Source organism: Dermacentor albipictus, chromosome 10 (genome assembly GCF_038994185.2).
Source record: "Dermacentor albipictus isolate Rhodes 1998 colony chromosome 10, USDA_Dalb.pri_finalv2, whole genome shotgun sequence".
NCBI classification, from domain to species: Eukaryota; Metazoa; Arthropoda; class Arachnida; order Ixodida; family Ixodidae; genus Dermacentor; species Dermacentor albipictus.
This window is the reverse complement of record NC_091830.1, coordinates 25,423,543-25,562,462: the sequence shown is the minus strand read 5'-3', so window position 1 is coordinate 25,562,462 and position 138,920 is coordinate 25,423,543. Positions and strand designations below refer to the sequence as shown.

General features: G+C 47.5%; 3 protein-coding genes, 2 long non-coding RNA genes and 1 pseudogene across 7 annotated transcripts; 3 read left to right on the top strand and 3 right to left on the bottom strand.

Annotated features, from left to right (window-relative positions):
- The first annotated feature begins 5,985 nt into the window (after nt 1–5,985).
- On the top strand, nt 5,986–11,395 carry LOC139050484 (uncharacterized). Of its 2 annotated transcripts, XR_011508898.1 has the most exons (9): nt 5,986–6,477; nt 7,640–8,334; nt 8,392–8,572; nt 8,655–8,842; nt 8,925–9,112; nt 9,195–9,382; nt 9,465–9,652; nt 9,735–9,921; nt 9,999–11,395. It is a non-coding gene; the product is annotated as an uncharacterized lncRNA (long non-coding RNA). The 2 variants fall into 2 exon arrangements; XR_011508897.1 differs by having other exon boundaries at nt 7,640–8,572.
- Nucleotides 11,396–13,801: 2,406 nt separating this feature from the next.
- Nucleotides 13,802–39,997, top strand: Cdc37 (cell division cycle protein 37). 2 transcript variants are annotated; one of them, XM_070528096.1, is made up of 11 exons: nt 13,802–14,022; nt 15,881–16,014; nt 17,111–17,258; nt 19,098–19,148; nt 19,675–19,740; nt 20,695–20,853; nt 24,149–24,264; nt 26,131–26,275; nt 28,128–28,196; nt 29,396–29,637; nt 39,480–39,997. In XM_070528096.1, the coding sequence occupies exons 1-10, from the start codon at nt 13,990–13,992 to the stop codon at nt 29,591–29,593; spliced, it is 1,119 nt and encodes a 372-aa protein (XP_070384197.1). In that variant the 5' UTR covers nt 13,802–13,989; the 3' UTR covers nt 29,594–29,637; nt 39,480–39,997. The 2 variants fall into 2 exon arrangements, with proteins under 2 accessions (XP_070384197.1, XP_070384198.1); XM_070528097.1 differs by having other exon boundaries at nt 13,807–14,022; nt 26,131–26,251.
- A 9,552-nt stretch (nt 39,998–49,549) lies between these two features.
- On the top strand, nt 49,550–135,965 carry LOC139050931 (uncharacterized). The gene is made up of 5 exons (XM_070527793.1): nt 49,550–50,401; nt 55,609–55,852; nt 60,784–60,929; nt 130,477–130,633; nt 135,439–135,965. The coding sequence occupies exons 2-4, from the start codon at nt 55,715–55,717 to the stop codon at nt 130,505–130,507; spliced, it is 315 nt and encodes a 104-aa protein (XP_070383894.1). The 5' UTR covers nt 49,550–50,401; nt 55,609–55,714; the 3' UTR covers nt 130,508–130,633; nt 135,439–135,965.
- On the bottom strand, nt 101,904–104,008 carry LOC139050932 (uncharacterized). Its single transcript, XR_011509154.1, has 3 exons — nt 103,926–104,008; nt 103,724–103,771; nt 101,904–102,540 (listed from the first exon to the last, which is right to left on the bottom strand). It is a non-coding gene; the product is annotated as an uncharacterized lncRNA (long non-coding RNA).
- On the bottom strand, nt 117,421–136,078 carry LOC139050929 (uncharacterized; annotated as a pseudogene).
- On the bottom strand, nt 124,198–130,482 carry LOC139050928 (piggyBac transposable element-derived protein 4-like). The gene has a single exon (XM_070527792.1). It carries the CDS (start codon nt 126,243–126,245, stop codon nt 124,764–124,766), a length of 1,482 nt encoding a protein of 493 aa, XP_070383893.1. The 5' UTR covers nt 126,246–130,482; the 3' UTR covers nt 124,198–124,763.
- Nucleotides 136,079–138,920: the final 2,842 nt, after the last annotated feature.

Here is a 138,920-nt window from a genome sequence, read left to right as displayed (position 1 = left end):
GCACCGTGCAGACCATTCACGTTTGCGCTTCTGCTCATACCGTGAAACGGCACGGTCAAACGGCCAGGCCCTGTCCTCTTGCGTTTACCCAAATACCGCACTCGCGAAACGCTATTGCAGTAGTAATCCTCCGGCGTAAAGTGACGGCCGCAAACGCGTAAATCCTGGCGCCGATCAGATAGCGGCCGTCCGATGCGCTGCAGCCAGTCTGCTCGTCTGCTGCCTTGCAGAGGGACACGATGTAGCAGCTTTACATATTGCCAGTCGCTACGTTTGCAGCCCATGCGGCAACAAATTCTAATCATGGTGCTCGCGAAAAGACTGAGACCGACTCTGACCGCGGAGCTCTCGTCAAAATGGGGCACGTTGTAACACAAACAGACAACGCTTGCTGTGTGCCGGAAGTACTTAAGTGTAGTGAGAAATTGTTCTTGTGCATTCTCTTTCTGTTACTTTCGTTTTATAGGAACAAATTAACTAACATTCCAACTATTTGTTATGGTGAACAGCATTTGTTCACCACAAGGATAGAAAATTATTAATGACGTCAAATGGGTAGGGGCGGCTTAAAATTCAGCCGAGTGATGTGCTGCGATCGGCAGCGATGTATATTTTTAAAACCTTATAATAAATTACACGCTTTACACAAACGTACTGAATCGTTGGAGAAGGTCCTTCTGATCATTAATTGACGTATCTAAGTGCTCCGTGTAATTTGATTTGATTTGGTGACCCACAAAGTACAGATATCGGAAGGTCGATCGGAGGAACTGACAACCAAACTTCTGATTTAAGAATAATTATTGCATGCTTCCAATCCAACTGAATTTGCGCGCGAGAAATTTCTCATATGTAAAGCAGAGCGCACCGTTCGGCATACCTCACAAGAGGCGCATTAGGTAGTTCATCAGCACCGGCATGGTGACCTTTCACTTTTATGTTCAGGTCAAGAAGTGGGGATAAAAGCTCCATTTTCGATATATTACGATGTCACTGTGGGATGGAGTATTATCAAGGGTAACTGTGCTTTCTATGTGCCGGTCGTCGTTCGCTTTTGCGTTCTCTTTCATTTCATTTATTTTCGCTCAGGGCTTTGACATTACGGAGAGGAGTGGGTGGTATCCAAAAAAAAAAGAGATTATGCATTTTAGCAGCATAACAGGGTTACAAGAAGTTGTTAAGGGAGTTTTTGAATTCGTTGTCATTGACGATTGAAACAACCCAAGCTTCCTTTTTTTTAATTTTCGTCCTAGACGCACGTAAATTACCCTTCTAAACATACCCGTATGACGCGTTCAGTGGCGTAGCTAGGTCGTCTGGCACCCGGGGCCCATAGGTCTTCTGTCACCCCCCCCCCCCCCCCCCTGGTGTAGTCGAGGAAGGCGAGGATATCGACAATTTCCGGGTTTCAGCACCAGTACAGCCGCCTTGGACACCGCGCACGTCCCCCGGGTCCCCCTCTCCTTCGCTTTCTTTCCTAGAGGTCGCGAATGCAGCAGGTATTGGCGGCGAGGAGTTAGGGAGTCGCCATCTATCGGAAGCGCCTCGCTGGCGTAGTATGAGGGGTCACGCGGCGCGCTCCTCATAGGTTTTGCTCTCAGCGCTCACTGAAAACACCACCCGGGTGCTCTCCCGGAAATTTCTGTAAGTACTTTCGAAACGAGAGAAGCTTTTTACTGTCTAAATAATATTATTGGGCAAACTGAAAGCACAGAATCGTTTACAGACGCTATCTCTTTACAGAATACGTACAGTGAACGCCACTGCGCGCGGTCACCGCGATTTAGTCTTCCGAACCGGCTTCTTTCGTGAAAGGTAGGCAAACGCCGAGACCAAACTATGTGAAATATGTTCTTATAGTGTTTGTATATCTAAATGGAGCGTAATAGAATGAAGCCTCAATGCAGCGATCGCACAGCTTCGCAGCGACCGACTGCGCGTCTGCATGCTTGTCAGCGCACTGTTTCGCTTTCGCCGCGTGCGCGTTTTCGCACCCTGCCATGAGCTTTAGGCCGCAGAATATGGGAATTTGACAGTATACAAGCAACCAATGTTGCGTGGGCTCTATCAGAGCTGTTCAAAAAATAATTTCATTGTAGAGACTTCGATGCCTACGGGGACTGATGTGCCGGACGTCGCGATGATTCAATCTTCTTTTTTTTCTAAATTCTTGGACGTTTCAATATTATTTATCGAGTTGCGTCGCATTATATATTTATCGGTGTTCTCAGCGTGCGATTTCCCGCTGCTTCTTTTTTTGTAATCCAGTGCATTAATTCATAACACAAACATTACCATATGCCATGCATTTTTTTTTGTGCTTCTTACCGCTCCCCATCCACTCCAGTGAACTTGCCCGTATCTAGAGCATTTGACAAGTTCATAGACCAAACCGTCATGACATTAGTCGGGCAGCGGACTCGGGCGAGCGTCTCAGTGCGCGTTTTTCGAACGTTGCAGACCCGGCGCCGAAGCAGAAATCTTCCTCGCGTCTGTGCTTGCTGCATACTCGAGTTGTAGCCGATGACTGTTTGCCGGTTTTATGTTTCGCGAGCCAAGCTTCACCCAGCTTCTTGTCCTGCGGCTACGTATGAATAAGGCTAACACCGGGCTCCGTTGCGTACGTCCGGCACTGCGGCACCGAGCAGTAGCCTACCATGTTGCGCGCCTTCAAAGGCAGCCACTAGCTATTCTAGTGCTTTCAATCGTTGTAAAGGAGACGCTCGAAGCGGGAAAATCCCGCCAATAAATGAGGACCGCAGCGTACGAGGGAACTTAAACTTTCCTTTTCAGCTCGCTTCGGCGCTCCCGAAGCAGCCGACGCGGCCGCTATGTCCACGTGATCCCTAATAGCACGTCACGCCGACGGTGGCGCCATGTTTTCCAGTGGTGGAGCTCGAGGCCAATACTCGCTGTTTTTTTCTGCGCCAAATAACACAGTGTGCTGCACTGATAACTTGTGATAAGCGCATGTGCACATCTTCTGTCAGACTGTAACGCTTGGCAACCAATACAAATGCGGCATCGTGGCAAATAAGGCTCACGTCACAAGTAAAAAAAAATTATAAAGTTTTAATTACCAATTTTAGCGGCAACATTGCATTTGCAAAATTGAAGGCCGACATTCATATCTTGCCCAACAACAACTTTACAAAAATTGTCGTAGGTACTATGTCCCGCAGTATTTTGACTGTGGGCAGCCCTGAACGAAAACGAAAATTAAATTGTGTCTCAGTGACGCTGATCTCCCCACTATATTAGAAAAACGGAAAACGCCACCTGGCTCCCTGCTGCGCGGGCGCCAATGTTATGACAATTACGACTTCTCTTTATCGTGATCAATAAAGCCTTGTTTTTATTTGCTTCTATACGGACAAACGTGATTATCCTAGCTGCGGTACCACCAAAAGATTGGGAACAGAATAGAGCACGCTCCGCGTCGATTCTTGGCGTCACCATAAAAAAAAGGACCTCGATGAAGCCCGTGCCAGCGAAACCTGTTGGTTTGCACTCGCAATGGAGAGGGTTGAGGGATCAACCTCACTGGTCCACTATTTCTTATTTCTTTCGCTACTGCCATACTGGGCGCCGTCCGCAGTGCCAAAGTGCTGTAGGTTGTAGCACCCAAAACGATCTTGTTTAAGAAGTTTTTGTTGAGTTAATAATATGACTTTGAATCCTCAATTCTGGAATTGAAGTGCTTCCTCTATAACTACTAATTAGGGGATTATTAAGGATATGCTTATTACTTACTTGCCATATTTTTCACGCTACCGAGTTCCTAGTAATCACAGACACATAACTTCATGGAATATCCGGAAATATCCTTACAAAATTCACGTTTTTTTTAAATTCTGTGCAGCTGACACTGTACAGACACACATAAGTACTGTACACTGTACTGTACAGAAGTACAGACACTGTACTTATGACATGAAGTCACACAATCCCATTCGCGACATTTGACGGCCGCACTTATGCAACGTTGCTCTCAACGAACGCTTCGCCGTAAACGCGAGAGCCGGGCGCGCTCGTTGACGGCCCTCTTACTGCTGTCTTTGTTCGTCTTCGCTGCGCGTTCTGAACGGAAGAGGGACCCAAGAGGCAGCTGAACGCCTTACTGTATGTTTAGCGACTCCTGCTCCCAGCATGAACGCACGGCACACCCCACATGACACATTCCGCTAAAGTGAATAGTTTAGCGACCATTTTGGGAGTCAAATTTTTTAGCCCGCACATTCGTGCAATTATTTCATGGGGTGTTGATAGAGCTGCAGCCGACAATTCTGCGGCGCAACGCATCGGGTACATGAGCTCGGGCCACTGGATACCGGAACATTCTTTGCCATTTGCGCCTACTCAAGCCGGCGGAAAAAGGGGTGTCTTCAGGCGTATGACAACACCCCCCCCCCTCCCACTGGCCCCTTGCACCCGGGGCCCACGGCCCCTCGGCCCTCCCTGTTGCTACGCCACTGGACGCGTTTATGGTAAGGTAAGCGAGGCGCTCAGTGATGTCGACAACTGTGACCAACATATAACATGCCAGAGAATTGGTCCAGGCACGTGACAGACGTGAGACGGGAACGCTCATAACGGCCGCGGTGATTTCTTACGTAAAGAGACGTACGTACAGTCGGCGACACCCTTGTGTAGAGCGCGAGAACAGCGGCCTCCGCGGAGCTCCGGAGGCAGCCAGCTACGTCTAAACGGTAGTCGCTGGGCGGAGGTGCGCCCAGAAGCTACATACCGTTAGACGTCGAGCCCAGCAGCAGCAAGCGAACTTTACACGTCGCTGGCTGCCTCCGGAGCTCCTCGGAGGCCGCTGTTCTCGCGCTCTACACAAGGGTGACGCCGACTGTACACATCCGAGTATACACGAGCATTTTCTGACTACATCAGAATGTGGCGGCCGCCACCGCCGGGAACCGAACCGGCGACCTCGTGTTGGGCGCCAGAATGCCACAGCATGCGGCGGGCAGCTATAGCGCGGATATACGTATACTGAGGGTAAGCGGATAGCTAAAGCACAGCGAGCTGACCACCACGCAAAGCAAGCTCTGAAAACAGGCGTAGAAAGAGACGTTATGAAACAACCCTATCGTCGGCGCTAAATGTTTCTCGCAACGTCGCATATAGTCATCGTCGTTGAGACGCGGGCCTTTGCCCTCGACGGCTGGCCTCAATCGCGCCGGCATTGCAGCGAACAGTCCTTTGTCTTAATTTGTTTTAACAGTTAACCGCGATTTTGCGCGCTGCTAACACATCCACGACGTCGGAGCCACGATGTAAGCGCGCGCGACATGAAATCGAAACATCTGCAACGCGGGGTCGCATGTCAAACGAACGGCGAACCATTGTCGCTAGCAGTCGGTAACGAGGACGGCGCGAATAAATAATTAAATCGATAATGAAACTCGAAAGTGGTTCCGACATGTTACGTAGTATTTACGGGCCCGTCGATTGCAATTCGCGCATTTTCTGATGGCGCCCATATTTGAAGTAGTAGCTTAGCGCAAATAAAACCACGGACACAAGGAAGACAGACAAGGACAAGCGCCTTCCTTGTGTCCGCGGTTTTATTTGCGCTAAGCTACTACTTCAACTATGGACGACCAACTAGCCCATCAGTCAACTCTTCTAGAATTCTGATGGCGCGTTCGGAGTGGCGGTTGCGTCTGCGTGCCATATAGACGATATGGCTGCGGACGGTACCGTAATCCTCACTGTAGCACACAGGCGCAGTAGAACAACGTAGACGCTACTGGAACATTCCGAAACCAGCGGATTATGGAAGGCCATATTTGGAAGCGATAACTTTCCTTCATTACCCTCTTTTTTTTTTTCTGGCAGACGAGCGGTTGCAGACGATCTCGGCGATAACGGCTGTTGAGATCCAGCGGCGACGAGCGACCAGGTTCGGCGCACGAAGACGCCCGGGCACAGCTGCGCATGCGCCAACAGCCGAGAATTGCGCTTAAATTTCGCCCCAAGAAGCTGCCGCCGAGTGGGCCGCCCTTCACTTTGGGCTTCACGCCGCAGCCGCGCGTGTCAGTTGAACCTCTGCGTCGTATACCGTCTACGCTCTGGCAGCGAAAGTCGACCACATCACCGACCCCCGAAAGAGCCATGGATCCCGGCGCTGGCTTCTCTTGTATGGCGTGCTTCGAAGCTTTCTGTAGCGGCTGCACCGCACACCGCCCTGGACTTCTGCAACTTCGGCTACGGGACTCTCTTTCGCTCTGGAATTCTCACACGGCCCACTACAGCTTCCGGAATACGTATGCGACGGGCGCTGGCCATTCCATCTGGTCTCGCGCCTGATATGCCAACGACGCCTTTGCTGCCGACAAGTCGCAAGTCACGCCTGCCGCGGTATTTTCTTTTGTGCGCGTTTCCCAACGAACGGACTGACCGGGTCATTCGACCGAGGGACAACGAGGCAACTGTCGTCGGCGGCTGCTTCAGCTACCTCGTGAGGTGAGCGACTGCGGGTGTGCGCGCGCGTGTATGCTGTATGTCGTAGCTGAAATTGTCCAAGCTCTTCAAAGAGAAAAAAAAAAAGCGTAATAATTTGCGGTGGACTAACCGATAAAGCCTGCGGTTTTCTATCGTCGGAATTCTGGCAACCGAACAGCGTAGCCTTCCGGATGTCTTGCACCATGCTTTCTTTTCTGACACCTTGGCTAAGGTTAGCTGGAACGCCATATCTTACGCTAGCGCGGCTGGTTTTTTTTTTTTTAATACCTCCATGACGGCCTCTTCCCATTTTGAGCGCTTAATACCTAACGAGCGTATTTCCACAAATTTAACGCGTTTTTCTTTCCCCCGATATTTTCTCGCCTCTTAACGCGCCTCGCCAAGTCTTCGGATTCGTGGCAAGTTTACGTCGCCTTCGGTACTATTCTGTACGGAGGTAGGCGGCCTCGTCTAGGGCTCGCCGCCGAGGCCCTGCGCTGCTACTCTTAACCCTAACCGCTGCAGGCTCGAGTTCGGTCCCTTCCTGCATCGCTTCCTTGACCCGTTCCCACCTCGTGCGTTCGCTTCGTGCCGGCGTGGCCGCGCTTCATCGCCATTGTAGCTTTGAATTTGACGTTGCTACGGCTTCCAGACAAGCAAGCGAGAATGGTAGTGGGCTGACCGCGCCTCGTATTAAAACAACATAGCCATGCAGCGTGGCCATTTAGTGACAGGGTGCTACTGCTCAAGGCGGGAACTGGATAATGGAGCGATTAGGGCACCCGGCTCTTTTTCTCGAGCCCAGCGGCTAACGTTGGACAGTGCTGTGTTGCACCGCAGGGGCCCGGCATGCGCGCTCCGTAGACAAGGCTGCTCACCTCTGTACTGCAGCTCTTCGTGCCCGGTGCATGTACAACGCCGTTAGTGCCGCGTGAACGTGCTCAAGCCCTGCGATGCATCCGGTTTTGCGCTTTTTTTTTTCTTTTCGGGGTAGCGTTGCATTCGTGTTTGCATTCGTGTTTGCATTCGTGTTTGCATTCGTGTTTGCATTCGTGTTTGCATTCGTGTTTGCATTCGTGTTTGCATTCGTGTTTGCATTCGTGTTTGCATTCGTGTTTGCATTCGTGTTGCAACATGCCCGTGCTAGGCATGACTTGGCTTTCTTTTATCTTCCCAACCGTAGGTGCAGCTCTCGGAACCAAGTGACCGTGGCACTACCCCCCGAAGGACAACGCAGCAACTGATCTCCGCAGCGTAGCCTCGGCATCTAAACGCCGAGGTGGGAACATTCAGCTTGCGAGGGCGGCTCGGCCTTTAACTTCCCCGTCAAAAACTGATTGACAACATTGGCAAATTATCTGCAGTTAACTGTGGTGCTTGATTACGCACGAGCTTCGGCCGCAGCCACATAGGGTCGTCGACGTGACGGAAGCGGAGTGGACAGGGTGGGGCGATCGTAGCTTCAGGCTGAGCTAACACTATAGCAGGTAGCTGGCCCTGCGCGTAGGCAACAGCTGCAGGGGGTCCTCTCTCGTTTGCGACACGGACGTCGGCCCATTCTGGGCGCTATCGCTTCACGGCCCCATTCCGCGCCCACGCGCGCGAGAAAAGGGCGCGGAGTGTGGAGTCGCGGAAGTGGTGGCATCCGGAATTAGTGTCAGGGTGTTAACCAGTGGCGTATTGCTTCCAGTCCAACTAGCTACGCTGAAGAACGGACGTTGCCTTCGGTCCGCAGCGCGGCGCGCTGTGGCCAGAGTATGTGGTGACTTTTTTCCTTCTCCATTCCTTGTGCCCCGCTGCGTTTTTGTCGCTCGACACGAGGACCATGTTTGACGCGTTCATCTCCCTCGTACGGCTCGCGCGACGACGCTTGTCATGGTGAGTACCTACTTACTGGTTATGTTCCAATTTGAACAGCTGCCTTTTTATTTTTAGGTACGCACCCTTGGCCGCCGCTTCCAGCGCACTCCAGCAACGTCCCTGCGCCCAGCAGTGTCCCGGACGGTTAACGTTCATTTCCTGTCGTCCCGCGGCAAACCGTCCAGCAACACGGTTACTCGCTTATTGGCCAATGAAAAAAGCCTTCACGAGCCACCATGACGCACGTCGCCTGCGAGTAAGTAAATGCCAGTTCTTCTGGCCCGTGCTGTGGTGGTGTGCCGACGAGTGCCTAACACGACGCCTCCTTGTCGTTTCAGTTCCCCACTCTTTGCCATCAGTCACGTGGGACGGATTTTCCTGCGGCCTGCCGTGTCCCAGAGAGATGACGTCCATCGCCTGTCCCGCGGCCGACCGTCTGGGCAGCTCTCCTCCAGCCACAGAGCTACTGATTTCCTGGCCCATGAAAAAGACCTTCACGAGCCACCCTGAAGCACGTCGCCTTCGCGTAAGTAAATGCCAGTTCTTCTGGCCCGTGCTCTGTTGGTGTGCTGACGAGTGCCTAACACGACGCCTCCTTGTCGTTTCAGTTCCCCACTCTTTGCCATCAGTCACGTGGGACGGATTTTCCCGCGGCCTGCCGTGTCCCAGAGAGATGACGTCCATCGCCTGTCCCGCGGCCGACCGTCTGGGCAGCTCTGCTCCAGCCACAGAGCTACTGGTTTCCTGGCCCATGAAAAAGACCTTCACGAGCCACCCTGAAGCACGTCGCCTTCGCGTAAGTAAATGCCAGTTCTTCTGGCCCGTGCTCTGTTGGTGTGCTGACGAGTGCCTAACACGACGCCTCCTTGTCGTTTCAGTTCCCCACCCTTGGCCATCAGTCACGTGCGACCGGTTTTCCCGCGGCCTGTCGTGTCCCAGACAGATGACGTCCATCGCCTGTCCCGCGGCCGACCGTCTGGGCAGCTCTCCTCCAGCCACAGAGCTACTGGTTTCCTGGCCCATGAAAAAGACCTTCACGAGCCACCCTGAAGCACGTCGCCTTCGCGTAAGTAAATGCCAGTTCTTCTGGCCCGTGCTCTGTTGGTGTGCTGACGAGTGCCTAACACGACGCCTCCTTGTCGTTTCAGTTCCCCACCCTTGGCCATCAGTCACGTGCGACCGGTTTTCCCGCGGCCTGTCGTGTCCCAGACAGATGACGTCCATCGCCTGTCCCGCGGCCGACAGTCTGGGCAGCTCTCCTCCAGCCACAGAGCTACTGGTTTCCTGGCCCATGAAAAAGACCTTCACGAGCCACCCTGAAGCACGTCGCCTTCGCGTAAGTAAATGCCAGTTCTTCTGGCCCGTGCTCTGTTGGTGTGCTGACGAGTGCCTAACACGACGCCTCCTTGTCGTTTCAGTTCCCCACCCTTGGCCATCAGTCACGTGCGACCGGTTTTCCCGCGGCCTGTCGTGTCCCAGACAGATGACGTCCATCGCCTGTCCCGCGGCCGACTGTCTGGGCAGCTCTCCTCCAGCCACAGAGCTACTGGTTTCCTGGCCAATGAAGAAAGCTTCACGAGCCACCATGAAGCACGTCGGATGAGCGTAAGTCCGAGTTCCTCCAACCCGTACTGCGTCAGTGTGCTGACGGCTCATTATACCTGCTTTTTTTGTCATTTCAGTAGGCCATGCGGTCTTCTACTACGCAGCCTTGCTCGCACAGTTCATCACATTGCTACGCCCGCTATGTTCACGCTACGTTGACGCCCGCTGACACTACGCCCGCTGACGCTGTCTGCGTGCTCCGTGCTGCCTCGACGACGCTGCAGAACTTCGGAGTCGTGACACGATCACCGACCACGCTATCCCTGCGAGAAATCTTTCTGCCCGGTAGCTGCATCATGGCTCTTAGGTACTCTAGTATTGTCAGCCCATGACTGTTTGACGAGTGTATCGAACAATTCTAAGTATCATGCTGGCTCATCTGTGGTACACTGCTCAATCCGGACGTTGGCGCACATTAATTCACATCCTGTGCTAAGTAATGGTACGCTGATGCTGGTTCGCATTGCGAAGTTGCGCGCGCGTATGTGTTCGTGTGAGCATGCGTGTGTGGCTGTGTGCGTGTGCTCCTGCATGTGTGTGTATTTATCGTACGCGCGTGCGACTTCGATCGCTTCATCTGGTTGTTAGCATATGTTTCGCTGGGTTCGTTATCGCTTCTCCCATAGCATTCTTGTTGGCTGGCCTCGGCTCATCGGTGATTTCCATCCGAAAGTTCTTTGATGGTTCCGCAGAGATGGTCGCTGGTCTTTTCGGACACCCTTCAAACTTTGGCTCTGGGCGTTACCCTTCATTTAAGGGCGTCCACTCGCCGTGTCCTTGCCCTGTCGGCTTGTTTTCTATTCGGAGTTTCTGTTGGTATCTTTTCTTTGTCCATATCTTCCTTGTTTATCACGTCATTTCTTCATGGTTAATGCGAAGCATCAGCGTACCGTTACAAAAAGCATATGGTGTGGATTATGGGCAGCCAAACATTCCCGTCAACTTGTGAGGATCAAGCTTATTCTTTCAAATAGTGCTGGCATGGCACCACGTTTATTTTTACAAAACCTGTCTACAGTCATTGGTCATGTTACCGGTAATGTTGCGTACCACTATACAGCCAAGCAAAGCAGGTCCCATCCCAGCCAAGGAAAGCAGATCCTGAAGCTCCCTTCAGCAACATTGCACATTGATCGGACACCACCACCGCACGTGCCTGCGATGTTACGTCTTGATCACTAGTTTCATCGCCGTTACTTATGTACTTCACTGTTAATTGCCTTGTGTAAATTTACCTGCTCGCATACACTTGTACTTTTATATAACATGTGCTTGCTTCACAATATTCAGCTGGAACTTAGTAAAATGACCTTGTTCTTTTTCTATAAGAATATTTCCCCTGTGTGCAGAACGGTGCATGTTTGTGAACATTTCCTTTTTTTTTTTTTTTTGTAGTGCATATTGCCAATACTTTGGCATTCACTGTTCTATGCGAACTGAAATAAAATTGGACATCGTTCCAGAGTCAACAATGCAGCTTCTGCAGTGTCTTGCATTTGAAATGCCTCCACGGCTTTTGAGCTTACTTGCAGCATGCTGATAGCCTGATCGATGCTGTGGTGTTGGATCGTATCCGGTAATCACCCACGGTTCTGAATAAAGGGAAAGTCAGACATCCACCCGTTCGTAGCAATTGCTACAAAGGAAACCCGTACGGGTTCCTCGAAAGAAAACCCCGGGACCAGGACGAATTTTTTTTCAACTATGGGGCTGTTCTTTCGAGGAACCCGTATGGGTTTCCTTAGTTAGCAATTGCTACGAACGGGTGGATGTCTCATTCCCCTTTATTCATTCCTTCTCTCCACCTTGCGGGTATCCACGGAACTACCACGTAAAACCCACGGTTCCGTTCAGCGAAGGTAAAGCCTGGCGCCGTCGAATTAGTGCGCCCACTACCGCGCGGACCTGAACTGAAATGCAATTAATCGGGTCGAGGGAAACTTCTTTTATAGTTCTGGCCTTAGCGATCTGAAATAAACTGCTCCTTACAATTCGCATGGCGCGTACACATAAGTGCCTACGCGGCGCTGTGTCAGCACCTGTACGTCACCGATCCCGCGTTCGGTACCGATTGGTGGTCCGTACGTGTTATGCCGACACATTCCTTAATACCGGAGATGCATGTTTCCCTCTGCATCAAACGGGTAAACATTTGGTGCAACACCACATCAACAACCACCTCGCTCAATCGCTGCCATCCGCATTTACGCGAGGAAATCGCATGGCCTAGAAGTGAGCGCTTATGTCTAGCAGTTTCTTTTTCTAATACTTTATGGCACGCGCAAACTAAGTATGAAGGAGTAAAGTAAAAGCGGTAATCATAATAACCCATAATGTATACGTCTGGATCACAGCTGCCGTTGTTTAACCCTTTCAAATTTTTTTTTTGCCGAGTCTGGCTATGTCTTAGGCCAACACTGAATGACAGGCAGCAAGCGTCATTTGTTGATTTAGAGCAGGAACACTGGACGAGGAAGAAGTTCGATCGAGACGACTCGTTGCATATGTCTTTCGAACACAATCTCAACACGTGCGATGTAAAGCAAATGCATGAAATGTACACCTTCGGTTCACATATGACGAGAGCTGTATATAGAAATATGAAACGAAGCCTCGGTTGGCTTGGGGTGAAGCCCACTTCAAATTTCCTGCCTGCGTGTTTTTCCCATATTGCTGAAAAAAAAATTCTGCAAGATTTTTTTTTTTTGTGGCTATTGAGGCCTTCTGTACGTATAGGTAGAGCATAAACATTTCAGGAGGGTATTTAAACATCTCGTTCTTCAGGGGCAAGTGGTTCGGCCGCTCACATTGACTCGTATCTATGCGCAACAACGAGACTACGCGCAGATATATGTTTTGCAAGTTTTGACGTTACCATACATCAGCGATGCGCCATTTCCTCAACATTTGGAGCTAAAAATTAAGTATGGCTGCAGATAGAACTCCGACGCGGAAGGCTGCTCTCTAAAGTCAGCTCGAATGTGCGAAATGTCGAAAGAATGCGTAGAAGCAGTACAAAAACTGAAGTGCGAGGACGGTAGGCAGCGACAACAAACTCCAAGGCAGCCGCGTCGGCAAACGGAACTGGCATCCAGTAGTCGCGGTGTATGCGACGTGGCTCCCAGGTACGACATGCGGCCCCGGAGAAGTCAGTAATAATTAATCGCGATCCACGAAAAGCACTGCCGACGCCAACTCAACATGGGTATTGGTACCTAAATCAACCGGCGAAGGCCCCGGCACTGCCGGCACCCTTCCAAGGCGTTTCCAGTGGGATGCGGCAGAGGGCAGCACAGGAAAGAGAGAAAAAAAAAGCGTATCGCGAGCACTGCAGCTGGGGTGGCTAGAATCCTACTGCAGCTTTACAGAGGTCATTATTAATGAGAATACTACTGGTTCGTGACCATTTGAAACATCCTAGTCGACGTTTAAGCTGGTTCGAGTGTTCCAGCGTGGAATTTTCATGTAACGTATCTTCCGGTGTATTAGACGCGCGCGCCTAATGGGTCCATCTTATACATATTTATTTTTGCGCCGGAAGTGTTGTAAAAATGTGCGACTTCTACATCGGAAATTACAGTATTTTGAAATATGACAAGACATTCAAACCAGCTCGGTAGGCACCGCGAAGGCATGCCCACCGCAAAACGCGATTGTGCACGTTCATCGCGAAATACCTTGCTCGCTCATTTCAGGGCAATAAATTTCCGTCTCTCTTTCACACACACACACACAAAAAGTACACTAACAGTCACCGTGTCCTCAATTTCCAAAGGCACCTATGTTAGGATATTTCTCTCTCTTTTTTTTTTTTTCCTCCAGGGAGGTGTTTATATTTCGCGCTTACACTGTAACGCAACTTCAACTTCCTGTTTTCTGGACCGGGGTCGAAACTGTAGAGCTTTGTAGCTTTTAACACGAGCTTCACATCCGCGTTACTAGATTAGTTGAAAGCGCTAATCTAGTAACGTTGCTTCACCTCACCTACGCCGTCTTGCGCTTCTTTCGGCTAAGCTTGGCGAAGCAATACTCGGTCAGCAGGCAACCACAGTCAGTGAGATTTCAAAGATGGTAGACTACAGCAAGTGGAAAACAATCGAGGTAGGTGATTTATCTTCGTTTTTCTGTTATTAAGCGGCATCGCTGCGGCAGAACAGTGCCGCGTGAAGTGTGACTGCCGAAGGAAACCGACTTGAACCGCTAGGATTGTCTCGAGCTTTCAAAGGTCAGCGCGATAGCATCTGGGACGGAAACCCAAACCGACCCTGCATGGATCCTTCTAGAACGGCGCTTTAAAACACCAAATATTACCGCTAGACCGATCGTCGAGCGATCGACGTTATTTATTTTTTTCTGGACGAGCGCCCATGTCCCAATGGAAATAGTTTCACGCGCTTCGTAACCAACCCACTTGTAGACCGCCAAGCAGGACCCGCTAGTCTATGTAGCGGTTCTTGCTCAAGACCGTTGGCTGTGACGCCGTTACGCCCATGTCGCTTGGATTTTTACGAACGTTTGTTCATTTTATTGCACTGGGCGCTAGATGTTACGGAATATCTGATCCGACAGATTGTTTATGCGCTTTACATTATTTTTTTTTCGTTGCGATAATTGTCGCCGAGCTGCTTGTTCACGCTGTTTCTTGCGGGTGTATTAAGTGGTGTCAAAGCGCCGTCAGGTTCCTACTGTCGCGATCTTTCCTGTGCCGCTGTCAAAAAGGATGCGGATTCCATCATGCGATGATACGGTGTTCGCATCGTGGTTCGCATGATGGAATGATGAAAATGATATTCGTAATATTCTACGTTGACCTTTTCTCGGCAAGCTGCGTAGCGGGGCTCACAAGGCAGTTATTTGCATCGTGCTTGTGACGTGAAAAAGAATTAGCACGCTCAGAGTGAAAAAACAAAAAATTATATGTATGCTAACGCAAGAAAGGCGCTTTGATTCACTGTTCAGCATTTTACCTAAAGTGACCTTGGGAAATTGTGTAGGAAACGAACGGCAAGTGATCTTTGTTTGTACACTTAAACGTTTAGGTTTCACTTTCCCATCATCTGCAACACTTCGCCAGTGCTTCTTTAAGCAGCCGCACTCGAAATTTTCAATTGTTTTCTCGCGGATAAAAAATGCAAGGATAAATCAATGCGTTAGTTAACTGTATGCCATCTAAAATTTGACCATTAGTGAAATGAGCGACGTGAGTGTTATCCGCTTAACTAAAACGAGGGTCGCGGGTGCACATATCGTGTCACACTAGTGTTCAACTTTGCTTGGCGCTATTTGGCCAAACCTGGCCCTTGTGCCATTAGACCCTCCTCGTCATCATAATCAACTGTCCGTATCTAGAGGTTGACTGTGGTGCACCTAGCACCTAATCGTGGTGTTACTGTCAAGCTGTTTGGTTTACTGATTTGGCTGCCAATTCATCCATTCTCACATTGACTTGTCAACCGCCATGCTGCATAATTAATAAACTGCATAATTGAATAATTTTGCAATATTACCTTTTCGTTTCTGGAGCACGTCCTTATTTTTATTTTTGTGTCTGTGTATGTGGTTATATTGATTTGTCTTCATTAAGCCCTCCTGAGTGGACATAACGAACACAGGTTTGATTAATTAAATCAAAATTTTCTCACCGATATCAGCATGTAACAAATCTTATCGAACCTCGATGTGACTAATGCAGATATAAAAAAAATAATTAAACAGGGCAACAGACACATGTTTATAATAGATATTGGATATAATGAAACTATTTTTTGTCACATGCAACTCAATTATAACGAGGTTATACCATCATCTGGACTGTTGATACATTTTTATTAGTGGACATGAAGATTTTATGCCCGAGATACTGGTATTTTCTAAGGTTTTTGATGCACCAAGTACTTTCTCCAAGTGATTGGAGGTGGGGATGTTGAGATGCATGATAACTGTTTGCACGCTGTTTCAGGTGTCGGATGATGAGGACGACACGCACCCCAACATTGACACGCCAAGCTTGTTTCGATGGCGGCACCAGGCACGTGTCGAACGGATGAACGAAATGAAGAAAGAGCGTGAGGAGTTTAACAGGAGGAAGGCCAAGTGAGTTCCACATTCGAATAAAAATATTAATGACAATAAGACTAGGCCTACACTTGCATTAGTGTTTAAACAGAGTCGTATGCAGCGGCTGGTTGTTTTGCCCCACAACCCTGTGTAGGCCTGTGCTGTTGCATGCAATATTGTGCAGTGCCTAGACGGTAGTGTTTGTCTGAGCTTGTGGGTTGAACATAGCTAGAAAGTAGGGTAACCACCCATGCCGCGACTCGCGCAACTGTCCCGCATTGAGAGCTATTGTCCTGCGTCCCGCAAGAGATAACGAAAATCTTGAAAAATGTCCCGCATTTCACACTTTATTATTATTGTTCAGCAGTGCATTGAGTTCAGCTGCATCAGGCCACCCTGTTTGAGGATGTGCTAGCTGCAAGCACTCCAAGCTTTTGAAAAAAAGTGGCTACGAATGCTGCTGGCACCAGCTGCATGCACTGTCCCACTGTTCCCCCTGATGTGGGCCCCGGTTGAACACGCGCACACATTGCGTCTTACCACTGGCCAGCAGTAGCGTGCGTGCATCAAGTGAAGAACTAGGACAGAACCCCTGCGAAAGAAACTTTCTTGCCAAAAGTTAGAAAGTAAATTACTGTAGTTAATTTCTCATCGTGCTGTGTAAATCACCCCCCCCCCCTTGTCAGCATGTTCCACATTTCGCTAGTAGTGAGGTCACCCTACTAGAAAGGCTTGCAGAGCATCGCACGCGAAATTTGAAGGTTGTGGGATTGTTCCCCACCTGCGGCAAGTTGTTTTTTCATCCACTTTCCAACAATTTATTAAGCACCAGTAACTTCCCCTATGTTGGCCTTGGTGTCACTGTTTGTTGGCTTCTTATAATATGACTAATAAAAATCAGGCTCCTCGGTTAATGCCCTTTCTTCTCGTTTATTTCATTATCAAATTGTGGTCTTTGGCACATGAAACCCCAGAATTCAGTTCAAACATTCTGAGTATCATCATCTTAATCCCTGCTCTTGCTTTTGATGCACTATCTCAGTTTGCACAGTCGTGCCCGCAATGCCTGAATGAGTTCATGCAAAAGGCGTATTCACGGCAGCGTTCACACATTACTCCATCGTCTGTCCAGGCACGACAAAATGCTGCTGGAGGCCCGCAAGCGATGTGAGGGCAAGACTGGCAAAGACCTGGAGCAGGCAAAGCGAGATGTCGCGAAGCTCGAGAGGAAGGACAAGGAGCTGCGCAAAGAGAAGGAAGAGTTGGACAAAAAGGAGAAGGTAGGGTGCAGCTCCTTTGCCATTGATTAGGGTTGCCACCTTTGCCAAGTAAAAAAAAGAAAAGAAAGAAAGCATCACCAAGAAGAGGGAGTAGCTTGCCAATCATCCCGAATTTAGTGGATTTAGTACACAGTCCCGACTTTTCAGTAAATCTCCCGAGGACCCAGTTAGAACTGCCGAATGTCCCTACTACTATTTTTTCTGCTAAGTAGCATTGAGCCATGCGAGAGTTGGGGAAAACTGGCCAGGTTGCAGCCCCAGCTGTTGATCCATCACTGTAAGTCACTGACCTACAGATTTCTGCTTGTCAAAGTAAAGCAAGAACGAAAAATGTCACCTATTTTGTAGTACATTCGACTGGTCACTTTCAAGCAGTCTCAATGCGTGCTTTACATTAGTCTGGTCCAGATCAAGTGTTTCGAATACATTTGCACAGTATGTTTAGAGTGTTGGGCTCCAGCTCGAATGAATCCAAGGTTCTCTCGCTTGCATCCTGTGGCTATGACTTAGATTCGCTGGAGTCGCAGATCATGTGACTCACGGCACGGTGGGAGTAGCACTATGCGTGCGCAAAGCTTCAGGTGTCTGCCATATTTGTTTGCGCCAAAAGCCACACTGATGTGCTGCCTTTTTGGCATCTGAATACTCTGGCTAGTGGCTGCTAGTGCGGCTCAGGCATTCTTTCTGTGGTTCCACTCACCAGTAGGTCTGGCATTGTTACAATCCAAGTCCGAGTCTGCCAGCAACCAGTAAAAATTTTTTTGACTAAGTGATTAGATTGTTCTTTATTGACAACTAATGTTTGCAGTACAGTCGACTCTCATTACAACAAACCTTGATAATCCGACAAAAAGCTTCCGTTTTATCCAAAGTCCATAATATCCAAAACGCCTCGCTTCCGAAGTTTTGGTCACGATGTCTAACAACATTATTGCAAAGAGTGAGTGACGAACGTCCAAAGTAAACAACAAACAAAAGAAAATCGCAGTTTCCCCCTAAGGTGAAGCACACTCAATGACCGTGGAAAGTGGCTGTCAAAACGTTGAAGTGAGGAAGTGTGGCAACAGTAGCGAGTGAATTGACCTTCGTGCGGTCTCTCGCTTCAACGCGAACTAAACGTCGAAAGCACAGCGCATACAAAGCTACTGGCACTGGGTGCACTATGTCCACATCGCAGATCGCTTTGAAGATGAGGCCCACGCGAGTGAGCATTTTGTCCACATCGAAATCGCTTTCAAGATATGAGCAGCCACACCGTAAGCAGCAGCCGCCGGAGTGGAACCCCCCTCTCCCTTGCCTCGCCCGGTGCCTCGCACGCGAAAGAAAACAGCTCGTTTCTGCCCCGCCTTCCTCTCTTGCATGTCCGATATTTAGCTACTATCGTCGACTCACCCTCGCAAGTCAGTTGTCAGCCCATGTCGACACAGCAAAAGTATGTTTTGTATGCCCGATTTTCAAAAAAATTGCCGCTACTTTCATCCGCTGTAGCCGACAGTCTGTTGTAGCGCAGTCTGTTAAAAGCGAACTTTGTTGCATTAATAAAATAGGTAGAAGAAACTAAGGTTGAAGTATAGTCTGTTATATCAAAAGTCTGTTGTATGCTGGTCGATTGTAACGAGCATAGACTCTATTCAGTTTTTGCAAGGGGGATTGCAGAAGCAAGGGCAAATTGTGTTTATCTGTATGGATTTGGTCTGAAGGGCAATTAGTGGACGCCCCTGAGTGTGCGCATGTGTACGACTGCTTTGCGTTCTCGCAGACCTTGGGTGCTTTCTGGTTTTGGGGGATGCCCACCTGCTGAGCTCACGTGCTGCCTTTTCTTTTTTGTTTGTGTTTTAGCTGGCACCTTGGAATGTTGATACCATCAGCAAGGAAGGTTTTCAAAAAACGGTGAGTTGTTTACTCTTCCACATTACAAAAACCAGTTGCCTACATTCACCACTAGGTTTACTGTTGGACACCAGTTGCTATGCACAGATATACAATTCACAGAAGCATGGCAACTGGTTTGTGAAGCATCCTGCACTTTAATGCCTAACCAGTAAAACTATCATAATTATTCATGAAAGGCCTGCACTTTTGTTAGTGACACTGCAATATTTTCTCACGTGCACGCCTGTCGCGTTAAAATGCACGCTATTTGGTCGTTGCCAGTAACTTGGTTCTAAATACCTGACCGCTATTGCGTGAAGTAACAAACAGGTTGTGTCAGTGTTTATATGAATGCTTACTCCTAATAGAGTACTTGATAAAGTGCGTAGTTGGTGCAGTCGATCAATGTAGTTGTGTCAGGACTATCACTGTTTCTATTGGAGCTGCCTTCATTTTGCTTTTCTGGAGTCATGATGGTATTCGACTGAAGGAGAGAAACGAAACAAAAGAAATTCAAATCAACTTGTTCGGCTTTCTCATGCAGATTCTGAACAAGCCGAAACCAAAGGAGGAAGTCGTCTTGACAGAAGAAGAAAAGGAACAGACACAGGTAAAAATACCTTTGCCTTCAGGCATGACATCACTCTGAGCTTCGAACATTCATGTACAGTTGGTGTGGTCGTCATCCACACTTCAGCATGTTGGTTCCGTTCACTTATTCTTGATACGTAGGCAATAGAGTGGCTGTAAGTTTTGGTGCGTGTTCAGGTTTGTGTGTGTGTGTGTGTGTGTGTGCTGTGCGCGCATAGATAACGTGTGAGGAAACTTATTGTGCCAAGAAACGGTGCTGCTCCTTTGTGACTGTTACGAACTGTAATTCCTCTTGCCAACATTGTGGGTTTGAAGTCCTTTCTTTGGAGGTTAGCAACAGAACATTGGCAGACGAGTGAATTTCGTTTCCCCGAGGAAAGGTGTGCATTGTGAAGAGCCGCCAACACAGGCAGTCCTTGTGTAGCAGCGGTCACACAGATTAATTCCATTCTTCCATATGCCAGTCACCATTCTTGCAACCAACTACTGTACAGGTCTTCCCTCTTCCGTTATGCATTTAGCAGCACGAATGAAGTACAGTGTGTCACCGATCACCCCGTTGCATTTCAGACAGCTGATCGCAAAGTAGCAAGGCAGAAGCAGTAGCGGTTTTGCATTCATGTGCTTTTTTGCACGCTTTCACCCGAGGCAAAGTGCGGCATGCTGCCAGTAGCGCCATCTCGTTCCTCTACAACAAACCGCTCTGCGAAACGGATCTATGCTGAGTATATATCTACTCAGCAAAAGTGATTGTCTTCTTGTATCTACTTAATCAGCATTCTTTTTCATGTGCGTGTATAATGGTTTGTTTCCCTTAATAAACTGTAGATGTTAGTGCAGTCCTTAGTCTGTGTCTTGCCTCATTCTTGTGATCTGCCTTTCGTGCTACAGTTTGCGTCATGTTCGGTCAGTACCAGCGAGGCTGACTTCCTGTTTTGCTAAAGGCTCTGCATTGTTCTTGAACTCCGTGCAGAAAAAATTTGTGTCGGAGAACGAGTCGCTGCTGAAGCAGTTCGGGATGCTGCAGAAGTACGACGACAGCAAACGCTTCCTCCTGGAGCACCCGCACCTGGCGAGCGAGTACACGGCCAACTACTTGGTCCTCTGGTGCATACGACTCGAGATGGACGACGTAAGTGGTCGCACAATTGGCAGAAAGCACGCATTCTCCTTTTTTCTGTAACCCCTGATGGGGCACCAAAGAGGAACTCTTAAAACATTGTTTTTGTTAGCTTAGCAGTAATTTCTAGTGGTATGCAGACACTCGTATATCGCTGAATCGAATATCTACAATTTGAGTTTTCGAACATTGAGTGTATTTGGTGTAGAGACCCGCACGGGGCCGCCTGTCACGCGCACCGACTAACCTCTCGTGCTTGATGCTGCGCAAGCAAGCGCCTCACCCGTTGTTTTTGGCACAAAAAAATTGTCGAGCACACCGTCAACAAGCCACCCCAGCTGTCACGGTTGTGGGTTTTCTTGACGAGCAGCTCTGACCTGTTGCATGTGTTCCCCTGACGTCGTCCTGACGTGAGGATTGAACACACAGCGCCTGAATTCTGCAATTTACAGAAAAGCGATGCATCAGCCAGAGTCGCCTCTGTCGGTACAAAAGTTAGTCCAAGTCGACGGGACTGACGAAGTAACTTCGTGACGCAGTTTTGATTTTACAAAGTTTTTGGCTATTTCAGTCATGTACTTGGAGCGTGTATGGCTAGTAAATCTAGCAAAAAAACTATGTCGGCCGAAGCAAAAGTTATTTCAAGTGTCCTTCCGCATGAAAAGTTTGAGCGGCAAGACCGCTGTCAGAGCAGGCATGCTGAAATGTGGTAGACAAGAAAAACCGCTCTGCCATTTGTGAACAACTCAGAGAAACGAGAGCTAATGATTCCCTCTGCGCAAGAGGGATGGCGTGGGAGTGAACCCACGGTAACATGATCAAGCATGCGTTGTGGTGGATAGGGGGCAGGAACGTGTGCCTATCTGCTTTCTTCTCTGAGCACCGGTCAAGCACCGTGTCGGCCTTGGAGGTAATTTCACCGCGGCAAGCTGAACGGGATAGTGTCCTCATACACATTTTGTTCTTCGTGCGCATATGGTGTTGGCGGTCATGTAATCACAAGTTTCTGAGACATGATACAAAGCGGTAGCTCGTGGTGGGTTCATGGACTGTTGAGTTCATAGTCATTGAGTGAGGTCTGTCAGTGTTCGCCTGAGCACGCATGACACCAATAAAACTGCCAACCTTAGTTCGTGTAGTCTCCTTGCTATTGCCATCAATGCTCGACCTTTCTGGCGAAACTGACCTTTCTTTCTTTCTTTTTCTTCATTTATTTCTCAGGACCAATATTTGTATACTTTTACGCTTTTGTTTTTACACCAAAGCTTAACTGGCCAGCTCTTCAAATTGGCGATGTTTGTCTGAGGCAGCCAGGCAGGTGAACGAGGAAGGTGCCTCGAGGTGAAGAAAATTGCATGCCGGAGGCAGTATGAAGGAGCGAGCTCAGCACGCGGCAAGGTACTACCACCTAGACAAACGTGTTGGTAATGTTGAGTGAAGAGATGGAGAACTGAGGCCAAGCGTCGCGGAGGAGGAAGGCAGGCAGATGCGCGCTGGGTTGGCCTCCTCTGGTAGTTGCTACTAGTTTTCTTTGTGATGCATACGTGGTGGGTTTGTCTCGTGGTAATGTCGTCCTTGCGCGCCATATGCTGTGTGTACGAGTGAAAGCGTGCAACAGTGAGCCAACAATGGCGGCTCAATCTCGCATGCGCAAGAGGAGCAAGCACACCATATTCCGTCGTGCACATTGCACTATGGCATCAGGAAAGGAGATGGAGCAGGGGCATTGTACTTTGGCCGTGCACGGTCGTGCGTGCTTTATCTTGAAAGCGATCTGCTTTGGGGGCACAGTCTAGGTGGGCCGACGGCTGGTAGCTTTGCATGCGATGTGTTCTCACCGCTGAGTTTGCGTAGAAACGGTAGACAGCACGGAAGTCACTTTGCTCACCGCTACTGCCGCAATTCCCCATGCCAGCATATGGACACTCCAGGCACATTGCTGCCGTTGCAGTGATGTTCCGTGTAAAGTCCAGGTACGATAACATTGTTGCCTCACACCATATGCTGTATGTGCGAGTGAAAGCATGCAAGGGTGACTCGACGATGTTGACTCAGTCTCGCACCAGCAAGGGAGGAAAACGGGGAGGTAGTCTACTATCTTGCTCCATTGCAGACAAGGCTACAGATAAGGGTGTTCTACTCTGGCAGCAACTGCATAGGGCGTGGCAGCACCGGCCCTATCTTGGAAGCGATCTGCAATGGGGACAGAGTCTTAAGTGCTTCGACAGTTCATAGCTTCGTGTGCGTCGTGTTCTCGCTGCTCAGTTTGAAGCAAGAGGCAGCATGAAAGTCATTTCGCTTACTGCTGCTGCCACACTTCCTCACTCCAACATTCTGACAGCGAGTGCACGCGATCGAGTGTGGTGGGTTCGCGTTTGCCTGTGCGCGCATGACGCCGTGCTTGTTAATTTGGTTAGTAAGTGAACATTTACAAGCTTGTACGACCCATAAAACTACTATCATTACTCAGTTCATAAAGCTGTCTACTAATTTACCATTGCGATTGATGCTTCACCATTCGAACGAAACTTCGACTTTCTTAACATGTTGTTTCGAAAACACATAAATTGGCATTAAAACCTAAACTCAACAAGCAGCATTGCCTATATTTGTAAGCAGTACATCCGCAAATGCATTTATGCCAATGGAGGACTCCACAGGATAAAAGTGAGAATGGCGTTTATGTGAAGTCATCTACATCTGCTGCAAGCACAGCTCGTTGGCCTCCCGCAAGATGCAGAAATTCTTATGCTTGGCTTTGAGTTCAGATAAAGAATCCCAGGTGATTAACACTAATAGGGAGCTCTCTGCCGTTGTTTCTGTTATACTCCCGTGTTTCAAAGATTCAAAGAAATTTTATTTTCAGAAAATTGCAATACACACAACAGTTTACATGCACAATATAAGTTGCCGTAGTGCAGGAATCGTAGTAGGGACCACCTGTCAGAGTTTAAAAAGAAACGAGGAATGCAATAACAACATTTTTAGTGATACCAAAAAGTTTATAAATGCGTTATTGCAAGTGAGAACAGCGTAAAGGTGATTAACTAGTAATAACAGCATGATTGCAAATTGAAAAAGAAAAATAACTATGCGTAAAATAAAAACTACGTCAAGTTTATTGAAGACAGGTCAATATCTATAAGTCGATCTTTGTCTATGGACTGATCTTCATCGATTTGCTTTGTTATTATAAATTGTTGCCTCCACGATAGTGCTGGCACGTGCCGGCAACTTCACGTGATCTGGTACCACTGCCGAGGTGGCGCAAAGGTGTTCAGGGTCTTGATTCTCTCGCCCCGTGCAGAAGCACGAGCTCATGGCCCACGTCGCCCACCAGTGCATCTGCGTCCAGTACGTCCTGGAGCTCGGCAAGCAGCTCGAGGTGGACCCGCGATCCTGCATTTCTTCGTTCTTCACACGGTGAGCCTGAAGTGCGCTGACCCAACCGCAGTGCTTCAGCGGGACCGGTGTTCTGCTGTCGAGCGAGCAAGGTTGGGGGTTTGAACCCCTGCCGCAGTTAGACGCATTCCGGCAGGCAGAGTATGCTGAAATGCATGCATAGGTGCATGTTAAAGAGCCCCGGGTGATTGTCATTCGAAAACAAGTATAAGTAACATCAAAGATTGGGTTAGTTAGCTCTGCGCAACCCAAAATGTAGCAGCGCAACTGTGGATGAGCATATAAATCAAAGAGCATACAAGGACAAACGCTTATCTTTGTCTGCACTTAAATTCCTTTCACTTTTGTCAATAAGTAGCGTGCTTGAAATTTCAGTAATAGATACTATTCTGTGTCCTATAGTTCTGAAATGTGGTTCAGTATTTAGAAGACATGTTCTCATTGTCTAAGTGGAACAGAGCACTAATTTTGAGGTGTGTGCTATACAGTCGAACCCGACTATATCGAACCCGTTTACATCGAATTATTCCTTATATCAAACAATTTATGGACACGGTATAGTTACAATGAGTATATATAGCAAAAATTATGCATACATCGAACAAAACTAATAGCGACTCCCGATATATCGAACGTCAAGCGGCGGAAAGTGCCCCCGGAAGTTGGCTTTCCCTCGCGGTGAAGGGAAAACCCGGCGGCGCGGCTCCATCCAACCGCTCCCCCTATGCGACCGCGCTACCTCGGAGCCGCCGACACCTCCCTACAAAAAATGATCCTGGCCCGCCCGCCTGCAGCGCTTGCCCAGACAGCCAATCAGAGGCTCTTGTGCCCTCGTCATGCAAGTTGGCGAAAGTGCGAGTTGTCTCGCTGCTTATCTGATTCATTGTGTGCGCCTTCTCCCGCAGTGTTGCCGTGATGAAGCGTCAGAATTAGCCTTTCGTCGTGAAGCTCGAAATCATAAACCGGGTCGAATGCGGTGACAAGTCGGATGTCTCTGCAACGTACAAGATTCCGAGGTGCACTCTCGGCACGATCTTGAAGGGGGAAATTAGGGCTAAAGCGGCCTAACTCGCGACCCGGTGCCCGTAGTGCCCGTGGCGCCCGACGCGTATGCGCGGCCGTGTACGAGTGGTTCATCCAAAATAGCTTCAGCCGTACCGACTTCCGCGTGCTCGGTGATGACTGTAAATTCTGATTAATGCGACGAAGCCGTTGTCGTTGTTGCCGAGGTTTGGAGCCAGCTGTCAGAATTTCCGGAAGCTGTTGACGAATCAACGGTGCGTGAGTTAGTGAGCGCAAATGATGGTGTCGCGACCACGGTAGAGCCCGGAAACGAAGACTACATTGCCGACATCGTGCCGAGCACAACTGAAAATGGGCACAACGAGGAAAGCAACGACCATCTTTGGCCCACATCCTCCGAAGTGCGCTCGCACTAGTCCGGTGCTTCTGTGCGAAAGCGGAATGTTGCGGCCTCAGCTGCTCCGACTCCTTAGACAATGTGGGGAAGTGCGTGCCTCGCATGCAGCGAAATTGTCCAAGCAGAAGAAAATGCAGGACTGTTTCGTGCGAAACGAAGCTAGTTTCATCAATAAAGTGATTTTATAAATGGTATGTGCATTTATGACATCCAATTATTTAGCAGGCTTATATCGAATTATGCTCTGTATCGAACTGATAGGCGTTTTTTTGCGAGTTCGATATAGCCGGGTTCGACTGTATATATGCTTTAACATAGTAGGCAAGGCTTTCAACGGGGTCTTAAGAGGTCCGTAACTGCACGCTTTACTCTTGCGTTCAGTCTGTTCGTCAGCGGATACTCCAGCTCGAAAACACCTCAGACACGTGGATTGCCAGTCATTCAATAAGTCATTTCATTACCGTCAGCATCCAGATGGCTGACCAACAGTACAAGGATGCCTTTGAAGACGAACTGAAGGGATTCAAGGAACGTGTCCAGTTGCGAGCCCGAGAGAAGCTGGAAGAAGTGGTCAAGGAGATTGAAGAAGTGAGTGTCAGTAAGTGTGAAGAAGTGAGTGAGATACTTTGTCATTCGCATGCAAGGCATTCATGCCACTGTGCAAGGTTAGGAAATGTGTGCGCGCATCTATGTGTGCATGTCTTCCGGGTGTGTGCTCAAATGTTTCAGCAGGTAACGGAATCAGGCAGTTAGTTCTACTATTCATGGTGAAGGTCACCTGCAACAGGATCAGCGTGTTGGCATTCTAGTGCATTCTAGTGCCTTATTATTGGCCCGAATGCCCACCGAGAGCTCGAGAATAAGAGGAACTGAGGGGCTGAATTTTTTTATTAGTCACAACCATGTCAGGTGACGGAAAACGAAGCCACAGAGAGCATATGTAATTTTTATGTCTAATTGAAAAGTATAATTAATCTGGTAATCGTAATTTTAAAGTGGACAGAGAGATAGCTCACCACAGATGGGGACTGAGCCCACATTCCCTGCACTACTTCTGTGGCTCTTTACCAATGCAGCTACCGCGGCACTTTCTCGAGTATGTGTGTGCAAAATTGGCACTGGGAGTGTGAGCCAGAACCGCTCAAGCCGAAGGCAGTGGTCGTGGAATGCCCTTTTAAGCACGGGTGTCGCGTAGTGCGCGATCTTAGGAGCAGGCAATTGGACAGTTATCCCTTGTACGCTACTTTATGGCATCAAGCTTCAATCTCATTTGCATCGAGCCAGTAGACAGTCAAGTCGGGGAAAGCATAGCAGGAGCATTTCTTTTTTTTAACTGTAAATGTAGAAATAATTAGGGAAAGATGTGAAAGCAGGCGTAAAGACAACTTGCTACAAATGGGAGCTGAACCCTCCCCTTCTGCATTACGGGTGCGATGCTCAAGCAGTTGAGTTACCATGGCAGCAATCCTACCATCCGGTATTTGGGACATTGATGTATGTGTATGGTACAGATGTAACCCTGGGAGTATCAAAAAGATGTTTTGCATCCACTGCCAGGGCTGTGAGGGGTGCTGACAAACACTCCTAGGGCTAGGCCAAGTACAAGTTCGTTCAGTCCATTCGTCAGCGGATACTTGAGCTCAGAAATGGTCAGCCGGTGGTTGATGGGTCAGTGGTAAGACTTTTTATGCAAAGGAATTGAGAAAAAAGGTGCTTGAGCTCTCACGCAATGGAGTTGCGGGGCGGGAAAGAAGGGAAGGGGTCCCTCGCACTCGCTCGTTCGTTTCTTTCATTCAGGCCATTCACTTGCATTAACAGTAGTTGATGGTCCCTGCTCAATTTGTTTTAAGCCTTATTTTTCCTTTTTCTCATTATTTCTATGTTACAATTAATACAGAAGAGTTTAGGTGCCCTACGCTTTTCCACGCTTCATTGTCTGTTGGCTTCCTGTGCTAGTTACTAAGAAAATAAAGTCAAGCCACTTAGGCCTGCTTACTATTGGGGTGCTCATTATTACGAGTTCAATTCCTTTAGCGCTTGGTGCAGTGCATGGGGAAGTGAAGCGTGAACAAGTCGGAGCTAATGAGAATGCATTCTTTCACGTCTGCTTTCACTTGTTTGTATGGTGACAGCCTGATTTTGACTTTTACGGCATGGGAACTGCACCATCTTTGACGACAGGAAATGTAGCAACCTGAAATTGCTTTCTCAGCTCGTTGGTTATTTGAGCTGTTCCATTTCATGCTCTCCTGTTTGTGTTTAATATGTTTACAATTGCATAAACACATAAACTCATTTAAGACCAGGGAAACACAGCATTGGCATTTACGCCTAGTACAGGGCATAACCAGGTTGGGATTTCTTTAAATAGGTTGTTTGTATAGACGCATATATCGTGATGAGTGTTGCCTGTGAAGCTGGAAAATCTTCTGCAGTTGTAGTGACTGTTAAAAAAAACTTGCAGGAAGAACGGCAGGAGAGGCTAGGACCTGGCGGTCTTGACCCAGTTGAGGTGTTCGAGTCCCTGCCTGAGGTGAGTTGCGTCAGCCCATTTGTCATACAATATAACCGAGCTTTGGGTGCATGTTGTAGAACCCCGGGTGGTCAAATACAGTAGAGCCTCGTTCAAACGTCTTGTTTAAATAAAAATAAGCAAGAAAAATATGTGTAAACCGGGGACACATGCGATCTGATGTCACTAAAAAGTTTGGCAGATTCAACTGCAGTTGACATCTATGTAATCCGAAGTGTTGCAGCATGAGACCTCGACACATGTGGAGCTGGTGGGGACCAGATGGCTCGAGACGCAGATTGTTCTTGCAGCTTAGGCAAGAAAATGTTCACACTCCTCCAATTCAGCCTGAGTCTACCTTCTTTTCTTTTTTTCTATTTTTTTAAGAGCGCGGGTATTGTGGTATCGAGGCAGCATTCCTCCGATTCAGCCTGAGTCTACAGGTTTCCTTTTTTTTTAATATAAAGAAAGCAGGTATTGTGGTATTGTGGCAGGAAGTTTTGACGTGCCCAGGCAGTGAGAAATGCCGATGCACGTCGACCTGATGGGGCCCCGAGCAGTCTGAGGCACATTTTTTCGTTTTCCTATTGCGTAATGCCTTAAGATGGCGACAGCTGACTGGAATGAAATTGAGCTGGTGGGCAACGCCAGAATACAATGCTGCCAGAATGAAACATGATGCCCACTTCACGCCGCCTGTAGCAGGGAGCGGCAGTGCATTTGGGTTATCATTGCGAATCTAAGATTTTCAATTTTGAAACAAATTCAAATTATGAGAAACAAGTGGGAATGGAATCGCAATGCTGGTGCTGCAGCACCGTAACAGCAGCACCTGTCACACACACACCAAAAACAGTGTCGAGTCCGAAAAAGAAAAACTGCTTTCTTCTGTTGACTTGTCTATTATTTGACTCGTGACATAAAAGTACATTTTTGCCAAAATAATGGCAGAAATCGCGAGATTCGGAATATTAATTTCAAAATTGTCAACGTTGCTGCATTTGGATGTAACGCAAGGGTTGAGTTCGAACAACGACAATCGTGAAAAAATCTCGCCTTACGTACGAGTAAATGCGGTAATTGGGGAGCGGCTTACACAAGGACGTGGGCTATACGCAAAAAAGTACGGTAAAATTTTCACTGCGACTTAAGTGTATGGAGTTGCTCAGTCCTTTTCTCTTGCTTTTCCTCAATCCTTTTCTCCTGTCGTTGTCTCACAGTCTATGCAGAAGTGCTTCGAGTCTCGCGACCTGGAAATGCTGAAGGATGTCATCGCCAGCATGCCCGAGGAAGAGGCCAGGTACCACATGAAGCGCTGCGTCGACTCTGGCCTCTGGGTGCCTGACGCCAAGGCCGCGGAGGCGTCAGAGGCGTCGGCACCGTTGGAGGCGTCCTCCGAGACATCAGGCGCAGAGTGAAGGAGAAAGGACGGCAACAATGATGATGCCATGCATCGAATGAGGTAAGCCATCGTTTGAACCACTCGCATGTGGCTTTGGATTGACTGAGCCCCACGGCGCTGCCTAGGATGTGACCAGTGCCAAAGCAAACTTGAGCAGCGAACAGGATGAGGGCTTTCTAAAAAACTAGCCTGCATAGAACAAGCATTGTTTGCCGAAAGAGAGCCTAAGGAAGGATTTGGGATATCTATGTGCAACAAACTATAACGTATAAGATTGTTAAAGAAAACAGTCAAAGGGTATGCTATCGATATCGTTCAGATATGGCATAAGAATTCAAAAACGTTTTTTTATTACACTCTTTCTTTTATTGCTTTTGTTATTTTCTATCTTGTGTCAAGGTTTCATGCAAATCAGCCAAATATTCTACCTGTTCTTCTAAATGATTCTAGTATTCTGATTACTATTCATGTCAAAGCAAAAAGTTGATAGAGTCGAAGAAGAGTAATTCGCACTCCACGGGGAACGCCAGTAAGTCCGTACTGTCGAATGTACGAAAGAAACGAATTCATCCAAGAAAGATAACTTTATGTTTTAAGGGCCCTGTACAAGGAATGAGTGGTCGATTCGTTGCTGCACGTACTTCCACTTACGTGCAAGCAAGTGTGCCTGTACTTCTCTCAGTTTGTGCTGTCGCTGTATGCTGATGCAAGGACTGCAATTGCTGGAGTCAGATCCGCGTGTGAAAGCTCCGGAGCATCAAACATCATCATCATCTGAGTTAGAGTCTCTGTTTGACGGTGTGAGGCCTTAATTATTTCGTCATCGTTCAGTTCGCACACAACACCGTGCTGTCGACGTCTGCAAAGTCTTCAAATGTAGCGGTGGCAGAAATAGGCATACTGCAACTTAGCAGGTCATCAGCGATGTCCGCACTTGAGCTCAGCGTGGTATATGGCAGTTCAGGCTCTTCAGTTGCGGAGTCAGGCTCATTCGGACTGTGACTCAAGTCTGAGTCGGACTTACGAGGGCACTGTTGGTGCCACTCAACGCGGCCGCCTGTCGACAAGATCAAGAGAAAGGCTTCTTGGAGCCAGCAGAGTAAACAAACAAGCACGAAATGGCGGAATGCTGTCCGAAAGGCAAACCATAGAATAAAGAAACAGCTTTGGCAAACTCAACAAACAGCATGGAGAGAGCAGGCCATGCGCAATGTTGCCGGAATAGGATGTGATGATCGCGATGTTGATGTGACCTATAATTCAGGCAAAGCCTCCAAGATTGGGATTTGCAATTAAATTTTTTGGGGATAGTGCTGCAACCAAAGCAAGGCCTCAGGGATTACCATGTAGTGTGCAATCTCTGAGGCTATACCTGATATTTTGCATCTCTAAGGCCATACTTGGTGTCTTGTCGAGGTTGCCAGAGGAGATAACGGCAGCAAGTCGGCGTACGTTACATCTACAGATGGAGTCCAGATAAATGAATATAGAGCCGGCAGCTGTCCGAAATGTCAGTCATCTTTACACATTAAATCTATGGTTCCATTGGCGGTGCCACAAAGCTGTCCGAATTATCGGTGTCCGGATTACCGGTGTCCGATTTATCGGTCGGCGACTGTGTTTATACAAGCCTACAGAGCTCATACAGTAGCTAACCGATTTTCCGGACCTGCAGGGCACCGAGAAATCCGTGTTAGGAATTTATGAGACACCCAGTGCAAGACACCCGGCGCTTACTTGCCTTGAAGCCAGTCTCTGGAATGCCTTTTTCTCTAGCAATTTCTCTTGCCATTGCTTGCAGCAGCTTGATGTTGACAGCTCGTTACTCTCGAGTGAAGTGTTTCAGCTCCAGTTCAACTTCAGGAAACACTCCGTTCCTCGGCCTCCGAAAACTTCTTCTCGGGCTGCTGTGTACATGGAGGGTCTGCTTTTGCTTTCCCCAATCGCGAGTGCTGCGCTCATTCACACCAAACTGACGCCCTGCGGCACAGTTGACAATAGTTTTGGCAGCTACTATCACTTTTCTTTTAAAAATAGCCGAACACTGCTTTCTCAGTCCTGACATTGTGTAATACATGGCGGTCGCTAAGACAGGTTGGCTACAATGGTGACTGATGATGCCGAAAGAACTTGATGATGATAGCACTGAGTAAGTACAAAACAGGAAGTATGAATTTGGGCTAAAAAATGTCGGGATCCGCAAATAGTACGGAGCGGAAATTCCGCATTGTAAAATCTGGAAATAACCTCGCGCTATACATGGGTTCTTACATTAATCCAGTCCTCTTGGTCTCTGTAGTGCCACGCAGGCAGGTTCTTCGCGCCTTTAAAGTAATGTCCATCTTCAAAACGAGCATCTCAGCTTTTCGCTTCAGGATGTTGCCAGAGACTGGAAGGTTCTTTGATAAGGCTCCTCTCAACCATAGCTGCAAAGTACCTTCCAGCTCCGGGTGCTGTTCTTTCCAGTCACTTTTTAGTCCTGTAGTGTGACTTGTTGACAGAAGACAAGATCTTCTCCTTGTCTTTCACATCAGTGGGATGAAGTTTGCTTGGGGAGGTTAAACTCCTTCGTGACGTCGCCTTGCGTCCGCCCTTGCTCTATAAATGGCAGCCTTCCTCTCCAGTATCATGGTTAAATATTTTCCGAGCTTCTTCGATACAATTAGTGGAGGCAGGTGAAGAAGTGGGCATGTGGTGTTGAAAACACATCAGCGTTGCACTTGTTTGCTTAGTTGAGAGACACGAATAGATGGTTGCAAGGCACTCAACAAAGGCGCAAAGTAAGAAGTAACAAAATTATGAATGACAATGGTCTCGACGGATGAAAACATCCACAACTACCGTATTTACTCGCATAATGATCGCACTTTTTTGTCAGAAAAAATTGACCCAAATTCAGGGGTGCGATCATTACGCGGGTTAAATTTCCCGCGGTAAATAAAATTTTTTTTTCGTCCCGCGTTTGCTGCGGGATGCGGGTGCGGGACACCAAAACAAAAATGGCGGCCGGCAGAGCAAGCCGAACGCGCCGAACGCTATCTTTTTTTTTTCTTCTCGTGAGTACATTACGTGCGTTGAAACAGTTTATTCCGTGTCAGTGATGAATAATATCGTTAATATCGGCAAGTTTGCGGCAATAACGTAGCCATGTCCACTTTGAGGGGACAGAAACAGATGGGCCCGCTTAGGTGCCAGTGACAGAAACCCATGGCCGGCGTGCTGCGGAAACTGCGGCACCTGTTTTCACTACTATCCTAACATGGCACCTTTCCGCTAAGGGTGGGCGAATATCTTAGCTGTGTTACAAGCGTTGGCGTATGAACAGGGTACACTTTTAACGTATCAGTGTAAACATGGCTACTATCATTGCCGCGCGCAATTTGTTGCGTGCTCACGAGTGCAGATGAAAAGAATCGAAAGGCGCCTTTTGTTTTTGTTGACTACAACCATTATAAAGCCTACCCATAATATAGGCCAGTTTGTGATGAAAGTAATGAAATGAGGCATCTACTTAAGCATGTTTGGTGCGTGCAGACGAGTCGTTCGCGTAGCATTCTACAGATGGTAAGCGCGATCATTATTAGCTAGACTTGGCACACGACATATCGCTGCGGCAAGTTCAGGGTGCGATCATTATACGGGAAATAAAAAAAATCGGATTTTGACGACAAAATTCAGGGGTCCGATCATTACGCGAGTGCGATCATTATGCGAGTAAATACGGTATGTGCAACAATGAAGGAAAACTGATGACGACAGCACTTGATGTCAGCATCACCTGGCGTTAACATTGAGTTGTGCTGCTATAACAAAGAAGCCAATCCATGTCGAATCCGGAGCTAGCCAGGTGGTTTAGCATTCTAAATTGGGTCTATGTGGGGCTTACTCGAGTTCTCTGCCTGACACTGTGTGTGTTACACATGCGGTGGCGTCACCAACGGTGTCAATGTAAGACGTTGCCTGATGAAGGTGCTTGTGCGTGGTTAAAACCATGCTGTTTTCGTATTTACATGGAATTGCACATGAATCTGTGCAGTGTAACATGTGACGCTAATGTAACTGAAATGAAAAAAAAACTGGCACAAGGCATGTGCGTTGATCTACATTTGCACATGAGGCTGGACATGTGTTTCTGCTGTTAGCTCATTAAATAATATGCACTGCAGATGGGCAGTACTCGTGCGAATAGGGCTGCAGAAAATTGCATCTTTTCTGCAACTCAGTCACCGTTATTACCCGTGTGAATGTGTGATTAGACTGCATGCAAAACTCTGTGCATACATCTGTGCACATTTGACATGCATTTAGATTGTAGTAGCTTGGGCAGAGCAGCAATGGAGGATCCGTGGCAAGAAACAGCTTGGTCCTTTGGTTTTTGAGGGAACAGTGCATCTTCATAATTCTCTTGAGATATGACGCTACCACATAGGTCTCAGCCTACATTTCACTTCGCACTGGCACCTCTTCCAGCAAAGTACCTCTAGCGTACACCTTGCAATATACGTCGAATGAGAAGTGAACAAACATCTCTACCTTTTCTCATTGTACCCTGCTTTCTTGCAGTCGGCACAGACTTGCAGTAGACAATGCCGTCGTTGCCTGGGAAGTGGTGCTTGCTCCAGAACACGAAAGGAAGTCTTAAGCAGCCAATTAAATCTGCATCTGTGTTAGCTTGTAGAACCTCTGAGCTTTCTTTTGGATGAGCTTCCTGAAGCTGCGCACCTTCGGCGAGACTTTCTGTTGATTTGTTGGCACAGCCACCAACAGCACCACCACTGGTACGAGAACATAACTTTTTTTCGACTGGAACAGTTCCCGACCATTTTCTCTTTCAAGTCGACCTTTCTCATGGCTTCTTCTTCATCAAGTATGATGCCAAATTAGGCAGGATTGTAGGTACAGCATCCTCTCAGAGGCAAGGTTTTTCACGTGGAGTATGTATGCACTTCCTTCCCTTCAATTATGTGCACGTAGTCCTGTAGCTCATACTGCAGCACAAGGTACAGTTCGCAGACCACACATGTGTGGTCCAGCTTTGTCCACTCGATGCAGATTCTTTTCCCATTGCTTCCTGAAGGCTGCATCCTGCGGAATGTCAAACAAAGACGTCTTCGTGCCGACCTTCACATAGATGTAACCTGTCTGACAGCCTGGTGCAAAACAATGGTTTTGCCTTCGGCATGGCATTTTGGTCACGCAAGACAGTCACTGCTTGTCAGGCCACATCACTGTCCACAGAAAAGCCTTCGGCAGATCGAGGAAGCAGCGCGTGATGTGTTCGTGAGAGAAACAAAACTTTGCACACTCCAAAAGTGCGGAGAGGCCCGAACGCTCACTACACTGAAGGTGGCGATGGCGTCGCATTGCTTAGGCACGCCAAAGCACAATCCAGCGACATGGCCGGCATCACGGCAATGCATGGCACCGGCCAATGCGTGAGCCTACTACCTCCTTCTAGCTCACTTTAACGGCGCTGGGGACGTATTTTGTGATGATCACATTGGGCAATCACAACTGTCTCCACGGCGATAGTATTGCCGTCAAGCTCGCGCTGATTGGCTGGTCGAGCAAAATCCGATGACATAGGACTCTACCAACCAATCAGCTCATGCAATTTTGCTCAACAAGTTGATCGGCACTTGCCAGTGGTGAAGGCGTGGCCATGGCGATAGTATCGCCAAAAGCGATCATCGCAGAATACATCCCCTGTTTAGTCACAACATACTTTGCCCTGAAAATCTAACTTTTGGATTCATGTTTGAAATATTGGTTGTTCATGTGTACTGCTCCTATGCCCGGGGCAACTGACGCTTCCTTGGGAAAGTCCGGAATATTCAGCAAATATGAATTTCTTAGTCATAAAAAGCAGTCACCTACTCTATTTTGCTCTGTTTTAAGTTGCAAGGAAACTAATATTTGCCGATGCCACCTGTGGCGGCTGGATTCCGATAGGGGCACAATGCAGAAATGCTCATGTAACCTTGCAGTGGGTGCACATTAATGAACCCCAGGTGGTCAAAAATAAATCCAGAGCCTCTCACTGTAGCGTGCCTCATACTCATATTGTGGTTTCGGCAGGTAAAACCCCAGTACTATATAACTTTAAATAATTTAACAAATACCTTTTTGCTGTAACCAATATTGCCTTGAACATAGCATTTGTCGAATTTATTATAGCAGTAGGATTTTCATTGAAATAAAGCATGGCCACCGAAATCTATGTTTACTTTGTTATATTCATCTTCGTTATATTGAGGTTTGGTTGTTTTCATTCGTGTTTTCTTTGTCAGTTTGACCAGGCCATTGGTCATATAGACGCAGGCTTAGTTGCAGCCTAAATTCAGTTCTGGCAACAGCTGGGCACACTTCCTGCAGCAGCATGGGCTTTTGCTCATGCCACCATGACGGTGTAATTACCTATTCATTCCATTCTCGGGGTTTGGGAGTTATGCATCAAAGAAAAATAAAGATGAGACAGGAATTGGGTGCAAGTATACGCCTGTAACCCCTCGTGGTCATGCGCATTGACACAACTTGTAGTCACTCTGGTCAGGCGCCATTTCAAGCATTTAGACGCCGCACAAGAAGTGAACGAATGCATGTTAAGTGATTCATGTCAGAAAAGAAGAGTGTCGAGCGGGAAAAAAAAATGCTGTTGGCGTTTGGGTTTGTCACGCTCCAAGTTCGTTCCGGTTGGGAGAATTAAAAGTTTATAAACACTTGAGAACCAGTCTGCAGCACGAAACCAGTTTGCAAAACAGTTCGGCACAGAAAATGCTTTGACACAGGGCCTGGTCACGTCTGACATTTATCACAAGAGTAAAAGCAAACACAATGAATGCACTAGTCGCATGGCAAAAGTGCTTTGCATTCGCTAGCGAGGCCCCCCCCACCCAACATCTTTCCTATCAAACCCTTCCATTGCGTTGCGGTTGCACAGAGTTGACGCAGCTTCTAGAATGAGCGGCGCTGGAGAAACGGAGGTGAAGTAGAAACGTGTGGTGGGTGTTCTGCGGCATGGTAGCGATGTCTAGTAGCTTGCTATGGCTTATCATACGGCGTAGTCACATCTTACTACACAAATTACAATTTGAAACTTCTACTCTCTAACACAGAAAGCAGCCAGCAAGTTACATTCTCCTCATTTTTCTACTCTTTCTTTTTTAAGTAAAAGCAGGTGACGACATTGATCCTGGCAACCATGAAAAAGGACAGTTTGTGCTAAACAGTGCAACAATCTTTCTTATGCAACTGTAGGCGGTGCAGTCTCACACCTTCTAGGCGTGGATAAAGGAGTCCAAATCATGCATATGTAGCGTGCCCCGGGAATGATCTGCACAATTTGAAGAGCATTGCATACTGTGCTTGGAGGCACCAAAGAAGCATTGAGCCATGGCTCGCAAAAAAGGGAAAAAAAACCTGTGTTGTTTATAGCACAGGTTCTTTATTAATTAGCGACCACAGTGTCAGTTTTACAATGAGCCATGCTGGTGAACTAGTTGGTCTTCCTGTTTTTTCTCAGGAGACCCTCTATCTTGTTTTACATCTGTCTTGGCATGTGCACTTTACAGCATATCTGGTAACAGTAGCGAGCTTGTTTAATGGACGAACTGGAAGCTTCAACTGAAACTGCGATTCTGCAGTACCTTTGAAATAAGTTTTTGGCCGTACATCACAACTGGCATGGCCGAGTTCAAAAGTGCAAGCTTCTCTGCCTTGGTGATCGTACAGTTACCAGCACACCTTTAAACACATACACAAGCACACCTTACCAGCTGAAAACACCCACTTTCACGCTTGACGCAGCCCTCGAGTCGTAACAATGCGCTCATGTGGTGTGCCGACTGAAAAAGTAATCACTTCAAAGAATTGCTTATCTATTGAGCACTCGTTTGCACCCTGTGTGTTTCAACAGATTCAGGCTCAGTTCGGATGCAGTTCCACTTAGAATTCCGGTTCGGGTACAGTTTTGAGCTTGAGTTTGGTTCTACAACCTGCAGAAAACCTGCTTATTTCTGAGGCTTTCAATGGTACTTGAGCACTGTGTGGTAATGCTCGTAGCACTCTCTTCAGTGGAGCCCAGGATTTGCGCTGCAGGTCTGTAGGGTCCTCATTGTCGCTTTCTTCTAGAGTGCTCTCATTCAGTGATGCGTGCTGATCATCTGAACACAAAATATGTTCATCTGCGCCACTAAAATCATCTTCTGATTCATTGAACTTACGCGAATTTTGTCCATAAAATGCATGTGCAGAAAACGTCTCCATCCTGTCATCCTTTCAAACATAAAAGAAGGGGGAAAGAAAGTCCTGACATTGTCCAAAGACATTGCGAAGTGCACTTATTAGTTGGAAAAGTTCTCAAAAGCTGGCGTTACCAACCCAAATAACTGGCAAACTCACACAATCGCACGTCTCGGGCACTTCGGAATGTCTGATCATGTTTTCGCGTGTCGAGACGGGCTCGACACGTGACCATAAAGGGTTAATAATGACACGTTCACATACCACTGTTAAAAGTTTTCGAATCTGTGTTCATATGAAGCTGTGTATGGCCACTGGTGGGTGGCCTCTGAGGCTTCCCTACCCACCCCCCGCCCCTTACCCCTGAGAGATGCCTTCTGAAACTTGCCTTAGTCCTGGTACATATTGCTTGCATGCAAATGTCGATGCTATTTAAAGGGGCTCTGAACCAACCCTCGATCTTGATGAAAAAACATAGTCTGCGGATGGCATATCTCAGCCAACTTTGTCAGTCGCGAGTTTGCAAGCTCGCAAGTGGAGCACGAAGTCGCCTTTTTCTCAGACGCTCTCATTTCAACAGAAGCCTGCTCCTCACTCTTTTCTGGACGCTTTATTTTGTGATGTAGTGAATTACCACACATGGCTACTCTTGGCCAATAGCTGATGCCAATCAAGAAGGGTGTTTGGGTAGTGCACTTCCTACTGTTACTGGGCATATTTATGGACAGACTTAGTAAACAGGCTGAAGTAAGCAAAAATGTGCTTTCAAATTTCAATAATATTTAACTTCCAGAAGAAGCCAACTATCGGCGGCTCACGCTCTGCTGCGGCCGCCCATGTAGGTAATAAACTTTGGCCACCCTGCTTATCGGTGTCGTCTCGCTAATTTTGACTAGTTTTGAATGCTCAACTAGCCTCGAACCACCCGGAAACTAAAGGTCAGACTATACTCGTGCTTTCCAGTGCATGCTCATTCGTTGCCGCTCCGGGCTAGACGCCTTGGCTGACTAATAGCCCTTCGAAAATGCGCAAGTTGGATGTGGCTACTATCCACCAGTCAAGCTGGTGAAGGGCAAAGCCAGTCTGCACCACGTGGCATGGTCAGACCGCTGCGTATGAGGGTGAGCATGCACTCAAGCCTTGTCGTGCACCAAGCAAACAATGCACATACGCACTGCCCTTGCATGTAGCTGCAGTCTGCTACGCAGCGTAGACATGGCGGCCGCCATGAAATTTCGCAACAAGTCCACAGGCTAAATGCACTCCAGCTGGCTGAGGACAACCGCATTTGGCTTATGTTTGGCGCGTCACGGATGCCAAAATCGGAAGTGGCGTCTACATTAACATCGAAAACCAAATTTGAACTGTGCGCCACGGTGACATTTAGAAGGCCACGCCCCGCACCACCGTAGCCTTTGCAGTGCAAGGCATTGAAGGAGTGAAAGGATTATGGAGGTCGTGTTTGATTTCCAATAATTTCGCTTCTGCTGAATGCATTGGAGCGCTTTTTGTGGCAAAATGCTTCTCAAATGGCCTATTTTCACTTCAAATGCCTTTGTCTACTTCAATAAAAAAGTGGTTCAGGGCCCCTTTAACTAAACTGTAGTTACTCTGTAAACGGCAACATGGGAATTAATATAGCTCTCCCTTTTGCTTTGCAGGCCAACACAAGCAAGGGAATGCTAGAGCAGAAAAAAAATTTGAATGCCTGGAGATGTCCTTGTGCCGCGTCCAACGAGATACTTCAATACATGGACACAAATTAACTGCTTGTTTCTGTGCATAATGTTTTTGTTTTTGCTGTGTACATAGAAAGCGTCGAGATTTTTTTTTTTTTTTTACCCCCCAATTTTGCCAACACTTGGTAGGAACGTGTTTGCTGTGTTAACTTTGAGGAGATTTCGCTTACGGAAGATTTCGCTTACGGAAAAAGAAAAGTCTAACGAAATCTTGACAGATCAGTACTGGTAACCAGGAAAATGAGCATCACAGCTTCATTATTTTCACAGATGAAGAAAACTTGCCAAGAGACATGCGCCTTTCTATGCTTCCTGAAAAAATAGTCCACTAATAAATTGCTGCCGTGATTTCTGAGAATCGAAACTGGCGAGTCATGTAAATTTTTATGTAAAAAAAAAAAATTCTTTTTTTGCTGGAATAAAGTTGCACCACTCACATATTCTACTGTATTTGTGTGAAAGTTCTTCGCTCATCCTTTTTTAATACAACATAGTAATTTAAGTTTCAGCACGAGTTGCCACAATTTTATGACCAGTATAGTTGGGTGAGTGATAAGAAGTCCGAAAGTAACGCTGTGGCTATGAGAGACACTGTAGTGGAAGGACCTCAGATTAGTTTTGACCACCTGCAGTACTTCTTGCTTTTCTCATCACAAATATACATATTGTGCACCTGAACGAGGTAACGAACGAGAAAACTAGACCCAAGCTTAGCACCACTAGCTCTCTGAGTATGTAATAGCGTACTTAGATTGCGACGCCTCGACAGCGACGCGTGCATCGCAGGCGACTTTGCTCTCTCTCATTCATCAGTGTGGCACCTACATATATTATATAGCCTGTGCATGTGTAATTTCATGCATTCTGTGACGCGCTCACATGCGCGCAACGCAACTTGAGCTTGTGGGTGAAGTCTACCTGTAACGCTATGAGGAAACGAGTGGCCAGTGGAGGGATCGGACCTCTTTGCCTCCCGGCACAGCTGCCCAGTGCTCCGACCATGAGGCCACGATTGCACGCGTGCTTCTCTCGTGCCACAGCCGCCGTTTAAAACATCTGGTGCTGGTGCTGCATGCCAGTTTCTTCCATTCTTCTCTTGTGAAAACTAACGCCGTGAGACGCTGTGTCAGAGTGCCCTGGCTTCGACGTTGGCCCACGTTTTTGAGACTGCAGGATTACGGGTGTAGTCCACCCGTAATTTGCCATTGCATACAAGAATCGTCATTTTCAGCCAAAGGCACGAAGTATTGAAAGCTATGACAAGGCTTAGCATTGCACACGAAGACGGCTCAGGGTGCTGGTTTGACGAGCAGCGTCGGCAGCGCTGTTGCAGCCGTCAGACCTCGATGGTGCACGAGATGAGGCCGAAGAAAAACTGCTGATGTTTGTCGGCATCCAAAAGAAACGGTTCAATTTAGCTTGACGTCTGCTGTTTGTTCTGCTCAAACCAGTGTGTGCACCTCGGCGTGGTTTTGCACACATGTAGGTGCTCAGCAGCAACAATAATGTGTGGGTGCACAACTTTCATTCCAGCAGTGGAAGCCAGAACGCTGCCTTGGCTCTGGCACAGCACACCTGCGTTCGTGACTCAACCGCACATAGTTTATTTGCTCCTTTTTTCATTCATTCTGTCCTTTTGCCATGTTGAATTCAAGCGTCGGTATGATTGCTTGAACTGTATGCTTGTATGAATGTACTTGTATGCTCCCACCCTGCTAAGATCTTGTAAAATATCGCAATATCTATAAATAAAATTTAAAAAATAAAAGGTCGACTGAGTGAACCATGACAGTCAATCCACTTCACTTCGATTTTGTAGCAAAATGTACTGCGCGTTTCTAGAGGCATTCTGATCATCCACGCACGGGGCGAATGCACTATTGATAGAAGGACAGCACGACGGTTCCAAAAGCAACGGCACAAATGCACGTCGAGTATCCACGTACTGTAATTGTCATGGAAATAAAAAAAGAATTTTCAGTTTAATTTTCCACAATTGCCATTGCAGTAAAAAGACTTCCAGTGCGATGTTTCATAATTATATTGAAGCCTTCTATCATGAACTCAGGGTAGGCCTACTCTGAGCAAGCGGCAACCTGTGGAGTTTTTCTTAATTTCAGAGAGAACCACCGGTTTGCAGCAGTATGGCTGCATAAGTCTTGTAGCTAGGTTGCTGAGACTTATTTCTCAGCAGGTTAGTTTTAGCTTTTGTTCATTAACGTTTTACCTAGAATATTCCTTGTAAAGCATTATAATCACTTACAGTGTCGTTGGACCAGAAAATCTTATGAGCGTTTTTGCATTAAGCCATATCACAGTGTGGCCAGCAATCAATACGCGACCCCCGTACCTAGCAGCACTATGCCATAGTCACTGAGCTACTGTATTGGTATATGACCAATGTAGTCAATGCAAGTAGCCAAAATACAGCCTAACCTTGTAACAAAGTGACGGCCGGCATGAAAATACCATCGTTATGTTGGATGTTCATTATAAACGTGTATGTACGTGTTACATGCTGTAGGCGATAAACATTCTTTATCTACTTTGCTTACGTTGATGGCTTGCATCATGCCTGCACAGCCCAAGAACAGCTGGAAGGCTGATTGAAAGATGAAGGCTGGCATTATTTCCTTTAAGTTTGTGTTGCAACTGTAGAGGCTTGTCCATCTCATAATTTGCAGCTTTCTTATTAAAGAAATGCTCATTTTAAACATCTTTTTTACTATATTGCAATTTCATTCAGAAGTTCCTTTATTCTCTGTTCTTTTTTTATTCTCTAGTCATCCAAGATATCACTTGTTCTCTTACTTCTTTATGACTTGGCCGTATACCTTTTACATTCAGCATATCATGTCATAGTAAGCTCTGAACTTATTTGTGTGTGTGAAGAAATGCTTCCTAGCTTAAATGTTCTGCATACGTAAATGTTCATGCTAAATTTTCCTGCATTTTATTTTTAGCTGCTGCAAGTGGCAAACTTATTGATTTCCAACAAGTAGCAGATGCTATGAAGCTCTCGTCTTGTGTACATTTGGTGAAAGCCAACAAACTTTTGTAGTTGAAACAAACCTCTAGTTTGAATCGTGCATGTTCTCCCAGTACTTGCCAGTTTAGCATATGGCAAGCCAACATAGTGGGTGCTTGAGAGGGTGTACACACGATGACAAAATATTGCGGGGCATGAGATTTTGAGAATAAGCTGAATATCTCCGCAACCTCGCAACGTAGGCGTGTATTTGCAGTTCGGACCTCAACTAGAATATGCTAAAAACATCGTTGTATGCAGTTTTACTGGCTACTGCTACAGGCTGTTCGGGAATTGAACTTTTTCATATATCCCGTGGTCCGTAAACTTTTGTCGACGGGTGTACATGTTCCAGGGACAATCTGATTGCTTCAGGAAAGCACCATGCAAAAGGCCTCTTGATCAATGCGGTCCCTGCTATGTATTCAGCATGTCCTTCACAGACATATATATTGCCAGAGATGTCCACAGGACATGGGAAGCGCGACCAAAACATGCAATTATCAAACATCTGCTATAAGTATTTAGCACATCCCGGGGATATTCACATTCGCATAGGGGTGTTCAGTGGGCAACTAGGGGATATCGTTGAGGTCACTGGATATAGGCACTAATATACACTGATCTTTTTTTTTTAGCTGCACCAAATATTTAGTAATTGCCTGTGGCGGATTGCACGATCGCAATCCTTGATCTAAATTACTCTAGCTGGCCATTACTTCTATGAGAAATCAAAATGTCTAATTGAGTAAAAAATATAATTACTGTAATTAACTTGTTAGTTATTTTACAGCACGTAATTTAATCTACGAATTGTAGCTGATGAGTTCGCCGGGTGTATCCATTTGGAACAGACTTTCTGGACTGCACCAATTTTTAGATATTAATTTTCAAAGTGTCACGCAAGATACATTGGTATTCCAGTTACTTTTGTGCTTCAATGCATAAAACAGCGTTTTCTTAAAGAAAGGTAACTGGAATGCCAGTGCATTTCGTTGGATACTGAAAATTAATACCTCTAAGCTGGTGCAGTCCTGAGGATTCGTCCGAGTGGATACACCTTGTGAACTGCACACTGTAATTTGTAGGGTGAAGTATGTTCCGTAATGTAAATGATTTAGAAATGTAATTAGCATAATTCTGTTAATTATTCAATTGGGCATATTGATTTCTCTGGGAAGTAATGGTCGCCTCATAGAGTAATTTAGATCAAGGGTTGGAATTGTGAAATCTGCAACAGGCAAATTTTAAAAATTTGTTGCAGCTAAAAGAAAAACCTATATGTACACTGAATGAAAATTCGTGTTGGACTGGTTATAAACATTTGCACTCGACTAATGCAGACTCCTGTCAGGTTAATAAATACCTTACCCATAAAACATAACTTATTACAATAACACATGTTTTCCTTGAACTGGCACTCAAATGAAATACTAGGCACTCAACTTTTTTTTTTTTTAGCGAGTTAGCCTTAAGCACCCAGTATGGCAGAAAATCCGGCGTCGCAGTTGTCCATTAGAAAAAAAAAGTCATCCCGAACCACCCAGGCCCTCTGCGTGGCGCATAGTCGTTACTGAACTAAGTAAATTTCGCAAAGTAAAATGTGTCCTAAAATTCCTAAAGTATGACTTACACGCAACCCACAGACATGATAGCGTCGGACTGTGATATGAATATACGAGAAAACATCATTCTGTCAAGCATAAACTCCATTTGCTGCTGCCGTTTGAGGTATATCTTAGTAGGAGCCGCGCTCCCGCTCGGTTCCTTACAACATCATCCAGATGGCGCTCGCTTCTGCGCATCCACGGCACCCGCTTTGGGGGGGGGGAGAAAAAGAAAGAACCAGAAAGCTCGCCTTCGTGCATAGCTTTCGCCAGCAGCGTTTCCAGGAAAATATTACGGTTACATGAGCTGCTGTTGCCGGGAAGCGTTAGAAGCAGTGAGGGATCGTTGAATGCTATCGCGTTCCACTCTTAAAAGGTGAAACTTGAGAGGAAGCTTGGGTGCTCCTATCTAAATACATGTAAAAGGAGAATTCATTTTTCTCGGCAACTACTGCACCAAATTTGGCGAGGCTTGTTATGTCTAAAAGAAAAAAACTTGAAATCTAGTGACTGTTGGTATCGAATTTTTGATTTAGGTCGTCAAATTTTTTATAAAGATTGGCGAAAATCGCAAATTTTGATAAAACGAAACTATCAAGCTTACAACACTCCAACTCGGCAAGGAAGAATTATATAACAATTTTGTGAATTGCGTCTGATAGTACATCTAAAGCGGACAAAATTTATATGTTGCACGTGAATCTGAAAGAAATTCAGTAATATGGAATACAGCATTTGCAGAACCCTTGTACACAACGTAACAAAGTCACGTAAGATAGAAAATGACATTGAATTTGTCCGCTTTCAATGATCTAATGAATGCCGTTTAGAGAACCGCGATATCTGTTATTGATGCAGAGCTATTAATTTGTGCTGATATCTTTTTCGTACATCCAAATTTTTGAAAATCTTTTTAACAAAATTCAGGCCCTAAATCAAAAATGCGCTACAAACAGTCGGTAGAATTTAACTTTTTCTCTCAAATGCAACAGATTTCATTAAAATCGATCCTGGGGTTATCTCAGGAAAATTTTTTTTGTGTGTGTGTTTTACGCGTATTTGAATAGGCCGCGTCGGAGTTGGGCCCGAGCTAGAGCAGACTGCGCGTCTTCTGTATAAGCTGATGAAAAACGCCCGACTTCGCACTTAAGCATGCCCTAGCCTGAAGCTCAACGCCAGTGAACGAGTTTTCTTTAATCACAAATCTACACAAACTGCAGCGAAATACATCGCAAACGCGCATAATACAGCGCGAAGTCTGAAACAGCCCGCACCATCCTTGAGCAAGATCATTTTATCTTCTAGGAAGATAAGCTGGCCTCTGTGGCACATGGTCACGTCAGCACTTCGCTACCGCCCTTGCACCGAATATCCGCTATCGTCGCTATATCAACGCCGACAGTATCAGGCAAAATGGCGCCGCGCGTTTGCAACGTTAGCCTGCTTAATTATTTCTCGTCTGCTGCCTACACTCATCGAAACCGAAATTACAGTGTACCACAGTGTAGAAAGTGTAGTTTTCAAGCTACACTACAGGTATAAAAAAAAATGTCTTTGTGTAGGTGGGCGGAGTTCCATTTTTCTGCACCAAGTAAAAAAAAAGTCCCCGACTTCCTACACTAGCTACACTCGTGTAGCCTCTTTCACACGAACTCGGATCACAGAGTAGTCCACGGTAAAGGGGATGCAGCATCGGGCTGATCTGCAGAGGGAACTGGGTTAAAACCAACCGTAAGACCAATGTGGGTCACTGGTTGTGTGCCGCCTTTCAGTGAGCCTCTTACTCCAGCTTGGGTAGCTAGGTATGTGTGCCGCTCTTCAAGGAAAATTTAATTCCAACTTGAGTCACTCAGGTACGTGCCACTGTTCAATGAAACCCTTTGACAAAAAAATCGGCAGAAGGCGTTTCACGATGACAGTTGGCGGCAATGCGTTTGGCATTGAATCAATATAGCGAGGCAACGTTTTGCCACCGTCGAAACGAGCTTGATATGAGGCGTGTACTGCAGCGGAACTCTTCTTTCGCGCTTTCCCAAGAACACTTGGTGCCATCTAGTACCGCCGCCGCGAAGCCTGCGCGTGGACTTCGAAATACGTGTCGCGCCGGTGCGTGCGAAGGCTTAGAAACGCGTCGTGCGGCAACCAGGCTTCTCTCTCATGGTACGCCCACACTAGCGACAAAAACGCGCGCGACACGCCGCACCCGGCAAGCGCCCGCGCGGCAGACGCGTGCGGGCAAGTCCACAGTCGCGTTATGCGGCACGCGGCAGCGGCCCGTGGAGTCCCGCGTTGTCTCGTTCCATTCGATACTTCTCGTGACAACGCGCTCTCCGTTCTGCCCATTTCGTCTTCCATCGGAAGTGTCTGTGTTTTTTTGCGCCACTGCCGGCCACGCTCAGGCATGTCGGATACGGACGAGGAGCTACTGGTGACTGTGAACACTATAATACTTATTTGTTCTTTACTTGTGCGACGCCGACGTGCCAGAAAGCCGACGAGAAAGTTTTGGGTGCGGTACAGGGACACTGAGTGCTAGGCGCACACTCTGCTTCCCCGCCTTCACCAATTACCCACCTGTCATGCCAAACTGCTGTCCATAATGTGCCAGCGGGTGGCGCGCAGCTCCTTGTCCGACGCTCGATTTATCATAGAGGCACGCATATCCGCGAACGGTTTCCAAAACGCCTCCATTGCGAGGCGAATTCTTCGTCGATGCCTCAGTGGCGGTGTGGTAAGGCTTAACAAAAACAGCCCCCTTGACTGGAAATGGCCTCTGAGATTTTACGGCGCGCGTGTCACCGTTCAGTCTCAGAGCCCATAGATTATGATTCTTTGCTTATGCGACAGGTGGCGCCACAACAGCGCGGCTCGTAAAACGGCTCGCTTCTGATTGGTGGTCGTTTTGCGTCTGCCGCGAAAAATGGGTCTCGCACCCATTCGCGCGTTTGCCGCGCGTTGCTGCAGCTTTTGGTGAATCTTGCCGCGCGCGACAGCACCGCTCGCCGCGCGCGGTGTGTCGCGCGCGTTTTTGTCGCTAGTGTGGACGTACCATCACGCTTGTTTATGACCACGCTGCGCCATCTAGTGGCGTTGCTGAGAAGTACGCGCGGGGCCTCCGAGACCGGAAGCGCGGCGTCTGCGTCGAACGCTCAGTATTGTTCCCTCGCTTGCCGCACACCCAGTCGCACATACTCAATGACTCCAGTAGGCGAGATGTTCATTGAAGAGCGGCACATATCCAGTTCGTTCATGGCACAGTTCTCTAAAGCGTTGATGTGAAATACCGGGTATGTGCTCAGTCGATCAGATGGGCTCACAAGACGGCGCTGGGCTTAATGGAGGCCACGAGTACGGCTCGGCTCCTGCGCAGCTCGGCGTCCATAACACCCTAGAAGAAATAGCCGAGGTGCAGCACACCGCGCAAACGGAGCGTCTGTCTACTACCAAGACGGGCCGCAGTATACTGACGTCCCAATCCCCGAGCTCCCAGCCGGCAACCCTGCGAGATCAACGAGGAGGCGCGGGCCGACATGCATGTGGACCCCATCCCGAAGAACATGCACCCCGAGTACAACCAAGAACGGCGGCAGGCGCAGGCCAAGGCCCTCACCGAACAACAAGCTCAAGACCCGCACGCCCGGTACGTGGAAGGTTTCGCGGGAAGGTTTCGCGGCAGTGGCCGTTGCGGTGGCCAAACCGGCACCAAGACAGTGAGCGTGCGGTGCACGGACGCCGCAGAAGTCCGAGGAGGTTGCCATCGCTTTGGCGATCTCCGAGGCCAAGTGTCGCACCGTGCTCAGCGACTCGAGGAACGCCGTGCGCAACTTTGCCAAGAGGCGAGTATGCGCGCCGGCGGTCGCCATCCTCGGCAAGCTCGAGCTCCAAGACCGCGGCAGCACTATCCGTATCAAGTGGTTCCCGCCGCACGTCGGCGAGTGTGCAACCTCACCAAACCACAGCGAAACGACCCATTCGGCTCCACGAGCGCTTACCCTCTGCGCCCCCGAGAGTGACCGTTCAGTGTAGCGGTTCTAAACCAAGGACCGAGTGACCAGTTATGGCGAAGTTGCCAAGTGTTACCGCTTAGCTCGACGCACAATGCCGCCTCCCCACCCGGCACTCAGTCGGGAGGATGCCGTCATCCTAAGGCAGACACAGACCAGGTCACTCCTCGCCCCGGCATTGCTACACGTGCTTCACCCAGAGAACTCTATCCGAGTGGCACATCGGACCAATGACACATCATGTGGGACTGTGCCAGGTTCCCGACCGAAGCTACTTCCAGGACACACCCGCCCGAACTTCAAAGTGCAGTGCGCTCTACATACCTACATACAACTATGGGCCGTCCAGCACATAGAGTTTCATACAATTGCATGAAGCTCTATAGTCCAGCAGGCCCGGGGTGCGCTTGAAAAGCACAAGCCTCACGACCCACCACAAACGGGCCGAACTGGTGCAGAGTAGGGCATAACCTCGGGTCCACGCTTGGCCAACGTCACGAGGCGTTAAACCGTAGTTTGCCGGCATTTTAATAAAGTTATTCCTATCCTATCGTTCTTTTTCGTTTTTGTACTGTTCCGACACACTGCCCTTCTACTCTTCTTGTGGAGAACCAAAGTATATCTGTGAATCTGTGTAGATATTTTCTAAGATATTATTCACGTATGCCTCCTGTACTCCTTGATAGAGCAATGCCCCTACTTGACTTCTGGTACCTTTACTGAATCAAATGCATTTCCATAATTCGTGAAAACCATATGTAGACGTTGATTGCACTCCGCAGATTTCTCAACTGATTTATGACATAGATGTGATTCATTGTAGAATATCCCTATAGCCAGCCTTGATTGAAGTCAAGTGTTGCTCTGATTCTATTGGAAGTGATCTTGGTGAATATTTTTACCATACTAAAAGCAAGCTAATGGACTATAATTTTTCAATTCTTTAACTTCTCCGTTCTTATGGATTAGTATAATGTTGGCATTCTTCCAGTTCTCTGGTACACTTGAACTTGTGAAGCATTGCATTTTAAGAGGCCTCGGACTTTTTAAGCATGATATCTCCTCCATGTTTGATTAAATGGACTGTTATATTTCATCCTCTCCTGCCGTTTCCCTCGGTTCATGACTTGCAAGGCCGCTTCAACTTCATCGCAAGTTATAAAAGTAGTCCATCATGATATAGGTTGCTAATCGCAAATAAAGTCACCATGTCATCTCGCAAAGATAGATACGCCGACAAATTTTCCCACTTTCTTTCGCCCACCTCCTTCTAGAGCTTTTTCCTCCCCTCTCCGCAGTAAAGTTTATGTAGGAAAATACGCCGACGCCGGCAAAACTGTGGTGTACATGTACAGGCCGAGCGGCATTGTGACGTAGAGTAACTGGAACTGGAACCACTGACTCTAATGTCAAGCCGTCGGGGGCGCCGCCTGGCCTCGAGCGCCTGTGCTGTGCGCAACCAATTAGAGTCGAGACAGTCGAACGTTCGACTAGTGGTCTTCCCGGTTACGCCGGCAAAACTGTGGTGTACTTGCACAGGCCGAGCGGCAATGTCACGTAGAGTAACTGGAACCACTGACTCTAATGTCAAGCCGTCGGGGGCGCCGCCTGGCCTCGAGCGCCTGTGCTGTGCGCAACTAATTAGAGTCGAGACATGTCGAGACAGTCGAACGTTCGACTAGGGGTCTTGCTGGTTACTCCGGCAAAACTGTGGTGTACTTGTACAGGCCGAGCGGCCATGTCACGTAGAGTAACTGGAACCACTGACTCTAATGTCAAGCCGTCGGGGGCGCCGCCTGGCCTCGAGCACCTGTGCTGTGCGCAACCATTTAGAGTCGAGACATGTCGAGACAGTCGAACGTTGGACTAGTGGTCTTCCTGGTTACGCCGGCAAAACTGTGGTGTACTTGTACAGGCCGAGCGGCAATGTCACGTAGAGTAACTGGAACTGAAACCACTGACTCTAATGTCAAGCCCTCGGGGGCGCCGCCTGGCCTCGAGCGCCTGTGCTATGCGCAACCAATTAGAGTCAAGACAGTCGAACGGTCGAACGTTGCACTAGGCGTCTTCCGGGTTCTTCACTCGCCTATGTTCGTCGCCCGGCGGTATGCGGCAGCTCCCACGTTGTTCTGTTTCGGCGTCTTGGGTGGCCCCCTGGTCAAGAACGACGAGATGAATGGGAGACGAGGATCACGAACGAAAAATGTAAGCTGGACACATCTACATGTCTTCTACAATTATGCTTACGCTTGCGGCAACTTCTTCCTGCCTTGTTGCTTCCGTGGAATGCCGACGCTAGGCCTACTTTTTTTTCCTGCTGCAACGCCGGACCATTGTCCAACAACTTGAGTTGGCAAAGCCGCATGCGAGACGTAGTACCTCCAATCTGTATCAGCATGATTTAGGCTTCATACCCATATACCCTTCCACTTTATTTTTTTTTATTAAAACGCCTGGACTTCCCCAATCTCTTGGCGCGCCGCGTCACGTATTTCAGGCCTGCGTCGACGTTCATGAGAGATGTCCAGACACAGGAGCGAACCGACGGAGGAACAGGCGACGCTGAGGCGAGTGTACAATTAAAACTGCATTGAAGCTACTCCTGGGACACTTCCAGACACCAACCGACGAAGTATTTCTACGTCATCACTTCAATATCTATGATGAAGCCTCACGTGCATGCTTGCGCGAGCGAACGCTGTTGGCGTGCGGCGAACCATGTACGGAACGCGCGGACTGACTTTATCGCCCGGGCTCGCTTCATATGCTGGCAACTCGCTGCGAATTCGGATCGTAGATTTCGTCAAGCTAGCGCTACGTACTAGGAACGAACGGAGCAGGAAATGCAGGAATTTGTCAGAGCGCAGGAGAACGTTCTTTGCTCCGTTTTCCCCTTTACTCCGTTCCATACATAGCAGTCAACGCTGTGGATGCTAGAGAGACTTCTTGCAGTGGCGTCGTTTCGCACTTCGAAATAGTTCGATGTTTTTGAAGGGCCCCCTCACCAGGTCTGGCCATTTTGAGCTGACAAGCGCCGAGCATACATTGAGCGATAACGATCGCGTCTGCAAAGTATTACATCGCTACGCGCCGCGTAAAGAACTGAAATTTCAAACCGAACGCCGTTTTTCCTTCTCGCGGCCGCCGCGCTCCAAACCGGAGTGACGTACTCGTGTTCCTGCGCCAACGTAGTCGTGTCCGCTGTGTGACGTCGCTCGTGGTGACGCGACTTCGAGAATTACTCGACAACATCTGTTATCTGTGCGATCTGTTGCTTGAATTGACGAATTGAAGTTTAGAGAAATAATAAAACGGAATGTCTGCGTGTTTTTTTTTTTGTTTTACTTCGCACCGAAGCAAGAGAGATCTACTTCCGCTTCGTCTGCTTGTTCCCACGCTCGTGCGGTCACGTGCGTAGGTACCGAAATTATGCCATTTTCTACCGTTCTGCAGCGCGTGATCATGCTCTGCGATCCGCTTGTTCTGCCTCAGTATTCGTATATGAATTCTACCGCTAGTCTGAATTATACCGCTAGTCATGTTTCCTTGTGCACAGCGCGCAAAGACAACAGCTCGCGCGCGACGCCGTCAGGGGAAATGCGTAGCGCCGGAAAAAAAAAAAACAAGTGAGGAGAAAGAAAAAAAAAGAAATAAAAGGCAGGGCCTGTGACGTATGCGTCACGCGATCCTCGAGGTGTGGTAGGGGAGAACGCAGGGAAGGAATTCCGCTTGCGAAGGCTAGACGGCCGGGGGCGAGTGGAGAGAGCGTCATGCTTGGCAGTGCAGCCCGCCTGTTGAAATTACTGCACTGAAATATTTCTATCTCGGCTATTAATGAGCCGATTCGAAAAATTTTTGTGGCACAACGCTCAATAGAGGACACGTAAAAACATCCAGTGTGTAACCAAAATTTTATATGGGACTTGGTATGGGTCTATGGACCTTTAAAGCGAAGCTTTCTTTGCCTCTTTCTTCGACTTTCCCACTGCTGCAGCTGCTGTGGCTGCTTCTGTTGAGCAGATTGCGTCGGGGGGTGGTGGTTCAGAGCGTGTATATAGATGACAGGCGTGAGTAAGAGAGGACAGGTGACAGGAGAAACTCGTTCTCGCCCTACCGCATCGAATGTGCACAATGCCCTCTGGAGCTCCATGGCCATCACCACATTAGCCGCTTGACTCTGTAGTTATCTGCGACTCCCCTCAGAAGCATTGCAGAAACTGCAGCGCTTCCCCTTCTACAAAGGTGCGAGGCCAGGGTTGACACAGACAGAACTGTAGAGAGGAGGAGAGGGAGAAGAGGCAGTTTCCATATAAGAGAAAGGGGGGGGGTGACGTGAGAAATCAAGGAAGCCCCGCTAGTATATGAGAGCGGTTGATAGGGGTTGCGGGGAAACAGGATAAGCTTAAGTTCAAGGTACGGTACAGTACGTTCCTGCTATTTCTGAAAAATAAATGCCGTGCAACTATGTCAAGTGGGCAACTTACGCAGGGCGTGCAGAAGCAGATTAATTAAATCGCACTGCAGGGTCCAGGAGACACTACGGAAGCGGTCGACTGTCAAATGAACACTTCTGTGCCCGCCACGTTAACCTTGCGGCTATGGCATTGATAGAGGTCGTGGATTTGATCCCAATCATGGCAGCCGCTTTTCGACAAGGGCGAAATAGAAAACGCACATGCACTCAGATTTTGGTACGCGTTAAAGAACATCATGGTGTCAAAATTAATCCAGAGCCCGCCACTGCAGCTTGCTTGCCTCATAATTCGAGTGTGATTTTGACACGCACAGCCCCATAATCCAATTCAAGTTTAATACTTTTGCCACAATGCGATGTGCCATGTGAGGAAAAGACTCAACCCTCGGAGAGGTTGTAAAATATGGTGCAGAGCGCCTCAAGCAAACACCTCTCCTTGTGTGTTCTATGCACTACGCAGAAAAAGAGCAGTGGTGCACTCAAGGTAACGTTTAACATCAGCCCACCACTCTCGTCTTAGCCTAAATGAAATTAAGCTTTAGCCATCGACATCACTAATTACCGTCAATCAAGGCATCCAGCACTGAAAGTTTCGCTTACACCGATTCCCACAGTGCGTGGGTTCTGCATCAATTTTTACCCTGGTTGCGTGCAACTGTTAATTTATTATATAGGCCCCAGTATTGAATGAAACAAGTTTTAATCTTTAGTAACAAACACACAGTGGTATACGGCAGCTAATGCCTTGTTTTAGATAGATCATTTATATTTTTGTTGTTCCTTTCAGGTTTTTTATTTGCAATCCATTGCGAAAGAGCCTCACGTGCATGCTCGCGCGAGCGAACGCTGTTGGTGTTCGCTCGCCAAAGGTAGACGGAATACGCGGAGTGGTAACTTTTCTTGACCAAACTCCTTGCGTAGCTTTCACAGCATTGACTGCTATGCATGGAACGGAGCATAGTCTGGTTTCACAGCGTTGGCAGCTTGGGGATGTATTCTAGCTGCGATGGTCGCCTTGGCAATACTACTGCCTTCATGCATGACGTAGAGGTCAACCATGCAGCCAATCAGTGCACGCTTGACAGTGATACTATCACCGAAATTGATGGTCGCAGAATACGACCCACGGACTGCTCTAGGCTCATTAGTAGCGTTTTTGTCACAACAGTAATGAAGGAAATTGTGACAGTCGCAAACAGATCACTGATCGCGTGAGAGATTGACGAAGAATTACGTAACTTTTTTTTACTCCGTGTCCACGTGTTGGTTATCAATGCATACGGCACCGAGATTCGCGTGAACGAAAGCACGTCGATGTGTCGCAACAAATGTAGCACCCTGTAGGTAAATCTAAGAAAAGTGAACGTAGTCAAGTAATTTATGGCCCTAGACCATTATATAAGCTGTAGAGCAACATTAATTGCGACCACGAGGTTGAGAAGATGGCAACCAGTCGAGCCTTCGACAGCGTGTGACTGGATATAGAACAAACATGTTTACTCAGCTGGCTTTTCGTCTACATTAACGTGCAGTGTGTGTGTGACCATGCTTCTGTGGAAATGGTGACCCCGTGGAGCTATGGCAACAGAGCATGCACTCAAGCAGAATGTTTTCAGATGAGGCAAAGACTGTCTTCGTGCATGCAGCGGAACCACGTTTACCATAATGTTAGCGTACTCTCTCTGTTTTTATGCAACTTTGTCAGCCTTGTTTTTATAGCTCCTGGTCGTTGCCGGTGCTTCTTTACTGGAAGTGGCAGTTCATCAAATATAAGTTCCTGTTTTCCAGTTGCAAAGGTCTGCTAGCTGCCTCTGGTGTTCCGTGTTGAAGAATGTGGAAGAACTGGCTGAATGCAACATGCATCAGATTTCGCCTTCCGTCACCTTTTATTGTACATTTCACCTCGAGATGGCTGAAAAATTTGCAGAAGCATGGACTTCTGGAAAAGGTGTCTCATTTTTGTGAGACTCCTTCTGCTGCTTATACATAGTATTCACGTGACGTCACATCCGCTGCGGTCGTCTGCTTCCGCCTTCTTGGGGTACCTTATCAACAGGTGCGCTCATAGGCCTATAGGTTCCCCAAGATGGCGCTGCCGTAGACTGGAAGTCATGGAATATCACTGAATGACGTACATGCATACGATGTATATTTCTTGCAACAGGTGCACCTTTCAATGGCTACTTCACTTCCTACACCTGTCATTTACAGCACCAGGACTGAGGCCCGGCATCAATAACATTTGTAGGAGAAATTGTTTGCCGTTTAGTGCCTGACGACATAGTTGTCTAAGTGCCGACAGGATAAGCTTGAACTGCTTGGTTATATTACTTCAACAAAATTGGTATCTCTGCAGAAACCTACCTATCTCCTCTGCATATTATTTCAAAAACAAATAGTGATAGTGTCTGGAAAACCGTAAAATAAGACGTCACTGATGTTTTTCAGATACAGTTTTCCCTTATGCAGTTACTACGTGGAACAAACTGCTTCAGGAAGTTGTTGATTGTACGTCTGATACACAATTTTGCAGTTGTTTTATGGTTCTATAGTGTACATATATAACTAGTGCATTGGCATGTTTTTTTTATTATTATTATTCATGCATTCTTTTTCTTCTCACATTTGATGTCTGGCCTTTTTTTATGACTGCAGACTTCAATATGAGAGCCAATTATGATTGTGGCTGACTTGTCATGTCTGTGCATTCATTCCATTGTTGCATGTTTGTTCTGCTAACCAGTGTCTGTCATCTTATCAAAACTAAGAAGTGCAGGGAAGCAGTCAGAGACCAGTAATTTTTACCAGTGTTTAATATTTGAAGTGATCCATTTATTTAAGTTATTTCTGCAGACATGTCCTGCTGATTCAGACATGCCATGCGGCCTGGTTTTCTCTGAGACTAATGTCCAATTTGTGGCTCAAATTCATTGTGCAGCTTCCATGAACGAATCCATTCTGTGCGAAAATCTCCTTGCGCACAGAGAGGCGCCGAGCGTGTTTGCCGAACCTCTTGACGTTTATGGTGCCTTTGCGGAAGGCACATGGGGCAACCTGTGGACTGGAACCCCGAGGAGACTCATGAAGCTAATGGCAGGGCCAGGCGCGTCTTTCACAGGCGTTACATCGCCACATTTTCGAAGAATGTGGAGGAGCATGGAAAAATGGAGATCATGGACTCTGTAAGTTTTATGAAACAAGATTTCTCATTTATTATTTTTGTTTGCTACCCATTCTGCTCTATGGAAAGTGTGACCATCCAGAAAATGCTTCGCTTTTCTCATCTATAAGGCACTGAATTAGCTACTATAGCTGAAGGGGTCTTTCAAGTTTTTGCTCCAGTATGTACCCTCCAAATTTGCCAGGGTGTCGAGGGCCAGACGAGGATCAGCCCTTTGAAGTCACGAACATTACTTGTTTTGCCATTCCGATCACCAAGTATATGTGCATTTTGTCCACCGTGCGAAAGAGAATTTGTGTAGACATGCATGTACTCGTTCTTCTTAGTGCAGACTGTATTTATCATCGACACCAAGACCGTCTTCAGATTTTCTGAACTGATGCGAGTTTTCTTTCCGTGAGATGTACATGGGGAAATTATTGCTATTCTCTCGGTTGCTTTGCACCACAACATGTATGTGTGAATTCGTTCAACTTTGCCGCTGAAAACAAAAATGCTGTGCTTGTATACAGAGGCAACAAAGTACAAGTATCAGTAGTTGAAAAAGTTCCCAATGGGTGCTGCAAAATATGTGGCACATGTAAGCATGCCGAGCATTACTATTCGGACATCTTCCCAGAGAGAATATTTTTGCATGTCGAGAAGGGCACGACACATGACTGCATATGCTTAAGGGAATCTTTCTTTTTGAACATTTATGTTCAGAAAGTCGTCTTGATATGCCTTTTGAAGGGGCCCAGCTCCACCCTTTGCGTTTGGTGAAATAACATAGTTCGTGGCTAGCATACGCTGCTGTGAACACTTCAGCCAAGCTTAGCTGTCATATGCAAGTGGATCACAAAGTCACCTTTCTTGCAAACACTCTCTTTTCAGTGAAAGGCCTTTCTTCACTCTCTTCTGGATGCTTTATTTCATCATTCCCTTAGACAGCTGCTATTGGCCAATAGCTGATGGCAAGCTGTGGTCGGCTACATGGCGTAGATACAGTGGCCATCGCGGGGTGCTGCCACCAGTCTAAGTGCACTGCGGTTCGCTGAGGACAACTGCGCTTGGCTTATGCTTAGCTCATCGTAGGCAGTAAAGGTGGAAGTTGTGGCGTCGACGTTAACATCCAAAACTAAATTTTAACTGCGCACCACGGTGACATTTAGAAGGCGGAACGTTGTGGGTATGCCTCACTGCACCGTAGCCTTTGCAGTACAAGGCATCGAAGAAGGAACGGAAGCATAGCGAAGGCCGTGTTTCATTGCCAATAACTCCGCTTCTGCTGAACGCATTCAAGTACTTTTTGTGGCACAGTATTAGAAAATAGCCTATTTTCACTTCGAGTGCCTTCTTCCACTTCAGTAAAAAAGTGGTTCAGGGCCCCTTTAAATATAGGTAAAAGCAGTGGCATATGCATAGAGACAGAGATAATTTATTTGAAGGAAGGCAGAGAGGTCAGCCTGAGCTAGTATGCCCACCAGAAGCTCTTGTTCTCATTCATTTCCTGGCCAACGGGAATGGGGTGATACTACTACCAAAGTCCAAGCAGGGCTTGGTGAAGGAGCGTGGGGCGCACTACCTCTAAATGTGTGCAGGAGCTACAGGAAAGGAAAAAACATTTTTATTGTCCAGCTTTTTTAGGAGGCCTTGTAGCCCCGGGCCTTGTCATTGGCCAGGAGCCTTTGGGTCCTGGAGGAGTCTTCAGCGGGCTGGATGACCCCAAGTTGCTCTGGGTTCAAGCTGAGCAGCGAGGTCTCCCACTGGTCAATGCTGGACATGTTACCTAGCTTTTTCTTGGGCAGGCCTATGTCATATGATCTAAGTTGAATTTTTCATTGCAGAATATACATAATTCTGATTATTGGCTCGGGTAGCAATAGCTGTAGGCGACTGGCTATGGGTAGGTATTTGTAGGAGATGCCAGGCCACAGCTTGCTTCTTGGTGAGTGATGGGTCTGCGCGGGCGCTACCAGCACCTCTCATATTTGTAGTGATTTGTAATTTCTGTATTGGTCACCATGCGGTCACTCCTCGGCCCCATTGGGGACTGGCTCATCTGCTCGGCATGCGAGTCCTCGCGCTACGTGATGAACGGCCTCATTCCAGGTGAGGGAGGAGTGTGCTGGTGCCCATATAATTAGTATTGATCGATAACTGGAGCCGATCATTAGGGTTCTTAGTGCCTGTGGAGATATTTGTCCTCTGGCAAAGTTGCGTTTGGCCCTCTTAGAGCTGCTAATGATGCTTCTGGAATAAGTAGAGGCAATTACCATTGCAATGTCTGCCTCTTCTGCTAGGTTGGTGGGGTTGTCTTTCACCACAGTGCTGTCAACCAGGGGCTCCCCGTCAGTGTCCACTGCAACAGCGCCCAGTCCTCTTGTCGTTACGTATGCCTCTACCTCATCAATGGCTTCTTGTTTTCTCCATTTGGCCCTCGTTACCTTGAGCTGCCCATAGTATGATGTCATCTGCATATATTGTGTGCCTCAGCCCTTCAACCTTGTGTAATTTCCCAGGTAGCCCAGTTAGCGCTACATTGAATAAGAAGGGTGAGAAGGCAGCCCTGCCGTGTGCCGTTGCTTCCCAGCTCTATTTCGTCTGACTTAATTGCTTTTAGTGTAATTTGTGCAGTGTAATCTGAGAGAAAGTCCTCAGTGTACTGATAAGTCCTCTGGACCATGCCTAATATTTGGAGGCTCTGTAGAACTGCCTTCTGTGAGATGATGTCAGAAGCCTTAGTCAGGTCAAGGCTCAAGATTGCTTTCTTGCCTTGCAGCTCCAGGATCTTATGCTTGATCTGCAGCATCGTGCAATTATTCAGTTTTGTTAGATCGACATGTTCTGTTGATTTCCCAGCTTGGATATCATGACAGCTTGGGCAGTCTTCCACTGCTTTGGGAGTTTGCCGGGCCGAGATTGATACCTCGTCTAAGTTTCTGAGCATCGTTTTGGTCACTCTGTTGGAGCCCGGTACCGACCCTGTGTGTAGGCTACTGACTTCCACCCAGACCTCGGCTTTCATGATGGGGGTGTCTAGTGCTATGTTCTCTTTGCCTGTCTATGGCTTCAGACTTTCCTTTGTCGTGTCACCAATGTATCGGTCTTTAATTTCCTTAACTAACTCCTGCGTAATTGTGCGTATTGACATTCAAGTCGGGCCTCTGCGTGCTTTTGCTGCTTGTTGAGTGCAAGTGAAAGCTAAGCATGTGCCACGTTTTGGCTAATGCCAATCGGCTTTCCACCTTATGGCATGTGTTTTTCCAATTCTGTCTAGTGATCCTGTGTACTTGGTCCTCTATTTCATTCTCTAATTTGGCTATGCCTCTGCATTGTGTTCTGTTTAATAATTGTCATTTCCATCATTTCTGTAAGCTCTTTTTGGCTTCCCACATGTGAAGTAATTTGCTATCTGCTTCCCCTAGGATAAATTTGGTGGCCTTCATTAGGCTGTGTTTGAGTGAATGTGTCCATGTGTCTATGTGTGTAATTGTCTAATCTGCTATAACCCCTGAATTTTGCAGAAAGTATCCCATTCAGCGATTCCCAACTTCGTCTTCTCTTTTTATGGGTGGCCCAGTGTATTTTTGTGGCTGTAATGAAGGGATCACTGCCCAAGTACTCCTTTGTGTTACTCCATTTTGAGTCGTTCGTGCTAATGAATGTGAAATATGGCGTGGTGTCTGCGCATATGCCATTTCCTGTTCTCAAGGGAAATGGCGGGGGTCAGTGGCCGGTATAGAGCCTGCCTGCTGAGCGTCAAGACATAGGTTGCACACTTTGGCGGTCTCATGGCGGGTAGCCCCATGCCATGTTCTCTGCATCAAAGTTGCCCACGGCTACCAAAGTCTGCCTCTTTGCTATTTCTAGAGATTTCCAAAATAGTGGTTCTATTTAAAAACAAAGGTTACGGTGCTAAGCATATGAGGACAAAGTGAGACAAACGACGCATACAGGCACCAACTTCGAACAGTTGGAAGTTGGAGCCCGTATGTGTCTTGTGTCTCCCTTCATCCTCGTCTGCTTAGCGCCGTAACCTTTGTTCTTAAGTCAGGAACCAACTAGCTCAGCAACAAGTTTTCTTAAAGCGGCTCTGTCCTCACTTTATGCCTTGGGCTGCTACAGATGTTCAAAAAGAAGATGCTGCCTTCATCATTTTTGTTGTGATTTATCTCAATTAGCATGTGATCGATGCCTGATACCACAGTGTCTTGTTCAATCGATGCTAGATTCCTTTGTACTAGCGTAATGATGTGTGACTTGTATCCCGACAATTTTGACAGGCCCCGCATTCGTTGAAGTGCAATAACATCTGGCATGTCCTTTCTATCTAGCGTTTTGATAAACTCTAGCAGGCTTCCTCGTTTCTGGTGATACCTGCCACAGTTCCATTGCTAGACATATTTTTTTATTCGGAGCCATTTTCAACTTATTGACCTCCCCCGGGTGCTTTGTTTCTTTCTTCAGAAATCATTCGGTTTTAGCGCTTTGCCATAATTGAGCCTGCTCCTACTGGTCTTATTTTTGTAATGAAAACTTCAAGTGCTGTTGTGCGCGAGGCCATTTCACTGGTCTTGGCTTCAACTGCGGCTACTCGGGCCTCTGTACGTGTTAATTAAGATTTGATTTTGCCATATTGCTGCTACCTTGTCTTAGCGAGTTTGGGGAACATGTCTCTGATAGATTCGGGCTCCTCTGCTGCTTTATGCTTCTGTAGTGGTGCCATTGGCATGTTTTGCGGGGTTGGCGCTCTGATGGGCGTTGGCGCCTCGCAAGCTGTGCATTTGGCTTGCTGTAGCTTGGCGTTCTCTTTACTGAGCGATGTATCTCATCTCTGTGCTTTACATTATAATGTGTCGCTAGCTCTGGCAATTTCATAATTTGTGTCACTTCCTGCTCTAATGCTTTGTCTGACCAGCTACTGAGTTGCCGGAGGTCATGTCTACCCAGGTCTTCTTGTTCATGTTGTTCCCCTCATTGGCACTGTTGGGACCGTGCGACAACTCCGGTGGCGACCTCGATCCGAACCTGGGCCTAAACTTGGACCTCGATTGGGACCGGGGCCTGCTGTCGCCTCTGTTGGTGGGAGGTCTCAGGTAGGAGTGGGAGTGGCTTCTGCTAGCCCCAACTTGGGGGTCACTCGTGCTCTCCCTTGAATGGCTGGGTTTCTCTTCTGCTCTTGATTGCTGTTGCTGGGTCTTCTCCCATGCCCTCTTCTCGACCAGGTAAGGTGTTCAAAACTTATCTGGGGATTTTCTGTCTCCAGTGGGGTGCTCCTTGTCAGAGAGAGCACATGTTGGATTGCATTGGTGGTTCTCTGCCAGGTTTAGGGCCTCGGCGCCTCTTCTCTTCGGGCGTTGAATACACATCAGCTCAGTGGCCCACCTGTGCACATGTAAAGCAAGTTTCTCCTTTTTGTAGAGGAGGCACCTCTGCTCCCTACCCCCTCTGTAGTAGATAAGTGGGAAACATAGGTGCCCTCAAGGATGGTGATTATGTTGTACTAGCCCAATGTTGTAGCATATAGCGCCGTGCAGTTTCTACTCATGTAACACTGAAGCAACTATTTGATGTCTAAAAGATCTGAACGGATAATTCAAAAGTCTAGCAGCTGTCTTGATGAAAACGTCTTGTAGCCATGGATGTCAAGAAGTACTTCAGTAAGCCCAGCTAACGTTACGCTAAAGGTTGGCGAACAGACATATTGACAAAAGCAACTGAAGACTTCTATTAGAAATCCTTCAAATTTTGGTGGCAGCATTTACAGTAACACGAGGTTTATTTAACAAAAAGTTTATGCAGTTATTTATTTATTTGTTTAGTTACTTATTTAAGGAAATACTGCCAATCTGAATGCCAGACTTTATTTTAGGCACGGATGAGTGACACATTGTAATTAACGTAACACAGAAAATACAGAACAGAATAAAATGTAGAGCTAATCTTACTGCAGTGAAAAAAAAATAAGCAATGAAGAAAAGTAACAATTGTATATAACGAAAGCCTGAATGATACACAATTCAAAACAAAGATATATAGTACTACAGCAATATGATACAGCACCTAAGCACCGTAGGAGTAGCACCTACCACTTATGTAACATAATAAAAATGGCTGAGCCGATACACAAACTGTACAAAAACGTAATATGCAATAATAAGTAAAACAACTTCGCACAACCTCACAGACAAAAGCGACGTGCAGATGCCAGGCACAGTGCAGCAAATAATGCCGAGGGCAATAATAAGTAAACGCGAGCATATTTATTATGAAAGCGACAAGTTGAATGGGAGTTAAAGCAGTTACTCTGAGTGCATGGGGGTTAGAACAAAGTAAACCAAAGTAGAATTGTCGGCAAGACGGTGCAGGCAGGGCACGAACAAACGATTTCAGATCAGCCCTTTCGAGAATCTCCGGTGGTAAATTATTCCAGTCGTTAGTCGTATGAGGATAGAAAGAATGCTTGTATATATTGGTATGGCAGAGGTGTTCAGTAACTTTCGTAGGGTGAGACGAATGCGTTTCACGGCACAATATTGGTTTTATGTACTTACTTTTTTCTGTTGCCAACTTGTTATTATATACAAGATAGAGTAGCTTCAGCCTTTCGTGATACCGTCTTGGTTCTAATGTTTCCAATTTTGCGCTTTTCAAAAGAGCTGTTGGCGATGTGTCGCGTTGGTCGGCATTAACTGTAGAATAATTGTCACCAACCTGTACAAAGAGCAGTAACAGGTTTGACACAACGCCACTTCAATGCCAGCTGATGTGCCCAATGGGTGGATGTTGGTGTAGCAGTCTTTTTATATCTACGGTCGATGTAGTCGAGGCGCCATTATGCGGTGTTGCAAGACTCAACACATGTAGTTGCTGGTTGGGATTCCATTGCTGATGCGGGAGCGCAGAAGGAGTTATCTTTGTCTGGGCCGATGCGCTGGCCGTCGTAGACAGCACAGTTAAACCTCGATATAATGAACGTTAATATAACGAAATTTTGGATATAACAAACAATTTTTTTAACCTCTTGTCCATAGAGTGCCATGTATTTAGAACCTCAATATAATGAAGTGTGTTTGTACGTGATTTCAATGTAACGAAATTTCACTGCTGCCACAATGGAATACCGGGACAATAAGTGGAAACTTCCACGGACGCAGATGGTCTAAGGATTGAATTACAAGCGGCTGCTTGCAAACATGCCTCCCGAATCGCTCGCCACGTGATAAGAGCAACCGTCATGTTACGTTGATAAGAGCAAGCGTCACGTTACGCATAAAGTCAAAGTGTGATAAGATCCTATTGCACCCTGCACACTGTGTGCTTTAGGTGCGAGTGTGTGCGAGGGTGCGATAATAAAGATGGTGGCTTCATGAATACCACCTCCCCGTGCAAGCAAAGGGAAAGAGGGAAGGGAGCAAGCTCGAAGTAACAGGATCAAGTGCTTGGGTGGGGGAAGGGGGGGTAAGTTGGCATGCATCTCCGGCATGGCTGCACGTGGCTGTAAGCGCAGCTGAGCACTTATGCATCCGCGCACCCTGCTTTAGAGAGAGAGAGACAGAGGAAAGTGGAAAGGCAGGGAGGTTAACCCGAGGGGAAGATCCGGTTTGCTGCCCTATGCTTTGGAAAGAGGGGAGGAAGAGGTAAAATGATAACAAAGTAGAGATAAAGAAAGAAAGGAGCATGGACATACAATCACAGTTGGTCACTATCGCCGCACAATGCCACAGCACAGTAGCACTTGCAGCACTATGAACATCTGTTCATGCTACAGTCACTTGTCCAATTCTGTAGCCCTTTGATACTGCAACAGTGCCCTTGTTGCCCTCTGCTGCGATGGCGGCATTTTAATATAAGTTCCTCTGTTAGAGGTTTTCGGTCAAAGCCCCCTATCACGTTTGCGAGTGATCGTCTCTGTAAATAATAGCGAGGACAGTCACAGAGAAGGTGCTGAAGAGTCTCCTTGTACCACAGTTATCACACGAGGCGTCGTCGGCCCATCCGATTCGGAAAGCAAAAGACTTGGTGAACGCCACCCCTAGCCATATTCGACAGAGCAGGGTAGCTTCGTGATGGCAGAGTCCAGCTGGAATGCAAAGGCGTAGAGAAGAGTCTAGGTTGTGCAGCCGGTTGTATTGAAAACTTCCTGCATTCCACAAGGAGAACATGATATCACGGCTGAGCATTCGAAGTTTTCTTGCGGCATCTGTCCTTGATCAGCTCCTCTTCGTCACCTTGAAGAGCCGACCGAGCAGCATTATCAGCGTGTTCGTTTCCTATAATACCGCAGTAACTTGAAAGCCACTGAAATGTCACGTGGTGTCCTTTCTCAGTCAAGGTATGGATTAGTTCTCTAATCTCGAATACCCTGCTTTAGATGTAATCTACCGCATATCTAATGAGTAGGCGTGACTTCATGTAAGCTGTCTTCCCGCACATTTAGTATTGGAGGTTGCGTAATCTGAAATTTTGAAGGCCCGTTGAAGTGTGAGGCAGAGGAAGCATTCCTTCCCCGCTGCTAGCGCACGGGGCGACGCCATCAGCCACGGGGGCGGAGTGGATGTGAAAGTGCGACTCGTTTCGATCAATTCGTACCGCTGATATGGAGATATCGTCGATGTGGCATGAAACCGTATCATTCGCCGCCGACTCACAAATTCATTCAAATGAATTGTGTTCTCATTCAAATTTCCTTTCTTCGGTTGCCTGATTATTCGGAAGATTTTTGGGCCTCTTTCCTTGCAAGAAAAATAGATCGGTGACTGTACTTATTTGCATAAAAGGTTGACTTTCCATACAATTAAATTTCGATATAACGAAGCAAATTGTCAATTTTGCCAACTTTGTTATATCGAGGTTTAAGGGGGCACACGGGTCTTGAAGACGGAAAAATTACGAAAAAGTCGATTTTTCTATTTTGCTATGATAGCATTCAGCACATCATTCTGCGCCTTCTCACAAAAAATTAGCAATTAAAAACGCATAGTTTTGCTAAAAAGCAATGCGACCGCGCGAGTTAGATGCGCGAGAAACGCCCCAAAGTAGCCAATTTGGCGCCGTTCGTAAGTTCGCAACCATTCACCGGAGCCCGGCCATATTGGTCTCCTTCGAAAATGCATCCTTCGGGCTTTCTTTCCCGCCAAGCGCGAGCATTCAAATCTACGCTGCGCAGGGTGTCAAAAAAGAAAGAAATATGAAATCTTGCAGTCTGATTGGTCCGCAGCCGACATGTGACAAAATGGTGGCTTGTCATTGGCTGTTAGCAGTTTCGATGGCGCCTCGGGCGCCTGGCACAAACAAGGTTGTCGCCATCTTGTCATAGGCTGTCATCTATCTCTGGCGAGCGCTATGCCTAACGACTATCAGAAGTTCCGCACCGTGTACCAGTTCGGAAAGAAACGACGAAAATGTGCCGTGAAGATGAGAGTTGTACCGCTGCCGTCAATGGGGACGATAGCGAGCGTTGAAACAGCAGAAGAGAGCTCGACATCGACAAAATGCGTGCCGGCAGCCGACGCGGACGCCTTGGATGTTGCCCCGACAGTTGCGATAACAGCCTCAGCAGAGAGTTTGACAACGACGGAAGACGCGCTGGCAAACGACGCGGACGTCATGGACGTTGCCCCGGCAGTTGCGATAGCGGCCCCGCAGGACGACGGAGCCGTGCAGCCCCAACGCGCAAAACTTGATTCAACTTTTTTGACGAACGCAGATTGTGCCGTCCGGGAGCAGCGAGCGCAGTAGGGAATTTCTGAACTCATGTCAGTTTCGGCAATAGAACGAAAAACGAAGTGCCTCGCAAGTGAGTGCAGTGCCGAGAGTTCTTCCACGACGTATACGATTGTAGACATGGACGCCGTGAACATCTTGTTGGAAGTTGCTGTTTGCCGAGTGTGCGGTGGTGCCCTGACTATTGAAAGGGACACGCGCGAGTACGGCATAGCCGTGAAACTGAAAGTGTTGTGCAGCAATTGTGGGGAACTTTGTTGGAGCTCGCGACGAATTGCGGGATCGGCGAACTGCAATCTATTTGAAACAAATCTTGCGGCGCATGCTGTGCAGAGCACGGGAAATGGGCAGAGTGCCCTAAATGATTTTTTCCGCAATAGGAGTGTCCCACAGAAGTATTCATAACAAGACATACCAGCATTATTTGAAAAGCAAGCTGAACCCAGCAGCAACCAGAGCATGCACAGAGAACTTGGAAAAGTGTGCCGCTGCCGCAAAAGAGCTTTACAAAGAGCTAAATTTCGGAAACCCGGGCAACATTGCCATTTGTTTTGACGGCACATGGTACACCAGAGGCCACACATCTCACATTGGGGTGGCCACTGTAGTTGAGCTGTTCTCGGGGTATGCGCTTGATTATGTGGTCCTCTCCAATTTCTGCCTCAGCTGCGAGTGTGGACCAAAACCAGAAAGCCCAGGTTATGCTGAATGGAAGGCAAAACACTCTTGCCAAAAAAACACAAGCTGCAAGGCAGGCCAAATGGAAGTTGAGGCAGCGAAGATACTGTTTCAACGTTCACTCTCACTCACTACATGGCCTCAGGTATACCACCATGCTCTGTGATGGGGACAGCAGGTCCTTTAATGCTATTGAAGAAGCCAAAGTTTATGGCTTTATTGCAGTTAAAAAGGATGACTGCACAAATCATGTGCAGAAGCGCATGGGCACGGCACTTCGTAAACTTGTGCAAAAGCCCAAGTCTGATGAACCTGGACAGCGCATTAGTGGCAAAGGACGGCTGACTGGAGACCTGATCACAAAGATCTCCAGCTATTATGGACGGGCGATCAAGTCTTTTGCTGGAGATGTTGACAAAAGGCACAATGCTGTATGGGGCACATTCTATCATATTGCATCGACGAAGGAGGGGCCCAATCACAACTTCTGCCCGCATGGTCCGAACTCGTGGTGCAAGTATAACTCTGCCATGGCAAAAAATGAGCCACCACCAAAAAGCAGGTACAACCTGGCAGAAGTGGTCACCAATGCACTGCATCCAGTGTGAGCGCCTGGCTGACAAAAACTGCTACAACGGTGCCAGCGACGGCAGACGCAGAATGCCAATGAGGCACTGCGCTCTGCGATTTGGAGCCTTGTTCCTAAAGACAAAAATTCTTCATTGTTTGCAGTTGAGGCAGCAGTTGCAGAGGAAGTGATGCGCTTCAACCTTGGCACCCACGAGGCCAGCTCAAGCATATTGAGAGAGTTGCAATTAGAACAGACCTCTAAAGGTAGTCAGAGGGCCAGTGAAACGACTGTCGCCGCATTGCTAGTGCAGAGAGAAAGCAAGCGTCCTCGGCAGCTTTTCAAGCAGCTGCGAAACGGAGTCAGCGAGGAAAACCCCATCCTGATTATTCCCCTGGAGCCTTTTGAGCCATTGGCTATGCCAATTTCATGCATGCAATAGAATAAAATGCTTTTTTCTCATGGTGATTAGTTTCCTCCACTTTTCTCAATACAGTTTTCTTGGCAATCGGCAATTTTGTGGGAGGCATAGCTTCTCTCCTAATCGTCTGATTTGAATAATTTTTGCTTTGTCTGATAGCTAGGCAACCAAGGAGTGCAGCTTGTGTATAATACTATGTTTCTGCACCTTGAAACATACAGAAATTTTGAGGAAGCCAAAACAAGAACAAGGTCACATATCAAGTTACAACTTTGAACTTTTGTAACTTCGGATATAATAGAGGTAGAAACATGAGACAGATCTGGCTGCACTCCTTGAACATTCAGGGACATGTTCACAACACTTTTACCTTTCTTGTTGCTTGGTGCTTTGGTGGTGGTGCTTGGTGTCATGCCTTTAGGGCATGACACCAAGCAACAAATCTTCGAATTCATCGGGGCAGAGCTTAATTCCCAGTGTGGTTTGGGCAAATGCAGTGTAGCGGTTTGCCGCTTCGATGTCCAGAAGGGCCGACACGTACGAGTCAAAGCTAACGACATTATTGCCTCCCGAGTGCTGATAAACGATTTCCTGCGCTGTCCTCGCTGGCTCATGATGTTGGAGTGAAACACATCCACTCAGGATGTCTTGTGGCGTGAGGTAGTCAGAGTTTCTGCAATAAGAGAATTATGAAGAACAACACCCCTTCTTTACTCGGGCTAGTCTGCACATATTCCAGAATTCAGACACATTTCACCAATGCTAAACACACATGAGATAAGGGCCAAGAGTGAACAGGACACGATATACAACTTCAAGAGATTCTTTTCATTGCAGAACACAAAGAATTTATAGGATGCATAGAATGTAGAAACAAAGAGGCAGCGTCAATTAATCTTTTCATACAGATAAGCAACATTAGTTTTTTCCACTTTTCTCAATACAATTTCTTTGGTAATCAACAATTTTGCGGGAGGCATAGCTTCTCTCCTAATCATCTGATTTGAATATTTTTTGCTTTATCTGATAGCTAGGCACCCAAGGAGTGAAGCTAGTCAATAATACTATGTTTCTGCACCTTGAAACATAGAAATTTTGAGGAAGCCACAACAAGAAAAAGTTCACATCTCAATTTACAACTTTGAACTTTTGTAACTTTGTATATAATAGAGGTAGAAACATGAGACAGATCTGGCTGCACTCCTTAAACATTCAGGGATATGTTCACAACACTTTTACCTTTCTTGGTGCTTGGTGGTGGTGCCTGGTGGTGGTGCTTTGGTGGTGGTGCTTGGTGTCGTGCCTTTAGGGCACCACACCAAGCAACAAATCTTCAAGATCGTCGGGGCAGACCTTAATCCCGAATGCAGTATGGAATAATGCCGCGTAGCGGTTGGCCGCTTCGATGTCCACTAACGCCGAGACGTATCCATCGAAGCTCACCCCAGCATTGCCTCCCGACGTTGGGGAAATGATTGCCTGAGCAGTCCTCGGCTCGCGCATTTGCAGTGCTATGCAGCCGCTCACGACCATCTGAGGAGGGAGGTAGTTGCAGTCGCTGCAAGATTGAGACTTTTACCTTTCTTGTTGCTTGGTGCTTGGTGGTGGTGCCTGGTGGTGGAGCTTTGGTGGTTGTGCTTAGTGTCGTGCCTTTAGGGCACGACACCAAGCAACAAATCTTCAAGATTGTCGGGGCAGACCTTAATCCCAAATGCAGTATGGAATAATGCCGCGTAGCGGTTGGCCGCTTCGATATCCACTAACGCCGAGACGTATCCATCGAAGCTCACCCCAGCATTGCCTCCCGACTTTTGGTAAATGATTGCCTGAGCAGTCCTTCTCGGCTCGTGCATTTGCAGTGCTATGCAGCCGCTCACGACCATCTGAGGAGGGAGGTTGGAGTCGCTGCAAGATTAAGAGGCTTTTACCTTTCTTGTTGCTTGGTGCTCGGTGGTGTTGCTTGGTTTCGTGCCTTTAGGGCACGACACGAAGCAACAAATCTTCAAGATCGTCGGGGCAGATTTTTGTGCCAAATGGAGTATCGAATAATGCCACGTAGCGGTTGGCTGCTTCGATGTCCACTAACGCCGAGACGTATGCATCGAAGCTCACCCCGGCATTGCCTCCCGACTTTTGGTAAATGATTACCTGAGCAGTCCTCGGCACGCGCATTTGCAGTGCTATGCAGCTGCTCACGACCATCTGAGGAGGGAGGTAGTTGCAGTCGCTGCAAGATTAGGAGGCTTTTACCTTTCTTGTTGCTTGGTGCTTGGTAGTGGTGCCTGGTGGTGGTGCTTGGTGTCGTGCCTTTAGGGCACGACACCAAGCAACAAATCTTCAAGATCGTCTAGGCAGACCTTAATCCCGAATGCAGTATGGAATAATGCCGCGTAGCGGTTGGCCGCTTCGATGTCCACTAACGCCGAGACGTGCCTAACGAGACGTCCACTAACGCCGAGACGAAGCTCACCCCGGCATTGCCTCCCGACTTTTGGTAAATGATTACCTGAGCAGTCCTCGGCACGCGCATTTGCAGTGCTATGCAGCTGCTCACGACCATCTGAGGAGGGAGGTAGTTGCAGTCGCTGCAAGATTAGGAGGCTTTTACCTTTCTTGTTGCTTGGTGCTTGGTAGTGGTGCCTGGTGGTGGTGCTTGGTGTCGTGCCTTTAGGGCACGACACCAAGCAACAAATCTTCAAGATCGTCTAGGCAGACCTTAATCCCGAATGCAGTATGGAATAATGCCGCGTAGCGGTTGGCCGCTTCGATGTCCACTAACGCCGAGACGTATGCATCGAAGCTCACTCCAGCATTGCCTCCCGACTTTTCGTAGATGATATTCTTAGCAGTCCTCGGCTCGCACATTTGCAGTGCTATGCAGCCGCTCACGACCATCTGAGGAGGGAGGTTGGAGTCGCTGCAAGATTAAGAGGCTTTTACCTTTCTTGGTGCTTGGTGCTGGTGCCTGGCTTCGTGCCTTTAGTGCTCGACAATTAGCAACAAATCTTCAAGATCGTCGGGGCAGATTTTTGTGCCAAATTGCGTATCAAATAACGCAGCATAGCGGTTGGCCGCTTCGATGTCCACTAATGCCGAGACGTATGCATCGAAGCTCACCCCAGCATTGCCTCCCGACTTTTGGTAAATGATTGCCTGAGCAGTCCTTCTCGGCTCGCGCATTTGCAGTGCTATGCAGCCGCTCACGACCATCTGAGGAGGGAGGTTGGAGTCGCTGCAAGATTAAGAGGCTTTTACCTTTCTTGTTGCTTGGTGCTTGGTGGTGGTGCTTGGTTTCGTGCCTTTAGGGCACGTCACCAAGCAACAAATCTTCAAGATCGTCTAGGCAGACCTTAATCCCAAATGCAGTATGGAATAATGCCGCGTAGCGGTTGGCCGCTTCGATATCCACTAACGCCGAGACGTATCCATCGAAGCTCACCCCGGCATTGCCTCCCGACTTTTGGTAAATGATTACCTGAGCAGTCCTCGGCTCGCGCATTTGCAGTGATATGCAGCTGCTCACGACCATCTGAGGAGGGAGGTAGTTGGAGTCGCTGCAAGATTAAGAGGCTTTTACCTTTCTTGTTGCTTGGTGCTTGGTGCTGGTGCCTGGTTTCGTGGCTTTAGGGCTCGACAATTAGCAACAAATCTTCAAGATCGTCTGGGCAGATTTTTATGCCAAATTGCGTATCAAATAACGCAGCATAGCGGTTGGCCGCTTCGATGTCCACTAATGCCGAGACGTATGCATCGAAGCTCACCCCAGCATTGCCTCCCGACTTTTGGTAAATGATTACCTGAGCAGTCCTTGGCTCGCGCATTTGCAGTGATATGCAGCTGCTCACGACCATCTGAGGAGGGAGGTAGTTGGAGTCGCTGCAAGATTAAGAGGCTTTTACCTTTCTTGTTGCTTGGTGCTTGGTGCTGGTGCCTGGTTTCGTGCCTTTAGGGCTCGACAATTAGCAACAAATCTTCAAGATCGTCTGGGCAGATTTTTATGCCAAATTGCGTATCAAATAACGCAGCATAGCGGTTGGCCGCTTCGATATCCACTAACGCCGAGACGTATCCATCAAAGCTCACCCCGGCATTGCCTCCCGAATTTTGGTAAATGATTACCTGAGCAGTCCTCGGCTCGCGCATTTGCAGTGATATGCAGCCGCTCACGACCATCTGAGGAGGGAGGTAGTTGGAGTCTGTTGTGAATCAGCATGCGCCGCTGACACGTATTTGTTGTTAGATTCACCGGCCATGCCTCTTGTGAATCGGCAGTGGCTGCGGCTGACGTCATAAGATAAGGACTATAAAAGCAACACTAACCTTCAATAAAGCGTTCGTTCTTTGGCAACTGCTTCTCGAGTTACTTCAGTGGCGACGAGGCTGCCCACCACCGGGCCGTGCCTGCTCCATGGCGGCTCATGCCGGACCACCGGGTTTCGACGAAACGGAAGACAGTTGGGATGCCTACCAGGTGCGTCTGCAGTCTTACTTTGAAGCCTATGATATCGTCGACTCGAAGAAACGACGAGCCCTGCTAACGGCAGCCTTAAGCACGGCAACAGTCGGCATAATAACAGTACGGTGCGCGCCGGCGAAGATTCAGGACCTTACCTATGAGAAGCTGCTTGAACTGCTGGCAGAACACTTTGCGCCACAGGGCAACGAAATAGCGGAGTCTTACAAGTTCTTCACCAGATGCCAGCGTCCCGACGAGTCAACGAAGGACTTCATTGTGGAAATTCGGAAGAAGGCCTGCAGTTGCAACTTTGGCGAAGCGCGGGACAGGATGCTACGAGACAGACTTGTTTGTGGTCTACGTGATGCCGGCGTTCGTCGGAAGCTTTTGGCCAGACCTTCGCTGACGCTGAAAGAAGCCGAAGATATAGCGTTAGCAGCAGAGATGGCAGCTCTCAACGTTGATCACATGGAGAGCACACAGGATTATGGCGACGTCCATGCCGTGAGGAGCAAGGTGCAAGGTCAACCGTATTACCACAAGACTCATCCGAGCACTTCTCGACCAAGCGAAGACGTCGTTTGCCCGTTTGCTGCAAGATTAAGAGGCTTTTACCTTTCTTGTTGCTTGGTGCTTGGTGCTGGTGCCTGGTTTCGTGCCTTTAGGACACGACACCAAGCAACAAATCTTCAAGATCGTCTAGGCAGACCTTAATCCCAAATGCAGTATGGAATAATGCCGCGTAGCGGTTGGCCGCTTCGATATCCACTAACGCCGAGACGTATCCATCGAAGCTCACCCCGGCATTGCCTCCCGACTTTTGGTAAGTGATTACCTGAGCAGTCCTTCTCGGCTCGCGCATTTGCAGTGCTATGCAGCCGCTCACGACCATCTGAGGAGGGAGGTTGGAGTCGCTGCAAGATTAAGAGGCTTTTACCTTTCTTGTTGCTTGGTGCTTGGTGGTGGTGCTTGGTTTCGTGCCTTTAGGGCACGACACCAAGCAACAAATCTTCAAGATCGTCTAGGCAGACCTTAATCCCAAATGCAGTATGGAATAATGCCGCGTAGCGGTTGGCCGCTTCGATATCCACTAACGCCGAGACGTATCCATCGAAGCTCACCCTGGCATTGCCTCCCGACTTTTGGTAAATGATTACCTGAGCAGTCCTCGGCTCGCGCATTTGCAGTGCTATGCAGCCACTCACGACCATCTGAGGAGGGAGGTAGTTGGAGTCGCTGCAAGATTAAGAGGCTTTTACCTTTCTTCTTGCTTGGTGCTTGGTGGTGGTGCCTGGTGGTGGAGCTTTGGTGGTTGTGCTTAGTGTCGTGCCTTTAGGGCACGACACCAAGCAACAAATCTTCAAGATCGTCGGGGCAGATTTTTATGCCAAATTGGGTATCAAATAACGCCGCATAGCGGTTGGCCGCTTCGATGTCCACTAACGCCGAGACGTATGCATCGAAGCTCACCCCAGCATTGCCTCCCGACTTTTGGTAAATCATTTCCTGAGCAGTCCTCGGCTCGCGCATTTGCAGTGCTATGCAGCCGCTCACGACCATCTGAGGAGGAAGGTAGTTGGAGTCGCTGCAAGATTAAGAGGCTTTTACCTTTCTTGTTGCTTGGTGGTGGTGCCTGGTGGTGGTGCTTTGGTGGTGGTGCTTGGTGTCGTGCCTTTAGGGCACAACACCAAGCAACAAATCTTCAAGATAGTCGGGTCAGACCTTAATCCCGAATGCAGTATCAAATAATGCCGCGTAGCGGTTGGCCGCTTCGATGTCCACTAACGCCGAGATGTATCCATCGAAGCTCACCCCAGGATTGGCTCCCGACTTTTGGTAAATGATTGCCTGAGCAGTCCTCGGCTCGCGCATTTGCAGTGCTATGCAGCCGCTCACGACCATCTGAGGAGGGAGGTAGTTGGAGTCGCTGCAAGATTAAGAGGCTTTTACCTTTCTTCTTGCTTGGTGCTTGGTGCTGGTGCCTGGTTTCGTGCCTTTAGGGCACGACACCAAGCAACAAATCTTCAAGATTGTCGGGGCAGACCTTAATCCCGAATGCAGTATGAAATAATGCCGCGTAGCGGTTGGCCGCTTCGATGTCCACTAACGCCGAGACGTATCCATCGAAGCTCACCCCAGCATTGGCTCCCGACTTTTGGTAAATGATTGCCTGAGCAGTCCTCGGCTCGCGCATTTGCAGTGCTATGCAGCCGCTCACGACCATCTGAGGAGGGAGGTTGGAGTCGCTGCAAGATTAAGAGGCTTTTACCTTTCTTGTTGCTTGGTGCTTGGTGGTGGTGCCTGGTGGTGGTGCTTCGTTTCGTGCCTTTAGGGCACAACACCAAGCAAAAAGTCTTCAAGATCGTCGGGGCAGATTTTTATGCCAAATTGAGTATCAAATAACGCCGCATAGCAGTTGGCCGCTTCGATGTCCACTAATACCGAGACGTATTCATCGAAGCTCACCCCAGCATTGCCTCCCGACTTTTGGTAAATGATTGCCTGAGCAGTCCTTCTCGGCTCGCGCATTTGCAGTGCTATGCAGCCGCTCACGACCATCTGAGGAGGGAGGTTGGAGTCGCTGCAAGATTAAGAGGCTTTTACCTTTCTTGTTGCTTGGTGCTTGGTGCTGGTGCCTGGTTTCGTGCCTTTAGGGCTCGACAATTAGCAACAAATCTTCAAGATTGTCGGGGCAGATTTTTGTGCCAAATGGAGTATCGAATAATGCCGCATAGCGGTTGGCCGCTTCGATGTCCACTAACGCCGAGACGTATGCATCGAAGCTCACCCCGGCATTGCCTCCCGACTTTTGGTAAATGATTACTTGAGCAGTCCTCGGCACGCGCATTTGCAGTGCAATGCAGCCGCTCACAACCATCTGAGGAGGGAGGTAGTTGGAGTCGCTGCAAGATTAAGAGGCTTTTACCTTTCTTTTTGCTTGGTGCTTGGTCGTGGTGCTTGGTTTCGTGCCTTTAGGGAACGACACCAAGCAACAAATCTTCAAGATTGTCGGGGCAGACCTTAATCCCAAATGCAGTATGGAATAATGCCGCGTAGCGGTTGGCCGCTTCGATGTCCACTAACGCCGAGACGTATTCATCGAAGCTCACCCCAGCATTGCCTCCCAACTTTTGGTAAGTGATTACCTGAGCAGTCCTCGGCACGCGCATTTGCAGTGCTATGCAGCCGCTCACGACCATCTGAGGAGGGAGGTAGTTGGAGTCGCGGCAAGATTAAGAGGCTTTTACCTTTCTTCCTTGGTGCTTGGTGGTGGTGCCTGGTGGTGGAGCTTGGTTTCGTGCCTCTAGGGCACGACACCAAGCAACAAGTCTTCAAGATCGTCGGGGCAGATTTTTATGCCAAATTGAGTATCAAATAACGCCGCATAGCGGTTGGCCGCTTCGATGTCCACTAATACCGAGACGTATGCATCGAAGCTCACTCCAGCATTGCCTCCCGACTTTTGGTAAATGATATCCTTAGCAGTCCTCGGCTCGCGCATTTGCAGTGCTATGCAGCCGCTCACGACCATCTGAGAAGGGAAGTAGTTGGAGTCGCTGCAAGATTGAGAGACTTTTACATTTCTTGTTGCTTGGTGGTGGTGCCTGATGGTGGTGCTAGGTGTCGTGCCTTTAGGGCACGACACCAAGCAACACGTCTTCAAGATCGTCGGGGCAGATTTTTATGCCAAATTGAGTATCAAATAACGCCGCATAGCGGTTGGCCGCTTCGATGTCCACTAATACCGAGACGTATGCATCGAAGCTCACTCCAGCATTGCCTCCCGACTTTTCGTAGATGATATTCTTAGCAGTCCTCGGCTCGCGCATTTGCAGTGCTATGCAGCCGCTCACGACCATCTGAGGAGGGAGGTAGTTGCAGTCGCTGCAAGATTGAGAGACTTACATTTCTTGTTGCTTGGTGCTTGGTGGTGGTGCCTGGGGGTGGTGCTTTGGTGGTGGTGCTTGGTTTCGTGCCTTTAGGACACGACACCAAGCAACTAATCTTCAACATAGTCGGGGCAGACCTTAATCCCGAATGCAGTATGAAATAATGCCGCGTAGCGGTTGGCCGCTTCGATGTCCACTAACGCTGAGACGTATTCATCGAAGCTCACCCCAGAATTGCCTCCCGACTTTTGGTAAATGATTGCCTGAGCAGTCCTCGGCTCGCGCATTTGCAGTGCTATGCAGCCGCTCACGACCATCTGAGGAGGGAGGTTGGAGTCGCTGCAAGATTAAGAGGCTTTTACCTTTCTTGTTGCTTGGTGCTTGGTGGTGGTGCCTGGTTTCGTGCCTTTAGGGCTCGACAATTAGCAACAAACCTTCAAGATCGTCGGGGCAGATTCTTATGCCAAATTGTGTATCAAATAACGCAGTATAGCGGTTGGCCGCTTCGATGTCCACTAACGCCGAGACGTATCCATCGAAGCTCACCCCGGCATTGCCTCCCGACTTTTGGTAAATGATTACCTGAGCAGTCCTCGGCTCGCGCATTTGCAGTGATATGCAGCCGCTCACGACCATCTGAGGAGGGAGGTAGTTGGAGTCGCTGCAAGATTGAGAGGCTTTTACCTTTCTTGTTGCTTGGTGCTTGGTGCTGGTGCCTGGTTTCGTGCCTTTAGGGCTCGACAATTAGCAACAAATCTTCAAGATCGTCTGGGCAGATTTTTATGCCAAATTGCGTATCAAATAACGCAGCATAGCGGTTGGCCGCTTCGATATCCACTAACGCCGAGACGTATCCATCGAAGCTCACCCCGGCATTGCCTCCCGACTTTTGGTAAATGATTACCTGAGCAGTCCTCGGCTCGCGCATTTGCAGTGATATGCAGCCGCTCACGACCATCTGAGGAGTGAGGTAGTTGGAGTCGCTGCAAGATTAAGAGGCTTTTACCTTTCTTGTTGCTTGGTGCTTGGTGGTGGTGCCTGGTTTCGTGCCTTTAGGGCTCGACAATTAGCAACAAATCTTCAAGATCGTCGGGGCAGATTTTTATGCCAAATTGGGTATCAAATAACGCCGCATAGCAGTTGGCCGCTTCGATGTCCACTAACGCCGAGACGTATGCATCGAAGCTCACCCCAGCATTGCCTCCCGACTTTTGGTAAATCATTTCCTGAGCAGTCCTCGGCTCGCGCATTTGCAGTGATATGCAGCCGCTCACGACCATCTGAGGAGGGAGGTAGTTGGAGTCGCTGCAAGATTAAGAGGCTTTTACCTTTCTTGTTGCTTGGTGCTTGGTGCTGGTGCCTGGTTTCGTGCCTTTAGGGCTCGACAATTAGCAACAAATCTTCAAGATCGTCTGGGCAGATTTTTATGCCAAATTGCGTATCAAATAACGCAGCATAGCGGTTGGCCGCTTCGATGTCCACTAACGCCGAGACGTATCCATCGAAGCTCACCCCAGCATTGGCTCCCGACTTTTGGTAAATGATTGCCTTAGCAGTCCTCGGCTCGCGCATTTGCAGTGCTATGCAGCCGCTCACGACCATCTGAGGAGGGAGGTTGGAGTCGCTGCAAGATTAAGAGGCTTTTACCTTTCTTGTTGCTTGGTGCTTGGTGGTGGTGCCTGGTGGTGGTGCTTCGTTTCGTGCCTTTAGGGCACAACACCAAGCAAAAAGTCTTCAAGATCGTCGGGGCAGATTTTTGTGCCAAATGGAGTATCGAATAATGCCGCATAGCGGTTGGCCGCTTCGATGTCCACTAACGCCGAGACGTATGCATCGAAGCTCACCCCGGCATTGCCTCCCGACTTTTGGTAAATGATTACTTGAGCAGTCCTCGGCACGCGCATTTGCAGTGCAATGCAGCCGATCACAACCATCTGAGGAGGGAGGTAGTTGGAGTCGCTGCAAGATTAAGAGGCTTTTACCTTTCTTTTTGCTTGGTGCTTGGTGGTGGTGCTTGGTTTCGTGCCTTTAGGGAACGACACCAAGCAACAAATCTTCAAGATTGTCGGGGCAGACCTTAATCCCAAATGCAGTATGGAATAATGCCGCGTAGCGGTTGGCCGCTTCGATGTCCACTAACGCCGAGACGTATTCATCGAAGCTCACCCCAGCATTGCCTCCCGACTTTTGGTAAGTGATTACCTGAGCAGTCCTCGGCACGCGCATTTGCAGTGCTATGCAGCCGCTCACGACCATCTGAGGAGGGAGGTAGTTGGAGTCGCGGCAAGATTAAGAGGCTTTTACCTTTCTTCCTTGGTGCTTGGTGGTGGTGCCTGGTGGTGGAGCTTGGTTTCGTGCCTTTAGGGCACGACACCAAGCAACAAGTCTTCAAGATCGTCGGGGCAGATTTTTATGCCAAATTGAGTATCAAATAACGCCGCATAGCGGTTGGCCGCTTCGATGTCCACTAATACCGAGACGTATGCATCGAAGCTCACTCCAGCATTGCCTCCCGACTTTTGGTAAATGATATCCTTAGCAGTCCTCGGCTCGCGCATTTGCAGTGCTATGCAGCCGCTCACGACCATCTGAGAAGGGAAGTAGTTGGAGTCGCTGCAAGATTGAGAGACTTTTACCTTTCTTGTTGCTTGGTGGTGGTGCCTGATGGTGGTGCTAGGTGTCGTGCCTTTAGGGCACGACACCAAGCAACAAGTCTTCAAGATCGTCGGGGCAGATTTTTATGCCAAATTGAGTATCAAATAACGCCGCATAGTGGTTGGCCGCTTCGATGTCCACTAATACCGAGACGTATGCATCGAAGCTCACTCCAGCATTGCCTCCCGACTTTTCGTAGATGATATTCTTAGCAGTCCTCGGCTCGCGCATTTGCAGTGCTATGCAGCCGCTCACGACCATCTGAGGAGGGAGGTAGTTGGAGTCGCTGCAAGATTAAGAGGCTTTTACCTTTCTTCTTGCTTGGTGCTTGGTGCTGGTGCCTGGTTTCGTGCCTTTAGGGCACGACACCAAGCAACAAATCTTCAAGATTGTCGGGGCAGACCTTAATCCCGAATGCAGTATGAAATAATGCCGCGTAGCGGTTGGCCGCTTCGATGTCCACTAACGCCGAGACGTATCCATCGAAGCTCACCCCAGCATTGGCTCCCGACTTTTGGTAAATGATTGCCTGAGCAGTCCTCGGCTCGCGCATTTGCAGTGCTATGCAGCCGCTCACGACCATCTGAGGAGGGAGGTTGGAGTCGCTGCAAGATTAAGAGGCTTTTACCTTTCTTGTTGCTTGGTGCTTGGTGGTGGTGCCTGGTGGTGGTGCTTCGTTTCGTGCCTTTAGGGCACAACACCAAGCAAAAAGTCTTCAAGATCGTCGGGGCAGATTTTTATGCCAAATTGAGTATCAAATAACGCCGCATAGCAGTTGGCCGCTTCGATGTCCACTAATACCGAGACGTATTCATCGAAGCTCACCCCAGCATTGCCTCCCGACTTTTGGTAAATGATTGCCTGAGCAGTCCTTCTCGGCTCGCGCATTTGCAGTGCTATGCAGCCGCTCACGACCATCTGAGGAGGGAGGTTGGAGTCGCTGCAAGATTAAGAGGCTTTTACCTTTCTTGTTGCTTGGTGCTTGGTGCTGGTGCCTGGTTTCGTGCCTTTAGGGCTCGACAATTAGCAACAAATCTTCAAGATTGTCGGGGCAGATTTTTGTGCCAAATGGAGTATCGAATAATGCCGCATAGCGGTTGGCCGCTTCGATGTCCACTAACGCCGAGACGTATGCATCGAAGCTCACCCCGGCATTGCCTCCCGACTTTTGGTAAATGATTACTTGAGCAGTCCTCGGCACGCGCATTTGCAGTGCAATGCAGCCGCTCACAACCATCTGAGGAGGGAGGTAGTTGGAGTCGCTGCAAGATTAAGAGGCTTTTACCTTTCTTTTTGCTTGGTGCTTGGTCGTGGTGCTTGGTTTCGTGCCTTTAGGGAACGACACCAAGCAACAAATCTTCAAGATTGTCGGGGCAGACCTTAATCCCAAATGCAGTATGGAATAATGCCGCGTAGCGGTTGGCCGCTTCGATGTCCACTAACGCCGAGACGTATTCATCGAAGCTCACCCCAGCATTGCCTCCCAACTTTTGGTAAGTGATTACCTGAGCAGTCCTCGGCACGCGCATTTGCAGTGCTATGCAGCCGCTCACGACCATCTGAGGAGGGAGGTAGTTGGAGTCGCGGCAAGATTAAGAGGCTTTTACCTTTCTTCCTTGGTGCTTGGTGGTGGTGCCTGGTGGTGGAGCTTGGTTTCGTGCCTCTAGGGCACGACACCAAGCAACAAGTCTTCAAGATCGTCGGGGCAGATTTTTATGCCAAATTGAGTATCAAATAACGCCGCATAGCGGTTGGCCGCTTCGATGTCCACTAATACCGAGACGTATGCATCGAAGCTCACTCCAGCATTGCCTCCCGACTTTTGGTAAATGATATCCTTAGCAGTCCTCGGCTCGCGCATTTGCAGTGCTATGCAGCCGCTCACGACCATCTGAGAAGGGAAGTAGTTGGAGTCGCTGCAAGATTGAGAGACTTTTACATTTCTTGTTGCTTGGTGGTGGTGCCTGATGGTGGTGCTAGGTGTCGTGCCTTTAGGGCACGACACCAAGCAACACGTCTTCAAGATCGTCGGGGCAGATTTTTATGCCAAATTGAGTATCAAATAACGCCGCATAGCGGTTGGCCGCTTCGATGTCCACTAATACCGAGACGTATGCATCGAAGCTCACTCCAGCATTGCCTCCCGACTTTTCGTAGATGATATTCTTAGCAGTCCTCGGCTCGCGCATTTGCAGTGCTATGCAGCCGCTCACGACCATCTGAGGAGGGAGGTAGTTGCAGTCGCTGCAAGATTGAGAGACTTACATTTCTTGTTGCTTGGTGCTTGGTGGTGGTGCCTGGGGGTGGTGCTTTGGTGGTGGTGCTTGGTTTCGTGCCTTTAGGACACGACACCAAGCAACTAATCTTCAACATAGTCGGGGCAGACCTTAATCCCGAATGCAGTATGAAATAATGCCGCGTAGCGGTTGGCCGCTTCGATGTCCACTAACGCTGAGACGTATTCATCGAAGCTCACCCCAGAATTGCCTCCCGACTTTTGGTAAATGATTGCCTGAGCAGTCCTCGGCTCGCGCATTTGCAGTGCTATGCAGCCGCTCACGACCATCTGAGGAGGGAGGTTGGAGTCGCTGCAAGATTAAGAGGCTTTTACCTTTCTTGTTGCTTGGTGCTTGGTGGTGGTGCCTGGTTTCGTGCCTTTAGGGCTCGACAATTAGCAACAAACCTTCAAGATCGTCGGGGCAGATTCTTATGCCAAATTGTGTATCAAATAACGCAGTATAGCGGTTGGCCGCTTCGATGTCCACTAACGCCGAGACGTATCCATCGAAGCTCACCCCGGCATTGCCTCCCGACTTTTGGTAAATGATTACCTGAGCAGTCCTCGGCTCGCGCATTTGCAGTGATATGCAGCCGCTCACGACCATCTGAGGAGGGAGGTAGTTGGAGTCGCTGCAAGATTGAGAGGCTTTTACCTTTCTTGTTGCTTGGTGCTTGGTGCTGGTGCCTGGTTTCGTGCCTTTAGGGCTCGACAATTAGCAACAAATCTTCAAGATCGTCTGGGCAGATTTTTATGCCAAATTGCGTATCAAATAACGCAGCATAGCGGTTGGCCGCTTCGATATCCACTAACGCCGAGACGTATCCATCGAAGCTCACCCCGGCATTGCCTCCCGACTTTTGGTAAATGATTACCTGAGCAGTCCTCGGCTCGCGCATTTGCAGTGATATGCAGCCGCTCACGACCATCTGAGGAGTGAGGTAGTTGGAGTCGCTGCAAGATTAAGAGGCTTTTACCTTTCTTGTTGCTTGGTGCTTGGTGGTGGTGCCTGGTTTCGTGCCTTTAGGGCTCGACAATTAGCAACAAATCTTCAAGATCGTCGGGGCAGATTTTTATGCCAAATTGGGTATCAAATAACGCCGCATAGCAGTTGGCCGCTTCGATGTCCACTAACGCCGAGACGTATGCATCGAAGCTCACCCCAGCATTGCCTCCCGACTTTTGGTAAATCATTTCCTGAGCAGTCCTCGGCTCGCGCATTTGCAGTGATATGCAGCCGCTCACGACCATCTGAGGAGGGAGGTAGTTGGAGTCGCTGCAAGATTAAGAGGCTTTTACCTTTCTTGTTGCTTGGTGCTTGGTGCTGGTGCCTGGTTTCGTGCCTTTAGGGCTCGACAATTAGCAACAAATCTTCAAGATCGTCTGGGCAGATTTTTATGCCAAATTGCGTATCAAATAACGCAGCATAGCGGTTGGCCGCTTCGATGTCCACTAACGCCGAGACGTATCCATCGAAGCTCACCCCAGCATTGGCTCCCGACTTTTGGTAAATGATTGCCTTAGCAGTCCTCGGCTCGCGCATTTGCAGTGCTATGCAGCCGCTCACGACCATCTGAGGAGGGAGGTTGGAGTCGCTGCAAGATTAAGAGGCTTTTACCTTTCTTGTTGCTTGGTGCTTGGTGGTGGTGCCTGGTGGTGGTGCTTCGTTTCGTGCCTTTAGGGCACAACACCAAGCAAAAAGTCTTCAAGATCGTCGGGGCAGATTTTTGTGCCAAATGGAGTATCGAATAATGCCGCATAGCGGTTGGCCGCTTCGATGTCCACTAACGCCGAGACGTATGCATCGAAGCTCACCCCGGCATTGCCTCCCGACTTTTGGTAAATGATTACTTGAGCAGTCCTCGGCACGCGCATTTGCAGTGCAATGCAGCCGATCACAACCATCTGAGGAGGGAGGTAGTTGGAGTCGCTGCAAGATTAAGAGGCTTTTACCTTTCTTTTTGCTTGGTGCTTGGTGGTGGTGCTTGGTTTCGTGCCTTTAGGGAACGACACCAAGCAACAAATCTTCAAGATTGTCGGGGCAGACCTTAATCCCAAATGCAGTATGGAATAATGCCGCGTAGCGGTTGGCCGCTTCGATGTCCACTAACGCCGAGACGTATTCATCGAAGCTCACCCCAGCATTGCCTCCCGACTTTTGGTAAGTGATTACCTGAGCAGTCCTCGGCACGCGCATTTGCAGTGCTATGCAGCCGCTCACGACCATCTGAGGAGGGAGGTAGTTGGAGTCGCGGCAAGATTAAGAGGCTTTTACCTTTCTTCCTTGGTGCTTGGTGGTGGTGCCTGGTGGTGGAGCTTGGTTTCGTGCCTTTAGGGCACGACACCAAGCAACAAGTCTTCAAGATCGTCGGGGCAGATTTTTATGCCAAATTGAGTATCAAATAACGCCGCATTGCGGTTGGCCGCTTCGATGTCCACTAATACCGAGACGTATGCATCGAAGCTCACTCCAGCATTGCCTCCCGACTTTTGGTAAATGATATCCTTAGCAGTCCTCGGCTCGCGCATTTGCAGTGCTATGCAGCCGCTCACGACCATCTGAGAAGGGAAGTAGTTGGAGTCGCTGCAAGATTGAGAGACTTTTACCTTTCTTGTTGCTTGGTGGTGGTGCCTGATGGTGGTGCTAGGTGTCGTGCCTTTAGGGCACGACACCAAGCAACAAGTCTTCAAGATCGTCGGGGCAGATTTTTATGCCAAATTGAGTATCAAATAACGCCGCATAGTGGTTGGCCGCTTCGATGTCCACTAATACCGAGACGTATGCATCGAAGCTCACTCCAGCATTGCCTCCCGACTTTTCGTAGATGATATTCTTAGCAGTCCTCGGCTCGCGCATTTGCAGTGCTATGCAGCCGCTCACGACCATCTGAGGAGGGAGGTAGTTGCAGTCGCTGCAAGATTGAGAGACTTGCATTTCTTGTTGCTTGGTGCTTGGTGCTTGGTGGTGGTGCCTGGGGGTGGTGCTTTGGTGGTGGTGCTTGGTTTCGTGCCTTTAGGACACGACACCAAGCAACAAATCTTCAACATAGTCGGGGCAGACCTTAATCCCGAATGCAGTATGAAATAATGCCGCGTAGCGGTTGGCCGCTTCGATGTCCACTAACGCTGAGACGTATTCATCGAAGCTCACCCCAGAATTGCCTCCCGACTTTTGGTAAATGATTGCCTGAGCAGTCCTCGGCTCGCGCATTTGCAGTGCTATGCAGCCGCTCACGACCATCTGAGGAGGGAGGTTGGAGTCGCTGCAAGATTGAGAGGCTTTTACCTTTCTTGTTGCTTGGTGCTTGGTGCTGGTGCCTGGTTTCGTGCCTTTAGGGCTCGACAATTAGCAACAAATCTTCAAGATCGTCGGGGCAGATTTTTGTGCCAAATTGCGTATCAAATAACGCAGCATAGCGGTTGGCCGCTTCGATATCCACTAACGCCGAGACGTATCCATCGAAGCTCACCCCGGCATTGCCCCCCGACTTTTGGTAAATGATTACCTGAGCAGTCCTCGGCTCGCGCATTTGCAGTGATATGCAGCCGCTCACGACCATCTGAGGAGGGAGGTAGTTGGAGTCGCTGCAAGATTGAGAGGCTTTTACCTTTCTTGTTGCTTGGTGCTTGGTGCTGGTGCCTGGTTTCGTGCCTTTAGGACACGACACCAAGCAACAAATCTTCAAGATCGTCTAGGCAGACCTTAATCCCAAATGCAGTATGGAATAATGCCGCGTAGCGGTTGGCCGCTTCGATATCCACTAACGCCGAGACGTATCCATCGAAGCTCACCCCGGCATTGCCTCCCGACTTTTGGTAAATGATTGCCTGAGCAGTCCTCGGCTCGCGCATTTGCAGTGCTGTGCAGCCGCTCACGACCATCTGAGGAGTGAGGTTGGAGTCGCTGCAAGATTAAGAGGCTTTTACCTTTCTTGTTGCTTGGTGCTTGGTGGTGGTGCCTGGTTTCGTGCCTTTAGGGCTCGACAATTAGCAACAAACCTTCAAGATCGTCGGGGCAAATTTTTATGCCAAATTGTGTATCAAATAACGCAGTATAGCGGTTGGCCGCTTCGATGTCCACTAACGCCGAGACGTATCCATCGAAGCTCACCCCGGCATTGCCTCCCGACTTTTGGTAAATGATTACCTGAGCAGTCCTCGGCTCGCGCATTTGCAGTGATATGCAGCCGCTCACGACCATCTGAGGAGGGAGGTAGTTGGAGTCGCTGCAAGATTGAGAGGCTTTTACCTTTCTTGTTGCTTGGTGCTTGGTGCTGGTGCCTGGTTTCGTGCCTTTAGGGCTCGACAATTAGCAACAAATCTTCAAGATCGTCTGGGCAGATTTTTATGCCAAATTGCGTATCAAATAACGCAGCATAGCGGTTGGCCGCTTCGATATCCACTAACGCCGAGACGTATCCGTCGAAGCTCACCCCGGCATTGCCTCCCGACTTTTGGTAAATGATTACCTGAGCAGTCCTCGGCTCGCGCATTTGCAGTGATATGCAGCCGCTCACGACCATCTGAGGAGTGAGGTAGTTGGAGTCGCTGCAAGAATAAGAGGCTTTTACCTTTCTTGTTGCTTGGTGCTGGTGCCTGGTTTCGTGCCTTTAGGGCTCGACAATTAGCAACAAATCTTCAAGATCGTCTGGGCAGATTTTTATGCCAAATTGCGTATCAAATAACGCAGCATAGCGGTTGGCCGCTTCGATATCCACTAACGCCGAGACGTATCCATCGAAGCTCACCCCGGCATTGCCTCCCGACTTTTGGTAAATGATTACCTGAGCAGTCCTCGGCTCGCGCATTTGCAGTGATATGCAGCCGCTCACGACCATCTGAGGAGGGAGGTAGTTGGAGTCGCTGCAAGATTAAGAGGCTTTTACCTTTCTTGTTGCTTGGTGCTTGGTGCTGGTGCCTGGTTTCGTGCCTTTAGGGCTCGACAATTAGCAACAAATCTTCAAGATCGTCTGGGCAGATTTTTATGCCAAATTGCGTATCAAATAACGCAGCATAGCGGTTGGCCGCTTCGATGTCCACTAACGCTGAGACGTATTCATCGAAGCTCACCTCAGAATTGCCTCCCGACTTTTGGTAAATGATTGCCTGAGCAGTCCTCGGCTCGCGCATTTGCAGTGCTATGCAGCCGCTCACGACCATCTGAGGAGGGAGGTTGGAGTCGCTGCAAGATTAAGAGGCTTTTACCTTTCTTGTTGCTTGGTGCTTGGTGGTGGTGCCTGGTTTCGTGCCTTTAGGGCTCGACAATTAGCAACAAATCTTCAAGATCGTCGGGGCAGATTTTTATGCCAAATTGGGTATCAAATAACGCCGCATAGCAGTTGGCCGCTTCGATGTCCACTAACGCCGAGACGTATGCATCGAAGCTCACCCCAGCATTGCCTCCCGACTTTTGGTAAATCATTTCCTGAGCAGTCCTCGGCTCGCGCATTTGCAGTGCTATGCAGCCGCTCACGACCATCTGAGGAGGGAGGTAGTTGGAGTCGCTGCAAGATTAAGAGGCTTTTACCTTTCTTGTTGCTTGGTGGTGGTGCCTGGTGGTGGTGCTTTGGTGGTGGTGCTTGGTGTCGTGCCTTTAGGGCACAACACCAAGCAACAAATCTTCAAGATAGTCGGGTCAGACCTTAATCCCGAATGCAGTATGAAATAATGCCGCGTAGCGGTTGGCCGCTTCGATGTCCACTAACGCCGAGACGTATCCATCGAAGATCACCCCAGGATTGGCTCCAGACTTTTGGTAAATGATTGCCTGAGCAGTCCTCGGCTCGCGCATTTGCAGTGCTATGCAGCCGCTCACGACCATCTGAGGAGGGAGGTAGTTGGAGTCGCTGCAAGATTAAGAGGCTTTTACCTTTCTTTTTGCTTGGTGCTTGGTGGTGGTGCTTGGTTTCGTGCCTTTAGGGAACGACACCAAGCAACAAATCTTCAAGATTGTCGGGGCAGACCTTAATCCCAAATGCAGTATGGAATAATGCCGCGTAGCGGTTGGCCGCTTCGATGTCCACTAACGCCGAGACGTATTCATCGAAGCTCACCCCAGCATTGCCTCCCGACTTTTGGTAAGTGATTACCTGAGCAGTCCTCGGCACGCGCATTTGCAGTGCTATGCAGCCGCTCACGACCATCTGAGGAGGGAGGTAGTTGGAGTCGCGGCAAGATTAAGAGGCTTTTACCTTTCTTCCTTGGTGCTTGGTGGTGGTGCCTGGTGGTGGAGCTTGGTTTCGTGCCTTTAGGGCACGACACCAAGCAACAAGTCTTCAAGATCGTCGGGGCAGATTTTTATGCCAAATTGAGTATCAAATAACGCCGCATAGCGGTTGGCCGCTTCGATGTCCACTAATACCGAGACGTATGCATCGAAGCTCACTCCAGCATTGCCTCCCGACTTTTGGTAAATGATATCCTTAGCAGTCCTCGGCTCGCGCATTTGCAGTGCTATGCAGCCGCTCACGACCATCTGAGAAGGGAAGTAGTTGGAGTCGCTGCAAGATTGAGAGACTTTTACCTTTCTTGTTGCTTGGTGGTGGTGCCTGATGGTGGTGCTAGGTGTCGTGCCTTTAGGGCACGACACCAAGCAACAAGTCTTCAAGATCGTCGGGGCAGATTTTTATGCCAAATTGAGTATCAAATAACGCCGCATAGTGGTTGGCCGCTTCGATGTCCACTAATACCGAGACGTATGCATCGAAGCTCACTCCAGCATTGCCTCCCGACTTTTCGTAGATGATATTCTTAGCAGTCCTCGGCTCGCGCATTTGCAGTGCTATGCAGCCGCTCACGACCATCTGAGGAGGGAGGTAGTTGCAGTCGCTGCAAGATTGAGAGACTTGCATTTCTTGTTGCTTGGTGCTTGGTGCTTGGTGGTGGTGCCTGGGGGTGGTGCTTTGGTGGTGGTGCTTGGTTTCGTGCCTTTAGGACACGACACCAAGCAACAAATCTTCAACATAGTCGGGGCAGACCTTAATCCCGAATGCAGTATGAAATAATGCCGCGTAGCGGTTGGCCGCTTCGATGTCCACTAACGCTGAGACGTATTCATCGAAGCTCACCCCAGAATTGCCTCCCGACTTTTGGTAAATGATTGCCTGAGCAGTCCTCGGCTCGCGCATTTGCAGTGCTATGCAGCCGCTCACGACCATCTGAGGAGGGAGGTTGGAGTCGCTGCAAGATTGAGAGGCTTTTACCTTTCTTGTTGCTTGGTGCTTGGTGCTGGTGCCTGGTTTCGTGCCTTTAGGGCTCGACAATTAGCAACAAATCTTCAAGATCGTCGGGGCAGATTTTTGTGCCAAATTGCGTATCAAATAACGCAGCATAGCGGTTGGCCGCTTCGATATCCACTAACGCCGAGACGTATCCATCGAAGCTCACCCCGGCATTGCCCCCCGACTTTTGGTAAATGATTACCTGAGCAGTCCTCGGCTCGCGCATTTGCAGTGATATGCAGCCGCTCACGACCATCTGAGGAGGGAGGTAGTTGGAGTCGCTGCAAGATTGAGAGGCTTTTATCTTTCTTGTTGCTTGGTGCTTGGTGCTGGTGCCTGGTTTCGTGCCTTTAGGACACGACACCAAGCAACAAATCTTCAAGATCGTCTAGGCAGACCTTAATCCCAAATGCAGTATGGAATAATGCCGCGTAGCGGTTGGCCGCTTCGATATCCACTAACGCCGAGACGTATCCATCGAAGCTCACCCCGGCATTGCCTCCCGACTTTTGGTAAATGATTGCCTGAGCAGTCCTCGGCTCGCGCATTTGCAGTGCTGTGCAGCCGCTCACGACCATCTGAGGAGTGAGGTTGGAGTCGCTGCAAGATTAAGAGGCTTTTACCTTTCTTGTTGCTTGGTGCTTGGTGGTGGTGCCTGGTTTCGTGCCTTTAGGGCTCGACAATTAGCAACAAACCTTCAAGATCGTCGGGGCAAATTTTTATGCCAAATTGTGTATCAAATAACGCAGTATAGCGGTTGGCCGCTTCGATGTCCACTAACGCCGAGACGTATCCATCGAAGCTCACCCCGGCATTGCCTCCCGACTTTTGGTAAATGATTACCTGAGCAGTCCTCGGCTCGCGCATTTGCAGTGATATGCAGCCGCTCACGACCATCTGAGGAGGGAGGTAGTTGGAGTCGCTGCAAGATTGAGAGGCTTTTACCTTTCTTGTTGCTTGGTGCTTGGTGCTGGTGCCTGGTTTCGTGCCTTTAGGGCTCGACAATTAGCAACAAATCTTCAAGATCGTCTGGGCAGATTTTTATGCCAAATTGCGTATCAAATAACGCAGCATAGCGGTTGGCCGCTTCGATATCCACTAACGCCGAGACGTATCCGTCGAAGCTCACCCCGGCATTGCCTCCCGACTTTTGGTAAATGATTACCTGAGCAGTCCTCGGCTCGCGCATTTGCAGTGATATGCAGCCGCTCACGACCATCTGAGGAGTGAGGTAGTTGGAGTCGCTGCAAGAATAAGAGGCTTTTACCTTTCTTGTTGCTTGGTGCTGGTGCCTGGTTTCGTGCCTTTAGGGCTCGACAATTAGCAACAAATCTTCAAGATCGTCTGGGCAGATTTTTATGCCAAATTGCGTATCAAATAACGCAGCATAGCGGTTGGCCGCTTCGATATCCACTAACGCCGAGACGTATCCATCGAAGCTCACCCCGGCATTGCCTCCCGACTTTTGGTAAATGATTACCTGAGCAGTCCTCGGCTCGCGCATTTGCAGTGATATGCAGCCGCTCACGACCATCTGAGGAGGGAGGTAGTTGGAGTCGCTGCAAGATTAAGAGGCTTTTACCTTTCTTGTTGCTTGGTGCTTGGTGCTGGTGCCTGGTTTCGTGCCTTTAGGGCTCGACAATTAGCAACAAATCTTCAAGATCGTCTGGGCAGATTTTTATGCCAAATTGCGTATCAAATAACGCAGCATAGCGGTTGGCCGCTTCGATGTCCACTAACGCTGAGACGTATTCATCGAAGCTCACCTCAGAATTGCCTCCCGACTTTTGGTAAATGATTGCCTGAGCAGTCCTCGGCTCGCGCATTTGCAGTGCTATGCAGCCGCTCACGACCATCTGAGGAGGGAGGTTGGAGTCGCTGCAAGATTAAGAGGCTTTTACCTTTCTTGTTGCTTGGTGCTTGGTGGTGGTGCCTGGTTTCGTGCCTTTAGGGCTCGACAATTAGCAACAAATCTTCAAGATCGTCGGGGCAGATTTTTATGCCAAATTGGGTATCAAATAACGCCGCATAGCAGTTGGCCGCTTCGATGTCCACTAACGCCGAGACGTATGCATCGAAGCTCACCCCAGCATTGCCTCCCGACTTTTGGTAAATCATTTCCTGAGCAGTCCTCGGCTCGCGCATTTGCAGTGCTATGCAGCCGCTCACGACCATCTGAGGAGGGAGGTAGTTGGAGTCGCTGCAAGATTAAGAGGCTTTTACCTTTCTTGTTGCTTGGTGGTGGTGCCTGGTGGTGGTGCTTTGGTGGTGGTGCTTGGTGTCGTGCCTTTAGGGCACAACACCAAGCAACAAATCTTCAAGATAGTCGGGTCAGACCTTAATCCCGAATGCAGTATGAAATAATGCCGCGTAGCGGTTGGCCGCTTCGATGTCCACTAACGCCGAGACGTATCCATCGAAGATCACCCCAGGATTGGCTCCAGACTTTTGGTAAATGATTGCCTGAGCAGTCCTCGGCTCGCGCATTTGCAGTGCTATGCAGCCGCTCACGACCATCTGAGGAGGGAGGTAGTTGGAGTTGCTGCAAGATTAAGAGGCTTTTACCTTTCTTCTTGCTTGGTGCTTGGTGCTGGTGCCTGGTTTCGTGCCTTTAGGGCACGACACCAAGCAACAAATCTTCAAGATTGTCGGGGCAGACCTTAATCCCGAATGCAGTATGAAATAATGCCGCGTAGCGGTTGGCCGCTTCGATGTCCACTAACGCCGAGACGTATCCATCGAAGCTCACCCCAGCATTGGCTCCCGACTTTTGGTAAATTATTGCCTGAGCAGTCCTCGGCTCGCGCATTTGCAGTGCTATGCAGCCGCTCACGACCATCTGAGGAGGGAGGTTGGAGTCGCTGCAAGATTAAGAGGCTTTTACCTTTCTTGTTTCTTGGTGCTTGGTGGTGGTGCCTGGTGGTGGTGCTTCGTTTCGTGCCTTTAGGGCACAACACCAAGCAACAAGTCTTCAAGATCGTCGGGGCAGATTTTTATGCCAAATTGAGTATCAAATAACGCCGCATAGCAGTTGGCCGCTTCGATGTCCACTAATACCGAGACGTATGCATCGAAGCTCACTCCAGCATTGCCTCCCGACTTTTCGTAGATGATATTCTTAGCAGTCCTCGGCTCGCGCATTTGCAGTGCTATGCAGCTGCTCACGACCATCTGAGGAGGGAGGTAGTTGGAGTCGCTGCAAGATTGGGAGACTTACATTTCTTGTTGCTTGGTGCTTGGTGCTTGGTGGTGGTGCCTGGGGGTGGTGCTTTGGTGGTGGTGCTTGGTTTCGTGCCTTTAGGACACGACACCAAGCAACAAATCTTCAAGATCGTTGGGGCAGATCTTAATCCCAAATGCGGTATGGAATAATGCCACGTAGCGGTTGGCCGCTTCGATGTCCACTAATGCCGAGACGTATCCATCGAAGCTCACCCCGGCATTGCCTCCCGACTTTTGGTAAATGATTATCTGAGCAGTCCTCGGCTCGCGCATTTGCAGTGCTATGCAGCCGCTCACGACCATCTGAGGAGGGAGGTTGGAGTCGCTGCAAGATTAAGAGGCTTTTACCTTTCTTGTTGCTTGGTGCTTGGTGGTGGTGCCTGGTTTCGTGCCTTTAGGGCTCGACAATTAGCAACAAATCTTCAAGATCGTCGGGGCAGATTTTTATGCCAAATTGCGTATCAAATAACGCAGCATAGCGGTTGGCCGCTTCGATGTCCACTAATGCCGAGACGTATTCATCGAAGCTCACCCCAGCATTGCCTCCCGACTTTTGGTAAATGATTGCCTGAGCAGTCCTCGGCTCGCGCATTTGCAGTGCTATGCAGCCGCTCATGACCATCTGAGGAGGGAGGTTGGAGTCGCTGCAAGATTAAGAGGCTTTTACCTTTCTTGTTGCTTGGTGCTTGGTGCTGGTGCCTGGTTTCGTGCCTTTAGGGCACGACACCAAGCAACAAATCTGCAAGATTGTCGGGGCAGACCTTAATCCCAAATGCAGTATGGAATAATGCCGCGTAGCGGTTGGCCGCTTCGATATCCACTAATGCCGAGACGTATCCATCGAAGCTCACCCCGGCATTGCCTCCCGACTTTTGGTAAATGATTACCTGAGCAGTCCTCGGCTCGCGCATTTGCAGTGCTATGCAGCCGCTCACGACCTTCTGAGGAGGGAGGTAGTTGGACTCGCTGCAAGATTAGGAGGCTTTTACCTTTCTTCTTGCTTGGTGCTTGGTGGTGGTGCCTGGTGGTGGTGCTTGGTTTCGTGCCTTTAGGGCACGACACCAAGCAACAAGTCTTCAAGATCGTCGGGGCAGATTTTTATGCCAAATTGAGTATCAAATAACGCCGCATAGCAGTTGGCCGCTTCGATGTCCACTAATACCGAGACGTATTCATCGAAGCTCACCCCAGCATTGCCTCCCGACTTTTGGTAAATGATTGCCTGAGCAGTCCTCGGCTCGCGCATTTGCAGTGCTATGCAGCCGCTCACGACCATCTGAGGAGGGAGGTAGTTGGAGTCGCTGCAAGATTAAGAGGCTTTTACCTTTCTTGTTGCTTGGTGCTTGGTGCTGGTGCCTCGTTTCGTGCCTTTAGGGCTCGACAATTAGCAACAAATCTTCAAGATTGTCGGGGCAGATTTTTATGCCAAATTGCGTATCGAATAACGCAGCATAGCGGTTGGCCGCTTCGATGTCCACTAATGCCGAGACGTATGCATCGAAGCTCACCCCGGCATTGCCTCCCGACTTTTGGTAAATGATTGCCTGAGCAGTCCTCGGCTCGCGCATTTGCAGTGCTATGCAGCCACTCACGACCATCTGAGGAGGGAGGTTGGAGTCGCTGCAAGATTAAGAGGCTTTTACCTTTCTTGTTGCTTGGTGCTTGGTGCTGGTGCCTGGTTTCGTGCCTTTAGGGCACGACACCAAGCAACAAATCTGCAAGATTGTCGGGGCAGACCTTAATCCCAAATGCAGTATGGAATAATGCCGCGTAGCGGTTGGCCGCTTCGATATCCACTAATGCCGAGACGTATCCATCGAAGCTCACCCCGGCATTGCCTCCCGACTTTTGGTAAATGATTACCTGAGCAGTCCTCGGCTCGCGCATTTGCAGTGCTATGCAGCCGCTCACGACCATCTGAGGAGGGAGGTAGTTGGACTCGCTGCAAGATTAGGAGGCTTTTACCTTTCTTCTTGCTTGGTGCTTGGTGGTGGTGCCTGGTGGTGGTGCTTGGTTTCGTGCCTTTAGGGCACGACACCAAGCAACAAGTCTTCAAGATCGTCGGGGCAGATTTTTATGCCAAATTGAGTATCAAATAACGCCGCATAGCAGTTGGCCGCTTCGATGTCCACTAATACCGAGTCGTATTCATCGAAGCTCACCCCAGCATTGCCTCCCGACTTTTGGTAAATGATTGCCTGAGCAGTCCTCGGCTCGCGCATTTGCAGTGCTATGCAGCCGCTCACGACCATCTGAGGAGGGAGGTAGTTGGAGTCGCTGCAAGATTAAGAGGCTTTTACCTTTCTTGTTGCTTGGTGCTTGGTGCTGGTGCCTCGTTTCGTGCCTTTAGGGCTCGACAATTAGCAACAAATCTTCAAGATTGTCGGGGCAGATTTTTATGCCAAATTGCGTATCGAATAACGCAGCATAGCGGTTGGCCGCTTCGATGTCCACTAATGCCGAGACGTATGCATCGAAGCTCACCCCGGCATTGCCTCCCGACTTTTGGTAAATGATTGCCTGAGCAGTCCTCGGCTCGCGCATTTGCAGTGCTATGCAGCCACTCACGACCATCTGAGGAGGGAGGTAGTTGGAGTCGCTGCAAGATTAAGAGGCTTTTACCTTTCTTCTTGCTTGGTGCTTGGTGGTGGTGCCTGGTGGTGGAGCTTTGGTGGTTGTGCTTAGTGTCGTGCCTTTAGGGCACGACACCAAGCAACAAATCTTCAAGATCGTCGGGGCAGATTTTTATGCCAAATTGGGTATCAAATAACGCCGCATAGCGGTTGGCCGCTTCGATGTCCACTAACGCCGAGACGTATGCATCGAAGCTCACCCCAGCATTGCCTCCCGACTTTTGGTAAATCATTTCCTGAGCAGTCCTCGGCTCGCGCATTTGCAGTGCTATGCAGCCGCTCACGACCATCTGAGGAGGGAGGTAGTTGGAGTCGCTGCAAGATTAAGAGGCTTTTACCTTTCTTGTTGCTTGGTGGTGGTGCCTGGTGGTGGAGCTTTGGTGGTTGTGCTTAGTGTCGTGCCTTTAGGGCACAACACCAAGCAACAAGTCTTCAAGATCGTCGGGGCAGATTTTTATGCCAAATTGAGTATCAAATAACGCCGCATAGCAGTTGGCCGCTTCGATGTCCACTAATACCGAGACGTATGCATCGAAGCTCACTCCAGCATTGCCTCCCGACTTTTCGTAGATGATATTCTTAGCAGTCCTCGGCTCGCGCATTTGCAGTGCTATGCAGCTGCTCACGACCATCTGAGGAGGGAGGTAGTTGGAGTCGCTGCAAGATTAAGAGGCTTTTACCTTTCTTCTTGCTTGGTGCTTGGTGCTGGTGCCTGGTTTCGTGCCTTTAGGGCACGACACCAAGCAACAAATCTTCAAGATTGTCGGGGCAGACCTTAATCCCGAATGCAGTATGAAATAATGCCGCGTAGCGGTTGGCCGCTTCGATGTCCACTAACGCCGAGACGTATCCATCGAAGCTCACCCCAGCATTGGCTCCCGACTTTTGGTAAATTATTGCCTGAGCAGTCCTCGGCTCGCGCATTTGCAGTGCTATGCAGCCGCTCACGACCATCTGAGGAGGGAGGTTGGAGTCGCTGCAAGATTAAGAGGCTTTTACCTTTCTTGTTTCTTGGTGCTTGGTGGTGGTGCCTGGTGGTGGTGCTTCGTTTCGTGCCTTTAGGGCACAACACCAAGCAACAAGTCTTCAAGATCGTCGGGGCAGATTTTTATGCCAAATTGAGTATCAAATAACGCCGCATAGCAGTTGGCCGCTTCGATGTCCACTAATACCGAGACGTATGCATCGAAGCTCACTCCAGCATTGCCTCCCGACTTTTCGTAGATGATATTCTTAGCAGTCCTCGGCTCGCGCATTTGCAGTGCTATGCAGCTGCTCACGACCATCTGAGGAGGGAGGTAGTTGGAGTCGCTGCAAGATTGGGAGACTTACATTTCTTGTTGCTTGGTGCTTGGTGCTTGGTGGTGGTGCCTGGGGGTGGTGCTTTGGTGGTGGTGCTTGGTTTCGTGCCTTTAGGACACGACACCAAGCAACAAATCTTCAAGATCGTTGGGGCAGATCTTAATCCCAAATGCGGTATGGAATAATGCCACGTAGCGGTTGGCCGCTTCGATGTCCACTAATGCCGAGACGTATCCATCGAAGCTCACCCCGGCATTGCCTCCCGACTTTTGGTAAATGATTATCTGAGCAGTCCTCGGCTCGCGCATTTGCAGTGCTATGCAGCCGCTCACGACCATCTGAGGAGGGAGGTTGGAGTCGCTGCAAGATTAAGAGGCTTTTACCTTTCTTGTTGCTTGGTGCTTGGTGGTGGTGCCTGGTTTCGTGCCTTTAGGGCTCGACAATTAGCAACAAATCTTCAAGATCGTCGGGGCAGATTTTTATGCCAAATTGCGTATCAAATAACGCAGCATAGCGGTTGGCCGCTTCGATGTCCACTAATGCCGAGACGTATTCATCGAAGCTCACCCCAGCATTGCCTCCCGACTTTTGGTAAATGATTGCCTGAGCAGTCCTCGGCTCGCGCATTTGCAGTGCTATGCAGCCGCTCATGACCATCTGAGGAGGGAGGTTGGAGTCGCTGCAAGATTAAGAGGCTTTTACCTTTCTTGTTGCTTGGTGCTTGGTGCTGGTGCCTGGTTTCGTGCCTTTAGGGCACGACACCAAGCAACAAATCTGCAAGATTGTCGGGGCAGACCTTAATCCCAAATGCAGTATGGAATAATGCCGCGTAGCGGTTGGCCGCTTCGATATCCACTAATGCCGAGACGTATCCATCGAAGCTCACCCCGGCATTGCCTCCCGACTTTTGGTAAATGATTACCTGAGCAGTCCTCGGCTCGCGCATTTGCAGTGCTATGCAGCCGCTCACGACCTTCTGAGGAGGGAGGTAGTTGGACTCGCTGCAAGATTAGGAGGCTTTTACCTTTCTTCTTGCTTGGTGCTTGGTGGTGGTGCCTGGTGGTGGTGCTTGGTTTCGTGCCTTTAGGGCACGACACCAAGCAACAAGTCTTCAAGATCGTCGGGGCAGATTTTTATGCCAAATTGAGTATCAAATAACGCCGCATAGCAGTTGGCCGCTTCGATGTCCACTAATACCGAGACGTATTCATCGAAGCTCACCCCAGCATTGCCTCCCGACTTTTGGTAAATGATTGCCTGAGCAGTCCTCGGCTCGCGCATTTGCAGTGCTATGCAGCCGCTCACGACCATCTGAGGAGGGAGGTAGTTGGAGTCGCTGCAAGATTAAGAGGCTTTTACCTTTCTTGTTGCTTGGTGCTTGGTGCTGGTGCCTCGTTTCGTGCCTTTAGGGCTCGACAATTAGCAACAAATCTTCAAGATTGTCGGGGCAGATTTTTATGCCAAATTGCGTATCGAATAACGCAGCATAGCGGTTGGCCGCTTCGATGTCCACTAATGCCGAGACGTATGCATCGAAGCTCACCCCGGCATTGCCTCCCGACTTTTGGTAAATGATTGCCTGAGCAGTCCTCGGCTCGCGCATTTGCAGTGCTATGCAGCCACTCACGACCATCTGAGGAGGGAGGTAGTTGGAGTCGCTGCAAGATTAAGAGGCTTTTACCTTTCTTCTTGCTTGGTGCTTGGTGGTGGTGCCTGGTGGTGGAGCTTTGGTGGTTGTGCTTAGTGTCGTGCCTTTAGCGCACGACACCAAGCAACAAATCTTCAAGATCGTCGGGGCAGATTTTTATGCCAAATTGGGTATCAAATAACGCCGCATAGCGGTTGGCCGCTTCGATGTCCACTAACGCCGAGACGTATGCATCGAAGCTCACCCCAGCATTGCCTCCCGACTTTTGGTAAATCATTTCCTGAGCAGTCCTCGGCTCGCGCATTTGCAGTGCTATGCAGCCGCTCACGACCATCTGAGGAGGGAGGTAGTTGGAGTCGCTGCAAGATTAAGAGGCTTTTACCTTTCTTGTTGCTTGGTGGTGGTGCCTGGTGGTGGAGCTTTGGTGGTTGTGCTTAGTGTCGTGCCTTTAGGGCACAACACCAAGCAACAAGTCTTCAAGATCGTCGGGGCAGATTTTTATGCCAAATTGAGTATCAAATAACGCCGCATAGCAGTTGGCCGCTTCGATGTCCACTAATACCGAGACGTATGCATCGAAGCTCACTCCAGCATTGCCTCCCGACTTTTCGTAGATGATATTCTTAGCAGTCCTCGGCTCGCGCATTTGCAGTGCTATGCAGCTGCTCACGACCATCTGAGGAGGGAGGTAGTTGGAGTCGCTGCAAGATTGAGAGACTTACATTTCTTGTTGCTTGGTGCTTGGTGCTTGGTGGTGGTGCCTGGGGGTGGTGCTTTGGTGGTGGTGCTTGGTTTCGTGCCTTTAGGACACAACACCAAGCAACAAAGCTTCAAGATCGTTGGGGCAGATCTTAATCCCAAATGCGGTATGGAATAATGCCACGTAGCGGTTGGCCGCTTCGATGTCCACTAATGCCGAGACGTATCCATTGAAGCTCACCCCGGCATTGCCTCCCGACTTTTGGTAAATGATTACCTGAGCAGTCCTCGGCTCGCGCATTTGCAGTGCTATGCAGCCGCTCACGACCATCTGAGGAGGGAGGTAGTTGGAGTCGCTGCAAGATTAGGAGGCTTTTACCTTTCTTGTTGCTTGGTGCTTGGTAGTGGTGCCTGGTGGTGGTGCTTGGTGTCGTGCCTTAGGGCACGACACCAAGCAACAAATCTTCGAGATCGTCGGGGCAGATTTTTATGCCAAATTGTGTATCAAATAACGCAGCATAGCGGTTGGCCGCTTCGATGTCCACTAATGCCGAGACGTATGCATCGAAGCTCACCCCAGCATTGCCTCCCGACTTTTGTTAAATGATTGCCTGAGCAGTCCTTCTCGGCTCGCGCATTTGCAGTGCTATGCAGCCGCTCACGACCATCTGAGGAGGGAGGTTGGAGTCGCTGCAAGATTAAGAGGCTTTTACCTTTCTTGTTGCTTGGTGCTTGGTGCTGGTGCCTGGTTTCGTGCCTTTAGGGCTCGACAATTAGCAACAAATCTTCAAGATCGTCGGGGCAGATTTTTGTGCCAAATGGAGTATCGAATAATGCCGCATAGCGGTTGGCCGCTTCGATGTCCACTAACGCCGAGACGTATGCATCGAAGCTCACCCCGGCATTGCCTCCCGACTTTTGGTAAATGATTACCTGAGCAGTCCTCGGCACGCGCATTTGCAGTGCAATGCAGCCGCTCACAACCATCTGAGGAGGGAGGTAGTTGGAGTCGCTGCAAGATTAAGAGGCTTTTACCTTTCTTTTTGCTTGGTGCTTGGTGGTGGTGCTTGGTTTCGTGCCTTTAGGGCACGACACCAAGCAACAAATCTTCAAGATTGTCGGGGCAGACCTTAATCCCAAATGCAGTATGGAATAATGCCGCGTAGCGGTTGGCCGCTTCGATATCCACTAATGCCGAGACATATCCATCGAAGCTCACCCCGGCATTGCCTCCCGACTTTTGGTAAATGATTACCTGAGCAGTCCTCGGCTCGCGCATTTGCAGTGCTATGCAGCCGCTCACGACCATCTGAGGAGGGAGGTAGTTGGACTCGCTGCAAGATTAGGAGGCTTTTACCTTTCTTCTTGCTTGGTGCTTGGTGGTGGTGCCTGGTGGTGGTGCTTGGTTTCGTGCCTTTAGGGCACGACACCAAGCAACAAGTCTTCAAGATCGTCGGGGCAGATTTTTATGCCAAATTGAGTATCAAACAACGCCGCATAGCAGTTGGCCGCTTCGATGTCCACTAATACCGAGACGTATGCATCGAAGCTCACTCCAGCATTGCCTCCCGACTTTTGGTAAATGATATCCTTAGCAGTCCTCGGCTCGCGCATTTGCAGTGCTATGCAGCCGCTCACGACCATCTGAGAAGGGAGGTAGTTGGAGTCGCTGCAAGATTGAGAGACTTTTACATTTCTTGTTGCTTGGTGGTGGTGCCTGATGGTGGTGCTAGGTGTCGTGCCTTTAGGGCACGACACCAAGCAACAAATCTTCAAGATCGTCGGGGCAGATTTTTATCCCAAATGGAGTATTGAATAATGCTGCGTAGCGGTTGGCCGCTTCGATGTCCACTAACGCCGAGACGTATTCATCGAAGCTCACCCCAGCATTGCCTCCCGACTTTTGGTAAATCATTTCCTGAGCAGTCCTCGGCTCGCGCATTTGCAGTGCTATGCAGCCGCTCACGACCATCTGAGGAGGGAGGTAGTTGGAGTCGCTGCAAGATTAAGAGGCTTTTACCTTTCCGATTGCTTGGTGCTTGGTGTCGTGCCTTTAGGGCACGACACCAAGCAACAAATCTTCAAGATCGTCGGGGCAGATTTTTATCCCAAATGGAGTATCGAATAAGGCAGCGTAGCGGTTGGCCGCTTCAATGTCCGCTAATGCGGACACATATCCATCGAAGGTTACCCCAGCAAGGCCTCCAGACTTATGGTACATAATTTCTTGAGCGGTCCTCCTCGGTTCCCGCAACTGCAGCGTGATGCATCCGTTAACAACCATCGGAGCAGGCAGGTAGTTGGAGTCGCTGCAAGCTTAAGAGAGTTATGAAGAACAAGACCCCTTGTTTACTCGGGCTAGTCGCCACATGTTCCAGAATTTAGACACATTTCACCAATGCTAAACACACTTGAGATAAGGGCCAAGAGTGAACGGGACACGATATACAACTTCAAGAGATTTTTTGCATTGTAGAACACGAAGAATTTATGGGATGTATAGAATGTAGAAACAAAGAAGCATCGTCTATTCATCTTTTCATACAGATGAGCAACTGAAATACGTCACATTATTCTCCAGAAAGGAATTTTCTTTTAGGGAGCCAGCGGCAGGGTGTTCACACATGTAGATTGCATTTCTTCTGAAAACTCTTCTAATATTTATCAGCATGTCTTTATATGAGCGCGAGTGTCATGAAATAGTGGGGTGCAAGAGCACATAAGGCAATAATTGTTCAGTGTTCCCATGGGAAATCATTCAGTCACCAAGCCACTTGGCAGATATAGCACTGCGAACTGCCCACAAGTGCTTCTGTTGCAGTTTTACAAGTCTGTGCTGCACCCTGAGTTTAGATCAAACAGGGCATAACATTTATAGTATTTTGGTCATTGCAGAGATCATTAACTTGCTCTCAGGCAATGACTCTCAGTGGCCATCACATTGCATTGAATAAAAACAAAAAAACACCATTTAGCATAAGAGTACTACTGGAATCGTGCACTTTTTCCAAAGAAGCACTGTTATTATTCTTCGTTTTTGTTCATAGTCGTATCATTTATGTTATTGCTTCCTGGCGTAACACTTTCACTGGCATCTTTCCTGTATTCAGCACAACATCAGGCCATTCGCATTATAGGCCGAAGCCATTTTTCCTCTAATGCCTCGAAAATTACGTGCTAATCGGATTCTAGAACTGGTTACTAAAAAAGTTCCATATGACTTCATATGTTTTGAACTCCTTGTTAATCCTAATAATGCAACGTTTGCATCAAGGTAATTGTGTTACCTTTATGTCACACTAATTACAGAAAAATGACATCCTCTTTTGCTGCACTTCACATTCAGAATGTTACATCATCCTCTACTCTATGTTCATTTCAGGATGAACTAAAGAATTACTGGCTCTCTGATTAACCTCATTTTAATGCAATTTTGCTCAGGTGGTTAGTGTACCTTTTTTCTTTGCATTGCTTTTTCTCACTAGATTTTCATTATTTACTTCTATTTTCATCTTTTCTGCTTTTATTACTGTAAGAATTCATCAAGGGTTCCGCTGCTTTATTCATTGTGACGAAATATATGAACGAATAATAAACTGAGCGCCCTGACATCATTTGGAAATGGCAGCTTGGAGAGTAAGCATTTTACGCCAGATGCCCACGTGAGCATCCCCACTGCATGCATCGCATGATTTGCTGGTCAGCTGAACATGCCGCAATGTCTTCTTGAAAGAACTGAGTTTATGTCTACAACGGTGCACATTAAGACTTCAGAGTAGTGCCTCTGAATTTAATTTTGGCGCTTAAATTCTGCCCTCAAACAATTCCCCTTAAAATACGGCATTGAGAATGCTGGGTGATGGGACACTGGCTACTCCAAGCATGTCTACAGTCAGGTTGATCACATTAATTTCCATCAATTTCACTTGAAGCAAGGCCCATCGTGTTGAAAGCTGTTTCATCTGAAGTAATAAAAAAAGAAAACATATTGCACGAAACTGCGGGAAGAAACACAATGTGTGTGTAATTAAACATTGTATTTTTTCTTAGGTGCCACCACTCTCAGTTCCCATGTCAAAAAAATATTTTGCTGCGTAAATGGTTAACCTAAGCCCCTCTAATGAATTTAAATTGTGTTTTGCTTTCGTATGTATTAGATGCATATGCACGGGATGCATACATATGATAGAACGAGATGCATATATTTATCTACGAAAATATGTATTTTATGTATACGATATTATGGTGCCAGGCTAGAGCACACTGGCCCAGTATGACCATTCTGCCTTCCGTCAAATAAACACTTTGCCACTGCTCTCAACCATGTTTAATAGGCATATCATGGCGACTTCTTCCACATAACTGTCGAAAATGAAAGATGCCCCTTGACCCTTTGTAGTTGCGTGTCGTGCCCTTCCAGACATGCAAAAATATTCTTTCTTGGCAGATGTTCAAATAGTAATGCTTGGCATGCTTGTACATACTTGCCCTATATTTTGTAACACTCATCGGCAACTTTTCAACTACTGCATTTTGCTGCCTCTGTGTATAAGCATAGCACTTTTTAGTGCCAAATTTGAAGCAGTCAACACATGCTTTTTGCGCTGCAGGGCATCCGACACTGGTAGCAATTATCTCTCTATGTACATCTTATAGAAAGAAAACTTGCATTAGTTCAGTAAATCTGAAGAGAGCTTTAATGTCGATGATGAATATACTTTGCACTTGGAGGACAAGCAAACATCCTTGGATGCATAAGGAATTACGAAAGATTTGTGCAAGAAAATGACTTCTTGAATGTTCACACAAATACTCTTTCTGCAGGGTGTACAACATGCACATATAGTTTTGACCAGAATGCCAAAACAGCGGGCAATATTGTTTCTGAAAAGGGCTAATCCTTATCTGGCCCTTGGCACCAGGGCAAATCTAGAATGTAGCGATTGGAGCAAGATGTTTGGAGAGCCGCAAAGGAGAGAAAGAGACGCATCGGATACAATTGTTCTAACCGTGTCAGGTTTTGATGAAAAAAGAAGGAAAAGAAGAGAAATTATCTGTCTCCGTGAAACTTACGCTTGTTTCTGCCACATGTCCACAGTACGAAATATGTACAGAGACTGTTTATAAGTCAGCCCAAACTGGCTGGCCATGATGCCATCGTAAACAGACACCAATTTTTGCAATGTTCTTAAAGAAATTCTGCACCATGCGCTCTCGTGCATGAATGCTGCAAACTCTTGCAGATTTATCAATGGAGCCCTTCCACCACTTCTCAAAAATCTTTCCGCCAGGACTTCTTCGGCTTCTTCGTCTGCAAAATGATTTAAGGCCACAAATTAGACACCACTCTTTGAGCAAACCGGGCAGCGCTGCATGTCTGAATCAGCAGAACATGTCTACGCAAATAACTTGAATATCCGGATCGCTCCAAATAATAATATTGGTAAATATTAGTAGTCATTGCCTCCATGCCCGTTCTGCGGCATGGCAGAACCAAGACATGGCTGCTTTTTCTATGTTTTTTACTGTAGCCTCCTCCTGGTTCTGCTTCATATTTTCTATCAGGCAGGCTGCATAAGAAAACAATCATCAAGCGTGCGAGGAAAATGAGCTGCGACAGTGCAGACAGCGAAAGTGATAATATTGTAGCAGAAGACTTACTGCACAGTAGCTCACAAACATTCAGGTCACAAAACTTCATTTTGCCTTTTGCAACAACCAACTGAACTGTTTTGCGATATCCCACAGCATCATGCTCTTTAAAATGCATGCAGTCTTGTGGTTTATGGTGTCACCACCTTGGACAACCATGTCTTTTCTGGCACAAAATGAAATCGGCAATAATCAGTAAATCATTCGCGTGTTATACGTATATCGCTCTGAGAAAAAAAAAGCGCTGCACCTCATCTTGTGGAAAACAGTAAGAAAATGAAGGCAAACAGCTTCACTACTATTCGAAGCTTTGCTTCCTTGTCAAACCCGAGTTCAGCAAATGGCAGCTGATCAGGAAGGTTTTGGCTCTCTGGGCATGCTTCTTCAGCATTAGTCTTAAGTTCTGCCAAGAGCTGTGTGTGCGTCTGTTGCACAACCTTAAGGGTATTAAGGGTGGACAATACCCTCTCCATTACCCTCTCCATATTTTCCCATCAAGATCAGTTATGTCAACATATCTGAGATGCTCATACAAAACTGCTGAAATTGAGCAGTGCCTCATAATCCCCTTTGCTAGTTATGTTCAAGCCCACCATGCTCCGTCTTTTAGCATTCCATGCATATTTAAAAAGTAAAGAAGCATGCTGGCAAGGAACCGCTCATTACTAACAGCGTAATGTTGAACAGTAGTGCCACAGGACACTAAACAAGCCCGGGTGGCATTTAATCCTATGCCTCTTATCTGTGTGCTGTGTCACACTGCTCAAAATTCTGGTGTGTGACGAGATGTTCCAACCATGCCATTTAAAGCAAACATGAGAGGACAAACGTCGACACCATACCAAGCAGTTGCTGATCCGTTCATAATCTTGAGGAAGTGGTAGATGGGCCTGAAATTGAGTGACACCATGCATTAATTACTCATTGCAAGCTCCAGAAAGAAATAACTCTGGCAGCATGCAAGGTGACTGCCCTGGAAAGTACGAATGCATATTTTAACAAGTCCAATAAAAGAGCCATTGTGAAAGAAAAATTGGTATTCACCAGCATGAAGTCTCGATGGCACACTTTCGGTTTCGGATCCATCAGCTCTTTTGAACGGAGGCCTAGGACTCGCAGATGCACCTGAAATTTCGGCAAAAATGGCCGCATGTATTCATACGCTCAACACACAATCACACACAAAAAAAGGAATGAGCAGCACTAACATATCACGACTGAGCTGTTGCGTCCATCTATGTGGGGAATGAGTCAAATTCGCTTCGTGATGTTGTGATAGGAAACATATACGCAAGTTTTCGCTTCTTGCTTTATCAAGAGCAATATCGTGCTTATAGTGAAGACAATCATTAACATAGGGGAAGTCATGTTTACTTTCTTGCAGCAATAATGCTTCATATTGAGAGCACATTAGAAACTAAATTAACATCTACTTGGCATGCTTTGCCCTGTCAAAGTATTTTTTTTTACATTTTTAAGTTGAAGTGAAAAAGATGTACAATACCTCCAGAGTGTGTTTTTTTTTTTGGTGTTGTCAAGGCATCTTGAATGATGCGTGGGTAGCAGGGTCATAGCCACCTGAAATAGTAATTTTAATACAATGCTTTTAACCTGTCCACACATACAGCTTTGTGCTGGGACGTGTGCTTGCAAGTGCTTATACTACGCTAAGCTTTGGTTAAGATGGTAGACTCCCAGTTTATAGCACAACGTAGCTGCCCAAGAACGAACAGTTGATGTGCTTAACGTTTCTGAACTCATTGCTCAATCTCTGCCTTGAGGCAGCTTTTGGGAAGTGTGAATATTCGTATTTCATGTGTGTGCACTTGTACACAAACAAATTAAGAATGCTTCTTTCATACCAATGTTTGTCACCATTTGAGGCGCTGTTGGCGGCCTAGGAAGTGCGTAGTTTGGGTCATCACCGAGCTGTCAGTCGTGTCTTGTTCACTGCTGTAGTCAAAAGCCAAGGCACTTTGTATTTTTTTTTCTTTTTCCACATCTCAATTCCTCTTCACAGCTCATGTCTGAAGGATATTGCAGGAAGTTCTTGACTTGTTCTTGCAGGAAGTCTTGACTTGTTTTTGGGATGAAGGCTTCGAGGTATACATTGCTTTTACACTGAGGCACCCCAACCTTCATTTGATAATCAATGCGGAGTGACAAATGGCTCCGTGGTGAAAAAAGTGTAATGTATTAGTGTAGCATGTTATTAGTGTATTAGTGTATTATTATTAGTGTACCATATATTATGAAACAGGCATAAGCGGGAAATTCGACGTCTAGTAGAAAGGAGAGGTAGTTCAAGTTTTTGCTTCATGCGAGAAACCCTGGCTAAGCAATAGTAGTTAGGATAAACCTAACAGCGGTTCTGAACCGATTCTATGGACTGTGTGAACGAGCTAGTCTACGGGTCCCATATCGATGAAGCGTGCTCGAGTTTTGAACGCACGAGCTAGTGTACGGGTCCCGTATCGATGAAGTTGTAAGGAAGAAGAAGTGCGCCGTGCCGAGCTCCACAGCCGGATCGCCAGCGTTACTGAAGTGGGGCTCGGGCGAAACGCTGTTCCTGGTTTTGTACTGGCTAAGCCTACGCTGTTGCGTCTTGTCCGCATCATTCGTGTCGTCCACGTACAGCCGTGTCGGACTTCTTTGCCATAATTGGTGGAGGTTTGCTGGGTCTCCTGCAATCCTGGAATTGCGCAGCCGGACTCTCCCTGCCATCATGACCACCGAAAGCGCCATGAGCTTACCACCACCTGCTCCCCAGTCTACCGTATGCCCCGGCACGTTCCGCCAGCGGGACCCTCCTATATTTAGCGGCACTGACGACCACGACGTTGATGACTGGCTCTCATCATACGAACGCGTCAGTCGGAATAACAAATGGGATGACATCACGAAATTGACCACCGTCCCTTTCTACCTCACCGGGATTGCCCACTTGTGGTTTCGGAACCACGAAAGCGAAGTTCCAAGCTAGACGGTGTTCAAGACAAAGTTCAGCGAGGTCTTCGGCCGCCCTGCTGTGCAAAAGCTTCGTGCCGAACAACGTCTGCAGGCGTGCTCTCAGCAGCCTGGTGAGAACTTTACCAGCTACATCAAAGATGTCATCGATCTCTGTAAACGTGTCAATGCATCCATGACTGAGGGCAATAAAATCAAGCATATCATGAAGGGTATCGACGAAGACGCGTTTCAGATGCTCATTTCAAAGAGCCCCTCTACTGTTGCACAAGTTATTGAACTGTGCCAAAGCTATGACTAGCTCCACCGTCAATGCGTCCTCACCCGCCGTCCTGTTCTCCATCAGGAATCGTTGTCCGGCTTGACCTCTCCTTTTCCAGATGCCACCGTCCTCTCGCAAATCAAGGCTTTCGTCCGGGAAGAAGTTGCTCGCCAGCTCTCCCTGATCTCCAACCCACCGGCATTATGGCAAAGAAGTCCGACACGGCTGTACGTGGACGACACGAATGACGCGGACAAGACGCAACAGCGTAGGATTAGCCAGTACAAAACCAGGAACAGCGTTTAGCCCGAGCCCCACTTCAGTAGCGCTGGCGATCCGGCTGCGGAGCTCGGCACAGTGCACTTCTTCTTCCTTACAACTTCCCCCCTCGCTGAAGACGGAGCCGCACAGGAGGCCTAAGGCGTGGTGAGGACGAAGGGCTCGTGATACGGCTTGAGCCGATCTACGTGCACAATTTCGCGGCCTCGGCGGCGCAGGTCCGTAGGGGGCGTCAGAGGTTTGATAGCGTAGTTCACAGGAGAAGTTTGGCGTAGAACCCGGTAAGGTCCATGGTATCGGGATACGAACTTGGAGGAGACACCTTGAGTCGAAGTAGGAGGCACCCACAACCACACAAGAGCGTCAGGCGAAAACTGGTGGTGGGGGCGCCCGTCGTCATGACGAAATTTCTGTAGCGCTTGTTCTTGCGTTGTAAGGGAGCGAGCTAGTTGCCGACATTCTTCTGCATACCGGGCGGCTTCGGAAGCCGGTGTACCCTCTGATAAGTCGGGACGGTAAGGGAGAATAGTATCGATGGGAAATGATGGTTCGTGGCCATATAGAAGAAAGAAGGGAGAAAAGCCCGTCGTTGACTGGGGTGCCGTGTTGTAGGCGTACGTGACAGAGGGAAGGATGAGGTCCCAGTTAGTGTGGTTGGAGGCGACATACATTGAAAGCATGTCGCGAAGAGTTCGGTTAAAGCGCTCTGTCAATCCGTTTGTTTGCGGGTGATATGCAATGGTACAGCGATGAATGACGCGGCATTCAGCAAGAAGTTCTTGAATGACGTCGGCGAGAAAGACGCGACCTCGGTCACTCAGGAGTTCGCGGGGTGCGCCGTGACGTAGAACGAAGCGTTGAAGCAGGAAGGAAGCGACGTCACGAGCCGTCGCGACTGGTAGAGCGGCCGTTTCTGCATACCTAGTGAGGTGGTCTACAGCTACAATGACCCAGCGATTGCCAGCAGCTGTGTATGGCAGAGGCCCGTAGAGGTCTATCCCAACCCGGTCAAAGGGCCGCGAAGGGCATGGCAAAGGTTGCATTGGTCCAGAAGGGCGGCAAGGATGAGGCTTGCGGCGTTGACATTTTGTGCAAGAAAGCATATTCGAGTTTAGAACGCACGAGTGTTTTATATAGTAGTACTTTCAATGAAACGGGAGCGAGGTGGAAATTCCGCCGAAGAAAACCAAGGAACTGTTTGCTTTGTTAATAACATGGTGGATATCCTTCTGCCAGGATACGACTCTTATATAAACATACGGTGAAACATCCAGCGCCATTGGAATGCCAAGTCAAGCTCAGCTGCAGTGCATGCATGGCTACTGACAGTGCACAGCAAACTGGGACTGCCTTGCTCACATTGCAGCTGCCAGCACTGCGAATATATTGGGCATGTTTTCTTCTGCATGTGAAATTATTGCAAGGAGAGGGTAAAGTGGTGACTACGGTAACAAAATATTGCTGCTTGGGAGCATCAGCGGTTCGTTTCGAAGTGTACAGATTTGAAGTGAACAGGAAAAAGGTCTAGCAATGATATCGGTGGCCAGCGATCAGCAATGATGCTGCCGGCAACTCCGGAGCTTAGAAGCCACCACTCCTCTGCTGCTGAATGGCCACCGTTGTAGTGCCACAGAAATCCAGAACATACACAACTTCCTTTGTGATCGCACAGTTAAGCGTCAAGGTAAATGGAGAAGAATATCAGAAGCGTTATCTCACGCGGGGAGTCCCTCAGGGATCCCCGATTCTCTTCTCCTTGGCCTTGGCCAGAGCACAACTGCTAAACATACCCGACACAGGATATATCGTTTACGCAGCAGACATTACTACACTCTAGGCATAAACAGGATCTCCAGGTGAGATCGAATAAACACTACAACACGCGATCTACATTGTACCCTCCCAGCTCAAACAAATTGGTCTTTCCAGCTCACCGGAAAAATTGGAATGTATCATAGTTAGAACCAAAAAGGCCACTCGGCTAACCATTACCGAATCCTCATCCATCTCCGAATGGAAAATAAACCAATTCGAAGGTGCAAAGAAATTTACATTCTGTGATTCCACATCCAAGATTATGGCAAGGTAGACACTTGGATGCAAAAATCTACGCAAACGTCAACTGAAATGACTGCTATACTGCATCATACAGCAAAAGAAAGGAATTTGCAAACGCTCTAACCTATGCAGTGTAGTTGCGGCATATAGAGTACCCACCATAGTATTCCAGCTGCCATACCTTCACCTCACAAAAACACGTCGCATGAAACCCTACAACCTGTACGGACAACTCGCCGAAATCTCGAGGGCTTCTAATATATGCAGAAAGTCACAAATGGGCTTACTTCCAAATCTTAGCAAACGCTTCGACATCCGCACAGAATCCCAAATAAATAGACTGAAATGATCCGACCAAGGTCAAACATAGCTTAAAAATTTTGGACTTCCTGTAGACAACATGTCTCAAATAATACTGCCACCTCCTCCACAATGGCAAACACTTCATAACATTCACCTACTGCCAATTTGTTTTGCACGCGCTTGTCTTCTTACTTGGTCTGCTTGTGAATTACTGTTGCGGGAGCAACAGTAATTCATAAGCAGACCAAGTAAGAAGACAAGCACGTGCAAAACACATCCAACATGACCCCCTGGATGCAACTGTATCACACAGACGCATGACTGGGTATGGACCTTACATACACTCTATGGTGACATGCAACGTCGCAGCCAATGCATATACCCAAGGCCTGCACACAGGTCTGCCAACACAAGCAGCTGTTAAAATAGTGGCGATAACTGAAGAAATCACAGCACCAAAACAACACCCAACAGCATCCTCATTCGCACACACAATCAAGCAGCCTGCTGAGCTTTCCTAGTGGGAAAGCTGCCCAACTTGATGCATAAAAGGCTACATAGATATACCGTATTTACTCGCATAATGATCGCACTTTCTTGTAAAAAAAAATTTACGCAAATTCAAGGGTGCGATCATTTCCGAATTAAATTTTCCACAAAAATAAAAAACATTAACCTCGCATTAGTTGCGGGATGATAACAGGTCAACAAATAGGCAGCTGCCGCTTATCTAGTGCGCGACACCTTCTTCTGAATCTTCTGAATCGACCTTCTGCACAGCGACGAGGGATGAAGTGGACCCACACTTTGACATTCCAGTACCGAGAGAGGCAAAACCGTTTGTTCCGGAGCCTGAGGAACAAGGAGACGTGGGCCCGTGTGCCAGCAACAGTGGACCGATCAACTACCCTTCCAGCCGGCTGTGCCGCGGATTTTCCGCACAGTCCAGGGGCTGGAGCCAGCAGAGCGAAGACTGAATCTGAATCCAGCCGGCTCTTTATTTGTGGAGAAGGTACCACCATCAGCTGAAGCTTATCGTGGTTATGCTACTGACCTGTCACAGATTAACTTGTGGAACTTGTTAATATAACTGGTTCACTTTTTTGCTGCATGGTTTGGGTGGAGGAATGCTTCTGAATCGACCTTCTGCACAGTGACGAGGGACGAAGCGGACCCACCCTTTGACATTCCAATACCGGGAGAGGCAAAGCCGTTTGTTCTGGAGCCTGAGGAACAACAAGACGTGGGCCTGTGTGCCAGCAACAGTGGACCGATCAACACCCCTTCTAGCCGGCTGTGCTGCCGATTTTCCGCACAGTCCATGGGCTGAAGCTAGCAGAACAAAGACTAAATCTGAATTCAGCCGACTCTTTATTTGTGTAGAAGGTACCACCATCAGCTGAAGCTTATCGTGGTTATGCTACTAACCTGTCACAGATTAACTTGTGGAACTTGTTAATATAACTGGTTCACTTTTTTGCTGCATGGTTTGGGTGGAGGAATGCTTCTGAATCGACCTTCTGCACAGTGACGAGGGACGAAGCGGACCCACCCTTTGACATTCCAATACCGGGAGAGGCAAAGCCGTTTGTTCTGGAGCCTGAGGAACAACAAGACGTGGGCCTGTGTGCCAGCAACAGTGGACCGATCAACACCCCTTCCAGCCGGCTGTGCCGCCGATTTTCCGCACAGACCAGGGGTTGAAGCCAGCAGAGCGTAGACGTTACTACAGTCAACGACCGATTTTTCATACCCTCTAAGGAACGTGAAAACGTCCGAACATTCAGGCAGTCCGAAAAAATGAATGCATGCAAAAAAAACGCACCTTTTTTCTTTCTTTTTCGGATCTAGAGGTAAAGGGCGAAGTACCAGGCTTCCAAAACCCTGCCAAAGCATCAGTGAAGTGGCTATAAAAAAAGGCATTCCAAAACTCTGTATGCAGCCGACTGCCGGTTATGTTCATGTGCATTGTCAGGCAGCCGGTTTTAATGCTGCAGTGGCTTGAAGAACCTGTTGATTGTTGTTTGGACGGCGTTCCAGTTGCATGCGATCATAGTTGCCTTGATCTGAGCAAGGATCATGTCAGCACTGTGCACCGATGAAGGAGTCAATAGTGCTCGCAGCAACTCGGCGCTTGTAGGCGGCGCAGGCATTGGCTCCTCATTTTCAACATCGGAGTCTTCTGAATCTCCCACATCCTCACGGACTATTTCCTCATCAGTCAGTTCTGCGCAGAAGTCGAGCTCATTGTCAGCGTCAGCAAACTGTTCAAAAGTTATTTCCGTGGGTATGGAAACCCCAGCAGAGCGGAGGTCGTTGATCACATCATCCTTGGGCGGGCACATGTCAATCGTGTTGTTGCTTTCAGGCAAGTCTGGTTCCTCTGTGGCGAGTATGAAGCCAGTGTGGCGAAAACAGTTGCAAATTGTGTCTTGCCTCACTGCCTTCCATGCGTCTGCAAGCATTCCAACAACAGACCGAAGATCAACGTTGTAGCCTTTGCCGTTTTCCGCACACAGCACCGTGCGGTTCAGCACCCGCAAATGGCACAAAAGTTTCAGATTGCGGGCGACGCTTTGGTCCATTGGTTGGAGGACTGCAGTCGTGTTGGGTGGCATGAATTTCAGCTGGACAGTCTTCAAATTATTGACCATGACCGGCGCATTTGTCGATGAAGAGCACGACACGTCTGTTCTGACGCTCAACCTTCCTGTCCAACCTGCGGGCATAACTTTCGAACAACTGCTGAGTCACCCATGCCTTTCTGTTGGCTTCGTACAACACTGGCAGTGTTGACCCTTTAAAGCACCTCGGGCTCTTTGGCTTCCCGATTACTAACAAGGAAAGCTTCTCGCTGCCAGACATGTTGCTGCCAACGAGAACGGTCAGCCGTTTTTTACCGTGCTTGCCACCATGGCATGCATGGGTCACCAGCAAAAGCGAGCATTCTTTCCGGCAAAATCTTAAAAAAACTAACCAGTTTCGTCGCAGTGAAAACGTCGGCAGAGAACTGCTGCAACAAAGACTGAAGTTTTCCGTTGCGGTACTGCTCAATAACAACTGCACTGTCGACTGCGCCGCTCTCACCGCACATCTTGAACTTGAGGTCATTCTGATGTTTAACGTTCCTCAACCATCCATCACTAAATTTAAAATCCTCAATGTCCATTTGAACTGCGAGAGTTTCTGCTTTCTCTTTCAAGATGCAGCCCGAGACCGGCAACCGCTTTGATATCACCGAATTAAGCCACACGACGATAGCTTCCTCAAGCTTTGGATGAACACCTTGGCTTGCATTCTTTTTTTGGGCAGCGGATGATTTTTCGGCCGCTTCCAAGACCTTACGCTTGTTCTTGAGGACATCCGAAACTGTTTGCTTCGAAATGCCGAACTCCTAGCTCACGTCAGCCTGCGATCGGCTGCTCACGATTTGATTAATAATGGCTGCTTTCTTCTCCATCGTTAGCCGACGGTACTGCTTTCTACGCTTCGATGCCATCGGCGAGGACGACGAAGACGGGAGTGGGGGCCATCAAAGGCAAGCGAAATCGTCAAGTTGCGGACAGTGGAGTTCGCTGACGAGCGTCGAAGCACCTAGGCCTAACGTCGCAGAGCACACTTGACACAGCAGCACAACCACACACCACGCTAGCCAAAACGTGGCCTGCGGAAACAAACGAAATGGCGCTGCTCCGGAAACTCTGCCGGAGGCGGAAGTGCAGCGATGACCATAGCCAGCGTGGCCACACCTCGGTGGTTGACGGCTAGATTCGGCTAGTTGTGGTCCAAAGTGGTAATATGCTTTGGCTGCAAGTCGATTTCCTTCGCAAGGGCGCCGTGTGAGGAGCCAAAGGACCTTCTGTCGCGTCAAAAAGTCCGGGAAATTGGACGGCGGGGGGTTTGAGTGTCCGAAACTTCAGATGACCTTATACATTGATTCTATGGGGTTCGTGGCGGTGCCACGAAGACGTCCGAAATATCAGGCATGTTTGAAAATAAGGCGTCCGAAAATTCAGTCGGTGACTGTACCAGTGGCTGAGAGCTTCACTTGCATGAATTCCTGCAGTGCGTGGGATCCGTATATTCTTTAATCACAGGGGCTGTATTGGAAGTACATGACAAATAACCCGGTATGCCATAGCACTTTTCAGTGGGTACCTTGCCACTGCAACGTCGAGGGAAAGGAAAAGGCACACGCACTATCCCATGCAAATATTCCAGGACCTCCGCTCCAGTGGACGGGCGCACTCACTTCCACAGAATTAAAATGAATATCTTCAAATATGAGACGTCTGGCACGAACAAGAAACTACTCTCCCAGCTCCGCCTTGCCCTACAACACGCGAGGCTGCTGCCACTTGGTACCAAGCCCAAGCATACTATCTACCCACATAAAACATTCTGCACTATAGAGCCAGAAAAGACTGCGCCCTTAAGTGCACACACTGCAGGGGATACCTCACTACAACCAAAGGCTCTGGCACTCTCTGGGAAGTCAACAGAGAGTTCAATTTATACTTGGGACATTACCAAAAAGACTGCACACACTTGAGGAGTGGCTGGCCGACCCAACACCACCTGATGTGGCTGCATAATTTCTTACTTGAGGTAGGTGACATGGCAGACGAGTGCAATGTTGTCAGGTGTAGCCAACTCGAAGATAAACATGAATGGCACTAATATTCGTTCATACATAACACCCCCTTTTTTTTTGTGTGGGAGAGAGAGACCAGCCAAGTTCAGTCAACACAAACACACATTGCATTTCACTGTTGAAGAGTCGACTGGGGCTGGCACAGTGCACCGGAACCTCAACGGTGGGACGATTTGCCGGCCATAGCGTGTGGTGGTTGGTCTACGTGGTTCCTGTAGATGCTTTTACTTACACTCGTCATTGGTGGCAGAAGTTTCAGGTTGGCTGCAGTAGTCTTTGGGTGTCCTTTGCACGGAGTTCAAATGAGCGGGTCTGATGTGGAACCTGTTCCTGTGAAAGTGTACACCTTGGTTGGATTTAACATAAGAGCGAGGCTGTGCACCGACTTACTGCGCGATACCGAGCAGCCACTCATTATTTGATGCGAAAGTACAATTTCTGGCTTTCAATGAGTTGAGCAACATGTTTCTTGTGCTTGTCTCCATGTTGATGCTGACACTCCTGCCAAAGCCTCAGCCTTACTTGCAATGGCTTGCAGTTATAGAGAGGTGCAAGCTACTTCCATGCTGTTTGTTGGCTTCAGTATTTTAATTTTGCATCCCTTCAGCAGCTTAGAAGGTGACGGTAGGCAATCCATGGGAGTGTCTCTGAGCTCCATTGGGACAACTGAAATGTCAGTGCCAGTTTTCAATGGTTTAATGAAGCTGGGCTTGGCAATCTGCACTGGGTGTTCTGTAAGTCCACTGAAGTGTCTCTGCGGGACTCTTGTCTGTGCGTTATTGTAGCAAAATGTATGAACACATAATAAACTAAATGGCCTGACATCATTCGCACAGAAGTGACGCCTTGGACCAAACATTTTACAGCAGGTGCCCACGTGAGCCCTGCTGCATTCACATGAATCGCAGGTCGGCTGAAGACATCGCAATGTGTCCTTGAAGGAACTGACACAAATGTGAACGGTTTGCTCGGTAGATGATAGGCTGTTTTCTTTTTAGTGGTGCAGGGTAATTGTTTGTCTACAAGTGCGCACACTCTGACTTTATATTTGCTGCATCGACATCGAGAATGCTGGGCGATAGAAAACTGGCTACTCCAAGCATGCCTACAGTCATGTTGATCACATTCGTTTCCATGAATTTCACTCAAAACAAGCCCCATCGTGTTGAAAGCTGTTTCATCTGAAGTAGCAAAAAAAGAAATATTGCACGAAACTGCGGGAAGAAACACAAAATGTTTCATTGCACACACATTGTGTTTCTTATTTGCCACCAGTCCCAGTGCCCATGTCAAAAAAAAAAAAAGATTTTGCTACATAAATGGTTAACCTAAGCACCCCCTCCTCTCCAATGAATTTAAGAGTGTATATCTCTTTGATATATAAGAGATGCATATGTATGATAGTACGAAATGCATACATTTGTCTATATAAAAATATGTATCCATTTTATGTATACATTATTATGTACCAGGCACACTAGATCAGGCCGACCACTCTGCCTTCCTTCAAATAAAGTCTCTCGCTGTATGCATTTCCCACCGCTTTCAACCGTGTTTAAAAGGCATATCATGATGTCTTCTTCCACATAACTGTTCAAAATGAAAGCTCCCCTTAACCATTTGTTGTCACGTGTCGTGCCCTTCCCGACATGCAAAAATATTCTTTCTCAGCAGAGTTTCAAATGGTAATACTTGGCATGCTTGCACCTACTTGCTCCCCGTTCCCCTTTTCTTCCCCCCCCCCCTTTTTTTTTGTAACGCTCATCGGGAACTTTTCAACTGCTGATAAATGTATCTTGTTGCCTCTGTGTATGAGCATGGCACTTTGTAGTGCCAAGTTTGGAGGAGTCAACACATTTGCACCGCAAAGCATCCGAGACAATCGCAATTACCGGAGCACCAAGACAACGGGCAATAAAATATGCCATTTCTTTCTGAAAAAAAAAAAACATTTCTAAACATTTCTTTCTGAAAAGGGCTAACTAATCCTGAATGTAGCGATTGGAGCAATGTTTGGAGAGCCCCAAAAAAGGCAATAAGACTCATTTGTTCTAACCCTGTGAAGTTTTCTTCCAAAAGGAAGGAAAAGAAAGAGAAATTATTTTGCTCCATGAAACTTGTGCGTTTCGGTGCCATCCTTCTATATAGAGACCTAGCATTCTTCCACGTCAGGCCGTGCTTTACTGCCAAGTCCGCACAAAAGCATGTGGTTCTTGTAGTGTTTCTCGTTTGAACTTTTGCCATGGCCCTTTGGAGACCATCGCTTCGAACTGGTCAAAGCTCATGATTGCTTCATTTGAGCTGTGTGTCAAAAACCTCTCCATCACTTGTTCTGGAATGGGTTCTGCACAATGATTTCAGGCCGCAAATTAGACACCACTCTTTTTGCAAACCAGACGGCACTGCATGTATGCTCTGCACCTCTGTGCATACGTAACTCGTAAGTTTTTTGACAGTTGTAGCCTTGAAGTGCACCCACAGTCCTTCACCCAGCATCATGTTGAACTCGTCGAGGTTCAGCGTTGGCTCGTTGTTGCTGTTACAAATTTTTGCAGAAGTTGCAGCATTGCCACTTACGCAGCACGGCAGGTTCTTCAGATCCTCGTTGCCATTCGGCTACGTCAAACCAGAGCCGGTTGACGTGGTTTTCTAGCGTCCAGGAAGACGCCGCCGCGAGACAGGCAGAAGCGTGTTCCGGTTGAGAGGGTCTGACCAACGTGGCGTTTATTTGACTTAAATGGCATTTTGCAGAAAGGTGGCGTCATGCCATTGGCTGTTACACAAGTGCCGTGATCGCACTTGATTGGCCTAATGAATTCATACAAATGTACAGACATGGATGGAGGCATCGATGGAAGTCGCGGCAGCATCATGCGGATATTTCAGATGACAGCTCGCTTATACCATAGAACTTGATTGATTTTTATTCGGCCGATTATCGCTAGTTTGAATGCACTCCTGCTTCCCGCCTTGCCGAGAAGGTTGATATGGCCATCTTGACTCGGACACTTCAGCATCGGACCGCTGTCTTGCGCCGCTGCGACGCGCTGAATGTTCTCGGTGTGGCTGAACACTCGTCGATGGATGCTCTCGATGTTGCCAGACTGTAGGCTGGCTTTATGCATTGCTTCTCACTCGACAGATTTCTTCGGCTTTATTCAAGCTCAGATGTTCGCCGTGTGACAGTAACTTGTTTCGGACGTGTGGGTTGGCAGTTCCATGAATTGTTTGATCTCGGATCGGGTCATCGTAAGTAGTGCCGAATTCACAAGCAAGCGATTTCTCCTTGAGGGCCGTGACCTACTTACTCCATGAAACTCTCACTTGGCATCTGAGTTCAGTTGGTGAACAGATGTCACTCAGCCAGTACATTTGTAGTCTCTGGGAAAAGCCAATCCAAGAGTTTCAGTAGGTCCTTGTACTCACTTGAGGTCGCCGCCATCTCCGTAGTTGACGTACTGCGAGTCTGAGTCGCATTTCGTCCCCTTGTTGCACATGTAGTGTGCACTTCGACTTGCTCTTCTGCTGCGAAGCATTTCCGCAGGCCTTCCCTGCTGCAGATGCTGATGAAAACCGACATTCGACGCGCGTCCTCCCGTACACTCCTGCCGGCTGCCTTCTGGCGCGTTTTTGTAACACAATACCGTTGTACACCTCCTGGGGCAGAAAATTCAGTGTCGGCGTCGTGGCCGCTACAGGCATCCACTGAGTGAAAAATATTCTATACGGCACAAATTCTATGACTAAGGTTACTTATGTACATTGTCTTATATTTCCTACAAAGTCATTGCTCAAAATATTCAGAATGACAGCTCACAAACAAGTGTCGTGAAACAAAACGCCAACAGCGCATGCATTTTATGTAAAATCCTCTCTGGTGGAAATAGCGAAAGAATAACTGATGATTGGCCCATGCTAGTGGCCCTGTTTCGACCGGTAAGCTCGTCTTCGTGCCGTCTCCCTGTAAACATTGTAGTTACATAAGCTGCAGTTGCCGGGAAGCATTCAGACGCAATCAGGGATATTTTAATCCTATCACGTTCTACTCTTCAAGGCAAAATTTAAGCGTGCTCCAAATTTTTTCCCATCTGTACCACGGAATTGGATGCGTACCAAGTAAATCGCGGCGGAACGGCGGAAGGTTTGCAAAGAGGGTGATGTCATGCTTGAGCATTGCAAGTTGAAGTGGGGCTAGAGAATCCGACGGAGCTACGGCGCCGCCGAAGATGGCCATAGACGAAGAAAGCCTAGGCCAACCCTAGCTGAAGCATACAAAAAGACTTCGAAGTCATGCGAGCAAGTAGTATGGAGTGGCGGCAGGCAAGTAGCATTGTCACTTACTCAGCACGGCAGGTTCTTCAAATTTTTTTATTTTTTTATTTATTTAACATACTGTTAGTCCCACTGGGACTGTTACAGGAGTGGTTTTATCAGAAAGATACAGGAATACAGTACAGTACAGTAATACGCCAGTTACACATCAAGCGGGCAACAATACAAGCAGTATACAGTACAGTACAGTAATACGCCAGTTACACACCGATTGGGCAACACAATATCAATACAGTCACAGGCAGGAGCTCGTTCAGGTTGAGAGGGTCTGACCAACGTGGCGTTTACTTGATTTAAATAGCATTTCACGGACAGGTGGCATCGTCATTGGCTGTTACACATGTGGCGTGATTGCACTTGATTGGCCTAATGAATTCATACAAACGTACGGACATGGAGGGAGGCAATGATGACAGTGATCTAAAGAAAGGAAGGGCGCTTGATTCTAAGGACGTTATGATAGTGCAAATACAGGTAATTGATAGCTTTTAAGTGATGAGGAACAATTTACTGCTAGAGATACAAATATATGCCCATAGAGATAAAGACTCATATCCATTGTCAAAAAAGTGTCCGATATATTGCAGAGAAGAACCCTGCATTAACTGCATGACATATTGACCATTAATAAAAGACGTGGACAGAGTAAGAAAAACACAAATCGATAAGACTGATGTCTTCATCTCTGCTCCACTTCTGAGTCTCTAGTTCGTCTCTGTTCTGCGTCTCGGCTCTGTCTTCGCCTTTTATTAGCGGTCATTATGTCATGCAGTAAGCACCAACTTGGCCAAACTTGGCCTGCATTAGCTGTCTGCAATTCCGACAAGAAACCATTAATGCTGACGGCCTGTCCCGGTTGTTCATTCAAATATGACTTTAGTAATAAATCAATACTGGTAAGTGAAGTTTCAAGACGAGACTAGAGACACTGAAGCACCGGACAAGGTTCGCTTTCTTCTCTTTTACCCCCCTCTTGCAACTTCGCTTATCAGTATTCGTATATTAGCATGAACCAACTAGCCCAGCAACAAATTTTGTTGACTCGTATGTCTTTAGTAAAACTCCTGCGTGACCTTGAAGACCACAACAGTCAAGTTCCTAATTAAGCGGCCGTGTTCAAGGAGATCAAGAGCCTTCGTGAAATACACAAATGTACCTATTAATAGTTCATTGTGTTCAAGTCTCTTCAAGGTGTATTCTTTCTGTTCTATTAACGCAGATCCTGTTGAATGATGTCGTCGGAAGGCGTATTGAGCGCTTGTCAAAATATGATCTTCCTCAAATTAACTTTAACGATTATATACTATTTTTTTCAAGATTTTTGAGAGATCTGGAGGTACAGATAACGGCCTGTAGTTAACTAAATTATTTTGTCATCTTTTTTAAATCACAAACACAAGCAATTTGCATTTTAGAAAATCAATATCTCGGCAACTAGTATTCTTCAGTTGTCGAAGTAAACAATCACTTCATTATTAGAAAGACTAACAAAGTGTTGGTTAAGTTTATTGGCTAGCGCTAGTCCTGAAAGCCTTTATGCGAGAGCAGATGGTTTAACTATTTCCACATGGAGACTGTACGTTCATTGCTTGAAGCAAACTGATTATTATTGTTTTTGATACAGTTTAAAAACGTGGTCGTTTATTGGGTATCTCATTTAAATAAAATGACAACATAGCCTTTCTTTATAGTTATGAAGAACACCCCCTTGTTTACTTGGGCTAGTCGGCACATATTCCAGAATTCAGACACGTTTCACCAATGCTAAACACATGAGATAAGGGCCAAGAGGGAACGAGACACGATGTACGTCCCTAGTGAAAATCCTCAACTGGGAACTCAAGTGGTTAGAACTGGTATTAAGTGGTTTCATCTGGTAAGCAACTGGTCCCAGTTGAAATACAACTGGTACTCTACTGGGTGCCTACTGGGAAGCAAGTGGTTCCAGCTATGGGGAGCCAACTGGGCATGTTATTTCCATGTACAGACCAGTTGGCCAGCAACTGGTCCCAGTTGAACCAAGTAGAAATCAACTGGCTCGACAGTTGGGCACCAACTGGCCATGAAATTTTCAGGTAATAGACCAGATGAGCAGTAAATGTTCCCAGTTGGTAGCCAAATGGGCGTATCGTATCACAGTTTATAGACTTCAGTGATTACTTTCGCTTGGAACTAATTTGTTGTGCGACAGCAAAAGGCTCCTCACGACAGGCACCTATACATGAAGCAGTTTTGTAACTTCACTTTATGAATCTCAAAATGTGTAGTTCTTATTCCTATAATGATAGTAGTATTCTATATGCATCTAGATATAACTGACACATGCGCTATGAAAGTTGCCATTGAATGATCTTAGCATATTCAAATTGAGAAAAAGTGCATTTATTTTATTGTGAAACATAACCTGCGCATTCAAGAATGCAACTTAAGTTGGAGCCCGTGCTTGACTTTGACGCCTGGCATGAACGTGCCCAGGACGGTCATTGCATTTCCTCCGGTGCATTCGCAACAGGCATAATTTAAATCAAGTCAAACATGGGCTGCAACTTAAGTTGCGTTCTTGAATAGAGGTGCAAGAGGGTGCGAGGTGATGTATCTAATATTTGCAGATGAACCCGCATTGTCAAGGCCCCTGTATGCAGTTTTTCTTCTGCAGGAGCAAGCAAAATAGTAGTACAGGGGCCACAAATATTTTCTCAGTATAATCGAAGGTTAGGTATCTGTCAAATTTCGGAAAGGGCCAGCCCTGTGTCAAGACATACACCTATATGTCTGTCCTTGTATGTGTGCCAACATATCTTTGATTACTACCATAATTACAATCTATATGTACAATTCATAAATCGCAACTCCTTCAGTGATTTGCCAAAAATGTTTTATTACATGATTTTGTGAAGTTTATATGGAAGCTGTCTACACATTGAGATCAGATGCTTCAGGCTCTTTATTTCATGTTTGAAAGGAAATAAAAGCATGTGATGTGTTAGATGAACAGCTCAAAATTTTTATTTATGTGACTACATTTATCCAAAGGCATATGGGCAGGGGTTACATGATTAAATTCATACAAAAATATACAATGTAAAAGTGACTACGCCTAAATACTGTTCATACATAAGGAACGGATTACCAAAACACTGCTTGTTCAATGCAAACATAATATATCAAAGAATAAACACTGACAAAAAAAAGAAACTTGGAAGCAAAGAAAAAGAAAATGTTCAAGAAGTGTTTTAGATGGTGTTCTACCACTGAGCATGTGTTGGTGGGCTAGTTGGTTAAGCATGATTACAAAGACGGCGCCGACTAAAACAACACACGAAGAAGGGGAACACAAGACAGCACGTAGGCGCTGTCTCGGGGAACACGAGACAGCGCCTACGTGCACAGAAGGGGAAGGGGCCTACGTGCGTAGGGGCACAGAAGGGGCGCAGAAGGGGCCTACGTGCGTAGGCGCAGAAGGGGAACACAAGACAGTAGCGCCTACATGCTGTCTCGTGTTCCCCTTCTTCGTGTGTTGTTTTATTCGGCGCCGTCTTTGTAATCATTCTACCACAAATATTCATGTCACTGGTCGCAGTACCAGGTTTCTGAATGCTTCAGGGAAAACGTTATCAGGGGCACAAACATTGCTTCAGGACGTTTGTTTTATTTGTTTATCCTACGTGAGAAAAAGCACTATCTTTAATAAGTACAGCACTGACATTACCATGAAATGCATCTTGGGCGGCTTTATATATGTTCACTTTTCAGAATCAGAATCATGTTTTATTGAGCTGCTAATATGTGTAATAAAATTGAAGATATAGAAGGAGTTCCTTGAGCATAAAGCTGTAGAGGGACATCCTCTGAGGTAGTAGACAAAACAAATTATATTATTGCATGGCCAGCACAGGAACAAAAAACAAAAGAAACAATAATACATGAAATATCAAACTGCAAAATACCACCGTGAATACACAAACAATACAATATAATGTCAACAAAGCAAACATGACCATGCAAAATAAAGTAGACTCTTGTACAAGGGAAGAAAAAATGAATAAACAATAACAGAGAATGCAAGTTCTAGGAGGAAATAATATAGCACAACCAGGAATCCTGTATTTCCACACAAGATTCAGTCGAAGAGATAGCCTGGAAAAAAGTACAGTGACCTTTGAAATGGTCCTGACAATAAGACATTCTTTTTACATGCAAGTAACAAAGCGGTTCTGAATAGCTTTCAGTGAACAAGTTTATTAGTTATCACGTTCCATGCCGTAGTGGCACACTCAAGGTAAGAGTCGAAACATATAAATTGCAATTCATTTCCTAAGCATTGCAGCATGGTTTTAAGGTCACTGATTTTACAATCTTATTCTAGGTTAATTCTAATGAAAGAATTTTATTTCACATTTATGGTCAGCAAAATATTCATGTAGGAAGTAACCACACCAATAATTATTCAGTTTTCTGTGTTGAGACCTCATAAGCCACAGTAACATGCCTGAAATAAATTTGAAAAGCGAAATCTCTTCAGCATGCCACCTGGTAACTGCATCTGGCAAACAGCCTGGCAACAAAGTAGTAACGTCTCCCATCATGCTCTATGCACAAACATCCCGATCGCTAATGTCAACAGAACTCGGGGGACGTCACAGGAAGTCCCAGAGCCACAGAACTCGTCAAGTTAATGACATCAATGTCGAAAGGTGCTACAGTGTGAAGTTGCCAGCCGCATGGTCTTTAGCGTTGTACTAAAGGATGTTTTCGGAAACTTTTATTAGTAACATTCAAAGATACTTGAGGAAGCAACACTCATTTGTTATTAACATTCAACAATTTATCCAGAGGAACTGGACAACACAAACATTGTAAGTTTTAAATGGGATGTTGTAAACTTTGCTGAATACTAATTTCCTGAAAACAATGACAATAAATGTTCTAAGCATCACCTCCGCCAACCCGCGGCGGAGGTGAAGCAGGTATTAAGCACTCCCCATATGTAGGCCGATCCCGAGGATAGTGCAGTGCCGGGCCGACCCGCGGCGAAGGTGCAGTTTGCCATTAGGGGCCCACATACACAGCTTCGCTGGTCATCCTTCACAGAGTGGAAAGGCACTTCCGATTTTGTTCTGTAACAATACGTATAAAGCTCATAGCAAGCATACTCACAGATTGTGCTTATATTTAAAGTTATTTCATAAAAAGCGAAATGTAAACAAAAGTTAAGTAAAAAATTTATTACTGGAAACGATTGACGAGATTGCAAAAAAATTGCATTCCATCACATGCAATCCAAAGGCATGCAGCTGTTTTATTGTCAACCTCTGTGACCTTCTCTGCCATCCACTTTTGAACGCTAGAAATGTGTGTTGTGCCAAAAGCGAGAGAACTAACATAGCTCTTCGCTGCAGCTCACTGAGACAATATACAGTATCTTTGCATGCATATTGTTTGGCAGTCGTACAGCTGTGCAGTCAGTTCTGTCAGGCCTTTGGTATTGTTCACTGTGGAACACATGCCCAGACATACGAACTCTGTCATGTTCCTCAACACGGCCAGTGATCTGCTGAGGGACCTCTGCCTCATTTAATCTACGAAGAGACACACTGACAAGCCTTGGTTTGCCTAAAAGGGCTAGCGATTCGTCCTTGCGCATATCCCAGCACACAAAATCTTTAACTTGGCGGCGACTTGCAGTTGCCTCATATGCACCAACTTTGTTGGCCATTAGCACTCTGCTCATTACCTGATGAGGCACCCCCTTTGCAGAAGTAATGAATTTTTTAATCTTGCCTATTCCTGCTTCAAAAACAAAGCAAGAGTGTGCCCAAAGTGGCCCTTGCATCGTAGCACTTTTTGCAAGATGTAGCATTAAATGCACATTTGATGTCATTTCTTTTTTGGAATAAAGGAATTGAACGTTAACAAGAAATTGCATAAGGCATTCTGTGCTCTGCCTTATGTCTTCAGCTGAGACAGTATCTGCAAGTAGAAGGTACACTGCTTTTACCAGCAGGCTGAAGTGTTTCATGTACTTGCCTGGCAACATTCCATCAACACACACAAGGCTGAGATATAAAAGCCACTGCTGCCACTCACTTGCCTTCCAAAACTTTCTCAGTCGAACAGATCTCGGCAGGCGTGTGATGCACTGTGGTGGCTTTATGGCACACAGCCTTTGATCAATTGTCCTAACACATTGAGGTGATCCAATGTAATACGGAGCCCCAACACCAGACAACCACAGCTCCATGAACTGGTGTGTCACTCCAAGCAAAACACAGTGCATGTAGTCAGGGGTGAAGCCCCACACAGTATCAAATCCTTACAAGTTTATCAGTGGGGATGGCCCCTTCACTCCCCGAACATTCACTCCACTTCTGTGAGCTTCAGCCATGTCCTCAATCATTCCTTCTTTAGTCCTGTTGGGCACAGCTGTGGCGCTGACAGGATACTTGACTGTTCCTGCCAAATAAATATAAAGGAAATAAATTAAGTACAAAACTAACCGGTAGGCAAATAAACCTTAGCTGCAATGAATAATACATATTTCAACTTGTATTAATATTCCTGAATACATATGACGCTCCCAACAGCCACGTCAGTGCACGCTGATGTGAAGTTCCCATTAAACTTTCAAAAAGTTTGTACAAGTAAAAAAAAGGCTGCAGCCTTTCTTTTCTTTTTACTTGTATTTACACTGACCTTTACTTGAGGCAAAACTACTTTGCAAAAAGAATGCTCAAAACACAAATTTGTGTAGAGGAAATAAGAATGCAGAAACCAAATTACAGTGGCAAAATAGTGATGGTAAAACCCATAGACAGATTAACCCTTTGATGGATGCAACGAGAACAAGTAATTTAGGCGCAATTTTTCATCACCAGAGGCTTTCTGGGGCAGTTTTATTACAAACAAAACAAACACGAGTGGAAACTGTCTGCTTACAAAAGAGAAAAAAGTGGGACAGCGTATGTCCGACTAACCACATAGCATGTATACAACAGGGTATGTCCCACCATCCACTTCAGTCAAATTGTCAGCAGCAGTGAAACGGGCCAAAGCAAGTGACGCATAGTGGCACATTGCACATTTTGCAGAGGTATTTGGTGCGCACTTCCTTCTGCTTTGTAGAGCACCACCGGCACCGCAGTCGTTTCCCAGTGAGGACGGGGTGGTGACCATTTCCGGCAAATCGGAGCTCATCTGGTACACCACTCATTGCGCGCCCATTCTTCTTGCCTTTCTTGTTGTAGTGGGCTTTCAGCGTTGTTTTCGATTTTCGAAACGTGTTTTGGGCAATCAGGAGACGCCCAAGCATCAGGCGGAACTGCAGATAGGCGACAGGACTCATGGAGGAAATTTGAATGAAAGCATTGACCACCGCTGCGTCCAAAATGAAGTAAAAGATACGGCTCCACCAGCGCTTTGAACGGCGGTCCGCTGGATAGGCATTCCTTTTCTGGTCAAATTTATCAACCCCTCCCATCCATACGTTGTATTCTTTCACAACACATGGACAGTCCACTTCCTTTCTCTTCCCGTTTTGAAGGGTTCGCTGGACCTGCACGACGCTTTCTGGGTCATGATAGTTGGACATGATGTGCACATTTTTAGAGTCTCGCCATTGGTAGGCTACCACATCAGCCTTCTTCCTCCAAATGTAGGACCCTCGCTCCAGCTTGTTGTCAACTTTGACTTCGGATGGCAGATCCCTCTTGTTCATTCTAAATGTGCCACAAGCAAGGATGTCTTTCTCTCGCAGCTCTTGAAGCAGCTTAGTGGAGCTGAAGAAATTATCAAAAAATAACTGCGAGCCAGCAGGGACGGCACCATCGGCCAAAGTCAGGACAACGTGTTCGCCCAAGGTTCTGTCTTCTGGCTTCTGCATACTCTTTCCTTCGTAGAGCTGGAACTTGAGGAGATAGCCCGTCCCAGAATCCGCTAGAGACCAAACTTTGTATCCTCTCTTGATTTTTGGTTTCATTGGCATGTATTGTTTCATGCTTGAGCGGCCTTTGAACAGAATCATGCTCTCATCGACAGCGAGGTGACTGGATGGCAAGTAGTGGGCCTGGAACCTCTCGTTCATCATCTCTATCAATGGCCGTACTTTGTATGCACGGTCAAAATCTTTTGAGCCGTAGTCGGGCATTTTTTCATTGTCGTTGAGGTGCAGGCAGTTTGTTATGTGTTGAAATCGTTTGTAGGTCATCACTTGGGCGATTTCTTTCACATGAAATAAGCTGTCTGAGCACCAGTACATTTGCAGGTGGTGCATGCGATTTACACTCATCAAAATGAGGACTCCAAGGTAGGCACGAAGCTCCAAGCACGTGAGTGTCGTCCATCGTTTCCGGTTGGTTGTTCCTGCATACAAGTTTGTTTGATCCACGATATGTTTGATCACGTCCTCATCGAAGTAAAGCATGAATGCTTCAATGGCAGTGCTTCTTTCCAAGATCTTCTGCGATCCAGATGCATTATGATTTGTCGGAATCGTCGCAATGAATTTGGACATGTCCCACTGGCTGGCTGTATTATCATCACCTGACCCTTCAGGGAGCTTCTTGACTTTTTTTGGTTTTGTTCTTTTTCCTGAGTAAGGCTTGCGCGCAATTTTTTTGCGCTTGCTTGTCGTGGGAACAGGCAGAGGTGGCGAAACGTCGTCCTCTTCGCTGCTCTCAGCACTTCCAAGCACAAAGTCTTCCTCATCAGAACTATCGCAGTACTCATCGGCGCTGTCATTCGACTTGTCCGGTAAACTAAAATAAAGCTCCAAGGCTTCTTCCCGACTCAGGTTTTTTTCGTTCTCCTACGCAAAAAAAAAAATAAATCGTGGCATTCAGCTCCAGCGTCATGTTTGCGCACACACTAGACTCGCTAAGCCTAACACTACGGGCATCAAAACAGACCACTGCCGCAAGATTCATACATGCAACATTATTTTTGCCCAAAAATGATAACTATTGCGCCCTTATTTTTTCTCTCAACATTGTTATAGTGCAAGAAATAGGTAAACTTACTTACCAGGCATCTCATAGCAGTTTTACAAGTCTGAGTTTAGATCAAACAGGGCATGATATTTATAGTATTTTGGTCATTGCAGAGATCATTACCTTGCTCTCAGGCAATGACTCTCAGTGGCCATCACATTGCATTGAATAAAAATAAAAAAACTCCATTTAGCATAAAAGTCCACTTGTCCACTGAACATGAAATGCTTCATGGCCTCGGAAAAAGTTTTCTGCTACTTTCACAATAATCGGTATGGCATTCCAAATGGGAGTGCCATGAAATTTCATTAGCCTTCGACCATAAGCCTTTCTGGCAACCGGCAAACTAAGCAATGGTTTGCTGCAGTTTTTGTACAACGCGCAGATGATCTAAAGGTGCTTAATTTATTTAGTGAGCTAATGTCTACAACTTTAGACGGCTGATAAAGATACGATAAAGTTTTCATAAGTGAGATGTTTCGGGTATTACGGACTCGTAAAATGGACATTTGTTGTTGGATTATCAGGGTCCGTTGTAACTGGAGTCGACTGTATGTAGTTGGCTGGGACGTTGAAGAAATACATAGTAATCAGCTATACGCCTTAACCAAAAACCACGAATTAGCCGTGACTTTCCTTTCAAAAGTTTCTTTTTTGAAGTTTGTTTGTTTCAGACAATCATGTACAGATTTTCCATGGACGCTGGCGAAAAGGCAAATAAATGCCTGAAAGAGCGCCAGCTACCCATAAGCACAAACACTCAGCGGGTATAACAAAAAAAGAATAAAAACGGCAATCCATAGTTTAAGAAAGTCAAAAAGTAGTGGGAACCACATATAACTGCAATGATACACAATATATGTAAAATATGATCACTTCAACAGTAATTATACAAACACTCGACGATATAATGAACAACATTGAAAACATAACAATTCCGTACAACAAAGGTGATCATTTGCCTACGTCGTCATCCCTACCGAAATGATAGGAAGGTATGCATCGTTTTTTTTTTTTTTCAGGGTGTGGACAGAAGTGCTTCTTTCGATAATGGACAATGCATTAGGGTGTTTGTGTAAGGAATCTGGTATTAAGTAATCAAGCTTGTGGGTACCGTAGTTTGTGCGCAGCTTTTCCTTACTATAAAACGTATGTCGCAAATCATGGCAGTGTTCTCTCCGAAGGTATTTATTTACGAAACCAGATGGATCAGATACTTCTTGGTTACATATTAGAGTAGCTATTTTCTTATTGAGTATATTACCTACAGTCAGGATTTGTCGCTCTTTAGATATTGGAGCTGTGTGACAATGGTATGGTTCACCTTCGATAATATGTAATACTCTTTTTGGAGCACAAGTATACTTTCCATCTTAGTTTTTGTCGTAGTACCCTACACAAGTAGACAGTAATGAATGTGTGAGTGTACCAAAGTGTAGTACAGCTGTTTCTTTAACCACACTAGATTCAAGCTTCGCAATTTACAATATAATACCAATCCCTCGCGACACATTTGCATAGACCAATCAAGGTATTCGTTAAAAAGTATACCAAGAAGTGTGTACGATGTAACTTGGTCCTTTACTTGATTACGAAAATGAAGAAAGTTCTCGTCAGGAGCTGGTTTATTACGAGGTCTAAATGTAACATACTTTCTTTTTGTTATGTTTATTCTAAACTGTTCATTTTAAGCCATTTTGACAGTTCCTGTAGCCAATCGTTAGCCTCGTCAGGAGCTGGTTTATTACGAGGTCCAAATGTAACATACTTTCTTTTTGTTATGTTTGTTCTAAACTGTTAATTTTAAGCCATTTTGACAGTTCCTGTAGCCAATCGTTAGCCTCGTCAGGAGCTGGTTTATTACGAGGTCCAAATGTAACATACTTTCTTTTTGTTATGTTTATTCTAAACTGTTAATTTTAAGCCATTTTGACAGTTCCTGTAGCCAGTCGTTAGCCTCGTCAGGAGCTGGTTTATTACAAGGTCTAAATGTAACATACTTTCTTTTTGTTATGTTTATTCTAAACTGTTAATTTTAAGCCATTTTGACAGTTCCTGTAGCCAATTGTTAGCCTCGTCAGGAGCTGATTTATTACGAGGTCTAAATGTAACATACTGTCTATTTGTTATGTTTATTCTAAACTGTTAATTTTAAGCCATTTTGATAGTTCCTGTAGCCAATCGTTAGCCTGATCATGTAATAATCTTAATTCCGTGCCGAAAAAGAAAGCGTTGGTGTCGTCTGCATATAATGTTAAATGTGGTGTATGTGGTACATTTACGATATCATTTACATAAATAAGAAAAAAGAAGCGGCCCAAGAATTGACCCATGAGGAACGCCGCATGTTATATGCCCCATCCCAGATCTGAAGTCATTAATGGCAGTGTATTGAACGCGATTTTTGAGGCAGCTTTCAATCAGATCTAAAGCTACTCCTCTAGTTCTATGTTTATACAGTTTGCCTAATAATATGTTATGCTTTACAAAAATCAAGGAACAAGCCTAAAGTGAACAATGTGTGCTCGAAGTTGGCAATCATTTTATCTTTAGTTTCCAATAGGGCCGCTTCAGTAGATTTTTTTTTTTTTTGAAAGCCATAGTGCTGCATAGTTATGCTGTTTTGTTGAAAAAACTTAGAAAACCTAGAATAAATTACCTGTTCAAAAACTTTTGAGAATATCGGCAAGACTGAGATCGGCCGGTGATTGCCAGGTCGCCTTTGTCGCCTCCTTTGAAAATTGCTGTCACCCTTGCGATCTTTTGTTTATCAGGAAACGTCCTGATGCAAAGAATTAAGTTGAATATGTGAGAGAGTGGCTGAACAATGATAGGAGAAATCGCTTTTATAGGCTGAGGCTTCATTTCGTCTATGCCACATGCATTATCATTTTTTATTTTCTGCAGGTGGTCATGAATCTCTTAATTCAGTAGCGGGAGTGAAGAATATCAACGACACAGCACAACATGTAATGTATGACATGCAGTTCATGTTGCTTGTGTCTGGGTTCTCAGATATACCGGCTTTTAAAAAAATGTTCATTCAGTTTCGCGACAAGTGCTGTACCTGAGTAATGCGTACCCTGCATCGTGAATTCCGAAATATCATTGGTCGTTTCTGCCAACGTGAGCCTTTTAACACATCTCCAAATTTTTCTAGGATTATTGCAAACGTTCTCGTAAAGCACAGGTCAAGCAAAGTTGCCGATTTGTTGGTCACGCTAGTAGGAATATCAATGACACTTCGGCAACCAAAAGAATAAAATGTGTCAATGAGATATTGCGTATTGCTGTCCTCCGCGAGCAAGTTGATGTTAAGTTGTGATGTTGATGTTAAACCTTTCGTAGTGACGATCTACAAGCGAGTATTTGGATATTACTTCAAACTGAAGATTATTTTGCATATATATTGCAACGCCCCCTCCTCTCTTGTCTCTTCGTGTCACAGAAGCACACGTATAACCAGGAAAATGCATGTTATCAGATTTACCAGAGAGCCATGTTCAGTGAAACAATCAGCCATGTTCAGTGAAACAATCATTCAAACTGATGATTCCGGTCGTCCAGCAATGTATCAATCGACTCAGTTTTATTCATTAAACTGCGCACATTAAGGTGAAGCAGGGAAGCTGCCTTCCATCTCGCGAAACATTTAGGTGTCGGAAAGAAGTTGCATCATAATAGCCACATTTATGTGCATGAATGAATGTTTATAAAAAATAAATAAAGCTGAAAAATTTTCCAATATGTTCTCAGCTTTTCAGCCGCAGCACCGCCATTGGCCTAAAGGTCTACCAGCGGTTAGAGAAGCCATGGAACTGCTTAATTCACCGTCATGGTGAACAGCCCGTTCGATGCCCTCAATGTGAAGCTTCCCTGGCTGAGAATACGAAGTTCATCAAAGGAAATTGCGGTAAAGATAATATTTTATACCTTCTGTTGCATTGTTATTAAAAGAATTCGCTCGGTGGCTCATTTTGAAGGTAATCCAAGAGTTCCTTGATGCTGTAAATGAAGCCGAGCACAACCATATTGCCAAAGGGACAGTGTTGTTTGCGTCGCAAGTTGCTATGGAATCTCTTCGGGTTACACTTGTGTCAGTACGGGACCTTGTAGCAGACCTTCTGTCTAAAGGAGCGCATTATGTGCTCATGGGCAAACTCAACAGTGTTGTTTCATCATCATTTATCATCATTTATTTTTCCTTAAGGACCCCTGTCGGGGTATTACATAAGGGGGGGTTACAGAAGATAAGGATAGAAACAAAGATATGGTTACAATTTCTTACAAGACTCAGCCTGTGGATTCGCATTAAAAATAAAAAAAAATAAAACAACAACAACAAGAGGCACACTGAATAGAATGCAAAAGCAAATCAGCAGAACAGTCACAATGTGAGACGGCAATCGCAAAAGAATGAAGGCACAGTACGGTCATTGTAAGGTTAGGGTTTAAGGTGATCAGTAAGCAGCTGCTTGAAGATAATGGGGTTGCGCTCATTGACAACTCTATCTGGTAAATTGTTCCACTCTATAATGGCGCTAGGCAAAAACGATTGATTAAAGGAAGCTGTTGAACCATGCAAGCGCTGGATGCTGCAAGAGTTAAAAAGGCGACGAGATGTACGGGTTGGTGGGATTAGAAGCCTTCCATGCAGTTCGGGGAAGTTATAATAAAGTCGCTGGAAAAGGCACAGTTTCGCAATTTTCCGACGCAACACCAATGGTTCGAGTCCTAGAGATGATTTAATCGCACTGACACTTTCTTCACGGCTGTATCTGGAAGTGATGAATCTAGCGGCACGATTTTGTATTGATTCTAACGTATTAATTAAGTAAGCTTGGTGTGGGCTCCAAATAGCTGAGGCTTAGTCAAGTTTATTTCGAATAAAAGTTTCATAAGCTAGTTTTCTTGTGGATGAGGGCACAGCGCAAGGGTACGTCTGACGTAACCAAGTGATTTATTAGTGTCGGTAGCCAATTTTGTTATATGGTCGGACCAGGTCAACTTGCTATTAATAGTAATACCGAGATAACGATACGACTCAACGGTGGATAGGGCTGTCGAGTTTAAAAAGTATGAGTGATTCTTGTTAGAGTGTTTACGGGATACCTGCATAACTTTACATTTGGAGATGTTAAGTTTCATTAAAGAGTTGGAACACCAGGTTTCTAATGAATGTAAGTCTTTTTGGAGCGTTGCATGGTCGGCTGGGTCTGTAATGCGACGGTAGATTACGCAGTCATCTGCAAAAAGTCGGATATTGGATGATATGCCGTTGGGAAGGTCGTTTATGAAGATGAGAAAGAGAAGGGGACCGAGGATGGACCCCTGTGGTACTCCGGAGATGACGCTAGCAGTGGTTGAGAAATGATTTCCGATAGCTGTGTACTGGAATCGATTAGTAAGAAAGCAACGGATCCATGACAGTGCGAGAGGGTCGAGACCGAGGCATGAAAGTTTGGCCAAAAGCCGCTGATGGGGAACACAGTCAAATGCTTTGGCGAAGTCTAGATATATGACGTCAGTTTGAAGTGATGAGTCTAAATTCAGGTGAAGTTCAGTAATAAATTCAAAAAGCTGTGTATCGCATGACAAACCAGGCCGGAAACCATGCTGATTGTGAAAAGAGAAGGAATGATCACCGAGATGACATGCTATTTGCGAATATATTATATGTTCTAGTAGTTTACAGGGAATACTCGTTAGGGAAATGGGGCGATAGTTGGAAGGATCAGAGCGGCTGCCTGACTTATATACCGGTACCACTTTACTAATCTTCCAGTCATTTGGAAGTGAACTGTCAGTAATGGACTGGGTAAAAATTATTTGTAATATATGACTGGAAATTTCTTTCGTACCTTTTAGTACCTTAGCAGTGATGTTATCTGGCCCGGGGGCACTAGAAATCTTTAGGTTATCAATAAGTTTCATAATGCCTTGAGAAGTAATTGTAATGGGAAACATGAGGGGAAAACTGTGGATGAGCAAATCAAAGTCCTTCAGTGCAGGCTCACGAGTGAAAACAGAAGAAAAATATGAGTTCATTACGTCTGACCGCTGATCAAGCGGCACGTTTGAACCGTCAGGATAAGTCAAGGAAATGTTATTGGAGCTATTGTTTGGTTTCAAAATATTCCAAAATTTCTTGGGTTTGACACGTATGATGTTAGGCAAATCGTGGTGGAAGAACTTCTTTTTGGATTGTCTCAAAGTGCTAGTCTATTTGCGCAGGCATTTGAAGTACTTGTCCCACTTTGAACAAGATTTAGAGCGTTTCGCATCACGAAACAGACGTTTTTTCCTTCCCGACAGCCTCCGAAGTGTGTTGGAAAACCAGGGTTTTCCTAAATCACCGCGAATGCGAACAAGAGGTACATGTCTCTCAACAAGCCGTAATAATTTATTCTTAAATAACAACCAGTTTTCATCTACTGTACGAGAAGGAGCAGTCTCACGAAAAAAAATGTGAGAAAGTGTTCAGTTCAGTGTTAATTTTGCTAAAATCTGCTTTGTTGTAGTCCCTAATGTACTTGGTCGAGGGCTGTCTGAAAGGAACTGGGATGCAGAGATTAAATAGCAGTAATTTGTGGTCGCTTAGACCAGCTACGGATGATAGCGATTTTATTATTTTGGGGTTAGAGACAAGGACAAGGTCTAGAATGTTCTCCCCACGGGTTGCCATATTAACCATCTTACTAAAGTTGAATGTAAGGATTGTGTCAAGAAAATCTTTGGATTGCTGGTAATGTGCGTCTAGATTTGCCCAGTTAATGTCCGGAAAATGAAAATCGCCACAGAGCATAAAGTTCGCAGACGGGAAGCGTGAGTAAAGATTCGCTAGTACAGAATTTAGTTCATGGTTGAAAGAAACATCACAGTCAGGAGCGCGATAACAAGCTATAATCACAGTCATACTTGACCGAAGTGATATATTTACACACAAAATTTCATGTTGACAGTTCAATTTGGTGACATATGAAGGAACACTTTCTTTCACAAAAATCAAAATGCCGCCTCCCCTGCGCCCCAACCTGTCAAGCCTGTGAACAGCGTATGTGTGGCTATCATTTAGTAGCTCGTGGTCAGCAATATTTGGATGCAGCCAAGATTCCGTAAGTATAGCAAGGTCAGTATTGTTGTCTTTCAAGAGAGATTCTAGAGCGTCTTTCTTAGGCAGGTAACTACGCATGTTTGCAAGCAAGACCGACATACTTTGATAAACAGGGGCAGTAACCGAGGCGCGGCAGGTCTGGGGGAGAGAGGAGGGGCGCGCATGCCTGGAGAGACGCAGTGACCGCTATGCCCTCAGTTCAACTATACAATCAGATTCAGCATTGTACGTGAATTGTTTGCAATCAAGCAGCAGCTTGTCAAAGCGAAGTTTAAATGATCTGCCGCTCTGTTGTCCATGAAGATAAAGTTTCCTTCGCGCCTGTCGAACTCTGGCTGAGTAGTCCTCGCGAATCGAAAAATTCGTGCCCTTGAGCTTAGAAGCCATTGCAAGAATTCTTGATTTATCTTTAAATCTTGCATATTTTACAATAATAGGCCTAGTTTTGTCTTGCTGGTAACGACCAAGTCGGTGTGCACGCTCCAAGTCGTCTGTACTAACGGATAAGCCGAGTTGCTCGGAGCAGAATGATACTATTTTGGTCTGAGACTCAAGCCAGGTCTCACCCTCTGTGTCTTGAATTCCACAGAAAAGTAAGTTTGAACGACGCAGGTGATTTTCTGCATCATCGCATTTTTCGGTAAGAACTTTGATTTCAGTGGAAAGTTTTGCAAGGCTATACCATTCACATCCGCCTTTAAACCTATTTCGTTTGACTGAGTCGACTGGACAATCTTCTCCAGGGCATCAACGCGAGCCGAAAGGCTGGTCACAAGGGTCTCGATGCTATTCTGTGATGCTCAGATTAGAGAAAGTTCGGACAGAACAGAGCTTTGTGATGTTTCTATGCGAGATATGGCCTTTGCAATAGTTTCAATGGACGGCGGTGAAACGTCAGTTGGTCCTGGGTTTAATTCTACGTCGCCCGACAGCAACAGGAGCAGACTAATTGTGTTAGCATTGAAATATAGAGATAACATTTCACACAACAGCCCACAACAAGTTCCAATAACACAAGGGGGGCACGACACCGCAAGAAAACAGCGATTTCCAGAGCGGACACAAGCCGCGTTCGGAAGGTAACTGACCTGCGTCAAGAAGGGGATTTTTGTGACCACTGTCGTTGCGGTGGCGTGCCCCAACTGGCCCCAGTCCGGTGGTGCAATATGTAGTCGATGCGGCTGTCCCTCGTGCATAGTTGCTCGATGTTGCCAGACGAAAAACCGGACTGTGGCAAGGAACGGCCTGTGTGAGGTGACTTGCGAAGAATCGTTCAGGGCCATGGGTAGCATTTGGCAGCCGAAGCGACAATACGAACCACAGGACGAGAACCTGCGTCAAGAAGGGGATTTTTGTGACCACTGTCGTTGCGGTGGCGTGCCGTTTGCGTCGCAAGTTGCTATGGAATCTCTTCGGGTTACACTTGTGTCAGTACGGGACCTTGTAGCAGACCTTCTGTCTAAAGGAGCGCATTATGTGCTCACGGGCAAACTCAACCAAGATCCTCTAGAGGGAAGCAGTACAGTTTGTTTGCTTACAACCTTGATGTTTGTGCAATTTGTTTCATAAAGAAAGCACCTTGTCATTTCCTTTTTTTTTTCCAGATGTTTTTTGGTGTGAGAAGAAGCTACGGAGGTGATGAAGGTCACCCCACTCTAACAAGCTTTGCACACATATATAGCGTACTGAGCCTGTATACCCAAATCATTACTTACAGGGAACATGAAGGAGGAACAGACCTTTGTGTGCCACTGTAGCCGACAGCCTGAAAAGGGGAAGGAAGGGCAAACTTTCATCCCATGAAAGACTCCAGGAGAAAGTAGAAGCAAAGTTGGCGGAGATAAGTTCTCCTGATCATGAATACTCCACACCAGCAGCACAGGACTGTGTTGTTTACTACTTGTGCGGCTACCTTGTTCACTCTTTTCTCAAACGTAATAGATGCTCTGACTGTATACGTAGCATCCAGTCTCAAAATGCAGAGTGCCCAGAGGCATTTCTCACTTTGGAGTGGGAACTTAGGCTTGGATGCCTCAAGTTGCCATCATGGGAGCTTTTCTGTATGTTTCGAGGTATTAAAAACAAGATTTCAGATGAGTTTCAAAGGAACCAGTTCTGTTCTTACACTTTTTGGGCTCTTCTTGAGGCACTTGGGGACTGATGTGACAAGTGTCGGTTGTCCCATTCACAAGGACACCACTACTGCAGAGCTTCTTCCTTCATACATTGTACTACAAATGCATTTTGCCGCAAAAGATGCCTGCAAATGCAGAAAGAAAGTCAAGTTAATGTGAAGGCTTCCTGCACAGCTTCTTCACTGTAAACAGTTTTCTCATTATAAATATGTCCCTGTAATTAATTCACCTGCTGCATTCCCTTTCACAACATCAAATAAAAATTACAAGGCATTTTTTCTTGCCTCCTTGCTGGTTGAATTTGTAGGCTGTCCCGCAGTTTTTTCCCGCATAAGACGTGTTCAGGTAAGATTCAAATATGGTTGAGTATTTGGGGATCCTGGGCTAGTTTATTAAGTATACTGGCTAAAAATATACATCGGTTACAAGGGGGAGTGGAATGAAAGTAGCGCACTGCCTATTTTTGCCTTTTTTTTGCCCTGTCTTACGTGCCGTTTCTTTTTTGTTGTAATGTTCAGATACAACTAAAAAGTGCTTTTCACTAAAGTAAAATGAAAACAAAGTTGCGCTTCTGTTTCTCGTATTACTGGGCAACAACCAATGAATCTGGTAGTCTCTTGCCGGCGCCTTTCAAGAAGTAGCAGACGACGCGTAGATACAACTTTAGGAGAAAGGGGAGGCCCCACCCAGATGACCGAAGCGCGACAGCCCATTGCCTCTGCGATTACAATAGTGCCGCTCGAAAAATCGTGCTCCTGAAACGCGCAATTCTCGGTGCCGGATAGCGACAGAAAAGTAACCCTGTGCCTTCCACAACGCAGCCCGTCGTCTGCTCTTGAGCTTCGTTGGAAGTGACAAAAGTAGAAAGAGCAGCTCTGCATGGCTTTTGCGCTTGTTCGCATGTACATGGCGTATCTACCACTCGTTTTCCAAGCTGAAAATGAATCAGTTGCTAAAAACGATGCATTTATCGCTAGAGCACACAGCTGACGCGACTTGGCCCAGTTCGAAGCGCGGGCGGCCATCGTCGGCGGCGGGGTCACCGGCCGTCCGGCTCATGACGTCAGTCCAGAGTGTACGCCCATTGGTGGATGCTCGTGTGCATCCGCGTCGGAGGAGTAAACGCCCCCTTTTTTTCTAAACAGTCCTTAATTCTAACGCTACCGCAGCGCCACCGCCTAGTCGGCGATGGTGGCGACCCGCTCCGCGCCACTGGAAGGCCACGCTATTTGCCTACTGAACCAATCAAAAGCGTTGGGCGTACGACAGCGACAAGTTCGCTGACAAAAGGGAGAGGCTGCGAACGGCAGCGCACCCGAAGCTTGAAGCGTTGTTAAGATGGATTGCCGATTCGCGCGACGCACAACTGCCTGTGAGTGGCTGGCTCCCTTATCTGTGCGCAGGCCGAAAAGTACGCGCTGAAAGCATCGAAGACTTCAAGGCATCGGAAGGCTGGATCGATCGATTCAAGAAAAGACACGGCCTTGTCTTCCGAAGCGTGTGCGGCGGGAAAGGGGCCGTAAATGGAGGCGTTGTCGAAGATTGGAGGGCCGGATTACCCGCACGCCTTGCCGATCATGATCTGCCTGCGACATTTTTAACGCTGGTGAGACGGCCCTCTTCTACAAAGCCCTGCCGGATAAAACCATCACGTTTAAGGCGGACCCTTGGGGTGGCGGTAAACGAAGCAAGGACAGAATAAGTTTTTGCTGGCTACCAACATGACTGGCACCGAGCGGCTACCGCTATTGATAGACGGCAAAGCAGTAAAGCCGAGACGCTTCAAAAGCATAAAGAGACTTCCCGTAGACTATCGATCGAATCGGAAGGCGTGGATGACCTCGGAGATATTTAAGGCCTGGCTGCGCGAACTGGACCGCCGCTTAATTTGTGCGAAATCGCGCAAAGCGTCAATTGTTCTAGATAAGTGTAGTGCGCACAATAATGTGTCGAGGCTGAAACATACAGCTGCTTTTTTTCTTTTTTGCCGCCTAACACAGTGGTTAATTCCCTGCTGCAGCCTCTGGACCAGGGAATTACAGTACGTGAAAGGCCGATACTGAAGGCAAGTGCTTGAGCGCATGTTGCTCTGTATGAATGGAGGCAAAGAAAAAATGTGATGCAACTCCTCAGTGCAGTGCATATGTTGGCGCACGTGTGGAGCAACACGCCGCCCGCAGTAGTTGCGAACTGCTTCCGACGCAGCGGATTTGTCCGTGACGGTGGTTCTTTGGAAGCCGGGGATGCGGACGTTAACCAAAACGCCGAGGAAGATGACAGCCGCTTCGACATACTTCTGCCTCCGGACGTAACGCTTGAAGAAAAATACATCTATACATCAATAGTGACGTTGCCGGTCGCCTCAACGACGACGAGATACTGGAAGTACTAAGCCACGAAGAGCCCGACTCTGACAGCGAAAATACGCCAGTCATAGATGCATGCGTGGCAAGTTCCGCGCCGCACCGCTAAAGAGGCCGACGACGCCCTTAAAGCTTTGGAGGACATCTGTGTCATTTCTCCCGACAGGTTGCGCGGACTGCACCACCTACAAGAACTCCGAAAAATTGTGCTTTCCACGCGAATTTCTCGCGTGCAAGAAGCAACAATAACCAGTTATTTCATGAAGTGAAGGTATGTAGATGTTTTAGGCATTCTTTGAGTTATTATTGTCGAAACCGCGTTAATTCGACATTCGGTTAATTCGGACATTTTCTCCGGTCCCGTGAAATCCAGATTAACGGGGTTTTACTGCATTTATAATTACGCTTATTCTAAAGCAACGAGGAGCACCACATTGAAATCATAATAAGGAAACATGGAAGAAAGTAATGGAGATGTACTTGTTCAGTTAGGAGTTGCAATAAATGTAACGAAGGAAACTATACAATCGCAAGGAGCAAATGCAGTAAAACTAAACTAAACGAAATTGACAGTAATGGACAAAAAAT

Excerpts from the sequence above, each read along its gene's own strand:
- LOC139050928 (XM_070527792.1), bottom strand. The coding sequence starts at position 126,245 with ATGTCCAAATTCATTGCGACGATTCCGACAAATCATAATGCATCTGGA.
- Cdc37 (XM_070528096.1), top strand. The coding sequence starts at position 13,990 with ATGGTAGACTACAGCAAGTGGAAAACAATCGAG. Across the intron at positions 14,023-15,880 it reads GCAAGTGGAAAACAATCGAG|GTGTCGGATGATGAGGACGA; the intron begins GTAGGTGATTTA and ends ACGCTGTTTCAG. Across the intron at positions 26,276-28,127 it reads GTGTCAGTAAGTGTGAAGAA|GAAGAACGGCAGGAGAGGCT; the intron begins GTGAGTGAGATA and ends AAAAACTTGCAG.
- LOC139050931 (XM_070527793.1), top strand. The coding sequence starts at position 55,715 with ATGGGGCAACCTGTGGACTGGAACCCCGAGGAGACTCATGAAGCTAAT. Across the intron at positions 55,853-60,783 it reads AAATGGAGATCATGGACTCT|GTCTTCTTGTTCATGTTGTT; the intron begins GTAAGTTTTATG and ends ATGTCTACCCAG. Across the intron at positions 60,930-130,476 it reads CTGTTGGTGGGAGGTCTCAG|CTTTTCAGCCGCAGCACCGC; the intron begins GTAGGAGTGGGA and ends ATATGTTCTCAG.